General features: G+C 39.6%; 1 protein-coding gene, 1 long non-coding RNA gene and 1 pseudogene across 2 annotated transcripts in view; 1 reads left to right on the top strand and 2 right to left on the bottom strand.

Moving 5' to 3' along the window:
• Positions 1-54,509: 54,509 nt before the first annotated feature.
• On the bottom strand, positions 54,510-55,592 carry LOC114210909 (uncharacterized; annotated as a pseudogene).
• UBL3 (ubiquitin like 3) lies at positions 54,647-123,173 on the top strand. The gene is made up of 5 exons (XM_028105372.2): positions 54,647-55,734; positions 112,107-112,215; positions 116,041-116,127; positions 119,864-119,941; positions 120,242-123,173. Exons 1-5 carry the CDS (start codon positions 55,708-55,710, stop codon positions 120,292-120,294), a joined length of 354 nt encoding a protein of 117 aa, XP_027961173.1. The 5' UTR covers positions 54,647-55,707; the 3' UTR covers positions 120,295-123,173.
• A 19,226-nt stretch (positions 123,174-142,399) lies between these two features.
• Positions 142,400-144,179, bottom strand: part of LOC114212048 (uncharacterized) — an 8,182-nt gene continuing 6,402 nt past the window's right edge. The window contains exons 2-3 of the long non-coding RNA XR_003609895.2: positions 143,484-143,611; positions 142,400-143,187 (exon numbers count right to left, since the gene is read on the bottom strand). This is a non-coding gene — a long non-coding RNA (uncharacterized LOC114212048). The remainder of the gene's footprint in view (positions 143,188-143,483; positions 143,612-144,179) is intronic.

The raw sequence follows: 144,179 nt of genomic DNA, 5'->3' as shown, positions 1-144,179 counted from the left end.
TAGTTTGTATTCGTGTGGTAAGGTGGCCATAACAAAGTGCCACAGACCAGGTAGCTTCAACAATAGAAATTTATTTTCTCAACAGTTCTGGAAGCTGGAAATTGGACTTCAAGGCGTCAGCAGGCGTGGTTTCTCCTGAGTCCTCTCCTTGGCTTACAGATGGCCATCTTCTGCCCGAGTCTTCACATGGTGGTCTCTCTGTGTTTATGTCCAGATTTGCTCTTATAAGTTCACCAGCCATACTGGTGGCCCACCTGAGCAGCCTCATGGTAACTCGAAGACCTCTTCCGAGGCCCTATCTCCAAACATAGCCACGTCATAAGGTGCTGGAGGGTGGGACTGTAATGCGTGAATTTGCGGAGACAGAATTCAGCCCCTATCAAAGGCCAGCTTCATCACTTTCTTCATAAAATCACCCATCCCTCTCCTTTCCTCCCCTTCCCCCTTCCGTCTTCTCTTGACCAGCTTGACCAGCTTGTCCCACCTTGTACAACACCCCCACACAGACGTTCTAGAATCATCTCTCTTTCGAACAGCCACAGCAATAAATATATTCCTAGTGATGGTACTTATTCCTTTTTACCTGGAATCATATCACCTTGGATTGTATTTTATCTTGTATTATACTACCTTGTCTTATTACAGGTACTCTGGGTTACTTCCTCACCTGGAATGGAAGCTCCTCCTGGACAGACTCTGTTTCTGACTAACGTGTGTCTCCCTCACATGGCTCGATACAGTGCCTTGGACATGGTGGATGCTCGATAAATACTTGATGAGTGAATGAAGGCAGTAGAAGATAACCATGAGGTAGTCACTTGGGTATGAGATGAGTTACATATATTACGGACGAATTTATTTCTGGCTTGAAAAATAGTTCTTAGAGGGCAAGGAGCCAGAATCATGTATAAGTTTGTGATTAATAAATGCTTTCTGACAAGACTAACGAAGCATACCAGAAAAGCTGACTGGGCCCATGGCAGCATAACTCAGTAGAGCTGAGAGACAAGACATGTGAGTACAGATGTTGAGAGCACCAGTTCTGGAGCTAGCCTGCCTGGTTTTGACCTTGACTCTGTGACCCTGAAAAGTTTGTGGAAACTCTCTGTGCCTCAGTTTCTTCACCTACTAATTGAGGATTATATATGTATATATATATATATTTGTTTAATAGATATTAACGAATATATTTATTATATATAATGTATAATTATTATTATTATATACATACATCTCGACCTCATAGGCTCCTGTGGCACTTGGAATAGCGTCTGGCATGTAGTAAACAATTGTAAATGTTAGCTATCATCCTCAGTGATTTCAGATGTTTTTAAAGTATCACCCCGTCCCCCCACCCCCGCCACTCACATCTACCCCTTAAACGAGGATCATTATATTTTGGTGCATAAATATAAAAAGTTCTTCTAAAACACTTCTACCCAAGCACTCCTGCAATTAGCACTGGGTATAATTCTTCTTTCCGTGTTTCTGGACATTGTGTGGGGAAAGCAGGTAGAACTTGTTCGTGTCGCTGTTGGGCCTTTGTGAAATGTGACAGCCAAGTTCTTAATTATTCTTAGAAATGTCAGAACTCACTGGAAGCCATTGGGCTTGACAGTTCAAGGGCTAATTAACTCCAAATCCTGCTTCTTGGGTTGCCTCATTTGCAATTCTTGGTCACTTATTTTCTTACATCTTTTTAAAAATTCCCCGTACAGTTTTGTAGAAGGTGAGGATGCCATGTGTAACAGATTTGTGGGTGTGTGGGGGTCTCCAACACTGGGGCTCTATGGAGGTGCAGGTGAGTTGCAGGTATGCAGGGGTGTCCCTGTTCAAGTCTGACCCCAGAAATGAAGAGGGGAACCGCAGTATGTGCAGGACACCCTCAGAAAATCACCTTGGCCCAGAACTGAGTTCTTCTGGTTCAGGGCAGGCTTCCTATCCCCTCTCCCCTGACTCTCAAATGAGAGCATTTTCTCAGGGCCTGCTTCTAAACCCAAAGACCTCATTAAACACAAAGCAAAAATACGCTAAGTGAAGCAAGCCAGACACAAAAGGACAGCTATTATATGATTTCACGTACACGAAATATCTAGAATAAACAAATTCGTAGAGACATAAAATAGGTTAGAGGTTACCAGGGATAGGGGGTGCGTGGTAAGCAGGGAGGCGTAGAGAATTCGTGCTTAACGGGCAGGGGGTTTCTGCTCAGGAGGATGTGACGGAAGGGTTTTGAAAATGGATACTGGTGCCGGCAGCACAACACTGTGAACGAAATTAACGTCACCCTCTTGTACACTGGAAAATGGTTAAAATGGCAAATTCTGTGTTCTATGTATTTTAGCACAATAAGAAAATGTTGAAAGGCAAAAGAAAAAGTCGCTGCCCCCACTCCCTCGCCCCACATATAGAACTGCTCGGACTTGCGCCGATGCGCCAGAAGCACCAAATGACAAGCAACCCACAGGACACAAGGTGTTTGCTGCCCAGCCTCCACACCTTCGCACATGCTGTTCCTGCTACCCGAAACACTCGCACGGCTCTGTCTCTCTGGCAAACTGGCATCATCTTTCAAAACAAGTCAGCGACTCCCTTCTCTGTGCAGGCTGCTCTACCCCCTCCCCACTCCCCTTCCAGAAAGAGCGGGTTACTTCCTCCTTTGTGTCATTTTGTGCATCAAACTATTGCAGCACACTACCGCATTCTATCGTGGTTTATTTTCTTTTTCTAAATATCAAGTTATAATACATACAGCAAAATTCATCCTTTTTAGTGGACATTTCTGCAAGTTTTAATCAATGCAGTTAGTAGCATAATCAACACCAGCACAGTTACATTACGCACCCCACCCCACCCCTGACAACCACCCCCACCACGCCCCTCCCCCAGCCCCTGACCACCACTGTAATGTCTTGGGTCTCTCTAGTTTGGCCTTTACCAGAATGTTGTATAAATGAAATTATATAGTACGTATCACGGTCTGTGATTGTTTTTTACTTATATATCTGTCCCTTGTTCTAGACTTGAGCTCCTACTATCAGGGACCTCGCCTGATGTATCTTTTTGCCAAGCACAGTGTGGGGTCCACGGTAGGGCCCTGTGCCTGTTGGGGAAATGAATGAGAGCATGATGTTATCAACTATTCCTAGTAGAAATAATCCCAGTATGGTATCCTTTGTTTGGGGACTAAGTGAGAGTTTCCAGGCTGGAGTAGAAGCAGCTGGTAGCAAGACAGTCCGAAGCAGAAACCTCGGGGAGACGTGAAGTTTGCCCAGCCCTTCCTTCCAGGTGGCTGACAGAGAGAAGAATGCGTGCAGCGAGGCAATCGGCAGCTAGCCGACTGGTCAGCACTGGTCGCCCCTGAGCCCGCCTCAGGAGGCCACACCCATGAGCAGTGGCTCTAGACTGGGCAATCTGGTCCCCACCCAGGACACTTCCTGTTGCAGGCACCTCTGGGACTCCGGGTCAGCCAGCCTAGGGGCAGCCTAGAAGGTTCAATACATACTCATCCAGGCAGTAGTCAACAGTAGCCAGGTAGGAGGGAGAGAAACCAGGATGCTGGGGGGAGTGGGGTTCTCAGAAGCAGCTAAGCTTTGCCCTCTCTTATATCTGCCCCCACCCTCCCCTTAGCCAAACACACACACAGTCACACACGTTCAGAGGGTCCTTTGCCTGCTCTAGTACTAGCCTGAATTGGAGGGTATAAGGCATGACAAGTAGCCATGTGAGTTGCTATTTTTCACTATGGTTCTCTGTTTTACCCTTCCTAGAAGAGCCTAGGGAAATCCTCAACCCCACACTCTGACCTTGTAACTGTGACCTAGAAGCAAGAGCCATGCGTTCTTATATTTCTCTTTCCTTCCATGCTTTATTAAATCTTTTATTAGTCCCTCAACAGGAGCTCCTTGAAGGCCAGGGACATAACCAGTTCCCTGGGTCATTTTGCAAGCACATTTATTATTAAAGAGAAATCGTAACAGAGTCAGGGCCACGTGGCAAAAGCTAAATAAATATCTGTTAAATAAAAGGATTCAATAATTCATGATCGACAAGTGTAGATTATTAAAGCTACCTACCTACATCTTTCTCAGACCTCAGTTTGGAATGGGCACTGCCCCTAGATCATATTCCAGGACAGAGACAGAAAGAAACAATTTACTCCTTATGGTGTTAGTATTATGGTACTGGAGAATATGGCATATGGATGCTAACTCTATTACTTCTTACTGCAACAATTGAGAAATGGCTTTAAGAATCACTTCATTATTTTGTTTTTCTGTGGAAATGAAATTTAAAAAAAATTCCTATCATGGATCAGAAGATTAAGAATATTTTCAAAAAAAAAAAAGAATATTTTCCAGACTTTTCACATTTGAAGTGACGTTTCTTTTTAATTTGCAGCCCTTGCATCACCAACCTTACAGATGTGTTTTCACTTTCTCTTTTTAACTCTCAGGGCTGTTTAGCCTACAGAAATGAGGAAGCGAACTGGCCGTCAAGTCAAGCCGGTGTTTCTGATCTGGCCGTGCTGTTCAGATAGACCCCTTTCACATGTCCAGGGCCGTGATGGAATGGAGCCCAATCTTCTTCCAGTGACAAGGCCACCGAGCCAGGTCCTCTGCCCAAAATCACCCCACGTGCCAGCACATTTCAGAACAATGCATCATACCCATTAGATTTAGTTGATTGATTCCTCAAGCACGTGCCAGGCACTGGGGATATACATGCCACACTCATGATACATGAAGGCTGCCTAGAGGGAGAAAAAGCAAGCTACTAGCAATCACTTGAAGGAAGCAGGTGAAGACTCAGGGCCAGGGGCTTCGCGGCCTCCCCAGGGACCTGGGACTGTTGCACTATGTCATCAGGCACCCCGTGGTGTCAAACAGGGGGCTGCAAAGGGCCCTCTGGGCCAGCCGTGACCCCACCAGCCTGAGGCTCTCACCACCAGAGACGACTGGAGGTTGGAAAAGAGCACAGATTTCCTCTGAGCTGATTGAGCTTGCATCCCGGTTCCACTCCGGACTGACTGTGAGATTGTCAACAGGTTTCTTGAACTCTGTGAGTCTTTTCTGGAGTATGGAGCTAATATCCTCTGCCACCCAGGAGGCTCAGAACTACTCAGTGATCTATTATATATAAAGAGCTCAAAGGGACACAGAAGGCAGAATGCCCTTCTCACCCCATGCCCACCTCCCAAGAACGAAGAGCCTTACAAAGCATGCCTATGTTATAGGGTGGGGACAACACAAAACCCTACTATCAGACAGCAGAGGAAGCACATTTTAATAAGGACAGGAAATCAGGAAAAATCTGGAATGTGGAACACTGCAAGGATTTATGCTGCAGTTTGGAGATAACCAAACTGGGGGTAGCCCAAGGGCAATGGTTGTAGTTAAGGGGCTCGCTAAGACTGAGGAGGGGGGCCAGGAAGAAAGGAGGGTGTTACAAATAAATCTGGTCTCACACCTTGGCCTATAGCTAGCCCTATATCTGACATCAACCCCTAAAGCCACAACACGTGTGATGCTCCTCTTGATGACAAAGCTCATCTCCCTTGCCAGACCTGCACCAGCAGGACGGGGGGCTCGACTTCTTCCCTTGCTCCTCTTTGAGACTTCTAGCCCTGACATACTCACAGCCTGATGTCCCAGGGGTTCACTGAGAGCAAATCTGTGACAAGCATAAAGAAGTTATAGGGATACATGAATGGCAGTCTATGGAAGCGGTCATTCATCAGGCCACAGAATCTAATTTGAAAAGCCATCTGCCTCTGTCCTCCATCAGGATGCTGTGCTGGAGCAAGGAACTGCCCCCACAAACACATCTCCTCCGCATGGGACTGGAGAAGCCAGCCATATGGTGACCTGGGGAGCGGTGGCAGGCACAGGGTGGAGGGGGAGCCCTACTCCAGTGTCACGTGGTGAGGGGTGTGGCTCTGAGGCCCAAACCACCACGGGCCCCCTGCCCTCATGGGGACTCACTTCTCCACACTGGGCCAAGTGAACATTTCCACTCTGCTCTTCCCTGCTCATTCTTTGCTTTGTGCTCTTGGCTGCTCAACTTTTGAACGCCAAGCCAACCATTTAAATGTCCGTATGTTCCGGGCATTCCTCCAGGGGAGCAGTGTTGCAGTGAATGTAATACAGGGCACTGCCTGCCCCCTACCCAGTTCATGGAGGGGACTCAGAAATCCCCCAAGGATGGGGATGACTTGATCATCTCAATCATGGAACTCTGGGGGTCATGATGTCACTTTGATTTACCCCAAACTCTAGACTTGATCATGATAAGCCAAATAAATATATGATTGATAGTCTCTCTACATAATCCAATCACACGCATCCCCGTAGCAGGGAGCATTTGGACAAGATTGCCAGGTTTTGCTCATTTAACAATTCTGACTGGCTCAGAGGTAGTACCAATAAGATATTGATTTCCCGGGGGAAATTTTCTTCTGATCGTGCATACTGAGCTTGAAGCCCTTAGGCATATGCAGATCCAAAGATTTTATTTTTTTCACCTGAAGCCATTTTTTGTTTGTTTGTTTTAGTCTGACATTTCAGAGCGTTTATTATGTTAGCTTGAGGAAATGTGCCCCCACTCTTTACATGTAGGTCCTCAGTCATTTTGTCATAAGACTGGATGTGATTTTTCCCACTACCTTTTGACCACACCTCTGGAAGCAAAAGATGGCAGCTGCCAGGGCTCTTCTTGCACATGGTTCAGATTTGAGAAGGCAGGAAGATATGTTTACCAGTTAGCAAAAAGGCAGGTGATTCGGTCTCCTGCCACACAGCTTATGGAAAGGCTTCTCTCTTGGGGGGACATCTTTAAAGGATCACAACTATTATTCTCCCCATAAATCTTACTTAGAAGCTAATTACCAAGCATCCACCCACCACCTCCAAGGCAGACATAGTTACGTTAGATAACCTGCAGCTAGTTAGATGAGAGTCAGACCAAGATAAACTCTTCATTCTACACACCAAGAATAAATCAATATCATAAAAGATTCCAAAAAATTTAAGAAATCCAAATATAAAGTAGATTCAGTCAATATGAGCTTCTAGAGCCTCTTAGCTATTGCTCTAGGAGAAAGTCCAAGTGTAGGATTAATGTAAATAGGTTCCACTTGGACTGCTGTGGAAATGTTGCCTCATCTTTGTCACATGGTTTGATTTGGGTTGTGCCACTCGCAGGGAAGCTGGAATATGTGTGAAATGTGTTTGGGAATAGCAACCAGTGTTTGGAAACGGTAACCAGTCCAGTGGGGGTTAAGGTCTAAGTTTGAAGGAGCAACCAGTTGGAATTAAAGAGAGGTCAAAATAAAGACAGATGGGTAAGTCTGGAAAAGTTGTTTGCTTACAGTTTTGAATAGGTATATTGTTGGTTTTCTTCTTTCTTCTTCATTCCCATAACGCTAATAGCATTGCTTCAGCATTGGCTTAAAGAATGGGGAAGGCGGCAGGACACACTGGGAATGTTCTGGGTAAAGGGTGAGCACTATGTGTACTTGTCCTGGTCTCCTCCCCCATGCCGGGCTGGCCCCCCTGCAAGGGTCTGTTAGCTTATGATTCTAAGTGATCATCCATCACATGCTTAAAAATCAGCTTTGCAGGGTTGCCCTAGGTGGCTCAGTCGGTGAAGCATCTGAATCTTGATTTCAGCTCAGGTCATGATCTTGGGGTCGTGGGATCGAGCCCTGCATCGTACTCTGTGCTGGGCAGGAGTCTGCCTGAGACTCTCTCTTGGTCTCCCTCTGCCCCTACCTTTGTTCACGCTCTCTGTCTCTTAAATAAATAAAATAAAATCTTCCAAAAAAACTCAGCTTTGTGGATGAGCTTGCTCCAATCCATTTGTGATAGCCTTTGATGGCAGGGTATAGTAAGTGGTCATTTGGGGTTGAATTGTATCCATCAAAACGATATGCTCAAGTTCTAACCCCAGGTATCTGTGACATGTTTTGGAACTAGGATCTTTGCAGGTATAATGAAGTTCAGGTGAGGTCATACCGCATTAGGGTGGGCCTTTAGCTGATTGCCGGCATCCTTCTAAGATGAGGGAAATCTGGACACAGACACAGGCAGAGGGGAGGCCATGTAAAGGGGGAGGCAGATGAGGCAGAGGTCGGAGTGATGCGTCTCCAAGCTGAGGAAGACCAAAGATTGGCAACTGCCAGAAGCTAGAAGATAGGCACGGAATGAATTCCTCCTCAGAGCTTCCAGAAGGAACCAAACCTGCCATTCCTGTTGAAGGGAACCCTGTGTCATCCCAGAAGCAACACCTTGACTTCAGACTTCTGGTGTCCAGAACCATGAGAGAATAGATTTCTGTTGCGTAAGCCCCCCAACCTGTGGTACCACGTGAGAGCAGCCCCAGCAGACTGGCCCCATCTCACACGAAGGCTAACATAACTGGACCAAGCTTAATTAGATCCTTTACATTTCAAGGGGACCCTTTTTGGTCTCAACGGCAACTTTATTTTGAGAGGATTATTGTCCTTGACATTCCTCACTAGGTGTTTCGGGGATGAAGATGCATTCTGTACTCTTAAAAAGATTAAGCGTGCACGTGCACACACACATATATTCACCTACTCAGTTGTATTTCATCTAAAAAATACATATATCCAGGGGATTTCTTGTTATAAGGAAATTAATTAATTAATTAATTAATTAATACATTTTTCCAGAAGAAGGTGACCCATGTTACATTTTTAACATCAGATTTAACAGCTCTGGTGCAGTGTTAGTGCATCCTCTAAGAGTACTAGCCAACCCCCAGCCAGTGGGGCCCCGCTCTCTAAGGCAATTTGAGGAAGAGTGATCATCCCCTGTGTGGGAGACTTGAGACTTAGATTCAGATACACTGGAAACTGCACATCTCCACCCAAACCAGAGGCCACACTCACCCATCTTGTTTTCTGCTACCCAAAAAGATATAGACATCTGATGATGATTCGGTGATTTGCATAAATGAACACTCACCGAACTTGATCATCTGGACCTCAAAGTTAATTTTCTTTTAAACTTAATGATCGGGCTTAAGGATTAATTTTTTAACTGACCGGTCTGATTTTCTGTCACAATGTCATTTTTTACTGGCTCATTGAAACAGCCATGGACTTCTGCACTCAGTGGAATTCAATCCTGCTTTCCATACTTTCTGTCCTATCATTGTTTTATTTTTGGCTTTTTGGTTTTTTTTTGTTTAATTTGTTTTTCTGGCTATAACTGATTTAAATAAGAATAGGGAGCTTTTAAAAGTAATTCTACAAGAGTTCATATTATCACTGGGAAATACATACAATATTCCTTTAAATGAAACAAGTAAATACAAATCAGTTTATGATTCTAAATAAACACATTTTAAAATCAGCTTTTTAAAATGGTAAAATTTCAAATATACTTTTAAAAATCTTTTTGAACTAGAAAGAGAGAACTTCTGGCATTTTCACAGTTGAGAACTTTTTATGTGCCCTGGAATTAACAAGAGAGACTAATTACCCATCGCTGGTCAGTTGGCCTGGCAGAGTGAGAAAGATAGTCTTTAAAAACAAAATAGCTTTCTTTTTTTGTAGAAAGTGTGTTTTGTATATTCATCATATATCTGTATAAAAGACAAATAATCCTGAGCATAGAAACTGACGTATATTCAATGTCAATGTCATAATGTCAATGTCAACAGGGTTATTTTAGGGTGCTGGGAATGAGTGATTTCTCCCTTTTATTTACTCTTCTGTATTTTCTGCAGAAAGATGTCATTGTATGACAATGGCAAAATATAATATAATTAATTGTTAAAATGATCTAAGAGCAGCCTGGGTGGCTCAGTTGGTTGGGCGACTGCCTTCGGCTCAGGTCATGATCCTGGAGTCTTGGGATCGCGTCCCGCATCGGGCTCCCTCCTTGGCGGGGAACCTGCTTCTCCCTCTGGCCCTCCCCCCTCTCATGTACTCTCTCTCTCTCTCTCTCTCATTCTCACTCTCTCAAAAATAAATAAATAAATCTTTAAAAAAAATAAAAAACCTGATGCTATGAAACATGTCTACAGACAGCCGGGAAACAACCACAGTTGACAGAACCTGCTGTTCCACTGTTTTCAAGGATGAAGAGTGGCCCAATTTGGGTGAAAAATGCTCACACCAAGGCCAACAGACAGGCCAGCAGCAGCAGGCTCTGCAGGTGAAGTCCCAGCTGGCCAATGGCCTAAGACCAGCCTTCTCCAGGCTGGAGTGTCATGGTGTCCAACTGGCACTGTTTTTGTGGCGTCAAGCTCATTTTGTCTTTAATCCCAGCCTGCTTTGATGTGTTCAGATGAAATGCTGAGAATTTTTAGAGCAGAGAAAGCAATGAAGAGTCTGGCTCCCCAATCTGTCCATCTGGATAGACACACTTTGAATCCAGAGAACTTCTGGCACCTTCACAGTTGAGAACTTCATGTGCCCTGGTATTAGCAAGAGAGACTAAACTATTTATCATAGGGTATTTGGACCGGCAGGATGAAAAAGATTGTCTTCAAATAGAAAAAAAAAACTGCCTTCCTTTACTGTAGGAAGTACATTTTGCAGAGGATATACCTATGGGCAGAAACATTAATCCTAAGGTTATTAAAGATGACGCTAGGGGCGCTTGGGTGGCTCAGTCGGTTAAGCATCTGACTCTTGACTTTGGCAAGGGTCAGGATTTCAGAGTCCTGGGATCGAGCCCCACGTCAGGCTCCCTGCTCAGTGGGGAGTCTGCTTGTCTCCCTCCCCCTCTGACCCTCCCCCCGCCACCACCTCTCTCTGAAATAATTAAGTCTTTAAAAAAAATTTTGAAAATAAATAAATATGCTGCTAAGGAGGACTTTTATTCATTCACTCGTCAGTCACTCACTCATTCATTCATGCAACCAATCATTAACATGAGCTGTGTGCACTAGTCCTTAAAGCAGAGATTCTCCAATTCACAGACTCAGTCCCAGAACTACTGAAGTACGGTCATGGGGGTGGGACCCAGCAATCTGTGTTGTAACAAGCCCTCCACACGATCCCCATGGACACTCAAGTTTGAGGACCACTGGTCTTGTGCGTGGCTGTGTTACTGTAGGGTGGGGAGGAATTGCTAACACGTATTTCAACTAAAAGAACCAGGAATAGGACATGGAGGGAGCTCACTGTTCTAGAGGAGCACAGTGTGTAAGGCAGTCCTTTGCCGGATGGACAGGGTTTTCCAAAAGTCGTTTTGTGGCCCTGAATGCCTGATTCGGTGGCAGCTGCAGTGTTTATTTCTCTGAGATTCAGTAATATTAGTCTCTTAAAATGTCAGACAATATGTGATCTTCTCAATCCAATATGGTATTGATTTGAAGTATTCTTTCAATTTGCTTCTAGAATGAAGTCAAAGGATCCAAATTAAGAATATCTCTACTCTTTCTTGCTGATGTTCTCCGATCAGAATGTCTTTGTGCTATTACGGAATGGCCACAGTCCAGCCCTCACGGCCCAGCGGAAGTCTGCCAAAAGGTATTCTGGGAACTCGAAATGGCTCTTAGAGATGTCACCTGATAGGTGGCTACAGCCACACGACTCCCTTAGAACAAACATTTTCCACTTACAATGACATCCACTTATTTTCTCTTTTCGTCTTGTCTTCTTTCGTCCTTACTGCACCAGACTTAGTCGAGAAAGGGGTAATTCTACAAACTAGCTCTCCTATCAAATTTAACAGGCCTGGGTCCAGCTGTGTGGGAAGCAAGCCTGCCTGTGATGTGAGCCACGTTGATCTCCCAGGTCAAAAGGACTTGGTCTGCAGAATCTGTTGTGTCTCCCATGTTCTCTCCTTCTCTGCCCAAAGGGGCGTGGCTGCGAGGTTAACACGGCTATGCCGTGGCAGCTGGCTGCTTCCTTCATCACCTCCTAAGGGTTTCATTTTGGATCCTGTCCAACCAGCCATGTTTTGGATAGAAAGTGCAAAACAATCCAACTGAAGTCGCTTTCGTTGCCTATACGGTGGGCGTCCTCCTCATAGGTTTTAACTGGAGGGTTGAGGTTCTGTTTCCAGTTCCTATTGCATGTCTTTCTTTAAATTCCATCACAGAACTTAATACCTACAGCTAGTCACAGCAGTTGAAAATAGTATAATCATGACCATTTATTGAGTGCTTGCAACGTGTGAGGCATGATGTTAGTATTTTCTGATATAACCTCACAACAACTCGCTGAGGTGGGTTTTACTAGCTCACATTGCTGTTATGGAAACTGAAGTTCAGAGAGGTTAAATGATTTGTCCAAGGTTATATGACAAGGAAGCTGCAGGCCTGGGATTTGAATTCATGTCTGACTCCCTCGTGCTATGGTGCCTCTCTGATATGCCTACAGTGAAGGGGTAGAACGTGATGACTCATTTGGCTGAAGAACACATGATTCTGTGTTCTATAAATGTGCTCTGGCCAGGGCTCAGACAAAGCAGTCTAAACTAATGACTACATCTCTGAGATTTCTTATCAGCCTGAGATTAATCAAAGGGGAATTTGCCAATGAACAATAGATTCCAGAGCTGGCAAATAAGTTTCTCCTCACTAATTCTGATTATTTGTTAGTTGGTTCCTGGCCTGCTGTGTTGAGAAGGAGTCAGAGGCCATATATGAGCCCAGGGACAAAGAATGCTGTAATACATGAGGGATATCTGTCCTGGCCTCAAGAGAAGCAACGACAATGAATCTGCTACTACATACATCCTATCTTTGATGTATCCTGTTGGGTGCCAGGGGTCTTAAAAAGTAGGCTCAGCCCCTGAATTTAGATTATATGCTGAGTCAATAATATTTAATGCATAATGAGGTACTCTGAAGATGAGCTCAATAAAATGTGGTGTTCACCGGTTCTGTGTGACTTGGGGACAATGAAACACCACAGTAGATCAGATTGGAATTAATGATACAGGCCTGCCTCATTTCAAAGAAACCTCATTTTGAAAACCTGAACTCAAAATGATAAACAGTAAGGTTCTCAATTTTACAAAAGGATTGCTAGGATGCTTTTAAACAGTGGTGTCCCACCACCATGCCAACACTTGCAAAAGGTTATTTACAATCCCCAGGAGAGGGAAGCAGGCTAAGAAGCTTAACTGTCAGAAGACATTCCTTGGGGCGCCTGGGTGGCTCCGTTGTTAAGCGTCTGCCTTTGGCTCAGGTCATGATCCCGGAGTCCTGGGATCGAGCCCCGCATCAGGCTCCCTGCTCAGCGGGAAGCCTGCTTCTCCCTCTCCCACTCCCCCTGCTTGTGTTCCCTCTCTCGCCGTGTCTCTCTCTGTCAAATAAATAAATAAAATCTTGGAAAAATAAAATAGAAGACATTCCTCATTGGAGAGCAGTCGAGAATGAGCACTTATAAAACTAAGACTGGAGTGTTAGAGAAGGGGAACCATGTTCAGTGTATCAAAATTTAATGTACATGACTTTTCAAGAACAGATCTGTCAAAGAAAGTCTTAGCTATCAATATTCTTGAAGAGAAGGAAAATGTCACTGGATGAGGAAAGATCTTGATACCAAATCCTCATAGTCTGTTCAGTTAGGCTCATCTTCACAGCATAAGCTCAGAAAGGATGATGCTATCTTTGGTGTAATCCAACATCTCCAGGAAATTTTGACATATGTGCAGCAAACTTACATCTGGAAACAAATCAGAGCCCCAGGGGCTTTGGGACTACAGGTGATTCAGGGTGGAAGGCTTGCCCAGTACCACTGGGACCTCCCCAACCCATCTGGGACCATCACCTGAGACAGGCTCTCAGGGACCAGATTGGAATTGGAAGCTATCTATGTAGGCATGCTTGAATTTACGAGAGTCTTGTGTAACTTTGCTCAGAATACTGTGAAAGATTGCTTGATTTTCTATCTGTTTCTTTATCAATTGAATACTTTCAACTGTTACAACTATGCAAGAGTTACTGTTCGCCAATTAAAGAAATAATTTCATATTGAGAACATCTTGTACATTCAAAATAATTGGGGGTACTGTTTATATTTAATGAGCTTTCAAAGTACATCTGCAATGTACTTTTTACTACCAGAAGAAGGGGTGACCAAATGGCATACAATTGTAGTTTGAAAGCCTGCAAAGCTAATTTGACATTTCATTGATCATTAGTATTGACTTTCCAGAGGCAGTTCTCTTCTGGGTAACTGGTCTTACAGAACATCCTGGATGTATCCAGTGGATCACTGAAGTAATCCTCCCAACTGGCCCCATGCAGGGCCAGGAAACTCTAACGGGAGTAGATACATTGGGCTGGGTTGGATATGGAAAGCTGAGAACATCTACAGCTGTACAGTGCTGGTCTCTCCGACTCATTGAGAAGAATAAACCAGCAGGACAGCTGTATACACCTATAGAAACTAATTTGTGCTCTCTGCAGTCTCACACAAAATACTAAGAAGCATTAAGTTTACAAAAATCCCACTTGGTCCACAAAAGGCCTTATTTATCCTTCTTCCTCTAACAATCTCCCCTCCTCTCTTCTGTTCTCCACATCTGTAGCCAAAGAAAAGAACTTGTCTTTTTCAGAGGCTTTATCATGACACATGGTGAGAAATACATTTTACACTATGTATTATGGAAACAAAAGACCCATGAAAGAGAGGTTAGCTTTGTTCTATAGAATGTACTCGGACACTTTCTATTTTATTTCATTTTTTAGAAAAATGCTGGCAGTTTGGAACATCCAAGAAAGAACATGATGGAAATGTTCTGTATCTACACCGTCCATATGGTCACCACTAGCCACACAGGGCTCTTGAGCACTTGGAATGGCCGGTGTGACTGAAGGGCTGAATTTTACATTTTATTTCAAGTAAAATTTAAATAGCCACATGTAAATTTAAAGAGCTATGAGGGTGGTCTCTGCCCAGTGGCTATCATTCTCCATGTTTGGTAGCGTTTACTCAAGGTAAACATTTACTAAAGCAATTCCAGTCCTAGGAACATACCCAAGGAAAGTAAGTGCCTATGTCCACCAAAGGACATATAACAAACATGTAAAATAATAGCACAAAACCAAGAATAAGCCCAATGTTCATCACCAGTAAGATTAAAATTTTTAAGTACAATATACTCTTACAGTAAAATACTATAAAGCTACAAAAAAAAAAAAAAATGAACTGCTACCAAATGGGTATAATGTCTGGGTGAAAGAAGCCAGACAGAAGAGTAAAGCTGTATGTGTGATTCTGCTTACATGATGATTGAGAATAGTCAAGATTAACCTCTGGTTATCAAAGTCAAACAGCGGTTGTCTCTGGAGGGGGTGAGTATTGCCCAGGAAGTCACATGGAGGAAATTCCTGGGGTGCTGGAAATGTTCTATATCTTGATGGAGATATTGGTTTTATGGGTACATACATATATAAATGACTTACTAAGCCACACATGTAAGATTTGTGTACTTCATCATGTATATTATACTTCAATAAAAAAGCTTTAAAGAACCTTGGTTCTCAGCCACTAAATTGACTGCGTGATCCTCTCATGGGTTGGGAACTGCGGTTTGAAGAACAGTGCTGAAACAGATATAGCTCAGCATCCCTCCCAAGAGCACAGTTCCTTCCTGGAAAGGAAAGGCACAAGTATTAAACGGTGTTTTCTTATGCCAGCCTGGATTTCTTTAAATTTGCTCATGGCTCTCATTGCTACCGCATTCTGATACCATTCTGCCTTTGGGTGGAAGAGCTGATATAAATGTATATAAAATCAAATCAACTCACTCATCACCCCCAGTTTGTTTTTCTTTATTTCATATGGTTCTCTCTGTTCTGCTTCTCCTGCTTTGTGTGGTCACAGTATGAAGGCACTCTGGAGGCATGAGCTAGAACTGTATTTCACCTTCTCCTCCTCCTGCAGCTGCAAGACATACAAATAGTGGATTCATCTACAGGCCCACAGGCACAGACGGCCAAGTGACAGGAGGTGCTGTCCTCCCTGGCCGGAAGAGCAGTGGGTCCGCACCACACTTCCCTAATGGCTGACATTCTGCCTAGCACTGCCACTCGCTTACAGAAGACCCACGAGGCTAGATACGCCAGTGCCACAAGAGGCTCACTGGCCACCGGAAGGAAAGAGCAGAAGCATCACAGAATGGTTGCCCATAAAAACACTGGGGTGGGAAGTGGCCCAGGAGGAGAGAGAGAAACTAGCAGAGGAGCACCTCAAGAACCAAAGGGCAAAGAAACAGGATGTAGAAACAAGGTGGGAAATGCTAGCCTTGTCAGCATGGAGCCCAGGGAAAATCGGAGTGAATAGTGAATGAGAAGGGAGTTTGGGCATACACACACAGTGTGAGACCACCAAGGGAAAAAATGAGGGAACTATTTAGGGCAACAGTGAGGAGAACAGAGATTTATTAAATGCCTATTATGTGTAGATTCTTTAATTCTTGTGATCTCAGTTAATTTTCATAATAACCCCATGAGATAAGTGGTATTCTACCCGTTATACAGATGAAGAAGTTCATCTTGAAGACCTTGGTCGAGGTGCATAACAATTAGGTGAGTGACCCTCGGCCAAGGAAGTAACAATCTTCACCAGGACCCTCCACTTCCAGCCCTGCCTTCCCAGATCTCAAGGGGCCTTTGGACTAGGAAAGTGGTGACTTACTGAGGAGTAAAAAGCATGCTCCCTGATGTTTGGCAAGCAAGAGGTGATCTTGTGTGATTGAATGCATGTTACTCCAGCAATTCCAGGCCAAAGAAGATTTCTCTGCCCTAGGAAGTTCATTCTAGTCTGAAGATATCCCAAGAGATTCTAGCTCTCTGTAAAGAGTCCTAAAAGTCCTGCCCAATCCGAAAGGATTTCTGGAAGGGCAGTATGAGGAGTTTCCAGTCCACTCTGAAGGGTATTCTAGAAGGCAGAGCAAGTTCCTCTTCCAAGCTTTCCCAGAGACTTCCAAACCTAACTGTGTTGCCCTAAAACTTGATGTCTCAGGGCTTTCCACTGGAATTTCCAAAGTAAACCAGGAATCAAGAGAGTCCCTGCATTTTCCAGGATACAGGCATACTCCTTTGGTCCAGTGTTGGCATCAGTAACTTTGGTCCACTGTTTGGTGATTTTGAGTCTAGATTCAGATTCAGTTAATGGTTACTAGGACCTACTAGGTGCCAAAGGTACTCATATATATTATTTCATTCTTTCAATAAGCCCAGAAACAACGTGCGATTATTTCCATTCGTAGATGGAAATCAGAGAGATGAAGAGAACTGTCCAATATTAAACTGCTCATGAGTGGCGACTGGTATCCAAGTCCAGGCCCTCCAGCCATGTGATCTGAGTCCATTCCGTTGTGTGGCTCATCTTCACATGGGGGGTGTCCATTTGAGGGACCTTCACTGTATCATCATGATCCTTACTTAGCAGGCACTTTAAAAAGCTCATGATGGCCTGATAAAAGAAGGAGAAGGTGCACCCACCTCACTAAGAGTTCTAGCTTACAGATGGCTTATAATCACCACCAGAGTGTGATCAATGAGTGCCTGTCCTGCACCAGGTCCTCAGCCCTGACAGTCAATCTCTGATGTAATTTAGCTTCATGATAGGAATACAAATGGTGGGGCGCCTGGGTGGCTCGGTCGGTTCAGTCTCTGCCTTCATTCAGCTCAGGTCATGATCTCAGGGTCCTGGGATACGAGCCCCACCGCAGGCTCCCTGCTCAGCTGGGAGTCTGCTTCTCCCTCTCCTTCTGCCACTCCCCTCCTCCTGTGCACACACTCACTCTCTCTCTCTCTCTCTCAAATAAATAAATAAAATCTTTAAAACAAACATAAAAAAGAATACAAATGGTTATACGCATAGAGTTCACCCCAGGTTACTCCTCAATCTTTTGATACTTATGATACCTTTGAGATCAGCCCAATAGAATCTCTAATATTAAAGGGTTATGCTAAGAATTACTTCATTCCTGCTGATCGTCATAGGGCTACAAGAGATGGCATCTTTAGTAGTACTCTAGTCCCTTACAGTGAAAGAAGTTGTATTTTTCAAGAGGGAGTCAGACTATATATATACCTGATCCCTATCTGAGAAAGCTTTATAAAGTAATAGAACTAAAAATAGTAAAGTATTAATCGAACCTCAGTGGTTTCACGTCAAATTTCTCTAGTGCATCTGGCAACCAGATGACAAGATTTTTCAGTTTTGTTCAAGTATGTATGAGGTAGATTATTAACCACATAACAAATTAAATCCACTCCAGCAACATGGTTGTCCAGGTTGTGTGGTCAAGCCTAACCATCCCTAAAACGTGTTCAAAGATGTGAACACCTCCTTTGTGAAATAGCATTGAATCCAATAGACCCCAAATTATCATGCTTAGCTCATTCGTGATCATGAGACAGATGATTGATGAAGTTTGGAGTAGATCACAAATATTATTCCCTTCTACTCAATAAGTAATTTTTCTATAAGGCTTGGTGATAAACATTTCATTTACCGCACTAGGAAGGGAGCTTTAAGTGGTTTTTTATTTAAATACATATAAAATGTGTATTTTACATATAGTTAATATAATTTAATTATAACATATACTTATAAATGTTTAAATATATAAATTCTCTTTCATATGTAATATATGATATGTAATTCATTACATAATTGTATAAAATACCTACCCCTTCATATTCACAATGAAGTTTCATGAAGATAAAACCAATGATCTATTTACGGTAATGGCAGTTATTCTATGCAGAACAAAGAAAAGTTGAATTAATTTAGGTAAAACAAAGAAAAACAGTTTTTGTTCTCTCTCTTTAAGATTCAATCAATAAGGACAACATACAAAATGTTGGCAGCAGAATTTTGTGGTGTTTGTCATTTATATAAAAGGCCGATATAGTTAAATTTTTAAAAACTGTAATCCGGAAAGTTGTCACCTGATCGTGTGAAATTTCCTGGTTTTCATCATACATATTTTGGTACACTTACGTTTTTAATTGTGCTATTGATTCTGCCAGTTTGCAGCGATATTTGTGGCATACGTGGGGAGTGAGAATGGGAGAAAAATAAGGATAATGAGTTTAAATGAAGTTGGCATCAACGATGGCTGTAGATCTTAGAAAAATGTTTCCCTTGCCAAGAAACAGGAAGCTATTAAAGTGTGAATAGATCTCATAGAGAGTGTTGAAAACCACTTGAAGTGGGCAGTACAACTAACTACCAGCAGTTGGGAAACCAGAGTGGTTGCTACTCGGAGTCAGCGTGAGCAATATGCCATCCGCCAGGTCTGAGGCCACGGTCACCAGCTGCATTAGGCCGTTTAAGCAGATAATGGACAACAGTACCTATGGAGGCTTCACATAAATCACATTCAGCAGAGGGTCCAGGGCTTAGTTTGAACAATTGCTTCCATATTCATGGGGCAGCTTGTCCTTGATCCAAACACCCTTTTCTTCAGTTTATGAATTCCAACATTATTAAAGCAACCCTGGGAAGAGGCAGGTTAGCAATTAATATTGCATCCTTTTCTATTGGCATCCTCAAAGGTTTGGTGAATACTTTGTCTTTCCAGTATGGAGAAGAGTTTCTCAAAAATTAAAGACTTTTAAAAATTCATGTGAAGGTGAAGGATGGACTGAGACAAGGAAGTACTTACCATCTTGGTAAACGACATAGACTATGTCTATACAAGACCAACCATATGGTGGAAAAGAAGAAATCATGTCTTCCAGATGTTTTATCTGCATAACATGAAAAACTTCTTTGATTAAATTTTTCACTTTCATTCATGTGTTTGATGTTCTATGGACAAAGTCACAGATAGGAGAATATGAGAAGAAAATGAAAGGTGTGCAGAAATACATCATCAAAAATGCTTTTTGATGATAATAAAGTTCCCCTTTAATATTTTAGAGTTTTCTTCCAACCAAGATTTGACGGGTTTGATATTTATATAGGACATATATCAACATGTTTTTTGGCCTTTAGGAGCTGTTGCTGTCAATGTCTAAAAATCAAAAATCAAAGAGGAGAGAGCCACAGACTGATTTTTGGATTGTCCTCATCATAAAAAGCTTGCTCCTGGTGGTTATTTTAGAAAATAAGCCATTAAACCAGAGGAGAAGCTAAAGCAGGAAAACAAAGTTTATGGGGGAGAAAAATCAAGAAGTTGGAGGAAATGTGTGCAGCAAAGGAAACAGAAGCAGAAAAACAGAGACACACAACTATGACACACAGTCCTGGAAAGTCCATGGGTTTGAGGCCTTATCATAGAGAAATTTGGAGGCCAGGCTCAGGAGCTCTCCAGGAACCGTTCAATATTTATTTTTAATTTTTTGTTTATTAGTCGCCAATAATGAAATGCCCTCTGCCTCACCCAAGCTGAAGGAGAATTTATCGAACAATATTAGGTAGCTTATAGAATCTTCAAGTGAGCCAAGGAGCCTGGCTCTAAAACTAGCTAACAGGAGCTACTGTCATAAAAACACCATCAACCCTCCCAAAGATCCAGAAACCTCCCCACACTGCCTTTGGCAGAAGAATGGATCCCGGTATGCAGTCACCTCCTCGTGTTACTGACCTTCGGTTCCGCTTCTCTTGCAGGAACCTGAGGCCCTTGAGAGTCACAGAACTGAAATCATAAACCTGAACCTTAGCTGCAAGGGAGTCTGGGATATGAGGTTTCTACTTGAGGAAGCCATTGACCCAAATGGCGGGAGGATGTTCAGTGATGTTGGGCAGCCACTAACGACAAATGTCCACTATAGCAATGAGAGGACCCTAGCTGTGCTTTACAAAAGTTAATCCAGCAGGATTTGCATGGAAGGATTGGAACGGGACAAGTGGGACATGGCACGTGAAGACAAGTCGGGATCCTGTTTGCAATTGTCCAAGGAAGCAGTAAGACAATCTTTCACGACAGGGTTAGTTGTGGGAGCACAAGAGAAAGGCAAGATTCTGGAATCACTACAGAGGTAGAATCGACCACATTTAGCAATGACAGTTGAGGCCAGTCAGCAGAAATCGGGAAGTCAAGAGGAGGTGCCATTCTGAAGGGGAGGGTTGAGTCCAGCCTGGGACACAGCAAAGTATACATGAGGTGGACAAATCCAACAGGCCAGGGTGAAGATCTGGAGCTCTAGAGAGAAGTATCCAGATACAGGTATTAGAGTCACCTACAGAGCGATGATAGTTGAAAGAACGGGACTCGGAAGGTACAGTTCAAAATTAGTGCTTTTATTCCTTTCCAAAACTGGTTTCTTTTTTTTTTTTTGTACCCATGTTTCTGGTTGTCAGCTTTAGCGATTTAAAGAGACCTTAAGCTGGAGCCTTTTTTTCCCCTAGCAGAAGAGGGATGAGTGGAAGCTTCACTCTTATCCAAATAACACATTCTTTTGCATTGTGAGGAGCCAGCCTTCAGATGATTCCCGTAGTCTTTGTAGAACTATGTCTTGGGGGTTTGAAGACTTAATTGTTTGAGTCCAGGTGACAGGATGTATCATAAATAAGGAAAACTAAGGCTGCTTTTATTTCGGTCACTTTTCACCTGGTCCGACAAAAAGCTAATGACACAGTTGGTAGATCAAAAGAGTCCACATCACAGGAGAGAAAGTTTCTGAATCTCCAACCTGGACGGGGCTCTATCTGAAAGGAGAGGGAGGGGCTTGTTCCCACGCATTTAAAGTGCCCCAGGGGCTCACAGCACGGGCCTTACTGTCCTACATTTCTACTTTCCAGTCTCCTAACGATGAGGCCCTCTCTGAGGAGAAAGACCCTCTGGAAAGTGAATGGGAAGCTTGTGACCCACAAAGAGTGACCTAAAAAGTTGGGACGAGCATTTTCTTTGAGATCAAGGGACACGTGTTTTGAAGGACGCGACTGCCTCAGAGCGGCTGAGCTGCTGTGCTGGGAAGGAGTCCCAGCCTCCCTCTCCACTCTGATAGGGACCTCAGGATCCCCTGGCATAGGTCAGTGTCAGGGTTCCGCATACCCTGGAAAGATCCTGAATCTTCACTTCCCTGAGAAGTGCGGACCAATCCGTTGCTCTGAGTCGGTGACTTGGGCACAATGTCAACGGACTACCTCCTTCCATCTGAGAAACTCACCTTCTGACATGGAATCCTTTCAGCAGATGCCTTAGAGAGATGGACCTACCCACACAGGTGAATGCCCTGCCACAGAACCGACTTTCTTAATGTGCCATTTGTTTGCTGAAAAGTAAGATGATCTGCAGGTGCTCAGCAGGGAGGCACCACGGAGACCCAGTGGTTGAGTCCAGCCGGGTGCGGCTTCTCTATGGCAAACCATCCGTCCTCTGCACAGTACGTAGTAGAGAGTTGGGTCCGTCTTCGGAACTCTGTCTTCCCAGAATGTCAGGGGAAGCAGGGCATTATTATTTAATATCTCGGAGCATCACAAATGTGCATTACTCCGAACAATAATTAACATTGTTCCTGAGACGGAAAGTCCTTTGCCCAACTCAAAAGACACAATAGGACAGCTTGGCAGGGCGGCGTGGGGGTTTCCTTCGGGAAGCTGGATGACCGCAGAAGGTCAGGACTGGCATCTCTGCTCTGCTTAAACTCCAGTTGTATACTCTTTCTGTGAGGAGGACTTCTGCTGTCAAAAGTTTCAACAGACGGTTCTAGATGTGGCCACAGAACAGTAAAGGGAAAAGCAAAGAAAGGGCTTACACTTTCTCAAGCGTTGACCTGGGTTTTAGATTTTCACGACTGTAATTTTAGATGGTGTGGGACACTCAGAGAAGCTGCCTTAGAGGTGTCGGGAGACAAGGAAAGACTTGCTATGGACTCAGTCCTCAACACTCAAGGCAGGCGGTAACACAGGGGGCAGAGCACCAGGAATAAATCAGTTAGTTGGGTATGAATAGGCATGGCTTCCTTTCCTTCCCAACTGGGGCATATTCTTAGACTTTTGTGGAGGCTTCTAGGGGCCCCAGTAATGGCCTCATTGCCATGTTGGCCCTGACAATGTGCCAAGGCACTTGGGCCGAGACTCACAGTGCTTCCATCCAGCAGAGGCACGGTGGAGGAAAAAAAAAATGTGATGTTTCCTGCAGAAACCTTCAGCATCTCCCAGCAGTGGCAGTAAATCTGGGGTCCGCTTTTCTGCCCCTTAGGCATTAAGCAAGCTACAGGAAGAGAGAAAGATTTTAGCTGGCGCTTGGCCCTGCAAATCATGAAGTGTATCCCAGTACGCTCGGCTGCAACCCCCGGAGGAAAATCAGGATTACAAAAGGGACAAAGGTGTCAGAAGAGAGGAGGGAGAAATCTGAGTCATCAGCTTACTCAAGAATGGTCTAGGACAAAAAAGAAAGGGGAATTTTGGGGGTGGGGGGCAGTGTAGGTCAGAGCTCCGGCGTGGTAACCCCCTGCTGCTCCTTGCTTCACACCAGCCAGCCCTGTACAAAGATGTCGTTTACCCACCAGCACTGAGCAAATGTCCCTTCATGGGTGGTCCGATCTGGGCCACAGGTGAGGTGGAGAGAATAAGGCAAAGACACGATGACGACTTGAGCCCACTCACCCTTCACCTTATCCCGAGTCTGAGGGTGGTCTGGTTCTCCCGGGGCTTCGGAGAAACCGCAGTGGTCCCCTTCCTGCCAGGAGTGGCTGGAAGCCTTGGCTTCATATGTGTCCTCCTTCCTCTGGCAGGCTGTTGACAAATAGCACCCTAACATCCGGAGAAGGGCTTACAGACCGCAGAACACCTAAGTACCTGTTAACCCTCACCACAGCCCAGCGGCTGGTTACTGTCCTCACGTTCCCCGTGTGCAACCTGAGGTTCCAGAGGGGTGAAGAGACGTGTTCAACACCACACCATCTGAAGAAAAAAAATCTAGATTTCTTTTAGCCCAGAGTGTGTGTGGCAGGGGTGTTCTTGTCCCGGTTTGCAGATGGGGAAGCTGAGGCACCCAGAGCCCACCCACGCATCTTGCCGGTGGACTCAGCATTCGTGGGAGGTCAGTATCGGGTGATGACGTTCTATACTACAGCTACATTGTATTGTTATCTGTCTGCCAAAATCCATTTCTTTCTCTCCCACTGCCCAAATCCCTTGTCCCCTCCCAGGCACACTACTGCCATGCCTACTCCTAAATGTACCTCTCTGTTCAAATCTGACCAATTCTGTGGTTGCATTCATTAGGACAATGGCCCCTCACCAAAAATGAATGTAATAACTATCTGGGGAGCTCTTTGAACACAAAAACACTCTTGTCTCAGTTGCAGTCTGATCCAGTATAGCAGGAGCAGGGCCGGGGTAAGCAGAGAGTGATTCTCTGCTGTTTCTAGGATAAATCAGTCTATCCTTTCAATTCACCCATTACCCAGGTAATCTACCTAACAACCCCCCGAAAATGGGCTAGCAAAGTCAGAATTTGTGGGTGGTGAATACTCTTCCTTGAATGGTTCTTCTTTCCCCGCCGCACGAGATAGGCCCACTTCTCTGCCAATCACACAGTGCAGGTGCAAAGGATTGGCTCTCCTGCCTCCACCCCACCCCCAGTGACACAGCTCCCTAACCACAGACTTCATTCTCCTGTCACCTGTCAGCTTAGCCAATAGGCATAAATCTGAGCCTTTCTGGAAAGGATCAAAATCACTTCTGATCTAACAAGTATAAGACTGAAGGAGCATCGGTGGTTTTTCTCTCTCCCTTGAAGCCCTGAGCCCAGTAATCTAGCTGTTCTGAGCCTTGGCCTGAGAAATAAGAACTCTTCAAGAAGAGCCCTCTCTCTTTAAGGATTTTCAAAGACCAACTCCTTATTTGGTTATGTTTTCCCCGGACTTTTTTCCTACAATTCCAAAGAAAGCCTCACATTGAGGAAAACTAGAAAGGCATGATTCAGTGATGTCAAATGCTCTCAGGATTCCTCTTTCCAAAGTCTTTGTTAATTGTGCCCAGTATCTATAGTGATAAATTTAAAGACACCAAAGCAGCGGGATCCCAAAGACACTAGACTGTTGTATTGTCCCATTAAGTTGAAACAATGGAGCAGAGTCTTGAGCCTGTCTCCAGGGCAACTGAAAATGCCAGTCACCGTCAGGTGGGCTTTCTGATGAATCTTTAAAAATGGACTTCCACATAACTTTGTTATTTTAAATATGGGAAAGTTAACTCATAAGTATTTAGGTAAAATTATGAATACTTTGAACCAAAAATGTATCTTTGCTTTAATCCCGAATTTTCTTTTTTGGCATTTTGTTGATCTGTGGCAAGATAAAATTTCTCAAATCAGGAGAAAGAAAAGACCCCATGAAAAACACAAAAGCAACATATTAGCCAAAAAAACAAAAACAAAAACAAAAACAAAAACAAAATAACAACGAACATAACCTTTTTTTTTTTTAACTTAATCTATTTTAGGATTTAAATATGGCAACATCGTATAATCTGCTGGTGCTCTGAGATGTAGTCTTAAAATCTCTATCTATTGCCAAACGACTTTACTTTGCTCTGGACATCAGCCTTGAACCTTCCAGGAAGGCTGAAACAATCAGATGTAAGTGAGGAGCTCTGAAAATACAGCTGTGGGCTGAGAACCCCTGAACCCTGTGTAGGGGAAAGCACCATTGCATCCCATCTGACACTCTGCCCCCAGTCTCTCAGGCTGGCCTTGTCCCTATCTGGCCCCAGCTGGTCCCCTGCACTCAGCTTTGAATCCTTGCCATGACCTCTCGTGCATGTCCATGCATTTTGGCAGCATTATTCTTGGCTGACCTCAGTATTCTCTTTTGGATACAATTTTAAATCCTTGCTCTCCAGACACATTTATGATGACAAGGAATGAAAACTTCTAGAGCTATGCTATCCATGCTCAAGATGGTAGCCACTAGCCACGTGTGTCTATTTAAATAACTTAAAATTAAATGAAATGTAAAAATCCAGTTCCTCAGTCACACTAGGCATATTTCAAGTGCTCAACAGCCACATTCCCTTCTGTGCAGAAAGTTCTGTTGAACAGTGTGGATTTAGAGATATTCTTACTTTCATTCCAACCCCAAGGGACCAATCTGACTTTACTTAGCATCTTCCCCAAATGCCCCTAATCCAAGTAATACGAAACTGAAATCACTGGAGTCTGGAATAATCTTGTTAGTATCCTCCTGAGATAGTTCCAGCAGTGGCTCAAAGTTCCTTCAGATGACTCCAGAATGCCTACAGCACCACTTTGGCCATCTAGACACCTAAACACTTCAAACATGGCGTAGCTAGATCATCAGTGAAGAAAACTTAGGTTGAGGAACTCAGAGCGGCATGGAAAAGATGATTCGAAGAACAGCAGAATACCACATTTATTACAACACATACGGGCCGAGCCAGACAATATTAGTCAGCTGCTTACTTGTCTATTTATTTGGTAGGGTACAGACATTCCACCATTAGAATTTTATTCCTTTGGATTTTACAGGTATCTTCTTTAGTCTCTAGACTGGGACAGGTTACATGGACTACACTGTGGGCAGGAGAGAAAGAGACAGAACTCTAGTGCAATAGGGGTAGTTGTTGATGTTCTCTTGACTTACTGACACCTAGAAACAACCCTACAGGTGAGAGAGAGCAAGAATGAGGTCCAAGAGTGCCTCCTCATATATCATATATGATAAGTGAGAAATTATGTTTTAATGTTACCTATTATATACTCTGCATAGCATTGGGCGCATAGGTATTCAACACATACCTGATAGATACTCAATGTTAAGAATAGTTTTAAGATTAATTTAGCATTAGAATCATTCTGAAGCACTTTTATCCACCATAAATTTTAAACTAATTTCTTTTTTTAATTCATGTAAGAAATATATTCTGAGCACATAGTAGGTGTTGGTGCTGGGTTAGACACTGGGTAATAAAAATACATGTTTTGACTTGCAAAGCTGTCCATTATGGAATATTAAGCTTAAAAAACCATTTTACAGTGTACAATATATTGGTATACATGCTATTATGCATTTCTATAAATGTAATAGTAAACATTTCTTGAATGCTGAGATTCACTATGCCTGAAAAAGGAGGCTAAGCCGTCATACATGAGAACTTCATTTAATGCTTATATCTGTGAGGTATGTATTAGCCTCTCCATTTTGCAAGACAAGTGAGATTTAGGGAGGTTAAGGAACAGTGCACACTTACCCTTAAGCGGCACAGTTGGGATGGCCTCTAACTACAGAGCCTGAGATCTCTGTCATTGTGCTTTATAGTTTTTCCAAAAATATACACATACAAGGAAGAAGTGATCTGTGCTTTAAACTAATTTCTTAAGTACCCAAAGCAAGTTTTCTCAATGCGTTTTGGGTCTAATGAGCAAAAATCCTCTCTTTCGCACCCCCTACCCCAAACAAAACTTCATTTTATTCACTCATTTGTTTATTTCTTCATTCAGCTGCTATTTTGTGTACATACTCAAACACTGTCCAGTCTCTGCAGAGAATACAAAGTTTAATAGTACCACTTGGTCTAGAAGCTTGACGGGTGACTTTACGATCCGAATTTGGACCTGAAACTTCTAGAAGAGAAGATTCCTGGCTTTGCTATCTCAGGTTTGTAACCTCCACCCCCAGTTCCTGAATCCCAGGTCTATCAGTTAGAATTCAATTTGGGTGCCTAATTGAGGAAAGTCTAAATAGTAGTGGCTTACACCAGATGGAACTTTATTTCTCTTTAGGTTAAAAAACCAGAGTTAGACGTCAGGACCAGCATGGCAGCTCTTCTGGAATCCAGGCTCCTGTCTTCGTGTTTCACCAACCTTATTCCACACTTTCATGATCTAAGATATGCATTCCAGTGACAGAGAGAAGAGAAACGGAAAAAGAGCATCCCTTCACCCTTTGGGGGGAGGCTTCTTCTTAATCTCATCGGGCAGGATTTAATCCCATGGCTGCACCTTGCTACAAAAGAGAATGGGAAATTTCATCTTTTTCCCATCAGGCTTCTGTTCCGAAAGAGAACATTTAGAGCATGCAACTCTTGATCTCCGGGTCGTAAATTCAAGCCCCACGTTGGGTATAGAGTTTACTGAAAAAATAATAAGTAGGACAGGGTGATAGAGTAGGCACCTAACAATCTCTGCCACCTGTTACACACTGTGCCTAAGGCACTGTCCATTCTAAGCACATTGCCTTCCGATGCAAAGGTAATAATCCACGTCCTCTGGTGATGGAAACAAAAGTCATTAACCTTGAATGATATTATTCACATCACCAACTTTCTTTCAATTGTGTATATTGCAAAACTCTAATCTCATCTTTTGCACACTTACTTGTTACTGTAAAATAAGAGTAAAATGGATGTCAGCGGACAAAACTACTAAAACCTTTCATAGATATTAAGACAAAACCCTTGCAGAGGCAATAACAAAGTCGTAAAACACGAAAAGCTATAAAATTAGAACATCTAAGTTTTTTATAAAAAAATGAAACAAAACATTAAATTGGTTATATTGACCGTGGTAGTTTAAATTTCCAATTATCCTGCTAATTGCAATATCTTAGAATAGGACATGGAAAATGGGGAAGTAAATTAATGTTACCCAGAGAACTCTAATTTTTCGGACCATGACTTTGAAATAACTCCATGTCTTTAGTTTTTATGCATAAAAGGAAGAAACAGAGCACAGTGAAAAACACTAGCCTGTGGAATACAAAGACAAAGTCCATGGGGGCTTTGATGTTAATATATGACAGAGTTTTAAAACAGAAGGGGTTGGGGAGCCAGATCAGACCTCACCTGCTACTGTTATTCAACCGAGGATAATTAAACCACCACCAGGTTTCCCAAGCAGAGAAGAAAGGCATTTTCTCATGAGAAGAACAATGCTTCTCTAAGTTCTGCTCAAATCATACTCTAAATACACTGAAAGAACATCTCTTTAAATTGTGATTTATTGGGGCGTCTGGGTGGCTCAGGCCATTAAGCATCTGCCTTCAGCTCAGGTCGTGATCCCAGGGTCCTGGTATCGAGCCCTGGGATCGAGCCCGGCATGGGTCTGGGCTCCCTGCTCAGTGGAGAATGTTTTTCCCTCTCCTGCTGCCCCTCCCCCTGCTTGTGCTCTCTCTTTCTCTCTCTCTCTCTCTTGCTCTCTCGATCACTCTCTCTCTCTCTCTCAAATAATAAAATCTAAAAAAGAAAGGTAAATAAATTGTGATTTATTGAAGATTTTAACTGTTTGTAGCCCAAGCTTCATTTGCTTTGGTTAATGTCAGATTCCCGCCTTCTCTTGTCTCCAAATGTTTCTGAGACTTCATGTGCTCCCTGTGCTTGTGGAAGAGCTTAGTTGAATTTCAAGAGGCAACTGTGGTGTTTGTTTTTTTCAGGCTCCCTGGTATCCTGGCCCTCCTCTCTCCCAGGAGAATGCCACACCTATAAGCCAGTGACTGGTGGTCATGTCCATGAGCGCTGGGGCTCCCCCTGCACCCTGCTAGCTCTGCTGGTCACTCATAAGCTCTCCAGCCTCTCACCTCACTGACACAGATCATAGATTCCTGGCCAGTACTACCTACAAAATCAGTAGAAAGCTACAGCATGACTGAAACTCAGCAATGGGATGAGCATACATGGGAGCTGTAATCCTGTGGCAGAGACTCTTGTCTCCCAGTATCCTTTCCCCCCTCTTTCTATAATATCAGAATCCATAATTTTCACAGGACAAAATAAAAACCATACTTTCTAGCATCTTCTGCATTTACATGTAAGAGCACATGTCTATGTTCTGGCCAAAGAGATATGAGTGAACATGCAAGAAAGGAATCATGCCCCCCCTCTTTTTTTTACCCTTTTTCCTTTCTGTGGATGAGAATATAAATGCAATGGCTGGAGCTCCAGCAACAATCTTGAGCCGTGAGATGACCTGGAGAATAGAAACTGTATATGAAAAAACAACCAACCAAACAAAAAAAAAGTTTAGGTTCTCCTGACACTATGAAGTAAGTCTATCTCAGAAGTAACTGTCTCTGGACTTGCAGAACATAAAAGAAAAGCACTCTATTTTGCTGAAGTCACTGTTACATGTTACTTGCAGCCAAATTTAATCCTAACTATATGCTACAAATAAGAGCTAGCCATACTCAAAATAGCAACTAGGTGGATTGGTTTTTCATCTTCTGGGCCCTCTATTACGATTTTTCTCCCAGAGCCCCTGTTCTCTGATGCCTTTTGTCTGCCTCTGAATGCCCTCCAATGAAGTGCTCATGCTCTGCAATTTTTCCAATCATTCTTTTTCTATCCAGATTTACCAATCCTACATCCCATTCTTTTGGGATCTGACTAGGTAATGTGATAATTAAACTTATACTAAGTTATTCATGTGAAATAATGAGTGTTTTAATTGTAATATAGCATTCTAACAGGGGATTGGGTGACTAGACTAGAGAAATAACTAAACATGGATACCCTAGCAGGTAATTATGGTAGGTATTTTCAGGCAGGCAGGCCTTTTGACATTTGATATAAGAAATATGGTTCTGCAAACTGTCAGGCAGCTGCAAGTTTACATAGCATGTCAGATTCAATTAGGGTTCCCAGATACTTATCTCTACTTGCTCCTAATACTGTTTACCCATATAAAGAACCACACCAATGTTGTTCAAAATAAGATACATGAGCCTAGGTACGATGCATTATGGAAGTTAACAGTTGGAAAACTTCAAGTTTTCAGAAATGATATTCCTTTGATTTTCCCACCTTGGAAATTAGAAACAATGTTTGAAAAACTCCCACATCCAACACAACAATGTGTGTTGGGAAGCCTCAGGCTCCTCCCATAACCTCCATCAGCTAGCACTCAACCACCCAACATAAGCATAATCTAAGTGGAACCCACTTAACCCACATAACCCACATAACCCAACATAACCCAACATGATCTCAGTGGAACCACGCGCCATATGGGAACACCCCTTCTAGATAAATCCAGGCCTTCCAAGAAAACCATGACCCCCCAATACCCTTCCATTTGGAGAAGACAGGGCTACCACAGATCGATGCAATATTGTTCTTCACTGCGTCAAACCATCAAAGCCAAATCTACTAATTACCTGCGACCCAGTAGTGATTTGCGGTTATTTCGGTCCTTATACTCACGGGCTTTTCTCGAGCTTCTTATGACTCGAGCTAGCTCACCAGGAACTATGTACTGAAGAAATGCAGGAGACCACCTGAGTCATCAAATGCTGCCTGAGTAAACACCCACTCTTACTTAGACTCCACTGGCCTCACTTCCACTAGAATTACAGAAATCTGAGCCCATGTCTTAGACCCCACAGCAACAGCTAAGGACCGACATGTAATTGTAAACCAACTTCCTTGAAGATTGCAGGGAAACGTGAGGCCAGCCCTTGGAAAGGAGGGAAGCAAGTAACCTCCCGGTGACCTCTTATCTTTCCTTTCAGCACCCCTTATCTTGCAGCCGTCTTCCTTCTTCCCCTCTCTCATCCCGCTACTGTTTACGACAGTGGGCCCCCCGCCTGGAAAGAGTTAAAAAAAAAATCTATCGAAATATCTTGTTACCCGCAATTAAAAGAAATTGTTTTAGCTACCGTCTCCTCCTCTTATTTTCCATTTTAAGAAATGTCCCTGACTCTATAATTGCTGTTATTTTTTAGGCCCTTACTGCTAGGACCCCCAACCCAGAGTATCACGCTGGACTCACACCTTTTGACTGACCGGCACTCCCCTAGGCATTGTGGGGGCGGATGAGTCCTCTGGTCGCCTTGTGGGAGACAAGACAGAATGGATGAAACGATTAGAAAACCATGTCAATTGAAGATAATGAACAATGATGTCACGCTATAAACGCGTCCCTGAAACAATGTACATGTACATGCCTAAAAATAGAGCTCAGGTGAGTCAGGAACGAGGTGGGTGGAGAGGTGTCAGAACGGGAAAGGTCCAGTGAGGGCAATGTGAGCCATGCCAACTTCAGAGAGAGTTTACAGCACTGCTGAAGGCGATTGTTCTGGCCAGAACTTGATCCTGTGAAGGTCTTTGTGCATTTTCAGTTTTCTTTCCTTCTTTTTTTTTTTTTTTTTCCCTCAGTAAGTCTAAAGAGAATTTTCAGTTTTGAGGCACTCGGCAGTGGTTGAAAGGAAAAGGATTCTCACGTATGCCCCTTCTTGCTTCTCGACTCGAGGGAAAGCCACTCAGGTGACTGCATGGGAATGACCCTTCATTCTCTTTTGTACCCACCTGCAGGAGAGCTTGCTTTTCCTATTCAGCAAAATCCTTTGGGATGTGAGGAAAGGAAGGAAAGAGAAACACTTCCACTAAAAAGCTATTAGAGGAAAGTCAGTGAAAATGAAATGAGGTTTTAATTTACTTCTAAGCCATATTATGCATATATAATGTTTCATTCTAATCTTTTTGTAAATGAGCGATAATTTGGATGCACTAAAGTCAATATTTAATTACACCATGAGTTCAACTTAATTTGTCCCTTTGCAAATGTAAAATTCTTGCCATTAGGAAGAAAAATCCAGTTTAAAGTAAGATTTGGCTTCTAATTCTAGATTTAAATAACGGTTTCCTTTAAACATGGTTTAAATGATTGAATTCATCAGTTTATGACTCTATGTTAAATGAGATAGAGAAAAAAATGCCTCGCACACTGGCTGACTGTGGTGTGTGGTGCTCAATAAATGTTTAATTTAATTTATTACTTTATAACAAAACAGCATAAACTATACTCTGCAATAATACAAATTTATTGAGCATTCCAAATTTCTCATTAACGCACCTTGTGTTTTTCCATTTAGATGAGTTTAAAGTGCACAATGGAAAATGTTTGAAAATGTTCATAGTTTTAGATTATACTGGACCCCTGAAACTATTAGCTCGAGATCGTGCCTTAGAACTAATTATTCCTTGTACACTTTTGTAACCATGCTCTCTTAGCCAAGAACTCAAAGCTGCAACGTAGAATTATCTCACCCGTCAAACAAGTCTTCACTGACTGACAAAACGATTTTGCTTCTCCAAAGTGGGGACATTTTTCTGGATATGCATGCGGGGATGTCTGTGGGCCATTCGTATTTAAAGAAACTGCTGTAGATCTGCGTGGTAGTTTAACAGCTGTTACCTTTCAGACTTTCTTTAGTGAGTGGTTAGCATCTTTGGCCATTTGCTGGACATTGCCGGCTTTACCCAACAGAAGGACTCTTGGTATAAATGAAATGTAGGTAAACCGAACTACTTTAAATGCAATAGAGCTTTCAAACAAATCCTCTGGTTGCGCCTTTGCAAAGTGAAGGATTCTCTTACAAACCCAATAATCACTTCCTAATGCATGGGTTTTTGCAAATGTGGAATTTAATCCATCAGATTTACTTAAAACAGGTAGACCCCTTCTTTATTTGCTACTCTGAGAGTTGGTCTTTTGGTTTAATTGTAATGTAAAGAATAAAAGAATCAAGACCACATAGCTCCAGTCATGCTGTGGTTTTGGCAGGGTTGATTATTCATGTACAAAGAGTAGTAATTTGGTGTCAGTGGAAGGGAACGTAAGGTGTAGAGGTGGGCTGGTGGGGCAAGGGAGGCTATGACACAGAACCGTAAGGTCAAGGTCCTGGCACAGCCAAAGTTTGAGTACCTTTGATTTTCTTTTTAAATTTACCAGGCTGTTTGGAAAAAATTACACCCTACAAAAACAAACAGATGAATGCAAAACCCAATATTCCGCATAGCTGAAAAAGTGGAAACGAATCTATAGCTGATTCTGTTCATGGAGTGGTAGCAACAAGAGTGGATGAATCCAGCACAAAAAGACATGTAGGTAGAGCAATGAAATATCTAAGTTGATGTTGTGAAACAAAACCAGGGAGATGGAAAAGGACAAAATGAGTTGCAGAAGTATGTTTTTCTAACCTGGAGAAGAGAAAACCAAAGAGCCAGACCTTCCACCTATCGAGAAAGGCTGGACCGTGTCATGTACATTTCTCCTTTGTTCCCCTCACTCACGTGCTTCTGTCTTCTGTTACCGCCCTGCAATCCTCAGGGGAGAAAAAGAATCTTGCTTTGTCCCCGCCAGACCTTCAAGGCAAACGTAGCCCTTTGTTTCAGAGCTCTTTCACCTTCACAAAATGCTGATACAGTTTCTACAAATCAGAGGAAATCTGATGGTGGGAGTGGGGGCAGGTTTTGCAGAAAAAGAATTTTCCTTCCTGCAGCCAAGACAGGATATATTTAAAGTAATCTCCTCTGGGATAAATACTGATTTGTGGGTGGCCTAGACCCTATATGCTTTAAGGATTCCTTTCTGAGACTCTCTGCCAAGCGATGTAGGAATTAGAAAAAAAAAAAAAATCTTTTCCACCTAAATGCCCCTCTCTCTAGCCATCTAAATGTTTCTCAAGATTTTTCACTGAATGTTCTTCAAGGTGATGCATTTTCAAAAGGAAACCTCTAATTCTGACTGCTCAGCTCAATCAACCTCTTTGAACTTCACTTTTGGGTTCTCTAAATCCTCAGTGTGCTTTACTGCTTGAAATTGAGCGAGAGGGCATTTCAGGGGATCAATCAAAGGTAATAGGAGGGTTCTGAGCTTTTATAGTTGAAAAGAATGCTGTTTTCAGAAATCATGAATAGGAGCACTATTATGAGCATTTAATTATTTCTATGAATATATTACAAACTCCTCCATCACTAGAATGTAATAACTAAAAACTGCCTTATAATGAAATTTAAATGAATTTCATTCCATGAAATGAGACTTTAAAATCAGCCAGGCAAACAATGGCATTTTTTTTCCTGTTGGCTCCTCAAAACTGTTGCTCCATCAACACACAAGAGGAATGTTGTTCCTGTCATGTAAGCGTGCTATTAACATAACTTCCGTCAGAGCTCTGAGACCCTGATTATGTAATATTTCCAGGGCAACTTCAACTACTGCATGGTTATTGTGAAATCTCTAAAAATAAAAGAAGAAGAGAAAAAACTAAATAAAGTTTAATACGCATTGAAAAGACAGACAGGTGGCATGAAGGATTTTTGAAGGTAGAAGCATCAATTACCCATGACATGAATGTATTTATTCTACTGTGTACATAGTCAAAATATAAATCTGCTAATTGCTAAGAGCTCAAAGGCCTGGCATCTAAGGATGTTAGACTGAGCTTGAAATAGGAAAAGGTAAGAAAATTAATGAACATTTGAAATATAGTCAAAGTTCACTGTTTAAGAGTTAATTATGCAGTTTCCGGACCTTTTATTTTTCTTCCTGATTATGCCCGGACCTTAGGCCATTATTCCTTAGGATCTCCCCGAGATGCTGGGTTTGGCAAGAGAGAGGATATGAAAGTTCATATGCAGGTAACTGTTCCAGCTCAGATAAAAATGTTAAAGGGAAATATAAATATAAAAATGTACACATGTGGTGACATGGCCTTATGACGGAACAATATGCAGTCTTTCACTACAGTATTTACAAAGAGTTATGATACTGACAAAGTGTTTATGGGAGTGAAAACAGGCAAGAGTCCAAATTTCATGAGTACAAGTCCAAACATTTAAAAGAAATGGAGAAAACAAAACCGATGGAGGGGGAACGGGGGTAGAAGTTAGGCTTAGGGTGGTGGTGGAACTCGTTTTTCCGACTTTATGTCTTTTCAAATGTTTCTAGTAAGGATATATCACATTTGTGGGATACTTAACAAAGTTGTAAAGGACAAATTCATGTCTGTACCTTTTCTGGACTCAGTCATTCTTAATTAATCCTTCTGTCGTTTTTGCAAAGGTTGGAGTTAAAGAAGGCCTTTATGTACTGATACAAATAGAGACTCCAAAGGACCATTAGAGGTATGACCCAGTTTCACAGACAGGGTAGATCAGAAGGCCTTAGGCAGGGTCCATCTAGATGCAGTACATAGTACCGTGTATATATCTGTTAAATGGCTGTCATGATTAATAAGGATTACCTTTTAATGGGTAAACAAAAGATACTCTTTTTATTCTTCTAGGAAAAACCAGATGGCTTAGAGTCTAGTGAGCAACAGCTTCAAAGGGAATACAGGCAGAGAACAGAGGACAGTTCCAAAAGAGAGACTTGGTGTTTATTTCAGTGGAAGCTGAGAATCAGAAGAGAAAACTCTTTTTTTGGGTCAGAGAAGTTTAAGTGGGAGCCCAGCCAAAACTGGGACTGGAATCGAGGGCCCAGCGGAAACCCTGCTTTGGCATTCAGGAGGAACAGCTCGGCCCAGTGTAGGACTGCACAAAGATCTGGACTTGGCTGGAGTCAAGCAGAAGTCAGGATGACGGTGGCTGAAGATGGACCTGACTTATGAGGCAGGACAGAGCTCTCCACATCGCGGTTTCTGAGTCACCTGAACCAAACTAGGCTCTATTTTATTACCTAGAACCACCCACCCTTGGACAGATTGCACTGTTGTCAATTACCATCTAGAGGAAAGTTGTTTGCATCACTATGCTCACAAAGACTGGCCTGCGTGCGTGCTGCTAGCATGAGGGTGACCTCCCCGGGAGAAAAGTACATACAGGCAGGCTGGTAGACTTCAAGCCAGAGGGAGAAGGAAGAACTTCAAACTCTTCAGGAGAGAAAAGCAAGGACACGGAGGCCTTTGTTACTGCACCATGCTCTTGGATTGTCCTGCCACAAGCAGCAACGCTAATTAAATTGACATTCCTTATAGCCACTTCTGTAGTTTGCTGGGGACATTCATATTTTGACATATGAGTTTGTCTCTGTAATACTATCATTGTCTTTTAAAATAATCCTTTTCCTTATATGACCACTTGCCACGGCTGTGAAAGGGGAGCCGTTTGGTGGGTCCTATAGACTCTACCTTAAAACATACCGAGAATCCAACCCCCTGTCCTCCTCTGCTCCTTCCCACCTAGATAGTTCAACTCATTATCTTTTCTTACCCAGGTGATGGTTAAAAAAAAAAAACAAAAAAACTCCAGATGTATGTCCCTGCTTCTTCTCATGCCCCCTCTATAATCCTTTCTCTATATAGTAGTCAGGGCGATTTATATAAAACCTAAGCCAAGCGTTGACCCTGTTCTGCTGAAATCCTCTGTGGTTTCCCTGTGCATTAACCTCAAGCCACACTCTTTGCTGGGTCTCCGAAAACCTGCATAAACTACTTGTGATGTCATCCCCTGCCATCTCCCCCCGCTCTATCAAGCTCCACCTGTCTCCCTATTTCTTGGACTCACCAAGACCCAAGCCTGTCCCCATCCCAGGGTCTTGCCATTTCCTGATACCTTTGCTTGGAAAACTCTTACCTCTACTCTCTCTCTCTCTCTCTCTCTCATTTTTTTAAATTTGATTTTATCACAGATATTTTTTTAAGATTTTATTTTAAGTAATTTCTATGCCAAACGTGGGGCTCAAATTCATACCCCAAGATCAAGAGTCCCACTCTCTACCAACTGAGCCAGCCAGGCACTGCCGTCACAGATGTTTTTTAAGACTATGTTTTCAAATACAATTATTGTTCAGAAATACTATGTAAAATCATAACCTTTTGCTATGTGACCGCAGTACTTGGCAACCATGTCCAAGTCGGCCTGAGTGCACAGTAAGGTGGGCGGGGAGGGGGGCTCAGGGCTCTTCACTGGGGAAAAACACACCTGGCTGCCCCCCCCCCCCACCAAGAGGCCTCTATGGTGACATCTCCTTGGTAACTTTACCAAAATCCAGGTTCTGGACTTCAGTTTTCCCTCGATTCTTTATGTGGCTTTTCTTCTCGCCATCACAGATATCCCTCCTCAGAAAGTGAGGCCTTTTCAGCCACCCAGTTTAAGTTAACCTCTTCCCATCACTTCCTGTCTCCCTGTCATTTTCTTCCTAGCACTTAACCCAATCTGAGGTGGTCATACTTAGTTACCGTATTCCTTTTCAAGGGTTGTCATAATAAACTACCACAGACAGAGTGGCTTACACAACAGAAAGGTCTTTCCAGGTTTATTGAGATATCATTGACATACAGCGCTGTGGAAGGTTAAGGATATGGCCTAATGATTTGACTTACATATATCACAGACTTACGTGGCCGTTTGGAGACGGCCGTCTTCCTCACATGGTCACCACATTGTGCATGCATCCTTTCTGTCGTTCTGTGTGCCCTAATCTCCTCATCTCACAAGTTCACCAGTCAGATTGCAATAGGGCCCCATGCTAATGGCTTCATTTTAACGTAATCACCTCTTTAAAGGCCCTATGGCCAAATCCAGTCACATTCTGAGGTACGGATTAGGACGTCAACATAGAAATTTTGAGAGGAACCCGATTCAGCCCTTAACAATGATTTATTTGCTTTTTCGCTTACCTGTTTACTTTTATCTCCCATACTAGAGTTTCAGCAGTGGTTTATCTTTCGTTCTCAGCTGCAGCCATGATGCTAACCCCATGCCATTTCATGCGAAGTGCTAAGCGTTTGTACTAAAGCAGTGAACAGTCAGTGGTTTTGCATAATTTTTTAATACCTTTCGCCACTGTACCCCATTTTTCTGAAAGCTTTTTATCTCCTAAAATGCATTTGTTAAGTTTTTATTAATAGATTTTCCCATGAGATAATCAGCCCAGACCCAAGAAATCTGACATTTGAGTACCTTGAGCAGCTTTGTCAGTCATAAATACACAATTTCTATTAACCTTTTCAAAGTGTTGAAAGTATCTCAAGGATTGCTCCCTCCTCTCTTCCTCATCACCATCTTGTCAGATCCCTGGCATGAAGAAATCCAAGCCGGAAACCCAGTGGATTAACCCTTCTGGGTTTTGCTGCTCTAAATTTCTCTGGTTATGGTACAGTAGGTTGCATCGACTGACCAAAACCTGAAAATGTCACCCTCTATCAGAACCATGTTTTCCCATGTCTGTGGTAGTTAAAGTGAATTCCAGACCCTCTCCCAGTCAGCTTAGCTGAGGTAAAAACAAAGACTAAAAGGAAATCATCCACTTAGCTTAAGAATCCATGGGGAATCATCCTGTAAAAAATGATCCATTTCAAGAACAGTAGGTCCCTATTCTTTGAATGCTTTGTCATATCTCGCAGTCAGCAAAAAGTTTTTACAAGAATGAATATAAACACACCCATGGTGCTATAAATAAAGGGCGAATCAGGAGCCAGCTCAAAGGCACACCAACCCACGAAAGCACGGGGGATCACCAGACAGCTGTGCTGGGAAGCACAGCACAGCCCTGGCAATGGAGGTACTGAAGGTTTATAATGAAAGATTTTAATTTTATGTTCAGCCTCACAAGAATCATCACTCCTGCAATTTGTTTGTAAACTTGAGCCTTCACACATTTGATTGCCACAGGAACTAGGACAAAATAACACACACCCACGTAAAAAGAACATACACATACTCTCATATAATTGGAGTTTACATTTTTTTGGGAAAAAAAAACCCAACAACCTCCAGCAACAAAACTCTCTCAACAACAAAAACAAAAATGTGTTATTATAACTGTGATTTGGCATATTCCAAGGGAATAATTTTATTCAGAGTGAACTGGTCTCTTAGTTTAGTGACCATACAGTATAAGCCCCAAAGAACCACCGGATGAGGGGTGAAGCACACTCAGCCTTCCAACAGAATCATCCTTCGCTTTATTCAATGTGCAGCCTGGAAGAAAACTTGAATTTGAAATTTGACAAAGACTTCTTTAGAATACTCTAAAAAACGAGCTTTGGGCCACTTGCTTACGCATCCTAGCAGGATAGTGCTTACCAGAAAAAGAAGGGCCAAAAGTCACAAGATCTGTCCAGGCCTTCAAGCATTTTACAGTGTCAGCAGATGTGTTTACGCTTGCCATCATTTTATTCTAATAAATGCTAGTGGTGTGATTCGGTTTTAAATAAATGGTGAATTTTTATTCTGATCACATTTACTGCTTTATAACGCAGAGCTACCTGTAATCCTATTTGTAGAAACACCCTTCCAGGAATAAGACAAACCCAAGAGTAAATGTGATGGATAAATTATATCCTTATAAGAAAGGAAACTCAAAGTCCCGCATTTTATTAAGCCAGTAACATTTCCAGGTCCCTAAAGCTACTTCTCTGTTTTTGCTGTTTATGGAAGAAAAGCCTATATGCATGAACTAAGGAGAGTGAAGCTTATGTTCTTCTAGGATTTTAGCTACACTTGGCATTAGTGAATTAGTGCAAACTGTCACATAGGACCTTTTCTAATTGTTACACACACAACCCCCATCTAATTGTTAACGTCTAATTGTTACCTGCTCTTCTCCTTCATCCTGCTCAGAATGAAACAGACCTCCGTATGAATCCCAGTGAACTTGACAAAGTTATCTAACTTCTGAGCTCTTTTCTTCATCTGTAAAAAATGGGCAGAGGGATGTGACTTTCCAGGGTTGTCATAAAGATTACAAAAGCTAAGGTTCTTAAAGTCCTAAACGATGCCTGACACACAGAGGTCATGTGGGGAGGGCTGGCGCCATCCAGCAGTCTTTTGCCGCTGCTCCCTTTTCTCTCGATTCTTCTCTTGTCTTTGCCTTCTCCTGTCTTTGCCTTCTGTATGCTTAAGACAGGCAGAGAAGTGGTAGTAGAATCCAGGAGAGTTTATGAGGGGTTATTCCATATTCTTTGCCATTCTGCTACTTGATTAAAGCCTCATGCAGTATGAAAAATTGCAAGTAAAAGAGCTTCACAAATTCATTCATGTCTGTGATTTTGTAATGGGTATGAATCCCCTTGGGCAAGTTAACGAACAGCTCCGGCATAATTTACAGATGTAAGTGTTGAGAGCTAGGAGGAGACGGAGAGGGTCAAGGACACTTGGCCTGGCTCCTCAGGGGAGAAGCAGAACCACTAAAGGGGGTTGCCACCATCCTCTGCCTTCTGCCCAGGGCATTCTGTGCTTGTCGCGCCTGTATTTCAGTTAACTCACTCTTTTGCAAACTTTATGCCTAGGGGTACAGCTCTGTTTCTTTTATTGTTCTTCCGTTTATGTTTGACTTTTTAAAAAAGATTTATGTATTTATTTTAAAGAGAAAGAAGGAGCGAGCGTGAGCAGGGCTAGGCGCAGAGAGAAAGGGAGACAAGCAGACTCCCTGCTGAGCACACACACCCCCCCCTTCCACCCCCAGATCTTAGGACCCTGAGATCACGACCTGAGCCGAAATCAAGAGGATCAAGAATCGGTCGCATAACCACCTGAGCCACCCAGATGCCCCTATATTTGACCTTTTTATGGAGCACATAGAAGTATTTGGGGCGAAGCGTGCTCTGAGCTCCTTAGGATTTAGGGAAAAAATGACTTTGCTAAAAGATAATGAATCATGGAGATTCTCAGTAATGAAAACTGCTGGGGTTCACTATTCAGATCTTCAGACTATCGTTGTGTACAATGAGAACATCTTTGTTCAAATTGCAGCAGTGTTCTGAAGTCCTCACAAAATAAAGTATTGTAGGGAAATCCCATGTTAGATTGTCTATCCGTAGGGTATAACCTTTTTCTTCAACCTTGAAGGTGATTTAAAACCCACGCAGGTCTTAATTTTCAAGCTCATTCAGAGTGTTTATGATTTCACTTCTGTTTAAAGATGGCAAGACACAAATTCCACTAAATAGATTTATGAAATGCTCTTCTGGGGATCTAACAAATGGACAAAATTACTGTGTTTCTCTTCCATGCCATCCTGATCTCACTGAAGTACTTCTATTCCTACTTTAATGTCACTTGGGGATAAGATCAGGGATGGAAATGTGACAAAGGAAAAAATCACAGTGGGAAACATACAGAGAAACATTTCATGAAAAACCTACCCACAAAGACAAAATAGAGAATTCATCTCCAAATCCCCATAGAATTTTGAAACAGTCAGAACTGGCCATACCCTAGAGCCAGAAGCAGCTTAGCTTGCAAGTCTGAAACATACTAATGCCCCACTGACCCTTTTTCTTTGCCTGCCCAAGACAATCCAACAAATCTTGTAAAGCAATATTTTCCCAACAGGGGGCATGCTAGAAGAGTCCTAAGAGATGCAGACCCCAGTCACCTAGACTTCCTAGTCTCTTTGGCTTCACAATCCAACTCATAGAGTTTATTGAGCAACTACTATGTGCCAGATTGTGACAGCATATCAGGTAAAGTTAGGGATTTAGATGTTTCTAATAGTTCCTTTAAGTGAGGAATACCTGCCACCTTCTGCCCCCCAGATCTTCACTTGGCTGGTGGTCCCTTGTTTTCATTTAGTTCTGAGAATGTCACCTTTTCCAAGGCCTCTGACCAGCCAACCTAGAACTGCCCCCGGCCCCCTGCACCTGTCACTCTTCATTTCATTATTTCATTTTGTTTTTATTTTCTTTGAACATTTATGACTACTTAAAATTATCTTGTATACTTATGTGTTTTACTTTTTGGGTATATTAGCTATCTCCCCAGCTAAAATACAAGCCACATAAGAGCTGGACCTTTTCTGTCCTATCCACGTACTCACCAGGGGCCTGACACTAGTAGGCAAATGAGGGCAAAAGCAGAGTACATACCTACTAAGGCAGTATCATTCAAGCAATGCCACTTGGCCCAGGTGGTCCCCAGTGTCTTCCCCTTGCTCCTTCTGAGGCTGCAACTATGATTGAGGTTTGGGAAGCGCATGGACTAATTCTGGTGAGACACTGAGTTTCAGAGGATGAGCAGGAGTTAGTTGGGTGACAACAGGGGAAAGATATACCAAAGGAAGAGCTCGCACAAGGGTAGGGACCCTTGAAAGAACTTTACAGAGTCTCAGATTTTACAAGTTTTTTGTACAACTGTAACAGGCATTGAAGGGTGAAGACAAGTAAAAATTTAATGGGGGAAGAAGGAGGAAAATCAAGAAAACAGAAGCCAGACACGAAGAGAGACAAGCGAGGGGATTTGGGATGTGATTGAAACATTTTTAAGCAAGGAAGCAAAAAATACAGTGGCAAAGACTAATCAGAGGCTCCTGAGTGAGTCAAACCTGGGTCCAAGCCCCAGTTGCACTGCTTACAGGCCATGTGACCTACTTACTGTCTGTGCCATCTCTAAATCGGTATAAGACTAGAACCCACCTCACACACCTGCTTTGAAGGTTAATGCATGCAAAGTTACTTTGCCTTGTGATAGGCATGTAAAAGTGTGCAATCACTTTACGCTTGGATGATGATTACCGGGGACAACAAAATTGTTTGTACATTTTAGAAAGAGCCCTCTGGAATCAGTGAAGACTAGATGTGAAAAGCTTTCAGATCTCATGACCTGAAAAACAGTTCATTCGTTTGTTTCTTTAAAACTTTATTGAAGTATAGTTGGTGCACAACAAACTGCACATTTTAAGTATATTATTTGACAAAACATTTTAAGAGTATTTGGAGACCAAATAAGAAAGTTAATTTATAAAAAAATATGTAACGATGATGACCTACTTTCGACTATTTCAAAAGAAGTTGTTTCAATGCCAAAGAAAAGTTGGTAGAACATTCTCTACAAACAAAGGGCAAATGTTTAGATTGGAATATATTACTTTATGGAAAAACTTACTGCATTATTTTCAACAGTTTCCCACAGATCAATGAAAACTCTATCCTGCATTGGTGTTTGCAACCTCTGACATTCAGACTTTATTAGAGGGTGTGAGCCTGGATGCAGGGAGGCAATCTGGGGGGCAGTTGGTTCCAGGAAGAACTTGTGAAGAAATGGACCAAGGTTATGGGAATGGGCATGGAGACGGGGGTGACGGATTCGAGAGATACTTAAGAGGACAGAATCAGTAGGAATTGGATATTGGAGGTGAATGATAGAAAAAGTCAAGGATGGACTATGGGAAGAAGGAGGTGCAACTCAGGAGGAGGAGGAGGTTTGGTGGAGAAGCATCTGATGCCTTTTGGTTTGTAACGTGTTAACTTGTGAGTTTCTGCGGGCTATCCTAGTAGCCAGGTCTAGCGGGCAGTTGGGATGCATGGATCTGGAGCCCAGGAGAGCAGTCTATACTTGACAAACAAAACTGAGCACCATCAGGTTCAGGGAGGTATTTGAAACCCCTGGAGTAGAGGGTGTGCAGAAGGGGGAGGGAAGAGCAGGGTAAGAAGAGCCAGTGGTATTTTCTTAAGCTCCCCCGACCCAGGGAATTTTAATAAGCAGTCAGGAGAGAAAAGCACCATAAAAAGAGGCAGGTGAGATATTAAACTTTGATAGGAACACCTCATATTTGTAGAGGGATTTAAAGTTTATAAAATTCTTCTGCATATATTGTCCTATTGAATTTTTGCAATCATACTCTGAGGTGAGAGGTACACCCACCCAGGTAAGGAAACCAAGACCAAAATCAATATTTAAGGATCAGATACGGCAGAGAAATTGGGCAAGAAGATGGAGAAGGAGCAAAGTCGTAGTGGGAAAACCTGGGAAGGGTGGTATTGTTGCAAACTGCGTGTCAATTTTTTTTAAAAGATAATGATAGTGAACGTTTCTAGAGTGCCTTTTTATCTCTCAGACATTGTGCTAAGTGCTTCACAAACGATTTCATTTGGCCCCGAGAACAACCCTCTGAAGAAGATACCATTATTAACCGTATTTTACAGCTGAAATGCTCACATTTGGCTCAGATTAAGTAAACTTGTTCACAATTCTATGAGGGGTACAGTTCGAATCTAGGCCCCCCAGGTCTGGTGCCAGACCCATCCAAGAGCGAGGGAGCAGCCAGTTATGTTAAGGACTCAGAGAACTGGTCAAGGACAACCAGGCCTGAAATGTGCCCACGGTATTTGGCAGTTCAGTATCTTAGCTCGAGAGTCTGGGGGAAGTGGGAAGGAAAGCAAAAAGGACAAATGCCACACTGATGTGGATAAGGCTGCCATGTGGGGTCTTGAAAAATGTGTGTCACCTCCATTACAAGAAGCATCACTCCTCTGGGGTTGTGACAGCCCCTTGCCGCAGCCCTGAGTGAGGGTTAGACGGAGTACACAGGACATACTCCCGTATACTTTAGAGAAGCTGATGTTAAGGGAGAAACAAGAGAGGGTAGGAGTTAGAAAGAGTACTGAGCCTCTTTTGTGTTTTTTAAGATGGGAGAGATGTAAGCATATTACCATGGTAAAGAAGAGTTGCCTGGGACAGTCCGAGCCTCCCCGTAAAATTGTCAAACATGCCCCCTTTCCTCTCGCTTTTCCTGGTTAGGACAACATATTATACGGTCACCCTAGGTAGCAGAACCTTGAGAGGGAGAAGCAGAAGAGAGAAGCGTTGTTTGTTGGAACAAGGTTCTGGAGACAGAAGGAGTGGCTCTGGGCAAGTAGGAGGCCATAGGAAAGAGGGCCATAGGGCCCCCCCCCCCGCCCTCCCCCAGCAGCAGGAGAGCGATGAGGTAAGAGTAAGTGTGGATGCTAATGGGTCAGGGGCTGGATATAAATTTGTGAGATTTCTTGCTTGACTTTTTACTCTGTGAACTGAGCGGCCAAGGGGTCACAGTTTAGTGTTCACATTCATGCTCAATTTGCTTTTCAGGCTGTTCGCTATGAGGCCAATCTTTTCCCATAGGTATTTCCAATGGTCTCCATAACAAAAGGCAGACAGTGTGGAGAGATCCGAGCTGAGCATGAACCACTAGCTGAAAACACGTGCCCTAAGAGAAGGTGATTTAGTCGTGCTACTATGGCCCATGAAAATGTTAGCACAACAGCATAATACCGTGAGACAAATCTACACCACGAATGCTTAAAAGCATCTATCCTATTTCACTGTCATTACAATAGCAGCTTATTATTGAGAGCTTATTATGTGCTAGGAAGAGTTCTATTTTAAATCTATATTTTCATGTAATATTATAAATGTATGCACTTTTCTATTTTTATGACTCCCCCATTTTTTAATTGATGAGAAAATCCAGTAACTCACCCAAGTTCACACACCTAGTCAATAGCAGAACCAATATTTAAATTCAGGGCTCACACTCATAATATGTTACCTTCCCCCGGCTCTCTCTCATTATAATCTGTTGATTTAAGTTCATTTCAGGTCTTCTCCTTTATCTGTGGCATTAACCAAAGGTTGACATTATGATACAAATGACCACTGAGTCCCCCCAAAAGAGATGAAACAGTAATCTGATGTAAAGCCTGCTGGCACGTGGGACTAGACCCCCTGTTAAAGAGGGAATCAGTTCCTTGATGGTTGCTAGCCCTTTGAGACGGTCAGGCCCTGGCTACTCTGCAAAGTCTGATCGGCATGCTAGAAGAGGCATGTGCTAACCGGATTATTCAGTTTAGGAAACACGGTCGTGAAATCCAGCCATGTGGGCAGTTGCCCAATAAGGCCTGACTAAAAAACTGAATCAGCGATGACAGAGGCCACTCTCTGGCTGCGGTCGTTCTCCAACGGTGGTGAGCTCCCTGTCGATGTGATGCGCACTGGAAGCGTTCAAGAGCAAACAGGAGGCTTTGGAGAAATGTCTTTGATTCGTTATTCTGCTCTCTTAAATATCAATATAATATGCAACATATTTGTTGATAGACAGTGTCACTGTCTCCCTTGGTGAATAGGAAAACAATTTGAACAGTGTGGGATAATTATGGATCAATCACTCAAAAAAACTAGTGTCAAAAATGACTAATGGTAGAGGTTACTGGGGTAAAAAAGAAATTGAATTTACAGTTCATGCCACAAGATTAGTGGTAAGGAGAGTTTTCTTGCCTACGCTGATGGGAATATAGTGCTGATTTAGGATTTTAGTGTTTTTTTTTTAAGATTTTATTTATTTATTTGAGAGAGAGCACGAGAGGGAGAGGGAGGGGGAGAAGCCAACTCCTCACTGAACAGGGACTCCAATACTGGATTCTATCCCAGGACCCTGGGATCATGACCTGAGTCAAAGGCAGATGCTTAATGGACTGAGCCACCCAGGCAGCCTAGGATTCTTTTTAATTGGATAGAGTTTTACTACTTTTGGCATTAAAAAAATTTTTTTTGTTGAATAACTCTATGATGGTGGGCTGATTTGTATGACAATGAAAACGAAGAATAATGTTGTGCTTTGTGATACCAATTCAATAATACATCTTAAACTTATTTGGTGTGTTTGTCATAACCTAACTCAAAATTATAAAGTAATAAGAACCATTTCATCTCTTTGTTTCTTGGAACATCTTGGAGGAAAGTCATTCTTATGCATATTTGAAAATTATAGAGAAAATGTGGCTGCTTCTCAAGAGGGTTCTATTTCTTCACTTGTTAAAAAAGATGGAGATGATATCATCTCTAGGTCCCTTCCAGCTTTAGCACTGGATGCCTCAATAGCGTGAGCAAAAGTAGGGTCAGGTAAGGAAGGAAGGCATTGTGGGACATCAATAGGAGGCAAAACACAAGCACTACTTTTCTGGTGGCTTATGAATTCTTAGACTGCCCAATTCATATTGCTGTATGTTAGCAAGCAAGCAAGCAAGAGCTAGAAACATGTTACTGTTAAAAAATACAACTTTTGTTTTTTATCAGAAGTGAACTCCAGGCTTCACACAGAAATTGTCTTCTTCTCTGTTGGCATACACTCTTATTCATGGAGAGCAACTGAGCTAAGCCATGAGTATCATTTCTGTGTGAATGAGACACACTTCTAGGTCTGAAGATAATATGATAATGTCATCCCTCATTTAACTGAAATCACAGAAGTAGGAAAGGAATTCTAAAAGTTCATCTCTTCAGTGTAAGCACTGACAAGTTTTTTGGGGTGCTATAATTCACTGTGAGGCTCTGGGGGATACAAAGGTGAGTACAACCCAGCTCTGGCCCTTCAGAAGTTGGTAGCTGCAGTAGGTGGAGACCCATGGCACACACACACATGGAAAGGGGGAGGTAGCCTATGAGATAAATAACAAAGCTGCCGATCTGTAGCAAAACTTGGTGCCGCCTCCTCCAGCCCTGATGCAGTGGCCCAGAGGCTGTGTTATGTCAGTACATTTTTGTAAATAAGAACATAACTTCAGAATTTTATCAAATTGGTATTTGCTCTAAAATGACCCCTCAGGGTTGAGACAGTGAGTCTACAGTCCAGAAGCAAGCTCCCAAATGAGCGGTCTTCTGGGGAACTAGCAGGTGAACCGGAAGTCCTGCCGCTGTCCTTGTGCTGCGTCCCGCATCTCTCTCCCAGGTCCCGCGGGTTGGAGGAAGTACCCATCTCATCCCAAACCGGGGGTGGGTGGGGGGACGCCCCAGCTGTGAGGTAGGCCTTCCGGGCTTAGTCCCACACCCGCCGCAGACATCACTGCATTTGCTGCACTCTTTCTACTTTCTTAAGGTCAGTCCTTCAAAAATGTTTATTTCTTAGGCACAAAAAAAAGATCAAAATCCTCGAAATACAAAATGAACAACCACAAAGCCCAGGGTTTTTTGGGGTTTTGTTGTTGTTTGTGTGTTTGTGTGTGTGTGTGTGTGTGTGTGTGGTATTCTCATTCACAGGTAGCTTTCTCAGCAGGAAAAGAACTTGGCTCTGTAGTTCAAGAACCACAGGAATGCTCACAGACTTTGACTCAGTGATAATAGTTTCTGGACTCTCGCCGGAACACGTAATTCAAAATGCGGAAAGATTTATATGCATAGAAACCAAACAATTGGGAGCACATCTTTAAGTCTTCCAAAAAGAAAATGATTTCCTACACTGTAGCAAATGGATGCAACAGAATAGCATGCAGTACTTAAAAGTGAGGAATAGGAAGGTTAGGTAGCCATTTGTAAACACACACATTTGTTTTTGTGTTTAAGAAATGAATTTTCATTTAATATTTACAAGAAAAATGTATGTATACATAAATATATGAAGTCACGTACACACACACACAAAAACCTGGAAGAAAATACATAAAAAGTGAAAATAGTGGGGGGCCTGGGTGGCTCAGTCATTGAGCATCTGCCTTCGGTTCAGGTCACGGTCCCAGGGTCCTGGGATCGAGCCCCGCGTCAGGCTCCCCGCTCGGCAAGAAGCCTGCTTCTCCCTCTCCCACTCCCTCTGCTTGTGTTCCCTCTCTTGCTGTGTCTCTCTCTGTCAAATAAATAAAATCTTTTTTAAAAAATGTGAAAATAGTTTTTCTAATTTCTTGTATTTCTATAATATTGATATTACTCTTTATTTTAGAAATAGTGGACAACCTGATGGCTTATGTAGAAAGTCATAAGGAATTAAATCAAATAAACAAACATGACTAGAACTAAAACATAAGTTTAACAAGGTCTCAGAATACAAGGTCAACATATAAAACACCAATTGTATTTCTACATATGGGCAGTAAATAATTGGGAAAATTTTTAATTCATTTCCAATAGTGTCTATAATAAATAAAATTCTCAAGAATGAGTTTCATAAAAGACATGTAGAGTGTCTATGTTGAGAACTATTGAACATGACTGAGAGAAATTAAAGAAGACCCAAACAAATGGAGAGGAATATCACATTCACGGAGCAGAAACTCAATAGTGTTAAGATGTCACTTCTTCCCAAATTGACTTATAGAACCCATGGAAACTCAATACCAGCAGGCTGCTTTTTAAAAATAGAAATTGACAAGTCTACTCTGAAATTTATATGGAAATGCTAGGCATCTAGAATGCCAAAACAATCTTAGATGAGAAGAATAGATCTAGAGGACATATACTCCCTGACTTCAAGACTTGGATAGACAAAGAGATCAATGGATAGACCAATGCAGCCGAGTCCAGGAATGGACCTATTCTCATAGAGTCTGCTGATTTTAAGCAAAGATGCCACATAAATTCAATGGAAAAAGAAAAGTCAGTTCTCCAAATGGTGCTGGAACAACTATAAAAATATATAATAATATAAGAGCTGAAACAAAGTAGAAAACAAGGTAATTTCATGACCTGGAGGTAAGCAGGGAGACAGAAGAAAAATTGAAGAAAAATACTGGTAACTAAGACTTCATTAAACTGAAACAATCATGCTTATCAAAAGATACTGTTAAGAAAATGAGAAGGCAACCTACAAACTGGGGAATATATTTGCAAAGGACTTAGTTCTAAAATACCTACAATGGAATAAAAGAAAGTGTCAAGAGGAAGACAAATACTGTATGATCTCACATATATGGAATCTTTAAAAAAAAAAAAGCAGAGAGAAAATACATCCTGGACTGAAAGACTTTGTTTTTGTGGGACTTTGTTGGCAGGACGGGGAGTAGTCGAATAAGCACTGTTTAAGGAGTCGGTTCTGGTCTCCCAAGAAACCAGTGCCTTCCTGATCTGTGAAATGAAGAGCTGGGGGTTGGACAAGCTCCAAGACCCTTTAAGAGTTTTTTTAAATTATGTGGATCCAAGAGGACACACAACAGGACAACTAACCCAAAACATACAGACAAAAGGTACCATTAGACTTTTTTCTCTATCTCTTACTGGACTCTGAGCAAAGGAGAGAAATGACCTGGGAGAGAGTGACTTGGGCTATATCAGAGGTGAGGTCAATGCTCTGGTTGCTAAATGAGCACAATGGGGTGGGCGTCAGGGGTAGGAGAGAGAACTGTGAAAGATTATTCCTTAAACCACTATTGCTGTGGCCAAGGGCCACCTGGACAAATCACCGTATCTTCAGTTTATCAGTTCTATAAAGGAAACTTGATGGGGGGAAAAGGAGTTCCCTCCTTGGACTTGAAGGTATTTGGCTTACAAGTGTCTCTACTGTGGTTGTACATGAGAATTATGTGGGGGAGCTTTGAAAAATACCAGGTCCAGGTCCAGCCCTGGAAAGTCTGTCTTAGTTGTGCTGGGGTAGGGCTCAGGCATCTGTCTTTTTAAATGGCTCTTTGTGACTCTTATGAGGACCATATTAAGAATCTCTGGTTACGGAAGTATAGTGTTAGAAGGGCGGGCCATATTTGCAGTGTGTGTGTGTGTGTGTGTGTGTGTGTGTGTGTGTGTGTGTGTCGGGGGGGGTGCTCCTGGGAGTAAAATTAAGTCAGCCAGAGTGTCCCATCTATTTCCTTGATTTACACAATTTAATTCTGTTCTTCAGATCCCAAACTCCTTCAGATCACAATTCTCAAACCAGAAGAACACACACATTCATTCTGCTCCGGAAAGAGTAAAGACTAAAGGGGGGAAAGCCCATTACTAAATCGGTAAGCAAATTTTCTCTACTTTGGGAGAAAAGACCTTGACCAGTTGTGGCAGGGAATTAACATCTCTTGAGACTCCTTCTATGCTGGGGGTCTTTATATGGGTATTAGGGGGCTTCATGTAGATTTTCTCAAGAGAAAGAAATGTCTAATCTTACAAAATGAACCTTTGAAATGATTCTTCCACTGCAACTAAAGAGGACAAGGCCAGCCTTGGGCAAAGTTGGACAGAAGTGGCAAAAGTTGTCTTCAGAGCTGAGCTTCTACTTTCAGCAATGCTGTTGGGTCTGTGCCCCCTTGCCCCCAGCCCCTTTCCCCCAGGCATTGTTGCAGACCTTTCTCTGCCTCTTGTGGCATTTTCCTAGTCCCAGATCTTTAATAACTGAGACTGGATGGAATAATGAGATAATCCACCCAAGTAATACTTGATTAAAGGTTACTGGTCTCACAGAAAGTAATACTTCTGTCTAGTTAAAATTCATGAGTTTCCTTGAGAAGGCCCTTAAGGAATGATCCTTAGATAGAAATCATTTCAGACCCCTTACACGGCAGATGGGGGAGATATAGTTTTAACGGCTTCATTGAGATACAATTTACATATCATAAAATTCACCCATTTTGCAAATACCCGAGAGGTGGAAGTGACTCACATGTCCATCAATGGATGGATGGAAAAACAAAATGCGGTACATACGTACAATGGAATATTTATTCAGTTTTGAAAAGGAAGGAAATTCTGACACATGCTATAACATGGATGAAGATATTACGTTAAACGAAATAAACCATTCACGAAAGGACAATTACTGTATGATTCTGCTTATATAAGGTAACAAGAGGAGCCAAATTAATAGAGACAAAAAATAGAGTGGCTGGAGGGAGGAGGAAGTGGGGAGTTGTTCAGTGGGGATGGAGCATCAGTTTTGCAAGATGAAGAGTTCTGTGCACGGATGGTGGTGATGGCAGTACCACAGAGTAAATGTATAGAGTGCCACTTAATTGTGTACCTAAAAAAGGTTAAGATGGTCAATATTAAGTGTCTTTTACCATAATTATAAAATAAAAAAATAGATTCGCCAATTTAAAGTGTACAATTTAATGGTTTGCAGTATACACACAGAGTTGTGCAACCACTGCAATAATCTAATTTTAAAACATTTTCATCACCTGCCCCTCGTCCCCCCAAAACCTTCCACATACCCATGAGCAATCACGTGGGGAAGATATTTTTAACACGCCATAGGTGTCATTCAACACTCATAGACTCTTAGAAGGCACCTGAGAGATTTAGTCCTACCACCTCAGATGAAAAAGTTGAGGGTTAGATAGGCAAAGTGTCTTGGCAAAGGTCACATGACAGTTCATGACAGAGCCAGGTCCTTTGGTTTTCTGGGAAGTTCTTTGTCCTGCTACAAAAATGCTGTCCCTTCCTTTCTTCAAACTGATGCTTACGGTAGATGAATAGTATCAGGAGATACTACTGTTGCCTGCTGAGGACAACTGCGCTCTTTCCTCAGCCTCCTTTTGCACCTGCCCAAGTTAGGAAGCAGAGAGTAAAAACAGTATAGTGGAAAAATTCGAAACTGTGTTCGGGAATGCTCCCTGATACTTTAATTCTGCTAGGGAGGAGCTATAACAGGTTTTATAATGAGAATCATGTCTCAGCCTCTCTTAGAAGAATGACTGGAAACACAGCTAGGTGCAGTGATTTTACTTTTGAAGGATGTGCCTTTTGTAGTGGTGGCAGGGGTAACTGGCAGCAAATAACAACGTCCTGTGTCAGCACTGCCAAGGTCTTGGGCTAGCCGGGGTGGTCACGACGCCCCTTGCTGTCTGGCTGTTGGGAGAGCTGAGGGGAAGTGGGAGCTGGAGTTTCTCTAAGTCCTGTCCTCTTCTGCTTCCAGTAGCATGTAGGCCCAGCACAGGCTTGGCCAGGGCAGTCACTGGATAAAAGGTGGGGTTAGGGGAGTGATAGATAACTAACTTTGCCAGTGAAAGCCTTCCAAATGTGTTCCAATGTTCCTTCTGGACTCATCGGTCAATTGAAGCATTTTCAACTGCCCTTATTTCCAGGAGGGCTGGTGGGGAGGGCTCTATGGACGTTAACGATGGAGAATGAGCAACCAAGTACCAGAGGCCATGGAAAATCATGTTGTGGTAGATTTGGAAATTTCTAGACCAAGTCCTGAGCCTAATTGTGAGATATGGGCCTTTCTTTCTCTCTCTCTCTCTTTTTTTTTTCTTCCGTCCTCTTGTTTGTCTGTGAATTTGAGCTATCCTCCTCCTTCCTGGTTATCACCCTAACTCACTACAGGCTGATGGAGATCCCTAGGAGTGCTTGGAATGTCTTCATCCAGGCTACTCAAGAGGCGAATACTCTAAACGTCCTGTGAGCTTCCATCCTAATGAGACAAACCTGCCTGGAGAGACTGCTGTGGGGAATGACATAGGTTTCTAGACAATGAGTTCCCTGAGGACAGTGTCTGGATTATTCCTTTTTAAGCTCCTGGTGCCTAGCAGAGTGCCTGGATCATGTGTTTGCTCAATGAATGAGTAGTAACATTTCCTATCAGGTGATGCATTATTATTTACAAAGTGATTTGTTTCCCATGCATTAACTCATCCTTGCAACTGCTCCTACCTTACCCCTGGAAGGTAGGCAAGACTGTTTTACAGATGAGGTCACAAAGCTGTAGGTTGGTTTTCAGACTCTAAATCCGTTGGCATTCTCATACAGGTGTCTAATTTAGACTGCCCTTGCTAAAATATTCTGCCAAAGCCCTGAGAGATCTGAATATGGATTCAGATAGACATTGGTGGTTTCTGCATTTTGTTCCTAAATTTGGAATAGACGTATTCTTCATCTAAGTCTAGTCTCACCCATAGTATGATTTTGTGCTATTTGCTAATCACTGTGGGTGTGTAGGTTTTTTATTACATTTTGAATTAAATAGAATTTAGGGACTAGCCTGGTAAACTGGTGAATCCCCATGTAGTTTGTAGCAGCTATTTCCTGATATAGATTTGGCATGATATACTATTGTACCTAACACAGTTTTTGGTAATTTCAATTAACTAGATTGTAGCTTTATGGCCCTAGGTCTTCAAGAAACACATGTTCAAACATTCTGCCTGCTTAATGAGATCCTTGTTCCTGTTGAACTTCTACAACCTTATTGGAAATCAATGATTGCTTCTGATCTTCCAAATGTAATGTTGAAAAGACCTATTTGAAATCACTGTATAAAATGCTTTGAGATTGCAGGATGTGGAGAGCGTGCTGTCATTAAAATGAATGATTCTGCTTGGAAGTAAACCGTATTTTCAGTCTGTATGTGTATTGTGCATGAGGGAATTTCTCTGTCCAGAATTATTTTCTCCAAATAATTCGCACGCTCACAGCACTCCGGGTAGCGGGTATCACCTAACTCCTGGGCTGCAGCTTGGCTAAAGCGAGCAGTTCTTTCCTAGCAACTGTTGCTAAGAGGGGCGTGGCTAGGGAGTCCAGCGAGGACGCGTTAGGTCGCCCCCCCCCCCACGGCGTAGACTACACTTCCCATGATGCTCGAGGGTGGTCTCCGTAGTGACGCACCGGTGTCCGCGGAGGGGAGAGGGAAGGCGGGGGCGGTGGCGGCGGCTGCGAGGAGGGGCAGTGTTCTCTCCGTGTCCCCGACTTGCGCTCAGGAAGCAGCCGCCGTCGCCGCCATGTTGGCTTGAGAGGCGATGACAGGAGGCGGCTGCGGCGTTTGGGACTGAAAAGTGGAGGAGGAAGAGAGACAAAGCTCCGAGAGGAAACCATTCCCGGGCTGAGGAGAGGGAGGACCCGGCCTCTTCCGGGGACCAGCCGAAGTCGGCGTCGAAGGGGAGGGGAAGGTGGCGACGCGGGGAGGCGGAGGCAGGAGAGGAGCGCCGAGAAGCCGGAGACGATGCGCCCCGAGACCCGCCGCTGCCCGGAGGCGCCCGCGGCCTGAGCCCCGAGGGGCCGTGGGGTCTCCCGCCCGACCTGAGCGCCCCGCGCCCCCCGCTCGCCGCCCCGGGCTTTCGCTTCGGCTCCCAACTAGTTAAATGCCCTTGAGCGCGGGTTTCCGCGGCCCGGCCGCCAGCCCCGGCAGCGCGAGTTGAGCTGTTTGCCCCGCGCCGTCCGCCGGCGCCGGCCCCAGCGCGGCCGCCACTCACTGCTCACGCGTCCATGTGTAGCCACATAGTTATCTATGTACATCCACGCCGGGGCATTTTCTTCCTGCTTAATGAGGACTTGACTCGGGAGCAAGTGTGAATCACTGCCGGGCTGGGAAAGGAGGAAGGCGATTTAACCCCCTCCCACCCCGCTCCATGTCCGTGTGTCACTCGGCTCGGTCTACCTGGCGCGGCCGGTCCTGGGGCTGCTGCTGCCGCCGCTGCCGCTGACGACGACGGGGGCTGCTGCTGCTGCCATCCCGGGAGTTCTCTCCGGCACCGGCCACACAGCTCCTGGGGTTGTTCTCTTCGCTCAGAACCTCGGCCAGCCCGGCACTTTGGCTCCGAAATAACTTATTTTTTGGAAAGCACATCACGAACCAGTCAAGATCGTTAAGGCTGATTGCTGTACCTTGAAAACTTTTGCTCTTTTTTGTTTGTTGTATTTTTTTTCCCCGGTAAACATCTGGGTGTATATCAAACGGCAAGATGTCCAGTAATGTTCCGGCAGATATGGTAAGTGAAGGATGAATTATGACATTCTTTGATTTAATTGTGGTTTCCAATCTTATTTAATCAGGATGCAGGCGTGGGGTGACGGTTTGCAGGGGACTGTTCAAAAGCCACGGTGCTGGGAGATTTGGAGAAGTTGGAGGTTCTCGTTCCCCCTCTTAGGAAGTACCTCTTTTAATATGGCTTTTCTCATTCGGTTGTGTTTTCTAAATCATTAAAGACAGTGGAGAAGTAGGGAAAATGTGGCAGTGTAGCTCGAAGTGGAGAAAATATCTCCCTCTTTGCCAGAAACCTTTGAACATTTGTATCTTAAAGCTTCTGAAAACGTCAGTGAAAGTAGGCAGAGCTGAGGACGGGTGTCCCTACTACATACAGAGGTAGACAGGGAAACCGGAATCTTGTTCTTTGATACGAAATCGTTAATGCAGTAGATACAGACTTGGTGTTTTCAAGAGAAGGGACGTGTATGTCTTCAAGAAAAAGTCTCCTAGAATTTGCCGTGAGCTTTTCGAAATGTCTGGGTGAACAACTATGGCAACAGAAATATTAAGATGTTTTGGAATTTTCACAAATCTAGACCTACCGTATATTGGTACTACTTGTGAATTTCCAGGACTTTTTGTACCAGATATTTAGTACTACATCATTGGACTTTTAAAAGCTAATAAAACACAGTATTGAGCCTTGATCTTTGAATGTTGAGATCTTGAAACAAAAAGTACTCTTGTTTATTGATGCTTTTCTTTCTGTTTTTAAAGGTTAATGTTTGTTAATGTGAGTCTGTTGACTAACAGGAATCCTGTAGGCTTACAGTGCCGGGAGGTGGTGGGTTTGTGTGAGTTGAAATTACACTTTGCAGTCCTAGGGACAAACATAATGCAATTAACAGGAAGATTAAAGATCTTGTTTATGAAAGAATTGAAGTTAGCATAACATTAGGATTTGAGTGTTCGTGTATTCCAGTGAAGAAACAAAATTGAACTTTGCTGATTAAATTTTAAAAATGTCAGATGTTTCTGTAGGAGCGAACCTCACAGACTTAAAAGACAAACCTAAATAGCTGTAAATGGCATATTTTGACCTTGGTTTAAAGCCATTTTGCTTATGTTTGATTTGCCATTTGATGTACTGTTTTAATGTATAGGAACCACAATGTTCAGTCTGTTGTGTGGCCACACAGCAACTTAAACTCTCCTTCCTGGGTCTTAAAACTCTTGCATTGTCCCTTTAGTTTTCCTTTCTCTCCTGGTGTGCACACGGGATAATAGTCTCCTACCCGTTTAAGGATAAGCTGGACATGGTTTCCTCTACCCTACTCTTGAAGTTGCCTGGAAAGGTGTCTGGACTGAGTTGGAAAATGCTATTTCCCGTCTGATGAGTATTTTTTTGGGCTCATCGCTTCCAGCAAAGATTTGTTCTCCAAAGTCTCCATTTTTTATCGTCATGCACGGTGCAAGATATGTTCACTCTATTCTGTCACAGAAATTGTAATGAAATAGATTTGTGTCCTTAAAACAGTGCCACTACTTTCTTTAGGCCCAGTGTTGAAGTAAAGCTGGAATGTGCGTAGCATCAGTTACAAATTGAAATGATTTGGGGAATACCATTTCCAAGTCAAAAGAAGGTTTTGGAAGCTAATGTTCGGATTGGGGAAACGGGAAGTAGTGGCAAGGTTTTATTAAGAGGTGCAATTAAAAAATACAACTATTTCTGTTTTAGACTGTATTTTAAGGCCTTGATTCGGTGGTGCTTTGAGATCCCTTGATTAAAGGTGATATGCAAGGGCAAAGCAGTATTATGTAATAAACATATAATGCCCTGATGATGCTGTTTCAGAGTATGTCTAATCTACAGCTCAGATTAGATTGTTCTGAGTATTTTTTATGTTTCATTTTCTAACTGCTCAACTTCTTGGAAGTCTTGAGGTTTTTTTTCCAATGTCACAACCTCTTAAACCTTCATTTGCTATTACTTATATTGCATTTTTGCTTAAAAAGTGCCTTTATTTGGTAAGTGCCTACAATTCTCAACTTTTTGAAATATAACATGATAAATACGGTTAGAAGTTGTTGATTAAATGCTTTGTATTTGTTAAACTCTTCATATTAATAATTGACAGTTTGCATTTACACTAATGACTTAAAGTGAGAACAGTTTCACCACTTTGAATCTTGAACAACCTTAGCTTCCCTACCCCCCATCTCCTTCCACAAGCTGACATTTCTTTTGCAACAAAACTCCTAATTGATTAGGATATGTACTCTCCTAAGTATGAATACATACATTTTTGCAAGGTGTAGTAAAATGTTTAAGTTTCTTAGTGGTGTCAGCTAGTCTGTGCTATGTAGAAACAAATGTTACCCTCTTTTACATGTTAATGGTGCTTGGCCTTGTATAGGAAAATCATAGTTGGGAGATAAGGTGGGGCAGTGAAATTATAAACTCTGTCATTTTTTCATTAGAGATAATTCATTGTTGAGCTACAGTAATTGCAGATCAGTTGATGTTTTTGGTAAAGTCTTCATATAGCAATGATTGTGACTGACTTTAAAACCGATTTTTTGGCATCTTTTTTTGTTTTGTAAATATAACTCACATTTCAAATTTATTTCTAAACATTTAGTAAATTTTTGTGTTTACCATAAGGAATCTCTTTTTATAATCTGAATTTAGTAAGTTGATCTTTTTGGAGGGGGAGTGGCACCCCTAGTGAATGGATTTGCTGTACTCTTTAAAAAAATTTACAGTTGGTACTTTAGCAATTAACATTCTGTAAATATGTCCTTTATATAAGTGTATTTACATAAAATATTCGTTTTCTTTTGCTAAAAGGGATTGCGTTTGAACTAAGAGATATACTAACATTCCAGTGTAATAACTTACTTGTGGGAAAAAAACCCTAAAAATATCTGAACAGAATATCATTGTAATACATTGTATTGAAATGATTCATTTCCTTTTTTTTTTTCCCCCAGCCCAAATCATAATTCATGATGGGGCAGTATTCATTGTTGATAATTGTAGGATGAATTATGTTAATGACTGTAGGTTTTCTGAAAGAAAATGTTTACTCTTTCTGTTAATCTTAAGGCCTAAGGCTGGATAGATAAGGTGGTGATTTTGTTTTCTGGACTGGGAAAATTATCAAGAAATAAATTATTTATATGAGTATTATAGAAAACATTTGAGCTACTGTTTAGAGCTTTGGACTAAAATTATATTTTATGATATCTATAAAATTGAAAGACCTACCTAGGAAAGAAATTGACAGTGTGAGAAAAATAGCAAAGCGATTTTGGTATTTGAAACATTTTATCTTTTTAAGCTATCAATATAGAAATTGTAATAGATATAATAATTTTTAGTCTGGGGTTAAATAAGATATGGATAATTTGAGTTTTTTCAGTGCTTAATGATTATTTTTATTGCAATGTTAGATCTCTTTTATTTGTGGAGAAATATGGGAGCCCTCTGGTGGACAGGAAATTAGTAAAACGAATTTCCTTTCAAAGTGAACTTTTATCACTTTTCCAAGTTAAAGTAAAATGACAGATGTAGTGTATATCAGGGGAAGATGTCATGCTAGAAAAAGGTACAGACAAAAGAAAATTTTTAACTTTGAAGAAAGAGTATATTAAGATCTAGTGTCCCAAATGCTCTCTTTACTTACAGCTTCTTTTAATTTTTCTTTATTTTGCTGGAGCTCTTATTTCAAGTATAAGTGGGGAAGTTTTATGAAGCTAAAGTGTAGATAAGTACGTTTACATATGTAAGTATGTAACAACAAACGGTTTAATAAATAATGTATCTCAAATGGCATGTTCTTCTAAATTGTTTTTATTTGAATATGTCTGACATTTGGTGTTCTGAATTAGACATTTTTCATTAAGAAAGCAAAAGACGGGGGCGCCTGGGTGGCTCAGTCGTTCAACATCTGCCTTCGGATCAGGTCATGATTCCAGGGTTTTGGGATCGAACCCCACATCAGGCTCCCTGCTCAGAGGGAAGCCTGCTTCTTCCTCTCCCCCTGCTGCTCCCCTTGTTTGTGCTCTCTCTCTACATCAAATAAATAAATAAAATCTTAAAAAAAATTTAAAATTAAAACAAAACAAACAAACAAAAAACAAAAGATAATTTACCTCAGCTTTGAATGCCTTTTCCTATGTGGCTCTAAATCCTACTCCAACTCATGTCCCTCTCCTGTGAAAACCGCTTTTAGTTCATTTCTAGCCCTCAAGTGTGAACCATTTTCTGTCAGTGTGTTTGAGATTCTTCTTATACAGTTTCAAATTTATATGGATATGTGTCTTATATTACATCTCCCATGATTTTTAAAACACATTTAAAAGCCAGTGAGTGATTTTCTTGACTCATAGAGCACTATTACTCATAGAAAAGTAAATGTTGTTCCATACTACTACTACTGATTATGGTGTTAAATATGAAGTATATGATGTCTGCTTCTGTTACTACTTTGAATATCAAAAATGTATTTTTAATATTAAGGCTAGAAATTCTTTTAAATTGGTGATTGGTTAATGATGGCTCTAATTTTCTTAATATGGAACAGTAAATATGTTGTAGGAAACTGAAGTATATGCTTCTTAAATATATTCTTTAAGAATTCCTCTCATTCTGGGGGAAAAACCTGAAAGTGACTGTAGAATTCATGGTAACTGGAATCCCTGAGGAATATCATTCTGAAACAGTAAATTTTCTGAATACATGAAGGTTATTTTGGAAATACCCCAATCTAACAAGTTGGACTACTCTCCTATTTACTTCAGTGTGATATACTGCACATAATTTAACTTCTTTTTGATGACCTAGAGCCATAATTTGAATAATATTGATTCAGTTCAATGTATGTTCTTCATTGAGTACTTCTCTGTGTAACATGTCATTATTCTATAAGCTACAACTTCAAACCCTGAGCATCTAATATAGATTGTGAAGCTTTATGCCCCTTCACTAGGTCAGTAATTTACAAAGTGACATGAGGCAAGTCAGTTGAGATGTGAGAATAAAAATATTAGAATTTCTGTTTATTTATTTTATGCTCCAAAAAGTGGGAGCTTTCGTATTAATATATGGATTGGCTCTGAGGCTTTTCTAGGTCCACATTCAGATGGTTACAATGAGTATGGTTTGCTGAGGGAACTTGTGGGCGTTCTGTAATGTGGAGGCCAACAGCAGGTTGACTTTCTCAAAGTTTTTGTAGTTTTTCTGTTACAGTATATTATATAGTTACTTTAAAAAATGCTTTTTAAAAGAATCTATGATACTTTGAATTGAGAAGGGGAGCAGAGGTTCACTGTCAGTATTTAAGAGTTGTAAAAAAAAAAAAGAGTTGCAGAACTCAAAGCGGAATTACACATTTTTATTTCTCAAAAGAGGAATATTATAGCTGCTGATATTTTCCATGATGACAAGAAGTTATCAGTATTATGCTACCTAGCAGATATTTTTGAGAAAACAAACACTAAGTTGTCTCTACAAGGCAAAATTGACATTTTAATCAATAAGTGAGAAAGTGTCTGCTTTTCAGAAGAAACTAATGTTATGGAGAGAACATTTTAAAAACATGTTTAGACATTTCCAGTCTGTTGAAAAATCTTACAGAGAATTTCAGTGGACTTTGGACCCATTTGTTAGAAACCTAAAAACACATTCTACTGAGCTTGCAAAAATATCTGACTGACATCAGGAAAAATAAAATTTTCATAACACTGACATCTGGTAGCTGACTTTTAACAAACACTTGTGCATATTTGGTGATAGAATAGAAAAGTGATACGATTTAGTAAACCAGTAAGTGACATAGTCTTCTATAAAGATCTGTGCATCTTTGTGAACTAAGTTTTTCAGTTATGACTTAACAATAGTTCTTAAAATGTCAAAATACATTGAACTTCACAAATTAGGAAAGCAAAATTAAAAAAAATAGACATATTGAATAACAGTGCTCTCACTTAAAATGTTAATAGTAATAGCATTTTTAGTGATTGCAAGACTAAAACAAATTAATATTTAACATAGTTAATAGTTAAAATTAAAACAATATTGTAATCTTTTGTGTTTTAGTATTTGTTTTACAATATACATAAAATATTTACAAATGAATATGCATATATTGGAGGTATATGCTCAAGTATTTTATAGTTTGGACATTCAATCAGAAAAATTTAGGAGTGTTTGGGTGGCTCAGTCAGTTAAGTGTCCCACTCTTGATTTCAGCTCAGGTCATAATCTCAGGGTCCTCAGATCAAAACCTGTGTGGAGCTCTCCACTCAGCCAGGTGTCTACTTGAGAGTCTCTCTTTCCCTCTCCCTCTCCCTTGCTCCCCCACCCCCGCACGTGTGCTTCTCTCTCTCTAAAATAAACAATTAAATCTTTAAAAAAATAAAAAAAATGTAAAAGTCACTGTATAAGACGACTTCAGATTTCTGAGCATTTTAAGTTCCTGTGCTTGATGCTTAGTTTTAATGTTTCCTGCTTTGTTGAACAGTTACATTTTTCTGTGGTCAGTATGCCTACCTATCCCTCTCTAGCTATTTACAGTTGCTAATTCTAATTTGCTGTGGGTGTGGAAACCAGATTTTTAAAGTTTATTGAAGTATGTTAAAAATATCAGATGGTGTCCGAATAGGATTTTCAGGAGTTGCCCTATAGTAAAGTTCATCATCTTTGTTTCGTGGACTTCATCATGTCTGTTTTGGCTGCTTAGAGTTCTTTTTCCCTGAAGGCCTTATTTTCTGGCCCTTAACTGTGTTTTGCACAGAGGCAGATTTTTGATAGTGAAGAACTAGGTAGATGACTTAAAAAATAAAATTACACATATAGCTTTATTTTGAGTGCATAGGAGAGAGAAGGTAATATTTGTTGTGCACTTGCTATACCAGGCAGCTGCTTGGCATTTTCCATGGTAATATTTTATTTAATCCTCACAGTGACCCTGGATAAATTTAGTTGGTATATAGGTAAAGAAGCTGCTACTACCTACCAGAAAGGAGACCATCAGGAATGCATCTGTAGTGAAACAAATTAGGTTATTGACTTGCTCTAGCAAGGAAGAGCACATGCCTGAGGAACCATGCCTAGCCTCAGTAACAGGAAATGCGAGAAGTTTGGGGTAGGGTTTGGGTTGTGCTGAATGATTCTGATGAGAAACCAGAAGTGGAGACTAGCTCGGAATTGTATACTACGGGCCATGAAGTGGAGTTTAGTAATTGGATCTGTCAGCAGTCTTTGTTTAGGAGGCAGGAGAAGTGAAGGGGACTGGGGCAGATGTTAGTCATTTTGGAACTCTGGTGTGGCCGTGGGAGAAATTTTGTTGCCTATTGGTCTTCTGTTGGCCTTGTCTGTGTCTTTTAGAGACATCACAGTGTGATTATCAGCACAGCTGAGTTTTACTTTCTCACAGTCTAAGTTCAGAGAGGTTAAGGAGGTCATAGAGCTAGTAAAAGGTAGAGCCAGGATAGGAATTTGGTAGTGATAAACATGCTAAGCCCTTTCCCCCTACCATACCTGAGCAAACATTGCTAAATCCCTGAGGCAGAATACCTTAGATTCCTTACCAACCCCTTGCTCCAGACATTCACCACTGATTGGTCTGAGCTAGGATGGCAGAGATGACACCTGTTTTATATATCTTTGCAAAATACTATGTAACCTCTGGGTTGGAATGATTTTAATTAGCATGGATTATCTTACTAATTGCTAGAATTAAAGGGAATTTTCTTTAAACTTGTTGGAACTTTGTGTATATACAATATAATACAGTACAATAGAATTTTTTCCTGTAAACTTATTATTTGAATGTAGAAACTATTATTGCTTTATATATATATATAACATGGATTTTTAATGGATTCAGTGCTTTCAGAGTATTTTGTTTTTGTTTTTATACTTTAGCTACTTATGTATGGTGCAGATTTTCTATTGGTTGATTCAAATCCAGTAGCATTTTTTATCGTCTAAATAAAATATATATGTGGACAACTTTCTATGACTAGGTTTTGAGAAGAAAATGTTCTTTCTGCTGATGAAAATTGTCTAAGTTAGGCATTATATCTTTTGTTTATGAACATAAATTAAGATGGCAATTCATTGTGTCTAGACAAAATGTTCTCATGATATATGTTCAATTTTCTTTACTTTCATATAAAATTGGTGTCTTTGCCTTAGAAATATTCCTGCTTTTGTATGCTCCTTTTTTCATTTAGTTGTATATCATGAACAGCTATCCATACAAATAAGTATAGAACCATATTATAATTTTGAACTGATTCTGATAGATGTACATAAATTGTTTAGCTAATTCCATACCCATGGGCATTTAAAAGCTATTATAAGCAATGACATAATGAATATTTAAAAACATATTTCTGTGCCTTGCCTGATTTTTTTTTTTTTTTTAAGATTTATTTATTTATTTGAGAGGAAGGGAGGGAGAGTGTTTGAGCTTGTGCCCAGCTTGCGGGGAGGGGCAGAGGGAGAGAATCCCAAGCAGACTCCCCACTGAGCATGGAGCCACGGAGCAGGCAGTTCTGGCAGTTCCGCTGGATCTTGCAACCCTGAGATCATGACCTGAGCAAAAATCAAGAGTCCAACACTTAACCGACTGAGCCACCCAGGCACCCCTGTCTGATTATTTTCTTAGGATAAAATTCTTAGGAATGTAGTTGCTCTTTGTTGGATATGTGTTAAAATTTGGGGATAATGTCATATGAACTACTTTAAAGCATCCTTGAATTTCTGGATAACCTTAACTTGTTTTTTATGCATTATCCTGTTAATATGCTGCATTATACTTCATTTACAATGTTTGCATTTTTGTTCATGAAAAAGATTGACTAGTAAAGATTTAGTTATCAAGCTTATGATTCTTCATAAAATGGGCTGGGAAATGTTTTTTATTCTTTGGAATAAAAGATTGTGAAGATTAATTTTATTTCATCCATAAATGGAAGAATTCACTGGTGAAGCCATCTGAAGTTTTCTTGTGGGGATTGCTGAAACTATTTCTTATATACATATATATAGGACTATTCACATTTTCTATTTTGTGTCAATTTTGACAAGTTTTGCTTTTCAAGAGATTTGTCCATTTTATCTAAATTTTCCAATTTGGTTTATAATTCTACACGCTATCTTTTTATTCACTTATTTTGATGTTCATAGTATCTAGTGATACCTGCTTTTTAAATCTGCTTACTGGTAATTTGTGCTTCCTCTTTATCTTGATCGGTTTTCAGAGAGCCAATTTCAGATTAAAAATATTCTTTATTTTCTAATTGGTTCTACTTTTAGCTTTATTTCTTTCCTTCTAGTTCTTTTTTTAAATTTAATTCACTGTTCTTTTTCAGGTTTCTTGAGATGGATACTCAAATCATTATCAGTCTTCTTTTTTTAATGTATGCATTTAAGTCTATGAAATTTCCCTGTAAATGCAACTTTAGCTGGATCTCACAAGTTTGATATGTCATATTTTTATTTATCACTCAATTCAAAATATTTTAGAATTTCCTCTCTGGTTTCTTCTTTGATCCATGGATTATCTAGAAATATATTACATAATATCTAAACATTTGGGGGATTTTCTAGCTATATTTTTGTTGTTGATATCCAGTTTAATACAACCGTGGTCTAGGATTATTCTGTGATTTTATTTGTGGGCAATTCATTGACACTTGCTTTATGGTCAAGTTTTAGAAAATTTGAGTGTGCTGTGCTTAATGTCACTTATGTCAAACTTATTAATCATGTTCAAATCCACTATATTGCTACTGACTTTTTTCTTTTTTTCACTCAATTGAGAGAAGTGTATTAAAATCTCCAAATGTGTTCTTTTGGTTCTCTCGAATTTTGCCTTATATATTTTGAGGCTAAGTTATTGACTGCAAATAAATGTACAATTATATCTTCCTGTTGGATTGATCCTTTTATTGTCATTCTCTAGTAATCTTTGTTTTAAAGCTTATTTTTTTGGATGTAGTATACTTTTCTTTTGGCTTCTTTTTCCATCTTTTTTTCTTAAAACCTTTCTTTGTCCTTAGAGATGAAGATGAATCTCTTCAAGTATCATATAGTTGGGTTTTGTTTTTTACTAAACTTGATACTGTGTGTTGTTTTATATTTAATTACTTTAGTACATTTTTGGGGTTTAAATTTACCATTTTACAATTTGTTTTCTACTTGTACTGTCATTCCTTCATAACATCCCCCCTCATTTCTTGCTTTCTTTTGAATTAATCAAACTTTTTTCCCCTCATATTTCCCCTCTTAGCTTGTTATAAATTCTTTTATTATCTCCTTATGGATAACCTTAATACACATCTTTGACTTGAGTCTGCCATAAGTTACTTCCTTTACCGCTTCCAGGAAAATGGAAAGGCCTTAAATACTTGAATCCCAATTCTCTCTTCCATGTTTTGTTTTATTTTAAACCTCCAAGGACATCATTATTGTTGCTATTGAGATAATAATAACAGTAGTAGTAGTAATAATAATAATGTTGTTATTAAATAGCCATTATTCATTTCACTTTATCCTCACACTTACCCTTTCTGGAAGCCTTCATTTCTTCCTCTTTTACTGCATTTACCTCTGGGTCATTTTCCTTTGATATAAGGAATTCCCTTTAGTATTACTTATAGTGCAGGTCTTCTGGTCATAAATTCTGTCTTCATATGCCCTAAAAACGTATTTGTTTTACCTTCATATTTAAGGGGTCTCTTCTTTCCGCACCGTCAAGTTATTTTATGACTTCTGGCTCCCACTGTTTCTGTTAAGTCAGCTTTTGGTTTTACTGTTGCTTCTTTGAAGTTAATGTGTTTTCCTTTCACTGTGTTTAAGATTTACCTTTGTCTTTGGTTTTCAGCAATTTTACTGTTGTGTGCTTATATATGACTTTTATTGTAATTATTTTTTGTAAAGTTTCTAGAGCATCTTGAGTCTGTGGCTTGTTATCTTTTGTTTCTTTGGGAATTTTCTTAGCTGGTATTCTTTAAATACTGTTTCTATCCAGTTCTCTCCTTTCCTTCTGAGACTACAGTTATATGTATGTTAGGTCATTTCATAGTTTCTACTTCCACCCCACTCTGTATTAGTTTGGATATTTTTTTTACTGATTTCAAGTTCACTTACCATATCTTCTCTCTCCAGTGTGCAGTTATACCCAATTATTGAGTTCTAAATTTCAGTTTTGTATTTTGTATTTCAGGCCCCAAATTTACAAAGGTTCAAGTTCTCACAACGTTTTCATCAATTTTCTTGATATCTTAATCCTTGTAGTGTTTCTGTTTGATAACTCTGATACCTAGATTACCTGTGAGCCTGTTTCTGTTGCCTGGTTTTCGATCATTTGATCCTTTTTTCTAGGACACCTGGTAGTGTTTTATTAAAATTGTGATGAAAAATTATAGAGGATCTGAATGTTGTTATCTTTCTCCAGGTAGGCTTTAATATTCTCTGGCAGGCAGAAAAACATTGGTCACTTTGATTCATCAGTGACTGATATGACATGAGGCTGAATTCTGGGCTATCAGGAAATTCAAATAGCCTCACTCCTAGTGCATAGCCCTTCTATGGTCTCACTTGAAAGTTTGGAGTAATTACCAAGATTCTTCTTTTTTGGCAAGCCTTGGCAATTTTAAGTACAGTTGACCCTTGAACAATGCATGTTTGAGCTGCACAGGTCCACGTACACATTTTTACAGTACAGTACTGTAAATACATTTTTTTTTCTTCCTTGTGATTTTCTTAATAACATTTCCTTTTCTCTAGCTCACTTTATTGTTAGAATACATATATAATAGAAATAACTTACAAATTATTGGTAAGGCTTCTGATCAACAGTAGGCTATTAGTAAAGTTTTTGGGGAGTCACAAGTTATATACAGATTTTTGACTGTACAGGGATCAGCACCCCTAAACCCCATGTTGTTCAAGGGTCACCTGTATTGTGAGGCTGATGAAAGCCCTGCTGGCTTTTTAGTCTCTTTGCAACATCTTTTTGCTGGGTTTTCCTGCATGTCAATCCATGTTGTTTATGATTCAGCACATTTCTGGAGGGCAAAAACTGAGCAGAATGTTGGGCTCATTCTTTGAAATTCCTTTTTATCTGAGATCCTCAATTCCTGGCTACTTGGTAGTACAGAATTTCAATTTTTGTCTTCCCAGTCCAGTGAGACTGATACAAACTCCAGGATGCTGCTTTCTGCTTGGCCTTTATGCCCTGTACTGGCAGTTGTCAAATAACTCAAGAGGAAAAAGTGGCGATACCAATGTGTTTTCCTTCTCTGTGGGCTGTTGGCTCCTAACGTCCTGGCTCTCTTGGTTGCTCTCTCTATGCCTTCAAATAGCTGGGTTGGTTTGTTTGTTTTGTATTTTACTCACTTTTATAGTTTTCAGTGGGAAATATGGTTGATATTGCTATTCCCTTGTAGCTTGAGTAATTGCTCTTTTTTTTTTTTTATAATTTTGGCTATACACTCACCACTTCTCTCTCTCTTTTATTCTAAAAGTAGCTAAGAATAGCTACAATTAATTAAATACTTAAGTATGTTACTTACCATGCCACCATCAGCCAAGCAATTGCTTAAGTCAGACATCTAGGAATAATCTTTGAATCCTCCCTTCACCTCACCCCCAGATCTAGTCCATTACAAAATATATCTGGAATCTATCAACAACTGCTCTTCATCTCCATACCGCCACTCTGGTGCAAGCATCATCTCTCTCTCCTGGACTACTGCATTAGTCTTAGAGTTCATTTTTCCACTTCCATTCACATTCCCCTAAGTACATTTCCAAAAATAGCGTGAGTGATGTTTATAAGACATAAATTGCATTATCTTTCCCTCTGCAAAACAGAAAACTTAAGCAGCTTTCCATTGAAGAATAAATTCCCATAGAATAAAGTCAAAAACCTTGCCATGGTCATTCAGAGTCATCATCTGGCTCCTGCCTGTCCCTGAGATCTTCTCTCATTTGACTTATGAGGTTTCAGTAATACTGGGTTCCTCTCAGAAGCCATAAGCTCTTTTCCACAGGTAGGCTGAGTCTTTGCACGTTTCAATCCCTGTGCTTAAAACAGTGCCCTCTGTATATGGCAAATGCCTTCTTATTTTTTCTGTCCCCAGAGATACTTCCTGACCATATCTAAAGTTGAATTCCCTTGCTCTCTTGGTTTATGCCTCTGGACTCATAGCTTCCTCCATAGAACTTGTCACACTTTGTATTCATTCGTCTGTCTTTCCCAGTAGACCATAGATAGAGTCTGTGAGTAGTAGATGTATGTCTTCATTTGTCACTATAGCTAGTATCCAGTATGGTGCCTTTTGTATAGTCAGTTCTTTGTGAATAGTTGTGGATTAATGGAATAAATGACTGTTATAGGCACTGTACCAAGCTTATCACTCGAGAGATTTAATCTTCCAAGAAAACTTTCAGAACAAGCCTGTCAGGTAGGTAGGTTCTAGTTTTAGCTGTATTTAATTCATAAGGAAAGTCAGATTTAAGATGTTTGGTAATTTTCCTGAAGTACAAGCTAGGTGGGCTTTTTTGTGTTCTTGGATCATTTTTTACTTCTCTAACTTTTAGACCATTATTACCGTGCTTATAGCATATCCTCTTCACTATGTCTTAAAGCTAATTGCTGTGATTATACAAATATTCAGGTATTTTAACTTAAGCTTTTTGCCTTTGCTTAACATTTAATAATCACCAAAATCAGAAAAGAAATTAGTAATTTATAATGGAAGTTGAGAAAATGTTAATAGGACTTAAATACTTGAAGTGGTGGATTTTCAGTGTGGCTATCAAGTATGGTGAGTGATCTTTCAAGCTATAAAATCTCTCATTTTATGATTGTAAATAGACTGTTACAAGTAATTACATATATTTGTATATATTATCAATTAAATACAACTTTAAAGAAAATATTTTGTCTTTTATACTTAAAGAACTATTCAGTTATATAGATTTTTTTAACACTCAAAATAATAAAATTTCCATGTTAGATATCATTTTATGTCTATACTTCTTAGTCTGATATAATAACCCTGCTCTTTTTCTTTCCTTGCATTATTCATTCAGTCAATCAACAAGTATTTGTTGAGCATATACTGTATGCCAGGCAGTGTTTTAGGCTTTGGTGTACCGTGGTGAATGAAACAAAGTTCCTCCCCTAATGGAGCTTACATTTAGGTAGTAGGGAGACAGATATTAAACAAGTAAGTAGTAAAAAGTAGAGTATAGAGTATAGTAGGTGTTGGTAAGTACTACAGAGAAAAATAAAGCAGGAAAGAGGGTTAGAGAATGCTAAGAGAGTATGCTGGTGTTGGTCGGCTTTATTTTTTTTTTTAAAGATTTTATTTATTTATTTGAGAGAGAGAGTGAGAGATAGAGAGCACGAGAGGGAAGAGGGTTGGAGGGAGAAGCAGACTCCCCGCCGACCAGGGATCCCAATGCGGAACTCGATCCCAGGACTCCAGGATCACGACCTGAGCCGAAGGGAGTTGCCCAACCACCTGAACCACCCAGGCGCCCTTGGTCGGCTTTAAATATTGTGTTCAGGGAAGAGGTCACTGGGATACTGACATTTTTATATGGATCCGAAGGAGATGGGGAACATGCCATCCAGATATCTTAAGGAATCACATTCCAGGCTGTGGGAATACTGCCTCATTTTACTTCTTTGTTATTTTTTTTTGTTTGTCTCACTATTTCTTCTGCCAGTCCTTACCTTAAATTTTTGTTTTTCATGGTTTTTGTTTTTTTTCCTTCTGTGTGAACTAAGTGATTATTACCTTCCTCGCAATTTTTTTTGCAACAAACATTTATTGGACTCCATTGTGCCAGATAGATTCTGTCAATAGTTAGAGCCGATCAGTTTTCTCTAGTGTCTCTCAAGTCAATCTCCTCTTCTTTATCTCCCATTACCTTCAACTAGGTCTTCATCCAGACATTGGTCCCCTTTATCCACTGCTATCTGCCTTTCACGCAGGTTTGTCTTTTGAAAATACAGATCTCATCCTTTGACTATTCTTCTTAATAGTCTGTCACTTAGATGGCTATCACTGACAGGCCAATCCAGGCCAAGCTCCCTAGGTGGTGGCATTAAGGCCCTTAGCAGTTGGCTTCGATCCATCCTCATGAATTGTGACGAACCCGCTGCTTGCCACACATCTTTCTGTTAACTTTTATGCTTCTCTCTCTTAACCTTGCATGGGCTTCTCTTTCTGTATAGAATGCACTGTTCCTCCCCCTTCTTGCTCCATTTGTACCTGAGACTTGTTCTCAATTGCAGTGCTAATTCTTTGGTAATATCTTATAACTTTGTCAGGCACTCAGTCACCATAAGTATAGCACATGCTGGAGGCTCCAAACCAAGTGACAGTTGAGGCAAAGCTGCCTTCTAGGAGAGACTGGGGAAAATAGCCAGAGTGGCAGGACAGATTTTTTCCGTCAAGGGTTGGCAGCAGTGTAAAGTACCAAGTCCAGACAGATGGGGCTTAAATCCTTTTTAGGGCTTAGCATCTCTGGTTCTGAGTCCAGAGATTTCGAGGTCGTGGTGAGTCTCAGCATTTCTTGCTGTACCATCATTACACCAGATGAACAAGGCCAAGTCTACAGAAAAGCTAGGTAAAAGGTTTGGAATCCTAGTTAATTGGGCTGGAATAAATCTTATTACCTCTACTCTAGTACTTACAAATATTTTTATCTGTTTCCTCCACTCAACAAGACAATCTGCTTTTTGAGGGCAGAGAGGAGCCTTATCTTACTCATCTGTCTGTACTCCTCTACCTAGCACAGTGCCTCTTACGTAGAGAATACTCAGTGAATGTTGAATTAGCACTGCAGCTTTGTCCAATAGAACTTTCTGCATTGATCAAAATGTTCTTATCTGTGCTGTCCAGTAAGGTAGCCGCTGGCTGCATGCATGTGGCTTTTGAGCACTTGCAAAGTGGCTAGTGTGACTGAAGAACTAAATTTTTAAATTTTATTTTAATTAACTTAAATGTAAATAGCTATGTGTGGCTAATGGGTACTGTATTGGACAGTGCAGTTATATACAGTTTACATAATTAATTCAGTGGGTTAAAAAGATCTCTGGGGTTTTTTTCCTTTTTTTTTTTTTTTTTTGGTTTATCTTCCAAATGGTCCCAAATTACTGAGCATTTGGTTTTACAATTTGTGATTTTTCTGTTCTCTTAGTGTCAGCATTCATTTTTTGCTATTATCATTATGTATACTGTCATCAGCCTTTCTTTTAGTTTTTTGGATTTTAGTCTAAGTGGCATAGAAAGACATGTAATCAAGCTTACAGCATTCTTTAAAAAGAGCAAATAGTGTAGGAACCTAGGAGTCATCTTTGGCCTTTCTTTAACCCCAGTAAGAATGTGAAATTAGCCCCCAGGAAAGAAGAGAGGGCTAAAAATATAAATTAGTGTGCACATTCAATTGAAGAAAAAAATCCTATCAATATGACATACATGAATTCACCAAGGGGGAGGTGGAACAGCCCAAAAATACAATGCCTCTATTTAGAGATAGGAGAATTTAAAAAGTGAGAACAGGAACAGCGTTAAAGGAAATTTTGTTTAAGTTTGATTATTGTGAAAGCCATGCAAGGAGAAACTCAAAAGAGGAACAGGGGTGGGCAACAGCAGGTATTGCAGGGAGGTGAAGAATAAGGACTAATTAAAATCCATTTGGGGAAATGTAGTGAAGGCTAAATGGATCTTAACTCATTGTCAAGTTTTTCAATGTGGTTAAAACAGTGTTTTCCTTGTAAGTCTTCCATATTGAAGTGCTAGGGATGGAAGGATTCAAAATGGTCACTCTTTTTGAAGTCATTACTATTTTTCAGTTTCTGTGTCCACATCTACCTTTTCTCAACCCTTTCTGTCAAAATGTTTTGCTTTGCTACTATATAATCTGGACAGGCATTAATAGTACTTTTTGCTCTAAAATTGATTCTTTCCTAATCCTGTACAGGCGAATTTCTGTATTACCTAATAGTAGGGCTGTTGTTTCAGTAGTGATCATTCAGTTCATGCTTTGACGCAGGGTTTACTAATAGATATTGTTTCTTGTTAAATTCTCCATACCCAGAGAAAGACAGTTTTGCTAAAAATTGGGGCATCTTGCCTCTTAGAGGTGCTGTCGGATTCCAGCTGGCATAGGAAGCAAGCAAATGGCTCTTTCATTTCCCAGTTTTGTCTACCTTACTCCTTTGTGACTTAGGACAGGCAACCAAGGGAAAAACAATGGGGAAAATATTTTTCCTAAATATCTTTATTCTGAAGTACAGATGGATTCATTCTTAGGTTGTGTATAGTGCAGATGAAAGCTTATTGTATTTTTATTTTCAAATTATGCCAACACATGAGTAATTTTTGAAATCTATGTTTCTCAATTAGAACCACTACCTATACAGCTGAAGTCTTCCTAGAATAGTTCAAGTAGCCATCCCTGTTGGACGCAAGGGAGAGCAGTCTGTCCTGAAATTGTAAAACCTTTTTGTTTCCCAAGGGACTTGAATAACTTATGTAAGTTACAGTTACCTGGGAAATGCACCAGAGTTAATCATAAGTACAAAAGGGAGATGTCTGAGAACAGGTACATCAGATAGTAAAATGGCAAGAAGAGTAGTGCCTACCACTTCCATTCTGTTTGAAAACAGCACATATATTAATTTTAGCTAAAGAATAACTTTCCTAATTTGACCATCCTTGTTTTGTTAGTCTTAGCATCTATTTTTTAAATAAACTATTTAGAAGGAAAAGTAATCGTAATTATGCATTATCAAGTAGGTTAATGAGCTTGTCCCTCAGCAATAAATGAATATAACATTTTACATAGTAAAATGAAATGGTATTTATCCTTTCTGTGATCTCTTTTTTTAGAAGATTTATTTATTTATTTTAGAGAAAGTGTGCGCATGCGCACATGGAGGAGAAGTAGAGGGACAGGTCGGGGTGGGGGGGCGGAGAGAATCCCAAGCCGACTCCCTGCTGAGGGCACAGAGCACAACTCAGAGCCCAGTGCGGAGCTCAATCCCAGGACCCTGAGAATGTGACCTGAGCCGAAATCAAGAGTCTGACACTAACTGATTGAGCCACTCAATGGCTATCCTCTTGATTTACCTGACCAGTGTTTTCTAAGTGTTTATTTGGTTTGTCTTACTTTGCCATTTTTTGGCCATAATCTATTTATTTTATGTATTTGCATTTATAAGTCTGAATTTCATTGTTTTATTGTTTTGTTCTAATTTTATACTGGATTAGAAAAGCAGTAAAATTATTGTAAAAACTTGTGAAATAGAAAAGTACAGATGCTTAATGTTTTTGCTTTCTACCCCCTAGACTTTTTGTGTGTGGGGTATGTGTGCATGCATGTATACAGTTGATGATTCATTTTAGAATGTTCTGATTTGGGGAGGTCTTAAAGATCAAATTTAACTATGTGTAGGCAGTTTACATTGACTCATAAAAAAACCTTTAAGTCTTTGAGTTTGTCCAAAGAATAAAGTAAGCTTCTTTTTTAACACATCATATCTGTACCATTACTTTTTTTTAAAGATGTAGTCTTTCTGGGCATTCTGTAGAGTCTAATATAAATGTGCCCAGAAACATCTTGCTAATTTTAATTCAGTAATTTCCCTAAAGTCAAATCAAAGCAAAAATTCACCTAAACTAAAGTCCTTTATTTTAGTAGAATCAAAAGGAGGAGGAGTTCGAGTTTATTTATATTTGAGATTTGCAGAAACGCTTTTGTAAGGCTTTCTGATCTCACCAAGGGACCAAGGGACTCACTTTTTTTTTTAAAGCTTTTACCCCCTCCAGTTAGTACTTTCCTTTATCCTATTTTTTTTTTAAGATTTTATTTATTTATTTGACAGAGAGAGACACAGCGGGAGAGGGAACTCAAGCAAGGGGAGTGGGAGAAGGAGAAGCAGGCTTCCCGCTGAGCAGGGAGCGCGATGAAGGGCTCCATCCCAGGACCCTGGGATCATGACCTGAGCCGAAGGCAGACGCTTAACGACTGAGCCACCCAGGCGCCTGCTTTATCCTATTTCTAGTTTGGAAATATATATACTGTATATGATGAGATCTATATACATCCTTATAGTACACGAGATTTTTTTTAAAACAATCTTATACTTTGAATTTTGTTATAGTTTATTTACTCCCCACTTGTCAAAAATAAAGTGAAAACAAATTTCTAAAGGTATGATTTACAAAATTTATACATTGTGTTTACTTTTGAGAAATCAATTTGCATAAAGGTCATTGACTTACTGAGTTTAGTTCCTGCCAGTTTATGAGCTACTTTGCCAGATATATTCATCCAAAGCAGTCTATTCCAGTGGTGGTATTAATTATAGCAAAATCAGTAACATCAGAACTGTTTCTCAATAGTCCTGAAGTGAGAGATTTCTACATCTTCTTATTGAAGTAATTTAACAAACAGCTTTAAAAAGACCAGTTGCAGTCACCTGGTGACTACTTATACAATACTTTTGGTTACATCTAAATTCCTTAAGAGCAGGTTTGTTAATGATTCTGTTTTGGAAATTTATGTGCAATCAGGTAATTCAGATTATGTGTTTCTTTATCACGTCAGTACAATACGATTAACCAAAAGCAAGTTTAAAGAAAGTTCAAGTTTTTATATGGCCTTGTACTAAAGAAATATTAAGCAAGTAAAATTGGCATACTAAACCTTGCTATCTGTGGAATATATATTCAGTAAATAAAGGATACATTCAGTAATTAAAGAATGAACAAGGAAGATGGTAGAAAACTCAGCCAAAGAAGTTAGCATGTTCTTTTGAAAAGGACAGGGTCTTCAAGTTCCAGGTGAAATTTAAGATCTGCAAAGTAGTAGTAGCACAATATTTATTTGAAAGCTTTTAAAGTTAGGCCTACCAATAAACTTTTGCAGAATGGCTTTCTAAGCAATTTGATTAGTTACCCAAAAACTGATTACTATGAAATGGCATAGTAGAGCTGTAAAGAGTAAACATAAATTCAGTCCTGATATGTGTACAGCTTTGCTATGTCACAAGGAAAGTATTTTCTTTTTCTCTGTGATGAGTTTAGTGTAATAAATCAGATATGTAATCTACAAATAATAGGTTTAAAAAGCACACAAGCCTTAGATATATTGAAACATTGCTCAGATTTCAGTCTTTTGGAGCCTAAGTCAGTCAATAAGCCTTCTTGTCTGGTTTGTATTATTTTCGATATGTAAGTACAATTTAGATTAGCATGTATTGAGTGGCCAGGTGGGCACTGTTCTAAGTGCATCACACATTAATTCAATAAAATTTCCCTAACAGTGCCATGAGCTAGGTATTGCTGTTATCCTCATTTTAAAGATAAGGAAACTGAAACATGGAGAAATTAAGCAATTTGCTTGTATCTGGTGGAGTCAGGATTCAAACCCAGTCCTTCTGTTTCTAGAGCCTATTATGTGACAATGCAACATCTCTGGATTTCTGGGAAATTGTGCTGTATTATTAAATACTACATATATTAGAAATGAAGCAGTTCATTTTATGTATGCATGTGGTAATATTACAGAATATGGCAGCATCGATTCAACAAATAATAGCAAAAAAGCTAAAGGGTTGACTTTAATATTTTTAGTATACAATTAAATTTACAAAGCTAAAGGGCTAACTTTATTACCTTTAGCATGCAGTTTACTGTTTAACAGATCATGGTTGTAACCTAACATGTTGATTTGAGCAAGGTCCATAGTTGATTTTTTAGGTTGGAAGAACAAAAGTAGGGTGGAAGATAACTCAAGGAAAAAAAAAAAAAAACACCTTTAATATAATGTTTTAAAATGTCTAATACCATTTCAAATATAGGAACCATGAATGTAAAATAATCTCCAGGATTGCAAGGAATCTGGGAGTAGCCTAAATCTAGAATTCATTTTATGTTACTATAAAAAGTCTGAGGACCTCTCAGTGAGATGCAGCTCCTCTTTGGTACATCTTTTTTGCAGAGTCCCTACACTAACACTAGGGTCTTCATTAGGAAGCTTCTTTCCAGAAATAAATAAAATGCCATGTGTTAGAAGTATTATAAGTTAAGAGACATTGTTAGGCTTATCCAAACACCATAAATCATTCTATTAAGTTTATTCATCAAATCTTTTATATTTCCAAAGTGGTTGATATTTCATTCTTGCAGTTGCCCATAGAAAAATCTAGGGGTAGGGGGTAGGGGAAAGGGATCATTGTCCTTTCCTGTAATGAAGTCTCTGGTCTTTTAATTAGCCTTTGACATTAATGAATGTTGCTCATTCTTTTGAGGGGTTTGTATTCTTTCTAAATTGTCTCTCTCTAAATTGCTAATACAATTCTCTTTTAACTCTCTTTTTCCTTTTTTTTTTTTATAAATGGTGTCTGTTCTGGTGGAAAGAAGAGCATATTTTACTTTAGAAAACTGCTCATAAAAAAAGAAATCTACTTAATTTGCAGTGCCCTAGTATTTTAATTTATTATTATAAGTAAGCTGTATTATCCAGGATTGGTTATAGAAAATGTAACTGCTTTATTATATCAGGTCTTCTAATTCTGTGACTAGGTGGGTTAATTTTTTCCAAATTTGTAGTGGTCCTATTAAAGACATCTCCTTAGTTTATGGACTTGGCAGAATCTTGTGTTCCCAGGTATTTCTTTTGAACTCTATAACCATGTTTCTTTATGCCAGGACTTCTGGAATGGATACATACTGCAACAAAATAGTTGGCCTTTCTCTTCAGTCTTACACTGACTGTACATTTTCTGTCCCAAAGCTAAGTGATCAGCCATCTGGTTTGACCCAACTCTTTAAGACTGTAACATTGAGAGAAATGGAGAGAATAGTATGATAAAACCACATGTATCCATTCCCAGCTTCAACAGTTAGCAACTCATGGTCAATAATGTATTATCTGTAAACCTGCTCTACTTGCTCCTCCTGGATTATTTGGAAACAAATCCCAAATAGTATGTGGGATATTTGATATATATGTATATGAGATATAGGATAATGACTCTTTAAAAACTACCACAATACTCATCACAGCTTCAGAATTAGCAATAATTACCTAATATTACCAAACATTACAGATATAAAACATATAAAGACAAATTTTAATGCTACCTTTTAGCAGTTTGAACTGAAATCACTGAAAAATTAACATTTCAAAATGTGTTTAGCATTAAAGTGGTTTGTGTCTTATGAACACTGAGAAATAGAAAATACATAGGAAAGTTCTTTTTTAATCCCACTTTAGACAATATTCTTAGAATTCTCAGTTTTTCTATCTTATGTCAGAAAGAAGTAAAAAAAAGTATTTTGACTTTGCTGTCAGAATATATACATTGGCCACTAATGGTAAGCACATACAAACTTGTGACATACGTGTTTTGTAAAGTAGGATTTTTTTTTTTAAGTAACAAACTTTTTGAAAGGCTAAAAAAATAGCCTCAATATTTAGACATAGTTCTTGAACAGAGAAATTTCTTTCTGATGATTGATTGGCTTTAATTTGGGAAATCATTAGGTTGCTGTCTTCCTTTTTTATTGAGAGGGAAAGGAAGAAAATAAATAGTATTTTTACCTCTGGTCAAGTGACCTAAATACTTTGTTCTCTTTTTCCTTTGCTCTCTAATAGATGAGTATTTATTTAAATAATTGATGTTAAGTGTCCCTGAATTCCTGTGGTTTGAAGCCTTTCCAGATACTATTAACTTTCTCTTCCTGACTGAGGAGGTTGTGCATGATAGTATCTTTTTTACTTTTAGTCAGTCTAAATTTAGACTTCTTGATCATGAATTAAAAAGCCTGTGAATGTATGTGAAGTAGAGGTAAAATATGTCTGTATTCTTAGTTCTTTGCTTTTTCTGCTTCTTAACTTCCTTTTTTCACTCCTCGATGCAGATAAGGGTGAATGGAGAGCTCAATATAAACATTTGCAAACAGCTCAAGTTAGAAGTTGTTTTTTGTGTAACTTTAAACTGAATAAAAGCAAGTGTTTAAAAAATGCTCTGCATCAAATTTAATTTACAATTCTTGGCTTATAGAGAAAGCAGTTCTTTATGTCTGGTTGCCATTTACCAGGCTCCTGCTTTCCCATCTCTCAAAACCTTGACCCATTTCTGGACTGGAGTAGGGATTGGCCGCATATACATGTGAATTTAACAAAATTGATCTTCCATTGACTAGAGATAATTTTTTTCTATGATTACTTTCTGCTTTTAGAGTTGAATCACTGATTGACATTTACAAAATTAAAAACTTTTAGAAACCTTGTCCTAATACATTTGAACTATTTTGTTTATGGCTTGCTCCTTCTTGTGCCTCCCTTGACCCTGTTCTCTCATTCCCATCACTGCTACTAGCCTTTTCATCATAACCCTGTATCTTCCACCCCCAAAGGGGGGCAAGGGACTAAAGCAATGACTAAAATATGAGAACAAGCCTAAAACGGCTTAAATCATATTTTTAAAAAGTCAGGGTTTCTGCTGCCTCTGCATGCCTGCCACACAGGAGGCAAAGTAAACAGGGACACTGAAATTTAATTATTACAATTTATATTTTCATTCTAAGCATTTAGTATACTACTGTAGTAACCAGTAGTCTTTCCTCATACTGACTTTCAAAATCTAAACTAGAAAATACTTTTGTTCCTTTATTCCAGAATGCATGCAGTATAGCAGGCAGATTAAATTTATATTTTCACGTTCTACTCATGATTTTAAAGAAGGAAATGGTTTAGCATTTGGCACTGTAGCTTGGAATTGAACAGTCCTCAGCACAAAATGCCCAGGGATAAAGAGGACACAGCATAGCGGCATTACCACAGGCTTTGTCTTGCTCTTGAGGATGTTGCATGGCGTCTAGATAACTTGTGTTGCATATCTTGAATCAAGAAATGATGCAACATAGGATAGATGATCCCTAATTTGCCTAGTGGTTATCTCTGTAGCAATCTCTGCTACCTACAGCTTAGTCAAGACCAAGAAAAGAGCAGCAAAGGTCTCCAAATAGCAAAAAAATCACACCAATTCTTGTAACCAAGTTGATAAAGTTTATTACTGGAAGATTTCAGAGTTCAACATTGATGGCATAGTTGCTCTCATTTTAGACACAGTTTAAAAAACTGATTCTCTCAGCCCAGCCCATAGCAAGAGATACGCTCTCTAGGTTAGACAGGAATGCTGCACAACAGGCATCTTCTGTGAAAAAACTTACAACTATTCATTGGTTCCAAAAGTAAATTCCCCAAATTTTGTGATTATATGCCATAGTCTAGTCAGTTTCTTCAGTACCACATTGCTTTAGCTGAGGGGAAGAAGGGACCTTATACAAAATAACATAATAACAGTAACATTAATACTATTAAGTAATACCAATAAAATTGTAGTATATTTACAGAGTGCTTTATAATTTACAAAGTGCTTTCATTCATATTGTCTTATTTAAAATAGATTATTTCTTTTAAGTCTGACTGAAAAAAGAAATCCTAGAAAGTGGCAGAAATCCTAGCAGATAGCATCACTGCAAGTTTAGGAAAAATATCCCTGAACACCTACCTAAAGGCGTCATTGTATGGTAAATATTTATAATGGCTATGCAGACTGATTATTTGATAGATATTGAAGGATGCTAAGCTTATCTGCATTAGAAATGTATAGATTATGCAACTGTTCACAACTTGAGTTGGCTTCAGAAGATAAAGCTGACATAGGGCTGTGTGGGTTCTTTTCTTCATTGCATTAAAGGATTTCTTCAGACATCTTCCACTGAGTGCTTTTCTGTTTGGATTGGAATCCATTTGATCAACTGTGAATGATAAAGTCAATTGTTTGCCCATGCATCGAACTCATCTTGTAGCTTAGAGATCTATTTCAGTGTGGTTCGGGAAGCACAACTGAGAATTTCCACAATATCCCAGTACCGTTGCCTGAATTTTTTTTTTATTTTTATTTTTTGAGAGAGAGTGTGCATGCATAGGAGGGGGTGGGAAGGGGCAGAGGGAGAGAGAGAAACCTAAGCAGGCTCCACACCCAGCACGGAGCCCAAGATCTCAAGACCCTGAGCTCCTGACTTGAGCCGAAATGAAGAGTTGAACATTTAACCAACTGAGCCACCCAGGTGCCCCAACCGGAATTTTGTTTTATGGTTCTGGGTTGAGAAGATAGTTCATATAGCAAATTTTAGAATGAAGAAAGTGTTTTTTAATACTTTTTAAAGTATAATCTGTATTAAAGCTAGAGAACTCCTCACCTAGTATTTATAATGAAGCAAATATTTTGGTACAATTAAAAAAGGCATTAGACTGAGATCAGTAAATATATGGCACCCTTGCATTTTAGCTTTCTCCACCCCTGTGGTCCCCCAGCCCTACCCTTTGTTTATGACAGATGTGGGGTAATCAGTCACAACTCATGAGATGGCATCAGAATCCTTCTTAATGGAGCAGTTTTGGCATCTGCTATAAATCAGTAGGAATTGGCAAGAGTTATAAACCCCATTTTCCAGCCTGGCGTTAGATATTTTCTGATTATTTTCTTTTCTAAAGTAGACTAATGTAAAGATTAGTATGTCAATCAATAACCATGAAAGAGGAAATAACTACCCACTGAGCAAAAGGCTTTTTTTCCTTCATGACACAGTTTTATCTGATTGAATGACTTCCATGTAATTTACTAACATAGGATGCAAGATGCTACTTAGGAGGCCCACCAGTTTATTCTGGAAGGGGATTTCTAATGTCCCTGGTTTTTTGTAAACCCTTAATAGTTTTCTTTAAAAAGTAGAATTACTTGTTAGGAATTTATTTTTAAATCGAGCCTGTGTATAATTTAATGTTGGATTAATTGCATGAAAATGATATACAATGAGTATTTAAAACCATGCTCTATCATTTCAACTTCTTGAAACTTGTGAGGTTTCAACCATTCATACAGTGCAAACTATGGCAGGACAAATATCTGGAAGTATAAGAGCAATGGAATTCATAATATTTCTTTCAGTTGTTACTGAAGGAGTGATTTTCTTCCTGAAATTAAAAGAGACTAATTTTTATGAAAAGATGCAAAGCATATGTAGTCATGATTCTCAAAGAGAAGGCAGTATTTAAGGGCCTTTTTCAAAGAGAAATGGCCAGGATTTCATCCAAGAGGACACATGAGAATTTCTCAAGAGGGGGTCCAGCCTATAAATATAATTTTAAAAAGCTCCCCAGATGATTTTAAATCTCTACAGCCTGAGGGACTCCTGAGACTTGGGAACTTAAAAAATCTAGCTGGAAAATTAAAATTTGAGTTTGTTTTTCAGGTAGAATTTTAAGATGAGAATTGCTGTGGAAAGCTGCTGGGCCATTTAATTGTTCTGTTGTCATGAAATAGCAGACATATGCTTAGTTTGACATATATGTTTTACATAAATATTAGTGTTTCTGAGATTTTAAATATCTTTTAATCATTTGTAGTCTCTACAGAGGTTTTTTTTTTAATTGTTAGTTTAGCTTAATTGAAATGGTCCTGTGCTTCTGAATCAGATGACAGTTTTTAATTCTGATGCTTGCAATACAAGATTATATGTAACCAAGTTGTTATGTGTATACATACATATATTTGTGAGGCAAAATACATTTTGTATGTCAGGTCAATGCAATGTAGAATGATTGAATATATCAAACTCTGTTTTCATAATCTTTGTTGTTTATAAAAGTATATCCATGCTCATTGTAGAAGTTTGGGAAAATGCAGAAAACGATAAAGTAGAAACTCAAAATCACTCATTATCTTATCACAGATATCCATAGTATGCAGGTATTCATAATATTGAGAAATATGAGCTATTACTATTTTACAGGTTTACTTATTTGTCTCTTTGTCATGCTGTAAGTACAGTTCCATGTTTTGCTTTTTAAAATTAGCATTTTGGAATGTTCATTTTTTTTAGGATACTAAATATTCTTAAAAACACAATTATTGATCCTTATTTTCGTAGGAAATATATATATAATGTCTAGCATAGTGTTTGACACATTAATAAACATAAAACAAATATAAGTTCCCTTAGGGTTGGAAAGGTCTTACAGGTTATCTAGAGTCCGGTTCAGTATTATAGCTAGTACATCAAACAAGTAGTTATTATATGGCCCTCTGCAAGCATACTTATCAGGAAGGGAAACCCATTTCTTCATAAGCTAGCCTGTTTCTTTTATTTCTGGCTCTGGTGATTTGCTTCCCTGTAATCCCCTCCCGTTGGTCCCAGGAATGCCCTGAGAACTACCAAGAATTAATCCATATACATTCCTCAGTGACAGACGTTCAAGTCCGTATGAAGGTAGCTTTCATGTCTGCTTTCCCCTATTTTTGCATCTGTTTCCCCATCTTCTTTTATTTTACTTATAAATATAATTTTTTAAAAATCAGAATAAGGTCAGGTCAGTTAACCCAGTCTCCCTTTTTCCACAACAGATCTTTTCTTTTAGAGGTTTTAGTTATTCTTAGATAATTTTAATCATAGCCTAATTTAATATTCTACTTGATCCCAATTCTGATAAGTTGTGTGGTTCCCCTTCTATTTTACTCTTCTTTCTTTGCAGAATACATATTTTTAAAAATCATAATTAACTTCTACTTTAAAAGATCTAAGTGCTTAATATCTATAGCTGTTTATTAGTTTTTGCTTTAAAAGAATTAATTAAAACATACCAGAATTCAATTTTTAATACAAATTTTGCAAGTTCAGCATTTTCCTTTCTAGTACCAGATGAATCTGAGATAGTTCTAGCCTTTTCATTCATGGAAAGTTAAAAAAAGTGTTTTTAACTCTTTTTTTTTCCTCCTATATGGTAGTAACTCATAATAATAAACTAGTCACTGAATTTTTACATTCAAATTTTTAAAATAGTGCTGCCTAAACATATACAATGTAACCATCCAGGCGGCATTTGGTCACAGGTTTAGGTTGATTTCTGACTGCTCATCAGTTATAATTTCTAACACATGCTCTTTACCCAGATAGCTAAATGCCAGTTAACTGTGGTCATAGCTAAAGCAAAAAACTAAAAAAACTTAGTTTTATAACTAAAATGTATCATAAAACATAAAATATATAAAATATATGATAATATATTTTTGGTAGTGGTTCTTTGGTGTCTGCCTAGAGATTGGTGTGTGTGTTTTTTTTTTCCCCTCAGCCTCTCAGTGTGCTAATTGAAAGAACATTATTTATTTGAATGAATGTGTGTCTGAAGGACCTTGTGGCTTCAGTAATTTGACAGACTGGCAAGTATTATCATACCAAAAGATTGGCTTGACTTTTTCCGTCCAGATTTTCCTATACTTTATAAATCTTTATGGCTGTATATAATATTCCATCATTTTGGTCTGCCATATTTTTATCTTTTTCTCTTTCTTTTTTTTTTGGATGTATTAAACCCAGACTTTCCTTTTCATTTTTAAGGTTTTTCAGAGATAAAGATTTTTATGTCATATCTTTGTTTCTTCTGCTTATTTTGTTTTTTAATGCCTTATATCAAATGCATTTATAGGAGTGGAATCGAGGCGTAAAAGAGGAGGAACATTTTTTACAGATTAAGATATTAATCACCAAATGACTTTCCAGAAGGGTTTACACTGTCTGTACTCCTCTCTCTCCTAAAATTTTTCCAACCATTGGCCATCGGAGCTCATTCATTCATTTGTCTAGGGTCAGAAGCGGAAATAAGCTGAAATTTAAACCTCTTCTCATTCATTCAGTTAGGGTCGGAAGGGGAAATAAGCTGAAATTTAAACCTGTCAGTCGTATTAACTTTTTTGGTATCTCTTGTCATCTTCCATTTGACATCTTCCAGTAGAGGAAGATGTCAAAACTAGTATTTCAAAAGACATTTTAAAATTGTTTGTGAAATTCAGTTATTTATCTGTTTGAATTGGCTGTAGGGAATTTGGAGAAGTAAAACCCTCATATGATCATAAATATAAACATGACAAGGAATGACTACTCAGCAGTTGGATTTTGAAATAAACTCTTGAAACCTTTGGATATTAGTATAGTCATTCCTTCCCCTTCCTCCTCATCCCAGAATCATTTTAGGAAGTTTTATCCTCAATCCATTTATTCTGCCATTGTATTAAATACTTTTACTCTTTGGACTTTTTCTTTCAGTATCCATAGTTGTGGCAAACCTTGTCCTTTAAGATTTGGGCTTATTTTGAAAGCAAGCAAAAGTCATTCAAAACAAAGTCTGAAATAAAATGATGATAAACTGTATAATATTTCTCTAGGCTAAAAGAAAAAGCCAAACATGATAGGTAAAATAATAGGGCAAAATTTGTATACGGATATGGAAAGGAGGTGATAAAGAACAAAAAAGAAGAGTAGTCCTTAACTGGGTCCGAAAATACTTCCAACATTTTGATTCTTCCCCCCTGCCAATGGCAGCAATTGTGTATATTCAGTCTAAAGGGCAACGTGACACTCATCTGCATCTAAAAAGTTCTTTTTTTTGTTTGTTACTCATAATTTTGTGGTCTTTGTATATGGAAGCAGAGAAAATAAAATAGTGTAATTTATTGAGTTTAAATACCATTAAAACATTTTTACTTAACCATAGAATATCTTCAGTTAGTATTTCTTTTTTCGGTTGGTCTTATTTCAAATGATTTGAAATAGCCTTTTTTGCTGTGTAGTTTAAAACATGAAGTTTCTCCATTGCCCTGGATTTCTCCAAGAATGTGGTCTTGATGATTCAACAAGTTAAAGTGGTTAGTGAAGTGTTCCTTAACCAAAGTGATACTGCCCCCCAGGAGACATTTGGAAATGTCTGGGGACTTTTTTTTTTTTTTTTTGTATTGCCATTACTTCTGGAAAGGCGAGGTACCACTGGCCTCCAGTAGGGAGAGACTAGTGGTGATACTACACAGCCTTCAATGCGCAAAACAGCCCCTCACAACAAAGAATCGTCCATTCTAAAATGCCATTCATGCCGGGCTTAAGAAATCCTGGCTTAGCCTAATGTCTGGGGCTCAGAGGTAGTCAGAGCTGTGTTCAGTCTTCCACTTCACCTTGGCAGGGTGTTTAAGCTCAGTTAAGCCTCAGTTTTCTTATCTGGAAAATAAAAATAATATCTGTTTTATGTAATTGTAATTAGCATGGTTTCTGACATATGGTAAACAGTAAATCTTATAATTGTTGTGAGCACCACCAACAGTAATATCAAGCATGTCAAAAATTACTAAAATGGTAAAGTTTGATGAGTATTTAATGAGGATCGTACAGTTCAGTTTCTTTGCTGAATTCCCTCATTTGAAAAGTAATTCATGATTGAGGGGGGCGGAGCAAGGTGGCAGAGGAGTAGGAGACCTGGATTTCGTCTGGTCTCAGGAATTCAGCTGAATAGGGATCAAACCATTCTGAACACCTACGAACTCAACAGGAGATCGAAGATAAGAAGAGTAACAACACTCTGAACAGAAAAGCGACCACTTTCTGGAAGGTAAGAAGTGCGGAGAAGTGAATCCGAGGCGATATTCGGGAGGATAGATGGCGGGGGAGGGGGCCTCCATCGGCCGCTTCTGGCAAGTGATAGAGCAGCAGAGCACAAAATCGGAACTTTTAGAAGTTGGCTCCGCTGAGGGACGTCGCTCCAGTGGCTAAGCGGGGGGTGGAATCCTCCCGGGACAGTGTGGTCTCAGGACCCTCGGGGTCACACAAAGACCCGGGGGTGCCTGAGTGCGGCAGAGCTCCCAGGTATCGGAGCAGGGAAGCCAGCTGCACAGACGGAGCCGCGGCGCGGCCTCTCAGCTCGGGGTGGCCATAAACTGTGATCTGCGGCCCAGTCGGGCCACTGCTCTGCCAGCAGGGACCCAACAAACGGCAGATCCGGGGAGACTCCCCTTCCTCCCTTGGGAGGAGTGGCGCGGAAGCACACCGCAGGGATCTGCTGGGTTTGGAGACTCCACACGGGGTCAGGTGACTCCACACGGGGTCAGGTGCCAGGCGTAGAAACGCTTGATCACAGGCTGGGTGAGCATGGAGTGCGGCCGGAGACCGGGGAGACGGGAGTGACTGCTTTTCTCTGGGGGCACACTGAGGAGCGGGGCCCTGAGTTCTCAGCTCTGAGCGGAGATTGGGAGGCCACCATTTTCACCCTGGTCCTCCAAAGCTGTACCGAGAGCTTGCAGGGAACAAAAGCTCCTGAGAGCTTGCTTAGCCCGGACTCAAGGGCGGGAGCAACTTCGCCTCCGCAAAGACATTTGGGACAGCCAGCAAGCCAAGACCAAGTTTACCGATCAAGGAGAACGGGAGAACTCCAGTGCTAGGGGAATACTGCACATAGAATTCATGGCTTTTTTACCGTAATTCATTAGTTTTTCAAAGTTAATTTTTTAACTGTTTTTTTTTTAATTTTTCTTTTTCCCTTTTTCAGACATCTTTTCAATCCCTTTTTAAAAAAAAACATTTTTTATTTTTCATTTTTAGAGTCATATTTTTATCCCTTCATAGTAGTTACCCTTATTTTTGGCATATATATATAAGTTCTCTCTTTAAAATTTTGAGATACAATTTCTTCTAACAGATCAAAATATACCCTAAATCACTAGTGTATGGCTTTGTTCTAGTCTCCTGCCTGATCACATTCTCTCCCTTTTTTTTTATTTTTTGTCTTTTTTTTTAAATCTTTTCTTTTTAAAAACAACTTCTTATCAATTCCTTTTATAAAATCTTTTATAATTTTCATCTTTACACTCATCTGCCATCCCTTCATTGTATCAACCCTTATTTTGTACATATATCAGTCTTTCTTCCTTTAAAATTTTAGCAGGCACTTTCTTCTAACAGACCAAAATATACCCAAAAGCTAGTCTGTGGCATTGATCTGTGTACTAGCCTGATCATATTTGATCATATTCTGTTTTTTTTTTTTGTTTTGTTCTATTTTTGTTTGTTTTTATCTTTTTCTTTTTCCTTTTTTTTTTCTCTTCTTCCTTTCCCTTTCTTGTCCCCTGGTTTCAGGTCTTTTCTAATTTGTATAGAGTATATTTGCTGGAGAGGTTATTAACCTGTTAGCATTCTGTTCTCTCATTTATCTGTTCTCCTCTGGACAAAATGACAAGACAAAAAAAATCACCTCAGCAAAAAGAACAAAAGGTAGTACTGTCTGCCAGGGACCTACTCGATACTGACATTAGTACGATGTCAGACCTAGAGTTCAGAATCATGACTTTAAAGATACTAGCTGGGCTTGAAAAAAGTGTGGAAGTTATTAGAGAAACCCTTTCTGGAGAAATAAAAGAACTAAAATCTAACCAAGTCGAAATCAAAAAGGCTATTAATGAGGTGCAATCAAAAATGGGGGCACTAACTGCTAGGATAAATGAGGCAGAAGAAAGAATCAGCGATATAGAAGACCAAATGATGGAAAATAAAGAGGCTGAGAAAAAGAGAGATAAACAACTACAGGATCACGAGGGCAGAATTCGAGAGATAAGCGATACGATAAGACAAAACAACATTAGAATAATTGGGATCCCAGAAGAAGAAGAAAGAGAGAGGGGGGCAGAAGGTATATTGGAGCAAATTATAGCAGAGAACTTCCCTAATGTGGGGAAGGAAACAGGCATCAAAATCCAGGAGGCACAGAGAACCCCTCTCAAAATCAATAAAAATGGGTCAACACTCCAACATCTAATAGTAAAACTTACGAGTCTCAGAGACAAAGAGAAAATCCTGAAAGCAGCTCGGGAGAAGAGATATGTAACCTACAATGGTAGAAGCATTAGATTGGCAACAGACCTATCCACAGACACCTGGCAAGCCAGAAAGGACTGGCATGATATCTTCAGAGCACTAAACGAGAAAAATATGCAGCCAAGAATACTATACCCAGCTAGGCTATCATTGAAAGTAGAAGGAGAGATAAAAAGCTTCCAGGACAAACAAAAACTAAAGGAATTTGTAACGCGAAACCAGCCCTACAAGAAATATTGAAAGAGGTCCTCTAAGCAAAAAGAGAGCCTAAAAGCAGCATAGATCAGAAAGGAACACAGACAATATACAGTCACAGTCACCTTACAGGCAATACAATGGCACTAAATTCATACCTTTCAATAGTTACCCTGAATGTAAATGGGCTCAATGCCCCAATCAAAAGACACAGACTGTCAGATTGGATTAAAATACAAGATCCATCAATATGCTGTGTGCAAGAGACTCATTTTAGACCCAAAGACACCCCCAGATTGAAAGTGAGGGGGTGGAAAACCATTTACCATGCTAATGGACACCAAAAGAAAGCTGGGGTGGCAATCCTTATATCAGACAAATTAGATTTTAAAACAAAGACTGTAATAAGAGATGAAGAAGGACACTATATCCTATTTAAAGGGTCTATCCAACAAGAAGATCTAACAATTGTAAATATCTATGCCCCTAATGTGGGAGCAGCCAATTATATAAGGCAATAACAAAAGCAAAGAAACACATTGACAATACAATAATAGTGGGGGACTTTAACACCCCCCTGAAGGAAATGGACAGATCATCTAAGCAAAAGATCAACAAGGAAATAAAGACTTTAAATGAAACACTGGACCAAATGGACTTCACAGACATATTCAGAACATTCCATCCCAAAGCAACAGAATACACATTCTCTAGTGCCCATGGAACATTCTCCAGAATAGATCACATCCTAGGTCACAAATCAGGTCTCAACCGGTACCAAAAGATTGGGATCGTTCCCTGCATATTTTCAGACCACAGTGCTTTGAAACTAGAACTCAATCACGAGGAAAGTCGGAAAGAACTCAAATACATGGAGGCTAAAGAGCATCCTACTACAGAATGAATGGGTCAACCAGGAAATTAAAGAAGAATTTAAAAAATTCATGGAAGCCAATGAAAATGAAAACACAACTGTCCAAAATCTTTGGGATACAGCAAAGGCAGTCCTGAGAGGAAAGTATATAGCAATACAAGCCTTTCTCAAGAAACAAGAAAGGTCTCAAACCCACAACCTAACCCTACACCTAAAGGAGCTGGAGAAAGAACAGCAAAGAAAGCCTAAACCCAGCAGGAGAAGAGAAATAATAAAGATCAGAGCAGAAATCAATGAAATAGGAACCAAAAGAACAGTAGAACAGATCAACGAAACTAGGAGCTGGTTCTTTGAAAGAATTAACAAGATTGATAAACCCCTGGCCGAACTTATCAAAAAGAAAAGAGAAAGGACCCAAATCAACAAACTCATGAATGAAAGAGGAGAGATCACAACCAACACCAAAGACATACAATTATAAGAACATATTATGAGCAACTCTATGCCAGCAAATTAGATAACCTGGAAGAAATGGGTGCATTCCTAGAGATGTATCAACTACCAAAATTGAACCAGGAAGAAATAGAAAACCTGAACAGACCTATAACCACTAAGGAAATTGAAGCAGTCATCAAAAATCTCCCAACAAACAAAAGCCCAGGGCCAGATGGCTTCCCAGGGGAATTCTATCAGACATTTAAAGAATTAATACCTATTCTCCTGAAACTGTTCCAAAAAATAGATATGGAAGGAAAACTTCCAAACTCATTTTATGAGGCCACCATTACCTTGATCCCAAAACCAGACAAAGACCCCATCAAAAAGGAGAACTACAGACCAATATCCTTGATGAACATGGATGCAAAAATTCTCACCAAAATCCTAGCCAATAGGATCCAACAGTACATTAAAAGGATTATTCACCATGACCAAGTGGGATATATCCCTGGGCTGCAAGGCTGGTTCAACATCCGCAAGTCAATCAACGTGATACAATACATTAACAAGAGAAAGAACAAGAATCATAGGATCCTCTCAATAGATGCAGAAAAAGCATTTGACAAAGTACAGCATTCTTTCTTGATCAAAACTCTTTAGAGTATAGGGATAGAGGGTACATACCTCAATATCATAAAAGCCATCTATGAAAAACCTACAGCGAATATCATTCTCAATGGGGAAAAACTGAGAGCTTTCCCCCTAAGGTCAGGAACCGGCAGGGATGTCCACTCTCACCACTGCTATTCAACATAGTATTAGAAGTCCTAGCCACAGCAATCAGACAACAAAAAGAAATCAAAGGCATCCAAATCGGCAAGGAGGAAGTCAAACTCTCACTCTTTGCAGATGATATGATACTGTATGTGGAAAACCCAACAGACTCCACCCCAAAACTGCTAGAACTCATACAGGAATTCAGTCAAGTAGCAGGCTATAAAATCAATGCACAGAAATCAGTGGCATTCCTATACACCAACAACAAGACAGAAGAGAGACAAATTAAGGAGTTGATCCCATTTACAATTGCACCCAGAACCATAAGATACCTAGGAATAAATCTAACCAAAGAGGCAAAGGATCTGTAGTCAGAAAACTATAAAATACTCATGAGAGAAATTGAGGAAGACACAAAGAAATGGAAAAACGTTCCATGCTCATGGATTGGAAGAACAAACATTGTGAAGATGTCAATGCTACCTAGAGCAATCTACACATTCAATGCAATCTCCATCAAAATACCATCCACTTTTTTCAAAGAAATGGAACAAATAATCCTAAAATTTGTATGGAACCAGAAGAGACCTCGAATAGCCAGAGGAATATTGAAAAAGAAAAGCAAAGCTGGCGGCATCATAATTCCGGACTTCTAGCTCTATTACAAAGCTGTCATCATCAAGACAGTATGGTACTGGCACAAAAACAGACACATCGATCAGTGGAACAGAATCGAGAGCCCAGAAATGGACCCTCAACTCTACGGTCAACTCATCCTTGACAAAGCAGGAAAGAATGTCCAATGGCAAAAAGACAGTCTCTTCAACAAATGGTGTTGGGAAAATTGGACAGCCACATGCAGAAGAATGAAACTGGACCATTTCCTTACACCACACACAAAAATAGACTCCAAATGGTTGAAAGACCTAAACGTGAGACAGGAGTCCATCCAAATCCTAAAGGAGAACACAGGTAGCAACCTCTTCGACCTCAGCTGCAGCACCTTCTTCCTAGAAACATCGCCAAGGCAAGGGAAGCCAGGACAAAAATGAACTATTGGGATTTCATCAAGATAAAAACCTTTTGCATAGCAAAAGAAACAGTCCACAAAACCAAAAGACAACCAACAGAATGGGAGAAAACATTTGCAAATGACATATCAGATAAAGGGCTAGTATCCAAGATCTATAAAGAACTTATCAAACTCATTTATCAACACCCAAAGAACAAATAATCCAATCAAGAAATGGGCAGAAGACATGAACAGACATTTTTCCAAAGAAGACATCCAAATGGCCAACAGACACATGAAAAAGTGCCCAACATTGCTTGGCATCAGGGAAATCCAAATCAAAACCTCAATGAGATACCACCTCACACCAGTCAGAATGGCTAAAATTAACAAGTCAGGAAACGACAGATGTTGGCGGGGATGTGGAGAAAGGGGAACCCTCCTCCCCTGTTGGTGGGAATGCAAGCTGGTGCAACCCCTCTGGAAAACAGTATGGAGGTTCCTCAAACAGTTGAAAATAGAGCTATCATACGATCCAGCAATTGCACTACTGGGTATTTAACCCCAAAGATACAAATGTAGGGATCCGAAAGGGTCCGTGCACCCCAATGTTTATAGCAGCAATGTCCACTATAGCCAAACTGTGGGAAGAGCCAAGATGTCCATCGACAGATGAATGGATAAAGAAGGTGTGGTATATATACACAATGGAATATTATGCAGCCATCAAAAGGAATGAGATCTTGCCATTTGCAACGACGTGGATGGAACTGGAGGGTGTTATGCTGAGTGAAATAAGTCAATCAGAGAAAGACATGTATCATAGGACCTCACTGATATGAGGAATTCTTAATCTCAGGAAACAAATTGAGCGTTGCTGGAGTGGTGGGGGGTGGGAGGAATGGTGTGGCTGGGTGATAGACATTGGGGAGGGTATGTGCTATGGTGAGCGCTGTGAACTGTTCAAGACTTTTTAATCACAGATCTGTACTTCTGAAACAAATAATGCAACATATGTTAAGAAGAAAGAAAAAGAAGAAGATAGCAGGAGGGGAAGAATGAGGGGATTAAGTTGGATGGGGAGACGAACCATGAGAGACGATGGACTCTGAAAAACAAACTGAGGGTTCTAGAGGGGAGGGGGGTGGGGGGATGGGTTAGCCTGGTGATGGGTATTAAAGAGGGCACGTTCTGCATGGAGCACTGGATGTTATGCACAAACAATGAGTCTTGGAACACTACATCAAGAACTAATGATGTAATGTATGGTGATTAACAGAACAACTAAAAATTATTAAAAAAAATAAAAAATAAAACACTGAAATCCCCAATTAAAAAAAAAAAGAACCTTGCATGAACATCAAAAAAAAATATATAAGGGTATTGAGGAAAAAAAAAAAGTAATTCATTTATATATTCTTCCTGTAATAGCTGTGCTGTATACTTAACACTTTTTGTTTTCCGTGTATTTTCTTATTATATGTGCTTCAGGCTACCTTATTCAGATTTCAATTATCAGAATAATCATGGTTTAAAGACTGAAAAATTTATAGAATGATTGTAGATGCTCAGAGGATCTTAGTCTTCGGAGTAAGGATTGTTAGTAAGCATATGGACTGTAGCTGCTTCATTTTAGAGCTACCTCTTCAGTGGTTGCAATAGAGACTGCACTGGTGATCATGGTAATCATGATAATCATGATATTTTTCTCTTCCTCCCTAATGGCCCCCTGATGATTTTATTGACGCACATTGGGGAAGATTATCAGCTGGTTCAGTAGTTGTACCATGCCTTCATTAAGGATATTTAAGGGTGCTACCACAAATACCCGCTCTGAAACACTGGCTAATGGTAAGAGGAAGTAGAATGAAGTAAAGACAAAAGCAACAGATGGTATTATGATTCTTGCCCTTGAGGAGTTTATAATCTAATTGAGGAGATACAACTTTACTTACATGTTTAATTAATACTCAAAGGATTTATAGGCCTAAATGTATGTCAGATGTCACATACAAGGTAGGAAATAACTGAGCAAGGTTAGGAAAAGGATAACTTGAGAACTGCCATTGTATTTGATCGAAGCTGATTGTTTCTTTTATATAAATATGAGACTAATAGCACTTTAAGGTCTCAGAATTTACAGTAAATGTTCATACTTACTTCATTTGATCTTTGCAATAGCCATAAAAGGTAAAGTAACAGTTCTTAAAGTGCTTCCCTAAAGCATGTAGGTAATGTATATAATGTGAATTAAATTGTAGATTTGAACGTGTATTGGGGAATGTCTCTGTGGTATTAGAAGAGTAATGGTCTGTCTCCAGCACTGCCCGGGCCAGTGGACGTATATGTTAGGAGGCCTTAAAGAAGATTAGCAATGTTCACCAGATAACTCTATCTTTTTGTTTTTTTTAAAGATTTATTTATTTATTTGAGAGAGAGCGTGCATGAGCGTTAGTGTGCGAGTAGGGGGAGGGGCAGAAGGAGAGGGAGAGAATCTCAAGCAGACTACCTGCTGAACACAGAGCCCGAAGTGGGGCTCAATCCTATGACTCTGAGATCATAACCTGAGCCAAAACCAAGATTCAAACACTTAACCGACTGATTGATTTCAAAAACCAAAACTGAAGTAAAGTTTAAAAAGAATTTTCTGTGTACAAAAACTACCCCTGCCACAGAAGCTACCTCTGAGGGTTCCAAAAGCAACTCAAATCTTTTAGCCTTTTAGTATATGGCTTAATTTTTATCATCTCATTATTTCTATTAGGCCAGCTCTAACATGCCTCTTCCTTTGCAGTGGATTTTTTTTAAGCTTTATGTTCTGTTTTCTTTTCTGTTTTTTTCTATCATAAGAATTGAACAGCAGAACTAAGTTATTTTTGATGTCATTGAAAATAAAGACTTTAAAAACAAAACAAAACCCAAACACCTACCACTGCTACCACACTTTAAAAAAATGGTCCTCAGTATTAATTTTATAGCTAAATGGAAGCTTTGACTTGGTAGAGAGCTTGGAGTTTTAGTTTAACTCGTGATTGACCCAATTACTTAGCTTGGAGCAATATTGGATAAGTTACAGTTGACCCCTGAACAACACAGGTTTGAACTGCATGAGTCCACTTACATGCAGATTTTTAAAAAGTAAATATATTGAGGGGCGCCTGGGTGGCTCAGTTGGTTAAGCGTCTGCCTTTGGCTCAGGTCATGATTTCAGGGTCCTGGGATTAAGCCCTGCATGGGTCCAGGCTCCCTGCTCAGTGGCAAGTTTGCTTCTCCCTCTCCCTCTGCCCCTCCCCCTGCTTGCATGCTCTCTATCTCTAAAAATAAATAAAATCTTTTTTAGAAAAGTAAATATATCGGAAAACTTTTTGGAGATTTGTGACAGTTTGAAAAAAAACTTGCAGATGAACTGCATAGCCTAGAAATATAAAAAAAGAAAAAAGAAAAAAATTAGCTTTGCCATGAATACATAGAATATATGTAGATACTATTCTGTTTTGTCACTTACTACCAGAAAATATACAAAAATCTATTATAAAAAGTTAAAATTTATCAAAACTTATGCATACAAACACAGACCACATACGTGGTGCCATTCACAGTTAGGAGAAATGTAAACAAACATAAAGATGCAGTATTAAATCATAACTGCATAAAATTAACTGTAGTGCTACTGTAATAATTTTGTAGCCACCTCCTGTTTCACATTATCTTTCCATTTTTGATATCTAGTGTTAGTAATACATATAACGTCTACAGTGTTTTGTATCATATAAGATAGTGATGTAGGTACTGACAGATGATTCATCTTATAAATAGATGACATAAACTTACACTATTGATAAATATAATACAATACTGTGTATTTTTTTCTTATGATTTCCTTAATATTTTCTTTTCTCTAACTTTATTGTAAGAATACAGTAATACATATACAAAATATGTGTTAATTAACTGTTTATGTTATTGGTAAGGCTCCTGGTCAATAGCAGGCTATTAGTAAAGATTTTGGGGGAGTCAAAAGTTATATGTGGATTTTGACCATGTTGGGGTGAGGGGATTGGTGCCCCTTGTGTTGTTTAAGCATCACAACTGTATTTACTTAAAAGAAGTGCAATTTCAAGAATACCAATATGATTCCCAAGGAATTACATACTGTTTTTTAGATAGATTTGATTACTCTGAAATCAAGTCTCATGGCAAGGGAGAAAGAGGCATTGTTCCTAATTTGAGGCTTCATATAGTGTGATCAGTCATGTGTCCACTGCTGTTCCACCTGGAGGGAAATTTCCCACTGGTCTGTTCATGTTCACTTGGTTTGAGAACAAGATTTTTATTTCACACTTGTGTCTCCACACAAGGTGGCCCAGGTATCCAGGATTGTTGACCTCAATTGTCCATGAGTTATGAGATCAACAAATAGTCCATACTACACCCCTGATCTTTGAGTCAGCGATTTCTTTTCCCTCTCATTTGGGGACTCTGTGTCTTCATTTCTTTCTCTCTAGTTTGAATCCTCACTGAGCTTTCTCTACATTTTCCAGCCCTTCACCCCTGCCCCAGTCTTCTTGTCTTCATGGAAAAACTAGTCCAAAACAATCCCATATGCATAGCAATAAATCTTTCTGATTTGAACCTATGTTAGTAATTTGTTTGAATCTCTGTTTCTTGGGTTGAGGAGATGATGCTACCAAGATTTGTATCACCAAGAGCAGTCAGTGGTGGAGGGAAATTTACAGAAAATGAACAAATGAAAATATCAAGCTATAACCCTGCCTCCAGTAAATATAACATACAAGACAACACTAAGAATTGGAATCAAAAGTTAATTCAGTATATTTCTAGAGTGATTTATGTTATGGAAGTTGTGGCAATATTTGTTCTTACAGTTAACTTCCTAACAGATTTTTTTTGTTTTTTGTTTTTAAAGCCAGAACAAGTCAGATTTATTTATTTAGGAAGCATATGTTTTGGAGGTGAATGGGGCAGTGCAAGAGCTTCAGCTTACCCAGAGGCTTTGACTGTATAGTGATCCTGAAGTAAATTCTTATATATGTATGTATGTGAGCAATTCAGTAAATAAGTAACAGTGAGGGAAGTAATAAAACCATTCAACTTCAGAAGAACCTGAAATAGCAGATGAGTCATATGAAGTAAAACCGTGTTGTACTCTAAAAAATTTGAGCGCTCTGCAGGGTTAAACTAACTAAAACTTTTTAATAGTTAGAGGCAATTTAACATAGTGGCTAAAAGCAGGGTTGGATTGAAACCCAGTTCTGGTACTTCTTAGCTGTTGGACCTTAGGCAGGTTCTTGAGTCTCTGCTTCAGTTTCCTCCTCTGTAAAACATGGGCATAATGATAGTAACTTTCCTATAGGGTTGCTATGAAGAGTGAACGGTAGGTACAGGTAGAACACCTAAAAGAGGAGCTTGCACATAGTAAGTTATATGTGGTTGTGACTATTAGAAGTGTTACTACTTTTCACTGCATGTTAGGTATATCTTAGTCATATTATTATGTAAAATAGACTCTTAGGAATTCTCTGGGAAACTGACAAGCCATATATAGACTTTTTTCTATAGAAATGTAATCTAGGTTACAAACAGTGGATTTACAAATGAAACCTTGGGACATAAAAGTTTATAAATTAGAATTGGTTAGGATCCAAATTATTTAGTATTTGCTAAATTAAAACCATTAATAGTAGTTGTTCTCCCCCAAGGCATGAGGTCCTGTATACATAAAAGCTTATGTGTATGTGATCAAAATCACTAACTCCATTCATGAGCGAATAGCCTGAATACTTGAATGTGAAATGAATGTTTGCTGTGTTCAAAGTTTAAGAGTGCCAAGAAAAAATATTGGCTTCAATAGGTAGGTAAGAACTGTAACAGTAACTTTGGGTAGAATTGTACCTTTGTTATTTTGTAGGCGTGATGCATTTAGTTCTTCCCCAGAACTGCTGTCAGAAAACATAATCACATTCATAAGGCACTTTCATGATCTTAGAAGCACATACTAAAGTGTGCCTGCTAATTTCTCTTGCTTTTGTAGGTCTTGAATATTTGTGGATTCACATAGTAGGCCTATGATAAGTGCCCAGTAAATATTTGTTGCATGGATGAGTTATCATACACAGGATTAAGCATGGGAGAAGGAGGCACAGAATACCCAGGAAGACCAGTTAGTAGATAACTAGTGATAATGGTCTAAACTAGGATATTGACAGAGGGAATGGGTTTGAGGGATGGAGAAAGAATAGATTAGCAGTAAACCCTGCAGAAGAAAAATTAATAAAACCTTGTAACAAGCAGCTATGGAAAAAATAATTGTGATCAAAATAACATTTAAAATCATATCCACTAGCAGCCTCCCTTGTTGAGGCATCCATGTACTTCATATCTTCTTCTAACTTTTAGATTCATTATCATATTCTCCACATTAACTTTTACCTGAATACTTACTTTTCACCTAACAAACAGAACTAAGCTAGGCCAGAAAAGGTCAACATACAAGTTGGCATGTGTGTGTGAGAGAGAGAGAGATGGGGGAGTTGGGGGGGGGGGGTGTTAATAGGGAGTGCCTCTTAGCGTTGTTGAATTGCTTCTGCAGAAAATTGGGAAAAAATTATTTTATTATATTACCTAAGATAGCAACTTTTATGCCATAGTCATACTTTATAAATCTTTGAAGATAAAGTAAGGATAGTACCTTACGAATTGGTAATTATTCAAACATTAACGTCATCAATATTCTGAAAATAAAAGAAAATCTAATTTAGGAAATGAAGGTGATAGGAACGCTGTCATTAGTTCTTGTAATAGGTCCAGAGACTCATTAAATATCTTTCCCAGACTTTTATATGTTTTATGGTGTTAGTTAATCTGTGTTATTGTTGATATAAGTTAACAACTTCTGAAATTTCTCACATATTCTTGCAGATGGTGTTTAATAGACACGAACATAAGCTATTTCACTGGTTTAAAAGAAAACCCAAAAACATTGCTCAGCATAGAGTCCAAGTCCGAGGGTTGTCATACTTAACTGAACTGCATCAGTTGAAGATTTCTATCTTCTGGTTTCTTCATAACCTTACACGAATTTTCTTTATCCCTCTCTGGACCTAAGTTTCTAAATTTGCAAAAAGTATAATGTGGTATTTTCAGCGCAGTGCCGGGGTCCTTTAGTTCTTGAATTATTTCTCTGGCAATGATACTTCCTGCTCTTTTCTTGTCCATGTATTCAGATAATTAATCTGCTCATAACAATCTTTCCTGTTTATAAATATTTCTTCTTTTGCTGTTAGTCATTTACTTTTCCCCAGTTCACCTGACCTTTTCCTAAACCATTTCTTTGTGAATATTTCCCTTTTAGTTGTAATTTGTACTGCAGTTCTCTATTTCCCCTCTTTGTAACCATCTGCTGTCATTTGTTTTGCTTTCTGTATTGTAATACTAGATGTTTTGATGTTGCTGGCTTTATATTCTGTAAGAACTTTTTATGAATATTCAGGGTTTGTGTGTGTGTGTATTTTATGAATAGTATAATGTATTCACCTCCAATGACTAGCATTCAATGATTGTGTTAATTAACATTCTTAGATAGTATATCCTGCATAGATCTTATGCTATATTTTACTAATAATTGTATTTAATGTTATCTGCCGATGTGGATGCATTTATCACACTTGCTTGTTTCATTCCCTGTTTGTTATGTAGAGCTCTGCTGCTGAATAATTCGTCACCCTAATCCTAAGTAAACTGATACATTATTAGTTTCAAAATTTAATAAATAATAATTAAAGCACACTTGTATTCAAGTAAGAATCCGTGAGTATTCCAGAGACATTAATTTATAAATGAGAACCTCCATATTAAGAGCACATGAGGTCATGGCTATCTGGGGCACCACTAAGTGACAGTATCACTAGTCACAGGTTGATGCAAATTGTCTGTGCAAGCTGAATAGGACTGCAAAGCACAGGCAGCCTGGAACAATTGTTTTCTTCATGGACAGACAAAATGTATTCTTCTTAAATAGGAGAGCTTGCTATCACTTTTGAATAATGAGTTGACTGACAAACATATTGTAAAGAATAGAATGATTTTTAAAATGTCTTTCTTTCCTCTTCAGGGCAACGGTTTTTCATTATCACTGTGGTCTGTTTCAGGACTTATATTTCATAATAGTTGTGTATGGAAAATAGTCTGTCATCACCTAACTGTAACAGTAAAAAAATACTAAAATAAATTTTTTCTTGGTAATTATTGGTAGATCTGCTTCCTGGTTATACTGTTACATGTACATTATCGAAATATTTTAAGAATATTGTCTGTAGTCTGCCATATTCTGGTACATTATTCATTCATCTTCCAGCATATTAAGTACCTACTATTTTTCAGGCACAGTAAATCATATGAGGTTAACTATATGAATTAATTTAATATGCATTTTTTCTTGTTTTGATCTAAAATGATCTAAATTGGGAAACAAAAAACAGCCAAAGGCGCCTCATCTCTACAACTGTTCCTGTTGATGTTAGCAACTTCTGAAAGAAGAGAACTATTAAGTTTTAAGATTGATTTACCACCCTCAAAAATGATTTAATTTGGGAGTTAAGACATAAATAAAATGTATCTTGCTGCAATAAATGATATGATATATGTAGGATGACCTTATAATTTATTATGTAGGTTGAGATACTTTTGAGAATAAAAGGGAGCACTGTTCATTAGAATAGTAATACCACAAATGTAAATCAGAATTGTCTCAGGCAAACACGGATATATAGGACTGCTTCAGCACATGCCCATGATTGGGTAGAAACTGAGTGAGGAAGGGGCGGTGGAGGCTAGAGTGGTCACATAGGCTTTAAAGGAGGCATTAGAACTGAATGAACAGAAGCAGGAATTCATTCTTGTGATTCTTGGCAGGATAGGATTTATAATGAATTTATCAATTTGGTTGGAACAGAAATTTAGATAGGGAAATAGTAGTTGGATTGGACTGAGAAGTTTGGACTATGAACTATGTGATCTTAAGTTACTTAACCTCAGCATCCTTACTACAACATAGAGGTGATAGTACCTAGCCCCTACGGTTGTGTAATAGTTAACTGTATACTTCATGCAAAGTACTGTATGCTACTTGTAAGTGATAGTAAATGTTAGCTACCTGTAGCACAATGACAAAATTTTAAAGTGTCGAAATTGTCTGGCAACGTGCAAGATGGTTTGGGGGTGAGAGGCAGCAAAGAGAATTTTAAAGAATTTAGTAACCTAGTAAAGGGGGAAAAAAGAGCAGGGTAAATGACGATGCTGAGCTTTCAGGCCTGAGTAACTGGGAGACCAGGAGAATTTAGCAGCAATAAATTAAGTCAGGAGGGATACCTCTTATTTAGGAAGAAATAAACTTAAACAGATCAATTTTGAAGAGACAGCAGGCTATCCAATTAGAAATGGTCAGCTGGCAGTTGGAGAAATGAAATTGGTGCCCCATGGAGAATTAGTTTGGGAATGTTCCACATAGGTGGCAATTGAAGCCTCGGGGGTAGATGAGATCTCTTATAGAGTGTTGGGGAAGAAAAGATTGATGAGGGAACCTTGGAAAGCCCATATTTGGAGTACAAGAGGAAAAAGAAAAACTAAAAGAGAGGGTCAAAAGCAGGAATATTAGTATTCCCCAAAGTATGTTTTACCAAAAACTAGATCTGTGGGATGGTAACAGGTAATATGAAAGAAAAATTGGTTCTGTGGTTAAACACTGCAACTGTGTTAAAGTTAGATGAATTTGTTCACTAAAAGAATTCTCTGGGTTTTTAATATGTTAACATACATGGCAGATTTCCAAGACAGGAATATATGAAGCAGTGTTTTGCAAATTCACCTGACCGCTGAACTGTTTTCTCTCCCAGAATACTTCATGGAGGCTAGTGTTTCAGAAAATACATTTGGGGAATTACAGAAACCTAATGAGGAAAGACTTTCAAGAAGGAAGGAATAAGCTGTGTCAGTTGTTTACAGAGGGATTAAGGAAGATGAGAAATGAGAAGAAGCTATTTGATGTTTTTTATTAGATGGTCGTAAGTGACCTTCAAGAATATGGTTCAGTAGTGTGGCTTCAGTAGGCAGATTTATAGGGAATTAAAGATCAGAGTTAGCGATGAGGAAATGAAGGCACTGGGTTTGCATCATTCCACCTCTGTTAATTCAAATAAAAAGTGACTGATTGGAATAACTTGGTCATTACTGAATGCTTACATATCCTATGCATATTATTTATCATACATAATAAAATTGTTATATTTCAGATAACATGCCCTTTTTGTATTAGAGCTGGAGGGGACTTTTTAATAGTCATCTAGGACAGTCCCTCAGAGAACCATTAGTTTCATTTTTATAGGGCAAAGGCACACATTAAAATTATTTTGTTTTCTTGCCACAGCCATGGCATCAAGTCTAAGCCATTTTCCTCATTTAAAAAAAAAAAAAAGTTTATGGAAAAATAAGCCTTTTCCAATGTGTGTTTTTAAGATGTCCATCTTAATGTGAGTTTTAGTCTAACATTAAAGACCATCTCTGGGAATATCTTATCCTTTCATACAGCAGTGATGCAAATATTTAATTCACAGTTATACTGCAAAAAAATTAAGTCACTTTGATGTCCTCTAGCAATAGATATAAATAGGTTATTTTAATTACAACCATTTCAAAATTTTTTGTGGTAAAATATTATGCCATAAGACTGATTACTGATTTTTCATTATGTGCAAATGAGGTTCCACATCAACATATTATGCCCAACAAATTTGAAATTCAGTAAATAAACTTTTTCAGTGGCCTGCCTATGTTAGCCCCACTGCCTCCTGAGGTGGTTGAATGCTTTATAGCAAATTCTAAGTACTGATTGATTATGTTTTGATCATCTTTGTATCTCCTACAGCATCTAGCCTAGTACCTTGTTTACCAGACTTTTGTGTGTTCAGTCGTTTGAAGTGTCATCTGAAAGTAGAATCACAGGTCCCCCTTCCGCTTAAAGATTCACAAAGTCATTTTGGCATATGAAAGATTCTGAGAACTTTTGCAATGAAGAAACTTTGAATTTTTTTGTAAATATTTTTTGGCTTTTAGATTGTAGTAAAATACACATATTTACCATCTTAACCATTTTTATACTTTGTATAAAATGAAATATTTTATTATATCAGAATTACCAAGATGAGATTACTCTCCAGCTGTTTTATTACATTTCAATACTTTAAAACATCAGAGGATCAAGATTAATTATTAATGGGAAGTTATTTTGTTAACAAACCATCTTTGTTGGTTTGTAACAAACTAAGATCTTTGTGATCTTAACCGTTTTTAAATGTACAGTATACGTTCATAATCAACAAACATCACCACCATCCAGAACTCTTTTTTCAGAACTCTTTTCATTTGGCAAAACTGAAAATCTGTAATCATTAAACATTAACTCTCCATTTCCCTTCCTCCTGGCTCTTGGCAGACACCTTCTTTGAATTTTTTAACCTGGCACTTCCAAATTTATTTTACAATACATAGGAACGCTTTTTTTTTTCTCTTAACATTTATATTCCCTAGAAGTTCTATCACTCAGAGAGACAGAATTAGTTTTCAGGTAGCGTATAGCAGATTAAGGAGTATTTTGTCTCAAAAGTTGTATGAATCCTAAGAGAAAAGCAAGCCCTTCTGGAGTGGCTGTTTGAATAAAACATAAGTCCAATATTTAGAAGGATGTAGGGAGAGGTTGGGAGAGTGTTTGGGGAGACACTGAAGTGTGCTAGAACAAACCCTGACTTCAGGGCGAAAACCTGGGCAGTGCTATTCTGCTTCGCCACTAACTAGCTAGCCACCCGGGGCCTCTTTTCCCTTGTCTATTCCCTGTCTGTGAACTGGATGAATTCTGAGACTCCCCCCCAATCTTAAAGTCTTAAAAGTTGAATGAGGAAAATTGTAAAAGACATGAGATTTAAAGTAGTACCGAGAATTCGATAATAGCATAGAAGAAGTAGGAGGGAAAGAATCTGGGAATTGATACCCCCAGCAAAAGGGCAAGCACTCACCTCAAGGGGAATATGGTGCAAGGCTCAAATAATGGCAAGCCAAGACAAATATAAGAGGTTCATCCTGTGTTCTACCCGTTTTATCGGAGTAGCTAGGTGATTAGAGACAAGAAAAAGAATTATATAGTAGATACTAAAATAAGATGTGTGCTAGAACTACTCAAATGAGATACTATATGGAAGGAAAACTTCTGGTGCGTAGTTGATATTCAATAAATATTAATTTCCTTCCCCATGATTTCAGGCTTTTAGCCAAAAAACGTACACCATCCTATTTCTACTAACGGGAGATGGGCAGAGAAAAGAAAATTGTCATCCTCCTGAAATATGTGAACATAATATTATGAATATAGGAAAAGCTACTCTCTCCCTTCCCCAATGTCCTCTTTATTGCTTTGCCTTTGCCAGTTCCCTTTCTTCTATCTATAATTTAATATTTTCAGTACTTGGTTGACAGAAACTGTTGTACTGAACTGTTGTTCTTAATTAAGTGAGTCATAAGACCTGAAAGTCTTTCTCAAAACAAAGGTTTCCCTAGATACAGATCCAGTGTCCCAGAGAGACTACTTTGGTTTCATTCAAATTTGCTATTTAGTTGATAGTATGTATAGGAAATTAGACTACTGCACTTGCATATTTGAAATCTGGTTAAAGCAGCTGGTTTGTATCTTACAGTCAAGTTTTAAAGTGATACAGAACTGTAATTCAATTTCAGAACCAACATGTTTTCTAAGTTTATAGGATTTGGAACTTGAAAAATTATAATTTTAAGAATAATTTGCAGGGTTTCTCAAGAAAATTTATTGTTCAGTCTTCATATGGAATTTTAATTTTACAAAAGTCTCCCAAACTTATTTTAAACTGTATGTGTGTTATAAAGTATTTAAAGAGAGAGCATTGTATAGTTAGTATAAATGTGATCTACTAAACTAATGATGGTTATATGATGATGACGAGGATAGATAATTTGTGATAATAGCTAATTAGGCACTGACTGTGTGCCAGGCACCAAAGCCTTATAAATTTTGAGCTACATTATTTGATTCTGAACTGTACTTATAAGAACCCAATGGTTTCTTTGTTTCTTCACTGATGAGGAAAAAAAAATCAATCTACGTTTCCTAGAAAGCAAGTAGGCTAATTTAATATTGTTGTTAATTCATTTGTATAACTCAGCAGTTTCTTGCTTGTGTTCAGTGATCAAAAAATAATTTAATGAATAAATAGTTGACAGGTTCATATAATTTAAAAAGCATTAAATGTTGCTTTAGAATGTCTTTCTCAATCTACATTTTAAGGTGAGTTAAATGTTCTGGAAATCCACATTCCAACTAAAATGAGATGTCAAAAGCTTTACTTGGGAACTTACACTGGAGAACTGTCTAGCCTCCCCTTTGCCTATCGTTCAGGGTAGGTAAGTGTTTTTACAAATAAAAAGGAATTCCACTGAGTTTTTACCTATAAAGATTTTATATTTCATGTATATTAGAATCAACATCATGCTGAGCACTAAAAAGAAAATAGAAAAAGATCCTGTAGTTTCAGTCCATTTAGCAAATCTCAGTGTAGCTTGGTTTATGACTCCATAATACAAGTAAATGCATATACAAGAATTCAGGTATATTTTCTTAGAAGTTAAAAATCTGTTTCCATGGATGCCTCATGTAACTTCTTCATAAATAGGATTGCTGCTTCATTCCAGTGGGGAATAGGAATGCTTTCTTGGCTTCCCTAATTCTATTTTGAAATTCTTTTTCTACTGTTTCTTCAAAAATTTAGTTTCATTATTTCATCCAGGAGGATGAGGCTCAGGAGGATTTATTTATGCCATCCCATCTCAAATACATGTAAGCCAGAGTGTGTGTGGATTGGGGTGGGCAGTGTGGGGCACCAAGCATTCCACGCACAAGAAACAACCTATGTAAAGGCCTTAAGGCAAATAAGAACTTGGCACTTTTGAGGAACTGAGAAAAGGTACCTGTGGTTGGACCATAGTGAGGGCAAGAGGGGTTGAAATGATGATGGAGAACAACATGAAGACCATGGTAAGGAATTTGCTGGGACCACCTGGTTCACTTGACCCGAGTGGTGAACATCAAATATTGTGTTGTTAGCACACCCAGGTTCAAATCTCAGCTTACCCACTTACTAAAGTCTCTAAATTCATTCCTACAACTCTAAAATGGGGTAGTAATACCTGCTTCAGAAATGGGCTAGGTGAGTAGTAACTAAGAGCAATACCGGAGATACAGTAAAGCCACACAATAAATGTCAAGTGTTAGCATTTCTCGTTCTTTATTCACTGTGCCATATAGACCCGACTCTAGAATGTCAGACTCACAGGTTCTCCTTTTGTTGTTTTAAAAACTCATTCAGCTAATATTTATGAGCACTTAAAATTCTATATCCTAGCTACCCCCTCCCCCATAATTATGTTTTTATGTCTCATAGCTTCAAGGTTATGAAATTCTCAAGGGATTTCATATTAAATCTTTTGTAATCCAGGCAACAAGCACAGTGTCTGTTTCAGAAAATGTTTGAATACATGAACAACTAAAAGAAAGTTTATGAAATATATGATTACCATATTTTAGCACTGCAATTGTTTGAATAATTTGTTTTAAATCAGTCCTATGTAAAAAAAATGAGCACATTTCTCCCTCATTCCATTTTTCTGTAATGTTTAGCAAAAATTGAAAATATGCCATTTAAAATCTGTAACTCTAGGGACAAGAAAACATGCTTATCGATCTTTAAAATTTATACATACTGTCTTAAAATAAGTCACTGATAGACTTATATACTTTTTTCTAGATCAAGCCTCTTTTCATAGGTTATTTTTTTTGAAAAGCATTATTCATCTTCAAATGCAAATAAGAATAAGACAGACATATAATACCATATAAATTTTTAGCAAGTTCAGTGTTAGTTTTTTAAAATATCTTATTTGGAGAAATTTATAGATTCACATGCACTTGTTATAAGAAATAGTACAGAGAAATCCTGTATATCCTTCACCTGGATTTGCTGTTGGTGACGTCATATTATATAACTGTAGTACAGGCTCACAGCAGGAAATTGACACTGATAAAATCCACACACTTCATTCAGATTTCTCCAGTTTTTCATGCACTTGTTGGTGTGTGTATGCATTTCGTTCTGTGCCGTTTTATCACATATGCAGATTCATGTGACCATTCACCCCAGTAAGAGAACAGTTCCATCACAAGCATCCCTTGTGCTTCCCTTTTATAGATACTGCCACCCCTCCCCCTTCCCCTCTTCCTAAAACCTGGCTACCACTAACCTGTTCTCCATTCCATAGTTTTGTCATTTCAAGAATATTATATATTTGGAATCGTATAGTATGTAACCTTTTGGGGTTGGCTTTATTTACTCTGTATGATCCCCTTGAGATAAATTGAGAGCTCTTAAAAAGTGACTTGCAAAGAAAGGCTGACATCTTTCCACTGGCCACTTGCGCTTGCCCTTTAGCAAAAAAGGCAGGAATGAGCACTACAAAGGCAAAAAGATTCTTCACTTGAATGTGAAGTAGAGTAACCTCAGTACTCATTTTAATCTTAGGAGACTGAGAGGAGAAGTTGGGAATTCCTTTCCTTCCTTTCCCCCCTCCCTCCCTCCCTCCCTCCCTCCCTCCCTCCCTCCTTCCTTCCTTCCTTCCTTCCTGCCTTCCTCTCTCTCTCTCTCTTTTTTTTAAGATTTTATTTATTTATTTGATAGAACACAAAAGCAGGGAAGGAGCAGAATTTCTTTTCTGACCGACCTGTTGATTTCTTGGTAAAAAACAGTCATATTTCTTTTAAAGGGCATGGTCCATCTCCATACTTGTCTGTTTTATTTCCAAAGACCATTCCGATTAATTCCATCTTCCAGTCTCCCTTTTTACTTCCTCTTTTTTCACCCTGATGAGTTGAAAACAAATTGTTGTGTGAATTAAGTTCTAGATGAGATTTCTCCAAATTGTTATAATCTGACAAATAGAGATAATTTGAAATTACATGCATAGAAGAGTTCTTGTCATTTCCATTGGCCTTACAGGAAATGATTAAGGTTGCTACCTCGCTAAGAGACTTGTTTGGATTTGTTTTGCCTCAAAAGTAACTATGAAATGTATCATTCATTTGGATAATCTGAACACCATCCCTTGGGAATTTTATTCAGAATAGGAGCTCCATCTCATATCGAGTCATTTGGAGTCTTGATTAACAGTTTTATTTTTAGACAAGTATGTACCTGTAGTATGTCACCTTTTAAGCTGTAAATAAGAGTTTTTAATCCATTGTCAGTGTGTCAAGAATTCTAGTATCCCACAAGCAAGAGTTCTTTTAAGGTATTTTATAGATTGACTTAGCATGGCTTCAAAGAAGTAAAAAGATCTTTCATTAATAAATATTTAAATAAATGGAACATAATCTTTTAAAGGAAACTAGCTCACATTTATAGGAATTGCCATACAATTACTGAGAGGAGGTATAATTGACATTATTTATCTGAATAAGCTTGAGAAAGTTCTTACTATGATACAGGAGTAATTAACTACTGACTAACCTGTGTATCCAGTTGTTTATCTGGGTGATTGCTTTCAAAATTTTTTCTAAAGAAAGCATGGAAATTTAGTGTTTTCCTCCATTGGTGTTACAGCCCTAAGATACACTTGCCTATATATTGGGGCAGATGTATACTTCTAGTCTAGGAACAAGGTTGTCACACAGAGATAAACATAGGAACAAGTCCAGACTCATCCATTAATTTTCCATATCAATAACCCAGTCTTTAATTCATTTGAAAATTAAGTACAATCAGAATTAATTTTACCTTTGAAAATTCCTTACTAAATTATAGTATTTATATAAACTGTGGCATGTTACTGACAAGATCCAGAGCCTGACAAATTAAGCACTGAGGTGTTTACATGTTGGAACTATCCACATGTCCATACAACTATCAAAAAATGACCATTCCCATTCTTTTTTTTTTAAGATTTATTTTATTTGTTGTTTTTAGAGGTGGGGGGAGAGGGAGAAAGAGAATCTCAAGTAGAGTCCCCACTGAGCATGGAGCCTGATGCAGAGCTCGATCTCACCACCCTGAAATCATGACCTGAGCTGAAATCGAGAGTCAGACCCTTAACCGACTGAGCCACCCAGGCGCCCCCGCATTCCCATTCGACATACCACACTGGCCATTTGATAAAATGCCCAGAATCCTGAAGCCTTTATTTGAATCTTCGTGCTGGCCTTTCCAGTCTGCATTTCCACTTGCATACTGAAACTAAAGAAACTGAAATATTAGTCAACAAATATTGAACACCTACTATATGCCAGCCATTGTACCAGGCACCAGAAGCATTTCAGGCAATGTGTTACTTTACTCAGCAATTTAAGTTTGTGGGTTTATTGCTGTTATTTTTAATTTAGGACATAAACTTTCTTCCTGAAGTAGTCTTTAACTGTTATTGTCAGTTTTAGATAGTTTTAAATGTAATATTTGATGATTTCTTAGATTTATGTATTTATAGACTTAGAGTTTTCATATTTTCTTTTTTCCCTACCTGGAGGGGTGATTAGGTTCTCAATAGATTTTGAAATCTTATCTTGCATCTTGTTCTGATTTTGTAGCCCAAAGCTCTACCATGAGTAATAAACTTTAATGTTTTCTGGGGCCAGGCAGGTATAAGTGTATGAAGCAGGCCAGTGTGAATAAGTAGGGCTCAGTAAGGTCTGTGTCAAACTAAAAAGTTTATGTCCCCCTGTAAACATTAAAAAAAAAAAAATGTTTTTAAACCTGTCAAACACAGCTAGAGGCCAAAAGTTTCCAACATTCTGAAAATTGAGATGCACATAACATTCTTTAGACCATTGATTTTGAAATACAAGGGTGAACTATCAGTTTACTGGTGACAGTGATATATATTAGTTTTAAAATAAATTCTGGGAACTTTGCTGCATGAACCCATTTATGGTATGGGGAGTATGTATTATTTAGTTTAATATATTGTGGACACCTTTGCATGTCAGATCATATAGATCTATACCTCATGTTGTTTAATAACTACAGATTTCCGTAGTAAGGATATACCGTCATATATTTTTCCATTTCCATATTGATGGATAATAGGGAAAGTCTGAAGTATGCTTTGGCATTGTCTTTGCAGATTCTAAGAAGTAAGTCTTTTTTCCCCCTTTTTCTTTGTTATTTTTAAATATTATAATTTGAATAAAAGCCCAATAGAAATTAGTTTTAAACTTTAAAGATGATTCTGAGAAAAAGTAGATTCATATAATTTACATAACTCTTAGGAAGCTTGAATTTAATTATATTTTTTTTCCCGTTAAACACATGTGGCTGAACCATTATGAGGGGCATAATTTCTTGGGCATTAATGACTGAAGGACCCTTATACAATAGTATGAAGCCATTAAAAGATTCCATATAAATTCAAAGTATATAGTATATATTTATCAGTATTCACATATAAAGAGACAGCTGTAAATAGTGTATCTCTGAGAACTAAAATTCATATTGTAGAGATACTGCATTCCTTGCTTTAAGAATCACTCATTACTTATTTGTTATATGAAATAAATAAGTGGTGCTTTCCTAAAATTTAATCATTCTTATAAACTATTGAATTTTGTTCAGATGGAACTTAAAAAAGTTTCTGGATTGTATTACTTATTTACAGCAGTATGATTTTATCAGATCTCTTCCTGTATTACGTACGCTCTTTGGTCTAATTTCAAATTTCATTCTGGTTAAAAAAGGCAGCAAGAAATTCTTACTGGACATATAGAAAGAGCTTTTCACCTGGAATATAGATTTCTTTTTCTTTTATCTTCTAAAAAACTTTTTATGGAAATAAAATGCACATACAGTTAGAATTTAATTTCTAGTATGGTATCTAGTTCTACCCCATCTAATGGATCCAGTCACATCCCAGTAAGTGAGGAATTCTTTGTGCTTAGCATTTTTGTAGAGGAGATATTTTATAACTTTCAGTACATTTTCAAAGTGCTGAGGCACTGGGAATGGTGTTGGCCATGTTGGTGGTAGATAGTAAATCAGTGACCTGGTCTCTAAATGGTGCTGTGGTAGGCACCAACTTATTCATTGTAGACTTGGCCATCTTAAAGATGTTCTGGTATTTTTTGTAGAAGAAAAAAGTATTGGTAGCTGAAGAAGAGAGCTTGGCTAACCTGGGACCAGGCACAAGTCAAACTGGTACAATGACAGTCTCTGTTCTTTATGTATAAAGAAGCTAGGCTAGTCCCAGGACTCCGCTCTGGACTAGACCCAACTTTTGGGAAGGTCTTAATTTGCTCTCTTAACAGAGGCCTAGAAGTATAGAAAATCCCGCTTGCATTTCTGTAACTTATAGGGAAATGAGTGATGTCATGGTTTTTAAAAATAACATCAAGTTAATTATGGATAGAGAAAAAATTAAAAAGTGAACATTTAGAAATGTTTTACAAAAGGTATAAATAAACATATTTACTTGAAATGTAAATTCATTAGACCTCAAAAATGTTAATTCCATTATTTACCTTAGGTTATCCACTGAGGATGAATCTATGTCCTTTGTCACACACAGCTTCTCCTCTGCCCTCCCAAAATAAATGATCCTGCATTTGGGTTTAACATAGCTATTATTGATTCCTCCTTTAACCATTGTAAAGTTCTTTATTGTTTCTGGTTAATTTGTTTAGGTTTGAATAATTTTGTAGGATAAAGAGTTATATATAACTCAGTGTTTTCCCTTTATTTTTTCTAAGTAGATTATCAACTAAATTTTTCTTCTGTTTAGTGGTGTGACTTGCAGCGTCACCTCTTTTGTTAGTTTTTCAGTGGAAAAAATGTATACTAAAGTAATAGTGATAACCTGTAAAAAGTCCAACTCTGAACATTGTTGAAGTAGTTAAATACAAAAGCATAATGAATTTTGGTTTTCCTTTATTTTTAAGGCAAACATATCTGCCCCCCCATATATATTAAATAATGGAAATGAAATCATATGCCAAATTCTCATTCTTAAAAAAAAAAAGTCTTTACAGAATTTAAATAAATAAAAAGACAGAAAATAGCATTAGTAATAATTTAGAATGTGATTGAAATGAAAAGCCTAGGAGTAATTTTTTTACTTCCAAAATTTCAAGATTTATATTAAAAGAATCCTTGTCTTCTTTCAGATAAATTTGCGCCTCATCTTGGTAAGCGGGAAAACAAAAGAGTTCCTGTTTTCTCCTAATGATTCTGCTTCTGACATTGCAAAGCATGTGTATGACAATTGGCCAATGGGTGAGTGGTGTTTTTCTCTTGAGAGTGAATAATGTTAATTCTTTATACCCTACCTTGTTTCACAAACATTTTGAAAATGTTATAAAGATTTAAGAGAAAAACAAATAATTGAGAGATTAGTCTTCAGAGTTAAAGGGGAAGGAACACTATATCTGTCCCTGGATTTTGTTCTTCAGCTACCTCATTGCAAAATAGGGAAGGAGCCAGTATGCAAAATCTGTTTTTGCCTTAGAACTGTTTTAATGTAAATGAAAATCATTTTTTAAAAGAAAAACACAAAGCTAACACATGCACACAACTTTCATATCAGTAAATCTGTTTATAACAAAACACAAAGTAAAAGGAAAGAAAAACTATTTTTAACAAATTAAAATACATTCTCATTAGTCTCTCCTATCTATAACCTATATAAAAAGTTAATTTCTAATTCATGTCACTTCATGTGTCCTCTGAACTACAAGAGCAAGAAGGTATAAAATCCATTTATGCATTGCATTTTCAAGCCAGTATCCATGACAAACAAAATTTGAGGGAATGGGGGAGTGGTATTCCTTCCTTTTTCTGATTCTTTTCCATGTAATAAGACTTTGTCTTGCCATCCTGAAGTGGGTCTTTGGCTTGTGTTTTTCCTTTGAACTTTCTTTTTAGGGCATGTATTATAGTAATATGAATGTTTCAGCTGATTTAACATAATTTTACTAGCCAAAGCAATTTAGACTTTTAAAGGACAAGACTCATTTCAACAAAGAACACAGTGTATTCAAAATGAATCAATCAGATCAGTGTTTCTCAACCTTAAGTAATATATAGTACTCCTTTAGAGGAAGAAAATTCTTGTAGATTCTCTAGTGCTGACTTAAATTATTTTTATTACAATTTTTTTTTTTAAAGATAGAAACATGAAACCCAACTAAGATGCTTTATCCTTATTAGCTCATACACAACCATAAGACAGATCTAAAAAGAAAATGGAAATATAACTCTAAAACAAGTAATGTTCAAATTAACAACATTAATGTGCCAGATGATATATTTTTGCTTAAACCAACTCACTGCTTGCACCATGAGTATAGTACTGTTGAGTTTGGCATGCCTATGCACCTGCTTGCTATATGAGGACCCAGTTATCTGCTGATTCACCACAAAACCTTCATTCACACAGTGTACCCAATTGTCATTTAGCCTTCACTTAGCAAGAATGCATTGTTTATGTATTTAGTCAACCACTGTTCTATTCTTATTAGCCTCTTGACAATTAAAGAAGTACTGCTTGGTGCCAGTACAATCATAAACTGCATATGTGGGCGATAAATCCCAAGACTGTACTTGGTTCTAAGGTGATTATTTGAATTATCTAGATAATCTCTTCCAGATTGTCATTAAAATGAAAATATGATTTAAAAATTCTTGAGGAGGACTTTCAGAACCTAAGAAACATGGCTCTGTTGTTCATGAGCTCGGGATTCATAGACATGCATTTAAGAAACACTGATTTGGACAAATACTGTCAAATGACTGGATCTTTCTTCCATTGATAACTAAGGGACTAGTCAGTGTTAGTTCCTAAATCAGGGAGGGACTAAAGCGAAAGGTTGGAGGTAAGAGGGAATTTCAGAAAATTCCTTCAGAAAAAGCTAAAATAGACTAAACTTGGGGCTCTTAGAATATGGGATTTTCCTCATAGCCAGGCATGACAGTACCCATCAGTAGGAAAAGCATTTTTTAAATACATAATAGTGATGTTGTACTAAATATGATCTAGAAAATTACTTTTGTGATTTGGAGAGGAGAGGGTAAAGATCAGTTTTGACATGTATGGTATTATAGAGGAGGTTACACAACACAAAAGGCAGTTCCTCTCAAAAAATTTTTTTTGGGGGGGTAGCATTATAACGTAAAAAAGAAGAAACTTTTACCTTCATAATTGTTTGATTTAGATATGAAAATTACTTTTAACTGAAGGCAGGACTTGAGTGCAGGTGTCTGCCTAAATGGTGTCCCAAATGGAACCAGCCCTCTACCAGCCTTGGAAATTGCTTGTATTTATCCCACGTTACTTATTTTCACACGTAAATTTTTGAGCCCAGCCTTTCCTAAGTTTGCCACTTCTACCCAGCAATTTTAGACAATGCAGGGAATAAAAATAAATTTTTTATTTTATCTAAAATATTTAAATTAACAATCTAGTCTACATTTTATCTCATAATAGGTCAGCAAATGTAAATATTTGTTGGTGCTAATAATGAAAGTATAGTAAATATTAAATCGGTAGAAGAAAACACTTGGTGCAGTATATTTTTGGAAAGAGTTTTTCTTGGTCTACTCTTAGGCAGTTTAGTGGAATATAGTTAATAGGTGGAATAGCTCTTACCAGCTCAGAGGTCCAAAAAAATATCCACTAAATATATGTTACTAGTTTCTGAAATTCCTCCTTAAAGCATTGTTCTTCTATAGGTCTCTCTAAATTTCAGATCCTCTTGAGAGTTTGGAAAGGTAGATAGCGTATTAAACCCAATGAAGTACATGGAAATCACAATACTCTGTATAAAATAATGAAGTATGTAGCTTCGAGTTTTTGCATCTCAAAAAAATACTTAAAGATTTTTAGAATATTTTTTTTTCCAGTGAATTAGACACTGTCATTTGTCTTTATATGTATGGACACTTCCATCTTGACCAGAAAAAGTCTATTAAACAGTAATTTCGGGAGCAATGAATTCAAAGTAATCCATACTGAAGTGTTAGAGGTTTAGTTGATCTTTTTTCTAGAAGAAGAGGGACCTGGGAGCACTAGTGTCAGAAGGCAACAGAGGCGTGCAAGGGGGGGAGAAAGGACCCCGCAGAAAAAGCACCAGGGGACTAGAAAAGAAAGGACTCCATTTCATTTCTCTTGTCCCAATTCTCTTGTGCTGAGTCAGTGGGAGGCACACTTTTATCAAATTCATCTTCATCATTTTGAACACTCAAAAGGAAAAGTGCTCTACTTACCTCTTTTCTGTCACTTCTCTTTAGGCTATTTTAAACTCATCCTTGTATTGACAGTTAGCTCCTGATAATAGGAGCTTCTTTAGGAAACAAACACATCCTACAAGAATTCTTGAGAAAGATGATAATGGAATTCTTAAATCTTTGTCACAATCAGAGCTTAAATGATTATATCTACCAGCTAGTGAAATCACTAACCCTGTACCCTATCACATTATCAGTGTCCTTAAATCATTATTTTAACAGAGTAGTATTCCATATTTCACTATAACATAAGTTGTACACAAAATGAAATATTCTGCTACCCATCCTACTCACCAGTTTTTTTATTTTCTTTATGTACTTTCCTACCATATTTGTGTAGTACCTTCTAATATATGTTACTTTCAGGTTTCTTCTTCTGAATATTTTGGGTAAAGTGAACCTAAAGTTGTGTCTTCTATAATGTTTATCATTTGGCTTCAGAAGACAAAGTATAAATCAATGTTATCCAAAAGTAAACATTGTTAATTTTTTTGTTATTTTTTAAAATTTGTGTTCTCCAGTTTTATTGAGGTATAATTTTTTTGTTATTCTCTGTTATCAGTATATCAAAATCTCTGTTAAACTTATTGTCTCTAGCTTCAAATATATATTTTAACAGGTACAAATATTAGAACATTATAATATTCTCTGTTAATTGCTGGTAATAGTAATTTTCAAATGACATTTTTCTTTACCTAGGATTAGATTTTTCCCAACTCATTCACCTTAATCTTTAAACTTCAGGACTATAAACAATGCAGTAATACCTTAACTCCGTCTTGAAATACACCTAACAAGTTCACTGCTTCTTTTCAGACTGGGAAGAAGAGCAGGTCAGCAGTCCAAATATTCTACGACTTATTTATCAAGGACGATTTCTGCATGGAAATGTCACATTAGGAGGTAATAGTCACCTTTGTAATGGGATTTAATGTCTCTCTCATGGCAGCGGCATTCATTTGTTTCAATGCTGTTGGCTGATTTTACAAAAAAAAATTATTTCAAACTCATGAATTCTGCCTATTTTGGTAACTCAACTTCTTTACATTTTGCATTCTGTTAAATTTCATTTTAGCACTGTGATAAGTGTTTACTCCCTTATGAAATAAACTCTATCTCTTTAGATGTAGGAATCCATACCTATTGTTTTGTAAACGTAATTTTATGGTACTTCTGGATAATATAAATTAGATGTAATATTTTTAAGTTAAAGCCAGACACACAGAGTAGGCGAAGTTTATGATAATTGGTTTTCAGTTTGACTCTGTTATAATTGCCCATCGTGCAAGAACGAAGGTAAATGTTAGGTTAGAGTGAGGATTAAAAGAGCAGATTTAGAACCCAGTTATCCTAGTTGTATCCTGGCTCCCCTGCTTCCTGCTGTATAATCTTGGGGAAGTTACTTAACTTTCCTCTGTGATAAAATGGGCTAACAATAGTGCCTACCCCCTAGATTAAGAGGGTTAAATTATATATTCAAAGCACTTAGAACAAACACTTCTTTGGTATCACTGCTCTTTATATGTGATTGGAGAAGTGTAGCTCAATAGTGCCCCCTTATGGGGTACATTCTCTACCATCAGCAGGGTTTGTTTTGTTTTCAGTACCTACATTTCAAATATATTCTGATAATTAGGTATTTGCAGGCAAATTAAGTGATCTACTTTAATATTTTTGTTTAAATGTAGTCTGACTTTTTTCTCTAAAACCTAACAACAAAATTGATCAGTATATCTGGGTGTTTGATAAAGGTTGAATAACATTCACCTATGTGTTTTTTTGGTCACAGTTTTTCTTTTTAGTTTCCCTGTGTTCTTGAATGTGAATAATAAAGGAGACAGTACACAGGGTCATGGTAAAACTATCTTCAAATACTTGAATGGCTAGTACAGAGAAAGGTGTAGGCTAGCTTTGCATGGCTTGAGACTTGCTCTGTATAACCTTGAATTAGACTTAGGACCAACAGCTGGGAATTAAAAGCAGACAGATTACTATTCAATACAAGAAAGAATTTATTTGAGCATGTCAAGCTGCCTAAAGAAAGAATAGACCACTGAGGAAAAAGAGTGAAATCCTTTTTATTGGTTACAATCAGTAGGTACAGCCATGGATGGGGTTCAGTCATTTTGTGGATGGTTAAACCAGGAGACCTGGGCATTCTTTGCCACTCTTACAATTTTGTGGTTCCAGTAAGTTTCAGGTTTAATTTTTTTGTTACCAAGTTTCTTAAAACGCAGCCCTGAATCCCCTTGTTTGAGATCTAACTTTTTAGTTCCATAGAATTTCAGTCTACTAAAGAACGGGTGTGATAACAGTCTTACTAAGGATAAAGAAGATCAGTTACAAGTTTGACACTCAATACATTGCAGTTCATTCTTTCCCAAAATGTGGTGGAGACTGGCAATCAAATCAGGAATCAACTGGGATACTTACTTTGAAATGCAGATTTCTGCACGCTGGCTAAGTTGGAGGAGAGCTTCCTCTGTCTCCCTCCCTCCCTCTCTCCCTCCTTCTGTTTCTTCCTCCCTCCCTCCCCTTCCCCCTTTCTTTTCCCCTCCCTTTTTCCCCATCTCCCCGTCTACTACTGCATTGAAATCCTGGGTGATTTTTATGTGAGGTTGAAAACTCCTGTTCTGGGGGCGCCGGGGTGGCTCAGTCGGTAAAGCATCTGCCTTCTGCTCAGTTCATGATACCAGTGTCCTGGGATCCAGCCCAGCATGGGGGTGCGGGTCCCTGCTCAGCAGGATGTCTGCTTCTCCCCTTCTCCCTCTGCCCCTCCCCCCCAACTCCTACTCGCTCTTGCTGTTTCTCTCTCTCTCAAATGAATAAATAAAATCTTTAAAAGAAAACTGTTCTAGATATTGTACAGAGTCATAATAGAAAGCAGAAGCCTCCACAGTGAAGGAAAGAGAAAGCCTTTTAAATTCTTGTATCCTTCCTTTCCCTTCTTTGATACTGTTAGCGTCCATATCTACTATTTCCAGTTAAAATTAAAATGGAGAAAGAAAATAATAATCCCCATCAATCAAATTTGTAGCTTCAAATGGTAAGCCACTCAGCAGCTTTCCAGGCCTGTCCACACCTCTCTAAATGTACAACTCCATTCACTTACCTGTTTCCTGAGATCTGTCTTCCTTGCTTTCTCAAAATGATGGTGATGATGATGAGGGTAATATTTACTGCATGTATTCTTTGTGCCAAGCCCTGGACTAAGCACTTTCCTTGGATTGTTTCATTTAGTCAATACAGCTGTAAAGGGCAGGTGACAGAATTACTGTCTCTGTTTGGGTAGAGGAAACTGAGGCCGGGGGAGCAGGTAAATGACTCTCTCACGCCTCATCTCACATTGGCGAGTAGTGGAGATGTGATTTTCAACTCAGATCTAGCTTACTGGAGTCCAGGAGATGATAGGAGAGTGACATGCAACCTTAAGTTCAGTCAGTCTTTCCCAGTACATTTAATGAAAAATTTTATAATATAAAGTTTTATTTGCATTTTAATGTTAAATCAGCCATAGGAGATTATCCAGAAAAGGCCCTCCTCTTACTTCATCAGAGCATGTATTTATGGGCCATCATACTTCATTTGGACTTGAGAAGTTAAGAGAATAGACCAAATAATGGCTGGCCAACTTGAAGTAAGGTGGAAACTCACCTTGATTACATGAAATATGAATAATATTGAAGATATTTAGGACTCTTTTTTAATCTACATGTGAACCATTATCCTATGGAGCAAGATTTAAAAAGCAGGTAGCAGGAGGATCATACTTGCTAAGTAATGATCTTAAGCCTGCCTTAAGTTTGTAGTTAGTAAGGAGAAAGTAGTTCTGGATGTCGGAACTAAATCTCAACTATGGAAATAACTTTATAAGTTAGATATACTGGCTGCTTCTAATTTTATACACAGAATAACAAAGAGATTCACCATGAAACTTAATGTCTATATTTGCTTAAGTGGTTCATGGATGCATGGTGTGTGTTATATCATTCTGTGTCTGAAATATTTCATAATAAAATTTTTTATTATGAATGAGGAAAGCCTTTTAAATTAAGACCTGATTAGAAAACAGTAATTATTAATAATGCCAAGATAGTGATTCTCTTAAAGTAACCTTTTAAAGAAAATTATTTTTTTCATTGACTAATACAGGGTTGAGAATAAATATTTAAAATTAAGTTTGTTGTTCTTTTTCTACATTATAGTGGCCTGTTCAGTGCAGTAATTTTATTAGATGACTGCATATTAGACTGATAATTAGATTCAGAAACAAATATCTCTTAATCTAAACTTTTCCCTAATCTAGAAAAGGTATTCTCAAAAACTTTTTTTAGTTCCTTTTCTCCTCTGAAGGTTATCTCCAATGTTAATTATCTATTTTCTCTTGTCCCCTTCCTTCAACAGTATGGTTATTGGTGTCAGACTAAGGGCCATAGCTGGGCAGAATCATTTCTTGACTTGTTTCTGTTATAATATTAACCTAATTTCATTTTGTAAGAGATGCTCTAACTGGTCAGAAATTCAGTCTGTTGAGGAGGTCCTACAAAAAGCAATCAATTCTTTAAATGGTTTCAGTTCTGATTAGTGATTTCAGTAGGTCAGTGTATATGTAACAGACTATCTTCTGCTTTTCCCATAGCATTAAAACTTCCTTTTGGCAAAACAACGGTGATGCATTTGGTGGCCAGAGAGACATTGCCAGAGCCAAACTCTCAAGGTAAGCCACACCCTGCAGAGGCTTCTCACTCAAGCCACAGAGACAGGCACTCAAAAATGGTTCCCTGTTTTTGAACCTTCTGAGGGAAAGGAAGTTTTCATTGTTTATGAACAGAGCTTGTTAAGCAAATAACCAGACATCCTGGAAACGGGCTATAATTAAAACAGGCTATAATTATAATTATAGCTTTTTAATTAAAAAAAATTGGAACCATTAAAAAAAATTCTTACAATGTTTGGATGCCACCCCCCCCCCCATTTGAGCATTTTTATAAACCAGGCTTTTCTGCATTTTCTCCAGGTCAGAGGAATCGCGAAAAGACTGGAGAGAGTAATTGTTGTGTAATCCTGTAAACACTGTCTGCTAGGTGTGCTGTGATGTAGTCTTTGTCTTTCATGCTGCTGGGACAGAAGAGACCCAACATTGCTTCAGAAACCCTTAGGAAGAGTCTGCCTATAAATCCATGGAACTGAATAATCTCATGAACAGTCATCTTCTTTCATCAGAGTAAAAAGAACCAAGAACATTTTTTCACTACGATTTTTTATTTCTAGTATCTTTGTTTATGTTGAGCAGTTTTAAAATATATTGGTTTTTGAATGCTGTCAATCGCCGGGGGCAGAGTTAAGTTCTCTTTCCTAGCGGAAGCCATTCTGCTGCCACAGAAATTTGCATCACCAGAACTAACAAATCAAGTGTTCCAAATATAGTTTGCACTAAAAAAGATTGACATTATTTTCTTCATAGCAGAATTTACAGCATGGTTTATGGCACCTAGAAATGCTCAGAAATACAATATTCCACACTGGAAAACACTCGGCAATTAATGAAGTTAATTAGTGGGCCAACTGGAGAGGGAAAAATGGAAAAGAAACTGAAATGTTGGGTGAATTCTATCAGAGTCAGCCATGGGGGCTGCACTGGCACAGAATACAAACCTGAGTATGACTATTTTCACTGCAACAAATGAGAAAACAAAATGTGCCTGTTGTTTAAAGCACTCAGCAGAGAGCTGATGAAACAAATTTCTTTTCCTTTCACACACGCACTCCTCAGTCACGCTGTCACCGAGTGCTTGTCCACACAGCACAACAGGGGTGCGAGCGCGCTTCCTAGCCTTAATGTGGGAGGGTCAATTCCATACTCATAGACTTGCATTGCCGCGCAGAGATAATAGAAAACCTCATTTACTCATCAGTTTTATGTATTTGAAGATCAGCAAATTGAATTTTTCCATAATTATTGCTCATCTGTAACTGTGTCCAGTGTCACACTCATTCATTAGAGTTCAGATGAATTCTTAAAATTTAAATAATTCTCCATAGTAACTAATTTTGTTTCTTTATGTAGTTTGCATTTGGTATTAGTGCTTGCAATTGTATTAAAATCAAAAGTTGACTTTTAAAGCATACTACATGAATAAGGATGCCATTCTTTTGTTTTGTACCAATAATTTAAAAATTGATATGCTAAAATAATTTGCACAGCACTAAAGCATGAGCTAGTTTCATCTAAACCTGTAAAAATATAAAAGATTTTATATTTTTTCACTGGGAAGAAATTCTTCCTGGATGAAATTACAAATATGTGTAGAATATATTTAATAAAAAACTTATAAAATACCTAACTATAGAACTTAAATATAGATTGGCGTGTAGTATATAGAACAATATTCCATATAAATAACTTTAGCCTTTATAAAAATGAAGCTGCAGGCTGACATTACGTTCTGTACTTAAATAATTAAGTGTCCGTGGCCCTTAAAAACATTCAGTGTAAATGGTTTCAGATGGTCAGCTTTGTCTAAAGGTAATCAGGTTATTTTGTTCATTGTCAATGCTTTGATGAAGAGGCTTTATATGCAGTAGATCTACGAAAATATTGTTCATACTGATCAGAATTAAATTTGTATAGAGCAGAGTTTTAAAACGAATGTAAATAGCACTAAACATTTTCTTCCTGCAACCTATACTTATTCTTTCTGTAAACTAAAAAATATAATGCATTTCAGTGGTAATTTTAAAGGTCTTGATTAAGTCGATTATTGTTTAAGCACCGTCTCATCCATGTTAAAATTTGTTTTCTACTTTTGTTTCTGAATCTTTAAGAAATTTGTTTAATATTCTCTTGTTTCAGAGTATACACCGTGTATCTTTGATATTTAACCTGGTTAATTTGTGCACAGAGCAACAATGGACAGCATTATGCAGTCTCTGTCATCACTAAAATGTATTCAGATGTTAAATATTTATATGCTTTGTTGACTAGCTCAAATGTGAATTCCTAGTGTTGACTAAAGAGGAATCTGATAGTTACTTAATTGGGCAATTAAGCCATTTATGGCTCTATTCTTCTTTGTAAAACAAACTACTGGTAATTATTTTTAATACCTATTTTAATTCTAATTTTACTCTTCTGTCTTTCCAAAGTTAGACTATCAGTTAATTATGATTGAATTTTTATGATTGTTTAAAAAATAATTCTCTATTGGTTTTCAATATATTTTTCTGTGTGTTCTCATGTTATAAATTTCCCTTTTACAGGACCTCAATTTAAAGTTTGCAAAATGGATAAACCGGTTCATTAGTAGAGAAGGAATTATGTCACTTAATTCCTGATAACATTGTTGTGCAAAATGGAAAAAAAAAATAGCAGTAAAATTATATACCGAAAACACCAAAAATTGAGATGCCTTAATAGTATATCCATGAAAATACTCAACTGTCCCTTTGAAAATAGTTCCTTGGACTGCCTGAAGTTAAAATATGATTAATTATATCCAAGGCTACTATTGAAGATCCCTCTGCCAAAAATAACAGCTCACTTACCGAGAGGTAAAGGCTGCATAGATCCAGTAATGTAAATAAAGCCTGAATTGTGGGCCTGTGACCTTGCCCAGCACTTGGTGTCTAATTCACCTCTTTTACCTAAATTATCCTAGACTTTGTTAAATGTTCTGGACAAGGCAAAGCTTTTCTTCTTTATTAAAACCTTAGCATGTCTCCTTGATCTGAATTATTTGCTTTCTGTTCAAGATAGGTTGTATCTTAAATCCTGTCATGAAAAATAGAGTGTCTAATATCGCCAGTCACATCAAATGAGGTTTTCTCATAACAAACATTTATCCTTAGTTTTATGTCATCTTGACCAATGTTGCAGTAATTTCTGTTAGCTGATTGTGGTAAACAATGTTTAATGTGAAAAGAAATTAAAACTTTCTTCATCTGCTGTAGGATATTTTCTTCTTTTAAATGACTTCTATTTGTAATTTTGGTGTATTTCCCTGTTCTTTGTCTCTACTGCTTTTCTCTTTTTTTTCCCTTTGATTTATTTTATTACATTTTCCAGTAAAATCACACTGCACCAGCCTTTATTCTTTCATTTTAACAAAATCAAAGAGAAATGATCAATCAAAATTTAGCATGCCTTCACACCATCCTTACTGGTCATTGTCACGGGCATGTCTTCAGTTTTTTTCCATTACCGTTTTGTAATACAGTTGCTTGTTAGCTGAACAGTAAATGGGTGGGAGGAGGGCTTGAAAGAAGAGTACATAACCTAGAATTATGGCTGGAAGAGAACTGCAGGCCTCTGGCTGCTGTCTAAGCGTGGTCTCCCTGGCCTGGGGGCAGTGGGCTTCTTGGCTGTGGCAGCAGGTGACCACCGTGCGCCCCCCGCCCCCAGCCTTCTGGTGCGCTTTCTTCCCAAGACTGTAACACCCATGAAGCTCTTTTACAGACTTGGGAGGGGGGAGGGCATGGCTTCCGGAAGAGCTCACCAGCAAAATTAAGTGAGAAACATGTAATCCTTGGAGAGTCAAGTTTAAACCAGCACTAGAACATGAAAAACTTTCACTTATTTGGTGGTCTTTGACAATGATGTCACATGTTCGTCCTTTAATATTATTTTGTATGTTCTGCCTCTTTTTCAAAATCACAACTTTCAAGAAATACAGAATAAGGGCGCCTGGGTAGCTCAGTCAGTTGGGTGTCTGCCTTTGGCTCAGTGCATGGTCCCGGGGTCCTGGGATCGAGCCCCGCATCGGGTTCCCTGCTCAGCCAGGAGCCTGCTTCTCCCTCTCCCTCTCCCCCTCCCCCGCTTGTGCTCTGTCTCTGTCTCTCTCTCTCTCTGAAATAAAATCTTTAAAAAAAAAAATACAGCGCAGACCTAGGAAATCAATAGCAGAGCAAAGGGAGTGTCAGTCTCTCCTATGATGCAGCCAGTGAGAGAGGTAAACACACACACGTTTCTTAAAGTAGCTTTGAAGTGATTTGTTTTTGAGTCGTGAGAACCTACCTGGGTGTAAAGTATGGTTATTGCGTGTTCAAACATTATTCATTATCTCATTTTTATTTTTTACATTTCTTGAGTCATATTTTGGTGTGAGAAGTCTATAGTGTATTAAGAGAAACTTTAAATAACACAAGGAGGGGACAGAATCTGGAGGGGAGGAGTGACTGACCATAAGTCGTCCCGGAACCTTAAGGTTCCAACTGGTGCTGCTTTTAGACTGTCCAGACATTCCATATAACAATACAGTGTGGCGGGGGGGGGGGGGGGGGGCGGAGGGTGTTGGTTATTCAGTTCTCAGTTGTCTGATAATTTTCCCAGCAATCGAGCCTGGCTGGTTCAGCCTCCCCTCCCCCCACCTCACTGTCCTCTGGGGGCATCGTTTAATGACTGCCACTAATTTGCCACTTTCCCCTCACGTTTCTCAGAAGCACATTTTTAAACTATGATCATTTTAACAGTCCATTTGACGGATATCAGTCCTCAGATTTCAGAATACCATGAGAATATCTGGACTTTGGAGTCCGGCCTGGTTTCAAGCTGGTAACTTTGAACAAGTTATTTAATCTGTGGGCTTCAATTTTTTCATATATAGAATAAGAATCATACCTATTTTGTAGGCTCATAAGGATTATTTTTAAATATTTAGAGCACTGTTTTGCCCAAAAACTTCTATGACAGACTGGCAAAACTGTTAAAAGTCTTTGTCAAAAATTAAGTGCTAGGCATCAACATGTACTCTAAACTTTACAAAAATAGCTTACAAAAATGTCAGAAAAGACATGGACGATTCTATGTTCAGAGACTTCTAAAATGACAAGAAGTGGGGAGATCTTAAAAATAAGCCTTACACTAGAGGAAATGTAGAGGACCCAGGAATTCACCGATGAGATGCGGCTTCAGATAGGGATGCCAGGTTCCAGAGCTTGGACAGTAAGCAAAGGACTGGACATATTAACACAAGGACATAACTCTGTCAAAATTTGCGATGGGATTTGTTGACCAAGAGGTAAAAGTACACATAGACATTGTCCAAAAGAGGTAGGTCTAGTAAGGGTGGGAAGCAGACTATGTCAAGAAGACACAGCACTATGTCAAGAACTTCACAGACGTGAGTGGTGAAGGGGGTGAAGAGTGTCTGATGATGGGTAGCAGAGACAAAAATAAGGGCCAATACTTCAGATTCGGGCAGCCGATTTCTGATTCTACCTCAGGAACCACCGAGGCCAGCTAGCTACTGTGCGCATGGAGCAGGACCTCCCTGGAGTTCTTACTAAGACAATCTGTTGGCTCTTGACTTGCCGGTAATGCCATCTCATAGTCGTGCTCTCGTAGATTTCTGTGATGACCAAAGTAGGGAAGGCAGACAGTGCAGAGTGCTTCTCCAGCACACTCCCCTCTTGCTGTCTGGGCTCCGATGTTGTTACGCTATTTGCCCCCCCCCCCCACCTTGTGTGGCTCAGGCAGGTGTGCCCTTCTCCCAACACCAGGGCTTAAAAAGCCCCATTTCCTTTGGTGTGATGGGTTTGGGAGCGGGCATGGGACCAATCCCGGCAAATGAAACTTGAAGGGAACTCTGCTGATGGAGTTTCTGGGGAAAGTTCTCACGCTCAAGGTGACCTTACAAGAGACTTTTGCCTCTGGACATCATTCTGTCTGGATGTCCTGACTGAAGCCACTGTGGCCTGGAGGGCAAAGCCGGCGCCCTGAGGTTGCAGAGCAGAAAGAGAAAAACCCTGGGCCCTTGAAGACATGGCAGAGCTGCGGGGTTTGCCCAGTGTGGAGCCCACGCTCTAGACTTGAGAGGCCATCTCGTATATTTATTGGGGTTTTTCCCCACTTCCACTCAAAGACATTCCTAATGATACATAGAAGGGAATGTTACAACACATACTCCAACTTCATGAAATTAGCTTGCAAAAAGAGAAAAAAATTTGATGATTCTGTGTTCACATCTCTCAGAAATAAATCTCTTGACTAGATAGTCGCCAATTATCCTGATGGTGAAGGAAAACCGGGACCTCTAAAGACACCATCATGGCCCCAGGCCAGCTCCCCAGTCGTAATTTTTTTAAAAGGCACAAGCAGAAAATGAGAGTTTGGACATATAAATCAAAGATGGGGATAGTAAGTGTCCCAACATCCCTGCACATCGTGTCAGAAAGGCCTGGAATGAGCTGGAGTTGACAGAAAAAGTACATGTTTGCTGTGTTCGAAAAAAAAAAGAGCAGGGATACACCACTGGTTGTCAACCCTGGCTGCACCTTAGAATCACCGAGGGAATTTTTTATATATTTTGTTTTTTAATATCGATGCCTGGGCCTCTCAGCCAAATTAAGGCTGCACACTTGTGGCTTGGAGGAGTCGCCTGAATTTCTGCCAATGACCCAAAACAGAACCACATAAATACCAAGAATACAAGGGAACACAGTGGAGGGGTAGGAGTAAGTACAGTTCAAGTGGGATTGGAAGCCCAGTGAGCTGGTGGAGGCAGGAATCAGGTGCCAGCTACCGTGGGCTCAAGCCCCCAGAACCCAGACCACTCACGTTTCCTGATTCTAGGGAACACAGGCTCGGCCGCTCCTGTCCTGTTGTCAGGAGTGGAGGGGGAACCCCAGACCCCCTCCCTCCTGCTGACCCTTGCACATGCTCACTCCCGCAAGGAGGCCCAGACAGCCCTCTCTGTGTCCTCACCGTGATCCTCAATCCCCATGTGCCCCATTTCCTCTCCTCATTCCAGAAACCCTGTCAGGATCCAGCAGAAATCTGCCATATTGTCACAACCTGGAAGTTCTCTTTCATTTTCGAACCTTCCCTTGAGGATACTACCTCCCCTGCATTCCTAGAAGTACTGTGTTTTCGAAAGTGGTCATTGACTGAGTGCTCGCTTGGTGACAAGGACCATTCTAGGGTCCTGATGGGGGCTTATGTGACAGGTGACAAAACAGTCCTGTGTACTTTATTTTTTGAACATCGAGGTTCACTTTCTGAGGCAGAGACTATTCTTGAAAATATTCTTTGTTGTTCTCTTTTGTTTCTAAAATTAATATTTGCTCATTGTAGAACATCTCATGACTACAGAAAAGTATGAGGAGAAAAAAACGAATCCAATCATCCAGAACCAACTACTAGAGTATCTTGGTGAATTTCTTCTAGTCCTCCTTAGTATGTACACTTTATTAAAATAAAAACAACGGACTATGTACCAAGTTTATATATTATTTTTTCTTCTTTAACATAAGTATATCCCCAGAATATTACATCTTCTTTGAAAACACATTTGTTGGAGCTATGTAATAATACTCCATTTTATAGGCATATCATTTTCATGTATGCATTTAATAAATGTATAATGTTGAAATTACAATGGAATAGCACTACACCCTCACCAGAATGGCTAAAATTAAAAGGAATGACAATACCAAGTGTTGGCAAGGATTTGAAGCAATGCTCATATATTCTTGGTGAGAATGTAATTTAGAACAACTGTTGTACAAAACTTTTGTAGTAGCTACCAAAGCTAAAAATATGACTATCTTGTGACCTAGAAATTCTACTCCTGGATAAATACCCAACAGAACAGAATGTGTTTGTCCATAAAATACAGCTACAAGAATCTTTATAGTGACTTTATTCATAAACAAGAAGCAACCCAAGTGTCCATCAACAGTAGAATGGATTTTCAAATTATGGAATATTCCTACAGGGGATTATCACTAGGCAGCATAAAACAACAAACCACTGCTATGCTGCATGCAACATTATTAAAGGAAGAAGCCAGACATGAAGGAATACATACTGTATGAGCTCATTTAAATAAAGTTCACAAATAGGCAAAGCTAGTCTATGGTGACGGAGCCCAAATAATGTCACCCTTTGCTGGGAAGGGGCGCTATTAACTAGGAGAGAGAGTGAGGGGTTCTTCAGCAGTGCTCAAAATGTTCTGTTTCTTGAAATGGTTACAAGGGCCCGCACACACAGGTAAAAATTAATCACGCTATTCACTTAAGGTTTATGTACTTGACTGTATGTAATTTCTGGATATAAGTTAGACCTCCATAAAAACTAAGAAATATTTAACGCACACAGACCTTGCACCAGGAAACACACACACAGGGCACTAGGGATGTAGAGGCCACCTCTGAGCTTCCTGCACCTCACCCAATCACCTAATTAAGGACATGCAGGCAATTTCAAACATTTCGACACATAAACCAAGACAAGAAATTAACTAAGAGGGGCACCTGGGTGGCTCAGTTGGGTAAGCGTCCAACTCTTAATTTCGGCTCAGGTTATGATCTTGGGGTTCTGGGATTGAGCCCCTCGTCAGGCTCCATGCTGGGCGTGGAGTCTGCTTGAGATTCTCTCTCTCCCTCTCCTGCCCCTCTCTCTCTCTCAAAAAATAAATAAAGAAATAAAAGTAAAGAATAAAGAAATTAGTAAGAAAATGTCAAATGCTTGACTATATGAAGAATGCAAATTTAAAAAATGTCCCCAATTTTGTATTTGAAAAATTCCAAACCTACAGAAAAGTTGCAAAAACAGTCCAGTGAAAACCCATATATCCTTCGTCAACATAACCATCATTTACTGTTTTGCCACATGTGCTTTCTCTCTATATATCCATAGAGAGAAATCGGTACATGGAATACAAAGAAACAAAGATTTGGGGGTGAGTCCTGAGTCATTTGGAAGTGCAGATCTCATGTCTCTTTACTCCGAAATCCTCTAGCACCTATTTTCTAAGAAATATTCAGTAAATTCCTTTCATATTCAGGAAATTTAACTGATTTAAAGTATATTACTTATAATACAGCCAATATTGAAATTTCCACAATTGTCCCAATAACGCCCTTTAAGCTGCCCCCCGCCCCCATCTGGGGCCCACTCAAGTATCATGTATCTCATTTGTCACATCACTTTAGTCTTCTTTCTCCCCGGGGAATCCCTGTGGTTTTTGTCTTTCAGGACATTGATATTATTGAAGGGTCCAGGCTACTTGTGCAGCCTCTCGAGAGATTTTGGAGTCTTTTTACTTCTGCCTCCCTGACCCTCTTGCCCCTGAGGGCCATTCTCCCACCCCAGCTGTGAATCTCCTGCCATCAGGCAAGAGTATCCGCTCGTCTTTTCCTTGTAGTCCTCAACCTCACTGCAGGGAAACGGACTTCTGCCCCCTGGAGGTGGAGAGAACTGCTCAGACGTCCTCAGTCTGCACTCAGGGCTGTGTACACAGGTCACCCATCACACTTAGGGGCTGGGGCCCATGAGCACAGCTGCCTAGGAAAGCATACCTAAAAATAGGAAACAAATGGCCCTGAGTGCTATTATTGCCTTGAAATCTTATTTTGAGAACATCATATTCTAAAACTGAGTTAAGCAAAACTGGAGAAAAGTGAGAGGAAAGGAAAGCCATGGAATGTAAGGAGCCGAGCCTCCTGTACGGAGCCTGGTTCATACATGTGTTCTTTCCAGATCATTTCCCCATTGCTAGCTCCGGGCAGCAGGATGCAGAGCATCTGTGTTGTATGAACATACTGCAATTAAAAATCCATTCTACTATTGGTGCACATTTGGGTTGCTTCTTGTTTACGAATAACGAGGCCGTGAAGATTCTTGTATGTGTGTTTTAAGGGCAAACACATTCTTCTAATGTTATTTCCCTGTCTCACCCCCATGGTGGATCAGAAAATTGGGCACGTGTATGACTTGGGAAGCTGTGTGTGATGGCTAATTTTGTGTGTCGACTTGACTGGACTATGCAGTAACCAGATGTTATGCTGGGTATTTCTGTGAGGATGGTTTTGGATAATATTAACATTTAGATCAGTAGACTGAGTCAAGCAGATTGCTCTCTGTGATATGGGTGAGCCTGATCCAATCAGTTGAAGGCCCGAATAGAACAAAAAGCTTCCCTGAGTGAGAGAGAATTCTTCCTGCCTGATGGCCTTCAAACTGGGACATCAGCTGTTTTCCTGCCTTCAGACTACAACTGAAACAGTACTTTCTGGGTTTCGAATCTGCTGGCTTTTGGACTGGAACTATACCATCGGCTTCTCTGGGTCTCCAGCTTACCAAGTGCAGATCTTAGGACTTGCCAGCCTCCCTAATTGCATGAATCAGTTCCTTATAATAAATACCTGTCTCTACATGTACATACATCCTATTGGTTGTGTCTCTGGAGAACTCCAACATACTATGCAACTGATAATTCTTAAAAATGTTAAAGACTCAGCAATGTGGGTGTGGGGCTGCTACCATAATAGCTCCCAGGGATATGACATCTTCAGAGATTCCTATCTCACTGTTTCTTTTATGTTTAGTTTTTTATTTTTGTTTTCCTCAGAGGTCTGCATATTCGAATGTCTGTGGGATTCTTATATTCCCTGACATCAGTGGTCCAGCTGTGTTACTAGTTAGTATATGCTGCAGCCCTGGCCAATAATTCCCTTTCCTACATATAATTGAGTGTTGCCTGTGTCCTAAGCATTAGGTGAGCCACCAGGGATCCTGAGTGAAATGGAATGATTCCTGCTCTAAAGAAGCCAATAGTCTAGTGGAGGAAGATGACAAGCAGAACTTATATGTCAGCAATTGTGATACAACCTGAGAGGTATGAGGGTATATTCACAAGATATCACGAGAACACAATGGTAAATTCCCTATTTACCATTCCCAAATAGGGAAATCAGGGATGGCTTCTGGGAGAAGATAATGTCCAGGTAGAATCTTTAAATGACTAGGATTTGTACATCAGAGTTCAGTGTTCAGCATTATTCACAGTACCCCAAAGGTGGAAACTATCCGGATGTCCATCAACAGATGAACGGAAAAGCAAAAGGTGGTATTTCCATCCAACGGAATACTATTCAGCCTTGAAAAGGGAGGACATTCTGACATCCGTGCTACAGCATGGATGAGCCTAGAAGGCTCCATTCCCAGTGAAGTAAGCATACACAGAAGGACAAATACTGCATGATTCCACTTACACGAAGGACCTTGAATAGGCAAATACGTGGAGCTAAAAAGTAGAATAAAGGTTGCCAGGGGTTGAGGGGTGGGAGCAATGGGGAGTTAGTGCTTAGTGGGGACAGAAATTCAGTTTGGGAAGATGAAAAGGGTCCTGGCGATGGACGGTGGTGATGGTGGCACAATGGTGTGAATGCCCCTTAATGGCACACTTAAAAATAGTTAAAAAGAAAAATTTCATGTTCATGTATATTTTACCACAATAAAAAATAATAACAAAGGATTTTCAAAAAGAGGAGTAAGCATAATCTAGGAAAAGGAGCATGGTGGAGCATCCGAGAGGGAGGGCAGAAGGGAGCCACAAGCAGAGCAGATAGAAGTGAAGAAGCCACGAGACTGGGCCACCTGGCCAGGAAATGATGAGTGGCTCAATGTGCCTCGAGCAGGGAATGCATGACTCTGATGGAGGAATGGAGAAAGTGGAGGGTACCAAGGTCTGCAGGGAGTGTGACATGAGGGACCTGGGAAGCCCTCCTGAGGACTTTGGACTTTTTATGAAGATGGTTGCACAATTAAGTATCATCCACATTCACATCACCCGGAATGAACGCCAGTCATCATCTTGGCCTAACTCCCACGAGCCTCTCTACTGTAATAAACTATAAATTATTGTTTCTGTTTTTTAAAAAATGCTTAATATCAGATCTCAGACCCATAAATACAGAGAACAAACCGATGGTTGCCAGAGGGGAGGAGGGATGGGCAAAATGGGTGAAGGGGAGTGGGAGGTGGAGGCTTCCAGTTACAGAGTGTATCAGTCCTGGGGACGAAAGCCACTGTGCAGGGCATGCAGTCAAGGGCGTCACAGCAGCATTGTCTGGTGACAGATGGGAGCCCCGCTTGTGGGGGACATGGCAGCAGAATGCACAGACTTGTCCAATCACTATGCTTACATCGGAAAGTAGCATTAGATGTGAACTATATTCAAATTTAAAGATTTTAAAAGCAAAACAAAAAAAAAATGCTTTATTAGAAGCATTATTTATCTATTAAAGAATAAAATTCTTTATTTGAAGAATTCAAACAGTCCTAATGCAGAGACGACCTCAAGCCCATCACTCATAAGTAGGAACATGATCTGTGTATTTTATATTTATATAGTTGGTGGAGATGGTTAATGAGCAAAATCACTTTTACACACTTGGGATCGTATCATAGAAGCTGTCTTTAATTTTTAAGGTACTTAATTTTAGTTGCATTTGACAAAATAAACTGAAGTGAAGCTGGAAGAATTACTAAGGTCACATAAAAGTTTTTCAGCACAAGAGGGCTGTTTCCCAAAGATCCCTGTAGGATTAAAGAAAGCAATTAGGGAGGAGAGAGAAAGAAGAGCCTGCGTTATTATTTCTGTAACTTTATGTATCAGTTTCAGAGAATGACTGATCGACTCCTTTCTCTAATAGATGAAAATGTTCAAACTTCTTTCATTCAACCCCCTCTGAATTCTGTAGGTTGGGTGATAATTTCAGTATTTTCCAGATTCCTAAGACATACACTGTACTCTATAATTACTTCTCATAATTTTTTAGTTTTGATAAAGGACTTGTCAGTCCTTTGTCAGAGCTTCCTTACCCTTGATGGGTTTTGTTTGTTTTGAAACCATGATTTATGTATCAGTTGGTGAGGTCTTAATGTAAATTTTTTAAAAGGAGACTCGTGATACTGTCTAAAGATGTCTGTTGCATTTACATTTGAATGGCATCTGGACAGGTTATAATGATCTTAGGTCACACTTCCTTTCAGAGCTTGGCAGACACTAATCCATCCTATAAGGCCTTGACGGCTGTGAGGCATTCAGAGGTCATTTGCATCCGTTTCTGTTATAGTTGATGGTGTTCTTCTGGATGCCTGGAGATTTCTTCATGTATGCCTCCAGTTCAACAACTTCTCCAGGGTGCCCCTTGGAACAAAGCCTATAGTGTGAAAATCTCCAGGAGCATGGAGTTTCCTTTTATTCTGCAGGATCAGTTCTGTCTGGGAAGTTTTTTTGTATCTTTGAGTACATCTTCTGCTTCATTTGTCAATCCTGTATTTCAGGGACACCAATTATTCTTAAGTTGGATTATCTTCATGTCTGCGCCATGTCTATTATCTTTCCTGTTTGCTTTAACATTGTGCCTTCTCCGTTTGCATTTGCTGAGATTACCGCAAGTCTTCCTTCCGTGTCAGCATTTCAATTTACAGCTATGTCTGGTCCTTTGGTTTTTAAATGTATACCTTAGTTCTCTAATTGTGATGCTCTGGAGTCTGGGGAAGGGGGCAGGAAGCGGGGGTTGGGGGGTAGGGGATGGAAGGAAAGAAAGCTCAGCTGCAGCGGCGTGCAGTCCCTGTGGAGAAGCGCCACCCTGCCCTCTCTGCCAGCGTGTCGCTGAGTGTCTGGAGTCAGGGTTCCTCCACCTGGCTGGGGGTGCTGTACAATCCCACGTGGGGCTACCCTCAGGGTTCAGGCTGCTCTCAATTTAGATGTAGTCCTAGAATTCTCATTTCTGCTGCAGAATCAGCTCCATTGGTTACTTTCTCCTCTTTCTCTATCCTTCAAGCTCCTCAGTCTCCCCCTTGACTCTTTATAAAGTGCTCTTTCTATTTGCTTCTCAGGCTACTGGTTACAAAGAGGGGATAAGAGCAGCACTGCCTGACCCATTGTTTTAAGTAGTTATTTGCTCTCCTGCCTTTTGACAATCACTCACCATCTTTGACTTATCCTTCTCACTCACTCGTTAATCATATATTGGGCACCTACTACAAGCCAGGCATTGGGGAAGACACTGAGCGTTCAAGGACAGGTGATATGTCTCTGTGCACAGTTTAGGATTCATTTTGTTACCCATCTTGTCAGTCACCACATATTCTCAACTTGCTGTTAGTTACTATTCTCCTCCTCTCTACCCCCTCGCCCCCACTCTGTGCCCTCCATATCTCTGACTTTAGAACATCACGGCAACGATCTCCTGCACGGTGCTTTTTACCTAAGACTTCTTGGAGACAAATCTAGTCTGGAGAATGTTTTCATATTTTTATTTTATTTTATTTTATTAAGATTTTATTTATTTATTTGACAGAAAGCGACACAGTGAGAGAGGGAACACAAGCAGGGGGAGCGGGAGAGAGAGAAGCAGGCTTCCCGCGGAGCCAGGAGCCTGATGCGGGGCTCAATCCCAGGATCCTGAGATCATGACCTGAGCTGAAATCAAGACTTGGACGCTTACCCGACTGAGCCACCCAGGCGCCCCTGGAGAATGTTTTTAGGTAAGTCTTTTCAAAATCACTGGCTTCCTAAAATACAGATTTGAAAGGGCACATGCATCCCGATGTTTACAGCAGCATTAGCTACAATAGCCAAACCATGGAAAGAACCTAACTGTCCATCGATAAAGAAGTCCATGGATAAAGAATGCTAGGAGGGTTTGGGATGGATGTTGGATAAGCCAGTCCACAGTGTTCACTCCAAATGGAGGGCCTGGAGCCCCAGGACAGAGAGCTGTGCCTGGGAGCTTGGGTTTATGTGGTCACAAGTAAGCAGTCGCTGATGAGTGCTTGGCCTAAGGAGAGTCAGGAAGACAGTGATTTTTCTTTTTAATTTTATTATTTTTTATTTATTTAAATTTTAAAGTGATTTTGCTCATTAACCATCTCCACCAACTGTATAAATATAAAATACTCAGATCATGTTCCTACTTATGAGTGATGGGCTTGAGGTCGTCTCTGCATTAGGACTGTTTTTAATTTTAAATTTATTTAAACACACACACATACACACACACATACACATACATGCATACACACGCACACGCACACACAATATACAAACATATACACACATACACACACACATATGCACACACACATATACACACGCACACACACATACACATACACAAACATACATACACATATACACACACACACGCACATATACACATACACGCACACACACATACGCACATATACACATACACGCACACACACATACACAAACACACACACACATACACACACGCACATACACATATATACACGCACACACACATATACACACATACACACATACATACATACACACACATACACACACGCACATATACACATATACACACACATACACACATATACACGTATACACACACATACACACATACATACACTTACAAACGCGCGTGTGCACACGCACACACACATATACACACATACACACATACATGCACACACACACGCATATAGACACATACACACACATATACACACACACGCACATAGACACATATACACACATATACACGTACACACACATACATACTTACACACACAGACACACACACGCACAAACATACACACAGACACGCACACACACAGATACACATAAATATACACACACGCACATACACATACACACATATACTCACACATGCACATACACACACATACACACACACCTACACAGACATATACACATACACACATGCACATACACACATATACACACATACACACGCATACACATATACACAAACACATACACACATAATCACACCTACACACATGCACACACATATACACACATATACACGTATACACACGCACATACACACAATTACACACATATACACACACATACAAACACATACACACATATACACATATCCACACACACGCACATACACACATACACACATATACACATATCCACACACGTGCGCGCACACACATATACACACACGCACGCAAACACATACACACACTTACACAGACATATACACACATACACGCACATACAAACACACACATACATAGCAAACATACACACATATACACAAATATACACATATACACACATACACACATATACACAAATACACACATATACACACGTACACACATACATACACACATACACACACATACACACACACGACACACTCACTGGAATATTACTCGGCCATCAACAATAATGAAATCTTGCCATTTGTATCAACGTGGATAAAACGAGAGGGTATTATGCTAAGTGAAATAAGTCAGTCAGAGGAAGACAAATACCATATGATCTTATTCATATTGTGGAATTTAAGAAAGGAAACAGATGAACATATGGGAAGGGGAGAAACAAAAAAAGGAGAGAGGGAAACAAACTATGAGAGACTCTTAACGATAGAAAATAATCTGAGGGTTGATGGAGGGAGTTAGTGTGGGATGGGCTAGATGGGTGGTGGATATTTAAGAGGGCACTTGTGATGAGCACTAGCTGTTCTATGTAAGTATGATTCACTGAATTCTACTCTGAAAACCAATATTGCACTATATGTTCACTAACTAAAATTTAAATAAATAAAAAATAATAAAATTTAAAAAAAAATCACTGTCTTCCTGACTCTCCTTAGGCCAAGCACTCATCAGTGACTGCTTACTTGTGACCACATAAACCCAAGCTCCCAGGCATGGCTCTCTGCCCTGGGGCTCCAGGCCCTCCATTTGGAGTGAACACTGTGGACTGGCTTATCCAACATCCATCCCAAACCCTCCTAGCATTCCTCCATCAGGTGCACACACACCTTTAGTGAAGGCTAAAACCACATTTTCCTGACTCCTGCACAGCTGGGTTCCAACTTTGATTTAGGTCCTCCTTGTTGGAGGCACCCGGTGCATTTCCATGCAGAAGTGAGGTACGTGGAAAGAGAAACAGGGCCCGGAGCATCCACCGTGCTGGCACGGATTGCGGCTGGGGGGTCAGGGGGGTTCTGGTTTGGAAGCAGTGACTGCCTGGTGTGTGGGCAGCATCTTATTTGGCAGCTTTCTGATCCTGATAGAGGCCTCAGCTCTCCTGGAGCCAAGGGTCACAGCGAGGCTGAGGGAGTCCTTCTCGGAAGCTTGGCTTGGAAGCAACGTGCTTCTCCTTTCCACTCTGAGTAATGGGTGCTCCTGCGTGCCCTCCGCTTACCCAGCTAGCCTGGGCATCGGGTTCTGCAGTCATCACCTCTGAGCAATACCACTCAGCTCGACTTCTCCCTTTGCCCCAGGCTGGCCTCCCCTCCGGCCCCAGGAGCACCCTATTTGCCCCTGCCCTGTGCCTGGGGACTAACCATCTCCCCAGGGCCTCCAATTCCAGATCCAGAGCTAGCCGGGTCTCCCCTGAAGCTTTTGCCCCCCCCCCCCCACGCTGTGGTCCACACTGGTCCTCTTCACTGGACAAGGGAGCACCGCACCCACAGAGCAGGTCGCGGTCTCGGCTCTTCTGTTCCAGTTGTGATCCCAGAAAAACTAGCCCTCACTTTCCTCTGCCATGAAACGGAGGCCAGACCGAGTGAGCAGAGCCCAAAGTTGTTAAGACTCTAAACCTCGCAGAAAGGCCACTTCCCAAGTCAAGAGAGCCAAGCTGCTTTTAAACACATTTTATTTCAAATTCTGTGGCATCTTGATTTCCTGACACCTTTCCTCCAGGGCCGGCTGTGCACATGTGGATTGTTTATTTGAATTGCTGGGAAGAAACCCCTGCTGCTGGCAGAACCAGGCACCGAGTGATGAGGAACAGACCTCTTTCTTAACAAGGCCATCTCTCCCCGGGGCGGTCACTGTGTTCTGGACAAAGTGAGCAGTGCGCATGTGTCCAATTACTCAGCTTCTCTGCCCAGCTCCGAAGGCCACAGGGACGCCTGGCCGGTGAGGGTCCCGGACAAGCTCTCAGTACGTGCTCCACAGGAGACGGGCGACCAGGCCCAGATGACAGGGCTCTGGCCACCATGGCTCTGTGAAGGTCAGTGCTGAGGAGCATCCCCGAGTGGGCTGGGGGTGACTGACCTGGAGAGCCACGAGGCCAGTGTGACACTGTCAACGGCCCTGCTGTTCCGATTCCCGGGCACCGCAGAGGCTCTGTGGTCACCGGGAGGACGGGCTCCCACAGAGGACTAACCTGGGAGCCTGGGGCACGCGTGTTCAGCAGGCTGTCCACGGGCACGAGAACCCCACAAATGCGTAGCTGCTTTTATACCCATTTGCCCCAGCTGTCCTTTGATGGCTCTACATCCAAGAGTGGCATCCCATGACTCGAGCCCCCCACAGGAATGGCTTCCTAGAACTAGACTGGTGCAACATGATGTAAACAGTGGCCAGTTGGAAAATGTTTATGACTGTTTATTTGTATGTCTTTATACGTGTACCCCAAAGCGGCTGCTTAAAATAAATAAAACACATAAGCAGATTGCCTTTGGGTCAGGGATGACTCCAGATTTGCCCTATTTTCATCTGCTTTGAACTTCCCAAGCACTGGTTCCTTCGTTTGCACGTTTGCGCGCACGCGTGCACACACACACACACACACACACACACACACATTCTGACTTTGGCCTGGCATCTCCGCGGCACCCTGCTTCCAGTGCTTGCCACCCACCTCCCCGCACTGCCCCCACTCCCTGGTCACCTCCCACATCTGCACCCACTCCGTCTTGGCCCCCACTATCCAAGGGAGGGAGATCAGACAGTTCCTGAGCGGTGGGAGATGTCGGACATAATTATATTGGTGCCACAGTTACAAAAGATCGTTGAGTGAATTTCTCAGAAAGTCTCTTTCTTCTTGATCAATTGCTTTGACCTATTTATCAGATGAGAGCCCAGCAATCTGTTGGTTGGTTGCCTGGAAACTCTCAGCTCTGTTTTATACCCATTTACAGCAACGATTTCTAGCCTGCTTTTCTACTGCTTGTCTGCACGGCCGCCCAGCCTTTATGTAACCGTGTCGGTGATGTGGAAAGTGCACAGGCCCCACCGTCGGACAGATGTGGTTTTTGAATCCCCGGCTTACCATAAACGAGCCAAATGAATGTGGGCACGCAATTTAACTTCTCTAAATATCAACTTCTCCATGTGAAAATAGACATATAATCCCTAGTCTCCAAGTGGGTTTTATCTTTGTCAAGGTTCAATGAGCTAACGTCTACACAGGAACCCACCCCTGGTAGGTGCTCAAAAGATGTGAATTCCCTTTCTTTTCTCCTTTTTAAATGAACCCACCCTAGCTGTGTTTTGCTCATGGGTGCATTTGCAGGTACCGGCAAGGCATCCGTCATGAACAAAAAAATCACCACTAAAACTGGGACTTCATGGTGCTTGACCCATAGCTGCTGGAACGCCTGACATTTAAGCAATAGAACATTCAGAACCTAGCCCTCAACCGCATGGGGTGAGTGCATGAGCCACAAACGCAAATCGGGTCTCTATCTCAGTTCCCCAAAACTGCTATGGGGAAAGGCCAGCTCCCAAGTAAGAAATGTAGCTGTGGCTGCAAAGCGTCCAGAATGGTCTCTGAGCTGATAAACAAGCGTGAGAGCCAGAAGGCCCCAGAGCCTTCTGAACATATGCTGTGCTCTTTGAAAATCCGTGCCTACAAATAAGTTTGCGCTGCTAAGTGTGAGGTGTAAAGCTCGTGTCTTCTCATCCGAAGCCTTCTTTTGGGGTAGGCATGACTTGAAGCAAATGACAACTTCAGCAGCACTCAAACACAAACGTTTGATTCACCAGAGGTAGAATGAGGCGCTCTGGGCAGCACCAGAAACGGGCCTTCTTCCCATCATGCACGAGCCCATGCCATCTTGTCAGGAGGAGAGACAGCCACCAGGGGACAAGCCACTGAAGAGAATCACATGCAACAGATACCTAGAGGACGGAAAACAGCGTGTCCCGGGGATGCCTGCTGCCTGAGGACACTTTACGTAGGGCTCTTTTTCACTCTATTTATTGATAATACACTGTAGCAGTTTCCCAGAGCCGCCAGAAAGTACCACAGACTGGGTGCCTTACACACACAAGCTGATTGTCTCCCAGTTCTAGGGGCCAGAAGTCCAAGATCAAGGCATGGCCGGGCATCTTCCTTCTGAGGTGATGAGGGAGGATTTATTCCACGCCTCCCTCCCAACTTCTGGCCTTTGCTGCCCATCTTCGACGCTCCGGGGCTTTTAGAAGCATCACCCCCAGAGCGGTCCTCACGGTCACGTGGGGCTCTCCCTGTCTGCATGTCTGGGTCCAAATCTTCCCTTTTTATAAGGACACCGGTCGTTCTGATCTAGGGGCCCCCTAAGTTGCATGTTAGTGAAGCTGAGGGGGACTGGAGTATCTGAGATTTTGTTTAGCAGGACATATTTTTTTTTAATTTTTTTATTTTTAAAGATTTTATTTATTTATTTGACGCACAGAAAGAGAGAGAGAGAGAGAGAGATCACAAGTAGGCAGACAGGCAGGCAGGCAGAGGGAGAGGGAGAAGCAGGGAGCTGAGCAAGGAGCCCGAAGCAAGGCTCGATCCCAGGACTCTGGGGTCATGACCTGAGCCGAAAGCAGACGTTTAAGGACTGAGCCACCCAGGCGCCCCACCGGACACATTTTTAAAGTCCTCTTTGGCGTATCTTTTGGCCTCTATAGTGTAAAACTACATTGTCGTTGTCGAAGCCAATAGGCTTGTGGAACACACTCAGTCTGGGCTGGGATTTAAAATGAAAATACTGGAAGTTTCAAATAATCAGTCACGGTAAGGGTACAATTTTGATTTAAATTGTTTAGGAAATGTCTTGAAGTAAGGCTGTAATCAGCGTCCAAATGTTCATGAGGAATTGCTGTCCTCGTGGGGTTTGTTAAAATTGTGTGGCGTTTGATAGAAGCAGTCTGAATTCCCATAAAATAAATAAAATAAAATGAACGTCTTGTGGTACAGGCTGAATGGTGTCCCCCGCCAAATTCGTCCGTTGAAGTCCCCAACGGACTAGTCCCCTAGGACCCCAGGACGTGACTGCAGACAGATAGGACTTTCAGAGAGGGGATTCAAGCGACGAGGCAGCCTACAGGGTGGGCCCTGGTCCCACAGGACTGGTGTTCTCATAAGAGGAGATTAGCACATACAGGGGGAGCCCTGGGGATGAGCACCCCCACAGAGAAAAGGTCACGGGAAGACAAAGGGAAGAAATGCCGCCAAGGAGAGCGGCCTCAGGAGAAACCAAGCCTGCCTGCAACCCCATTCTCGGACTCCCAGCCTCCAGAACTGTGAGAAACCAAGTTTCTGTTGTTCAAGCCTTGGGCTGTGCCATTTTGTGGGGCAGCAGAAGCGAACCACCAACTAGTTTAGGATCCTCAGGGTTCTTGTTTGCTTGTTTGTTTGCACTTGGTTTTGCTTGCTTCTTAACATCTATCTGACTTCAAAATAATACACGAATCCCTCCCCTTTGTGCCCCACTGCCATTTCCTCTACCCGTGGAGCCCTTGTTACAGTTTGGAGTCTGTGAGTATGCATCTAGAAGATTCTTTATTATAAATCTTAGGGTATTATATATATTATTCTGCACGTTTTTTTACTTAATTATATGTCTCTGAGATATTTTGTATTTTAACATTTTTCCTTATTGATATATTTTTACATGGTTTCCAGTGTTTGCTAGGAAAGCCTTCATTTAAAAAAAAAAGTAGCTCTTTGGGTCTAGTTGGTAGTTTATATAGTCTGGTTTCTTTAAACTTGTAAGGGAACAGGAACGGTTTTATCAGCTCGAATAAACTGTCATGCCTTTGACAAATGCAAAAATAACCAAAGTCCTCCCTTTAAGAATTCAGCAGAGCCATATTCCTTAATGTCATGGTTTCAATGATAAAAAACAAAAAACCAAACCTCCCATAGAGCAATGCTACTTCTTTTCAACACGTATAATTTACACACAAACCCAAATTGATTTCAGGTTTATTGGTGCTTAATTCCCTAAAATGTTGATTGACTGTTGACAGTAAGGCCTGGTGGGACTCCACTTCTTTAGTCTTTAGCTACGATCTTGGAAAGGTACAGGGCCTGATGACCATTTGCATTTTATTGTAACTTGGTGTGGAGCCGAATTGTTTTGCATTAAAATCAACTCCTAGGTAGAGAAAGGCTGATATCATTTATTTCAGACATTGAGTGACAGTCCCTCTGATTTACCATCACCTTGAAGAGATTTAACTGTGTTTTACAACACTTTCAGTGCATACTATTGTTTTATTCTATTTCCAAAGGGTTTTTACTTTCAGGAGTCATGAATGTTTTGTTAATTATTATTTGCACATTCTACCCATTCAATTGAGCAGCGACTAGCTTTTATTGGAAGCCTACGACAAAAGCCAACACAGGAATCTGAAAGAATGGGTGCCGATTCAAACACATCTATGAGTTTTATTAAAAAATCAATTTGAGGCAAGCCATGTACAGCATGTCCTAGAGCAAGTCGGTACTAAGTTCCTACCAGGTTGTAGTTAGAATACACAACTTTAACTAAATACAGTGATCATTTAGATTTAATTATTTTAAATATTTAGAGTACCAATGAAAAAGTGACTTCTGTGGTGCCGAGCGCTGTAAGCAATGAAAGCTTTCATTTTCACTTGTCATGCACGCTCCCGTATCAGAGCGCTCTCCGAAGCGCCACCATGTTCTCAACAGATCGTGAATCTACTACGAAGCTGCGGTCAAAGATGTTGAGTCAGGCATCTGAAAACCTTCACCATTGGTAGCAGTGACAGGGGTACTGTCAGCAGTAAGAGCAGGACGACTTATGACCCAACTTAATAACGGGAACGTTTGCCATTAAAATTTTATGGGAATTTGAACTTGAGGAAAGCCTCCGTGGATGTTCCCATAGATGAGGTTCTCCCTCCCTCCACCCAGTGGGTTAACTATCCTTGGAGGCAAGCGTGAGAAAGAGCAGACCCTTCTCCATTTTATACTGGGCTAAGAGCAAGCTGCAGACGGGAGGGTGCCTCCTAATGGCAGCAGTTCCGTTGTTGCGATCACTCTTCACCCTTGGCAGCCCCGGACTTGGCTCTGAAGTTCCATCACGGTTCTAGCACAACACCAAACCATTTTGACCCTTATTCCTTTTCTCTTAGAAAGGCTGGCGCTGTGTTCTTGCAAAAGCACAATTTTTGGTGGTTCCTGCCATGAGCTAGGGAGACAGAGCCGAAAAGGCTTTGGTGTCAGACTAGCAGGGGCTCAGCTCCTGGTTCCTACACTCAGTAGCTGGGGGATCTTGGGGGGAACTACTTAACCTCTCTAAGCCCTAGCAGAGTCCCAATGCCACCACACCATAGGGTAATGCAGTGATTAAGACACCTGCCACATGTTGCATGACGCTCTAGCCTCTTCCTCTGGATGAAAAGCCACATGACCTCGGTTTGGATCAGACACACCACCCCGGTCAAGATCAGAGCAGGTGAGCTATGAACACCTTCATCAACTAACCTGATCAAGGTCAAACTTTCCAATCAGCGTGAAGCACCATTAAATAAACAGGGTGCCCAGTGGCTGGCCAGTCTCCCCTTCTCACTTCCGTTGGGTGCTGGGGCCAGGCAAGAATAGTGATCACAGAACTGAAACAAAACAACAATGTGGGCAATGTTGTCAATATCGCTTTAGATTTATAATCAAGTATTGGCATTAACACTGATAATTTTTAAAAGATTTTATTTATTTGAGAGAGAAAGAGAGCGAGCGAGTTCACGAGCAGGGGGAGGGGCAAAGGCAGAGGGAGAAGCAGACTCCCCACTGAGCAGACAGCCTTACACAGGGCTCGATCCCAGAACGCCAAGGTCATGACCTGAGCTGAAGACAGACGCTTAACCAACTGAGCCACTCAGGCGCCCCGGCATTAACACTGATATTTTTATGACTGCAAAATTGATTAAGCAAAAAAATCAGTGAAAACAAATATTTTATATCATACACATCAGAGAAATTATAAACGTATTACAAGTAGCAAGAAAAGCATTTGTAATTGTTGTTTTATTATTCAAACATTAAATTATTAGGCAACATCAATGAACATTGAAGTGTTTGGAAAACAAGCAAAAACTGCATAAAAGGAAGAACATTTAATTATCAATAATTGATCTTTCTTTTCAGATCTCAATCTTAAGAAACAAAATGGTCTAATGATGT

The sequence above is a fragment of the Eumetopias jubatus genome, unplaced genomic scaffold (assembly GCF_037043125.1).
Source record: "Eumetopias jubatus isolate StellerSeaLion01/CBP00866 unplaced genomic scaffold, mEumJub1_p1.0 scaffold_3, whole genome shotgun sequence".
NCBI classification, from domain to species: Eukaryota; Metazoa; Chordata; class Mammalia; order Carnivora; family Otariidae; genus Eumetopias; species Eumetopias jubatus.
The sequence above is the reverse complement of the archived record's forward strand: the minus strand, read 5'-3'. Positions and strand labels throughout refer to the sequence as shown.

Bases quoted from the DNA above. Each gene is read 5' to 3' on its own strand.
- UBL3 (XM_028105372.2), top strand. From the start codon at position 55,708: ATGTCCAGTAATGTTCCGGCAGATATG. The intron at 55,735-112,106 runs GTAAGTGAAGGA...GTCTTCTTTCAG, and splicing joins GTAATGTTCCGGCAGATATG to ATAAATTTGCGCCTCATCTT. The intron at 116,128-119,863 runs GTAATAGTCACC...CTTTTCCCATAG, and splicing joins TGGAAATGTCACATTAGGAG to CATTAAAACTTCCTTTTGGC.